The sequence below is a fragment of the Barbus barbus genome, assembly GCF_936440315.1.
Source record: "Barbus barbus genome assembly, chromosome: 23".
NCBI classification, from domain to species: Eukaryota; Metazoa; Chordata; class Actinopteri; order Cypriniformes; family Cyprinidae; genus Barbus; species Barbus barbus.
In genome coordinates, this window is record NC_136751.1 from 6,810,187 (window position 1) to 6,932,105 (window position 121,919).

General features: G+C 36.9%; 7 protein-coding genes across 8 annotated transcripts; all 7 read left to right on the forward strand.

Annotated features, from left to right (window-relative positions):
- The first annotated feature begins 13,980 nt into the window (after positions 1-13,980).
- LOC306843125 (DNA-directed RNA polymerase II subunit RPB9-like) lies at positions 13,981-16,584 on the forward strand. The gene is made up of 6 exons (XM_079374411.1): positions 13,981-14,157; positions 14,235-14,289; positions 14,482-14,555; positions 15,612-15,686; positions 15,764-15,815; positions 16,229-16,584. Exons 1-6 carry the CDS (start codon positions 13,997-13,999, stop codon positions 16,289-16,291), a joined length of 480 nt encoding a protein of 159 aa, XP_079230537.1. The 5' UTR covers positions 13,981-13,996; the 3' UTR covers positions 16,292-16,584.
- Positions 16,585-17,515: 931 nt separating this feature from the next.
- On the forward strand, positions 17,516-20,865 carry pglyrp5 (peptidoglycan recognition protein 5). The gene is made up of 4 exons (XM_079374161.1): positions 17,516-18,235; positions 18,312-18,507; positions 19,620-19,738; positions 20,017-20,865. Exons 1-4 carry the CDS (start codon positions 18,193-18,195, stop codon positions 20,199-20,201), a joined length of 543 nt encoding a protein of 180 aa, XP_079230287.1. The 5' UTR covers positions 17,516-18,192; the 3' UTR covers positions 20,202-20,865.
- A 941-nt stretch (positions 20,866-21,806) lies between these two features.
- Positions 21,807-22,940, forward strand: LOC306842945 (forkhead box protein G1-like; the record flags this gene model as incomplete). The annotated part of the gene is made up of 1 exon (XM_079374162.1): positions 21,807-22,940. The coding sequence occupies one exon, from the start codon at positions 21,807-21,809 to the stop codon at positions 22,938-22,940; it is 1,134 nt and encodes a 377-aa protein (XP_079230288.1).
- A 9,716-nt stretch (positions 22,941-32,656) lies between these two features.
- On the forward strand, positions 32,657-36,016 carry LOC306843367 (small nuclear ribonucleoprotein Sm D2-like). Its single transcript, XM_079374814.1, has 3 exons — positions 32,657-32,758; positions 33,181-33,360; positions 34,789-36,016. Coding segments are annotated over exons 1-3 (357 nt in total). The 5' UTR covers positions 32,657-32,756; the 3' UTR covers positions 34,964-36,016.
- Positions 36,017-44,603: 8,587 nt separating this feature from the next.
- LOC306842858 (uncharacterized protein) lies at positions 44,604-82,930 on the forward strand. 2 transcript variants are annotated; one of them, XM_079374006.1, is made up of 14 exons: positions 44,604-45,080; positions 67,260-67,431; positions 69,878-70,058; positions 70,627-70,687; positions 73,201-73,313; positions 73,654-73,904; positions 74,431-74,579; positions 76,783-76,840; positions 77,722-77,749; positions 77,839-77,878; positions 78,073-78,129; positions 80,149-80,221; positions 81,663-81,720; positions 81,810-82,930. In XM_079374006.1, exons 1-14 carry the CDS (start codon positions 45,076-45,078, stop codon positions 81,845-81,847), a joined length of 1,284 nt encoding a protein of 427 aa, XP_079230132.1. In that variant the 5' UTR covers positions 44,604-45,075; the 3' UTR covers positions 81,848-82,930. The 2 variants fall into 2 exon arrangements, with proteins under 2 accessions (XP_079230132.1, XP_079230133.1); XM_079374007.1 differs by lacking the exon at positions 78,073-78,129.
- Positions 82,931-85,843: 2,913 nt separating this feature from the next.
- On the forward strand, positions 85,844-100,938 carry akt2 (v-akt murine thymoma viral oncogene homolog 2). The gene is made up of 14 exons (XM_079373464.1): positions 85,844-86,370; positions 90,271-90,428; positions 90,591-90,719; positions 92,377-92,488; positions 92,895-93,042; positions 94,265-94,396; positions 94,494-94,559; positions 94,649-94,717; positions 94,820-94,942; positions 95,130-95,258; positions 97,936-98,150; positions 98,232-98,319; positions 98,642-98,744; positions 99,401-100,938. Exons 2-14 carry the CDS (start codon positions 90,383-90,385, stop codon positions 99,478-99,480), a joined length of 1,440 nt encoding a protein of 479 aa, XP_079229590.1. The 5' UTR covers positions 85,844-86,370; positions 90,271-90,382; the 3' UTR covers positions 99,481-100,938.
- Positions 100,939-102,307: 1,369 nt separating this feature from the next.
- On the forward strand, positions 102,308-114,240 carry ccnp (cyclin P; the record flags this gene model as incomplete). The annotated part of the gene is made up of 10 exons (XM_079373594.1): positions 102,308-102,431; positions 104,709-104,761; positions 109,848-109,976; positions 110,129-110,204; positions 110,984-111,153; positions 111,236-111,334; positions 112,199-112,354; positions 112,448-112,606; positions 113,143-113,321; positions 113,636-114,240. The coding sequence occupies 10 exons, from the start codon at positions 102,308-102,310 to the stop codon at positions 113,811-113,813; spliced, it is 1,323 nt and encodes a 440-aa protein (XP_079229720.1). The 3' UTR covers positions 113,814-114,240.
- Between the last annotated feature and the right edge of the window lie 7,679 nt (positions 114,241-121,919).

Consider the following 121,919-nt stretch of genomic DNA (forward strand, 5'->3'; position numbering starts at 1 on the left):
GCGTCTCGCTGCAGCCTACAAGATCCAGGGGGCGTGGTTGGATCCAGATCCAACTCCTCCTACCTTTCATATACTTAAACCTACCCATCTCCACCCCCTGATCCCTAAACCCACCCTATCTCCACCCCTAAACCTACCAAACTCCACCCCCTAGATGTGGATCCAACCACGCCCCCTGGATGTTGTGGACTGCAGCGAGCTCTATTTGAGTATTCTGTAACAGGGTGAACTAGATGTGAAGCGTCAGTAGACTGATATGTTGAGGACAAGACGTGGGTTGTCGATCGGCGAACAATATCCAAAGGGCTTGACAATAGGGGTAATTCGAGAACACAAGCAGTAATCCAAGCGGGGCAAACAGAGTCCAAAAGGCAATACGAAAGGGCAATCCAAAAACACAAAAGCAAAGATCAAAACGGGTAAACAGGCTAGGCAAGACTAAGAAACTAGGAAAGGTTCCGTAAATTAGCTATCAGCAATAACTGTGATAACCGCTAAACAATACTCTGCGATATGACTCTTCTTCTTCATGTGATTTTATTGGCGGTTGACAAACAACTTAATGGTGTATTTCCGCCACCAACTGGTATGGAGTGTGAATCAAAATGAGTTTCTCCCTCCCCCTTTTTATTTAAATGTATATTTATATTCTATCCCACAATTTAGTTTTTTTAAGGAACTGCAAAACTAGACTAAAACATTCATTATTCGAATTATTTTGTAAAATATATCTTATTATAAATTGTATTTTCCTATTACCTAATTCTTGTATTAAAATTCTCCTCTCATTGTCATATTTCTGGCAATACTGTATGACATGTTCTACTGTCTCTTCCTGTCCACAAAACTCACACCTCCCCGTTTCCTGTTTACCCATTTTATGAAGTGTGCTATTTAATCTTGTATGCCCAAATCTCAATCTTGATATTATTATTTCATCTTTTCTATTTTTCCCTGCATTTCTTATTTCACCCACTTTCCCTTGTATCTTATAGAACCATCTTCCTTTTTTCTCCTTATCCCATTGTTTTTGCCATCTTCCCTTCAGTCTTTTTTTGATTAAACTTTTGATTTCATTCTTACTTAAATTGATAATTAGGTTAATGTCGTTATTTTTAACAGCCTCCTTCGCTTCTTTATCTGCGATTTCATTTCCTTCCACACCAATATGTGCAGGCACCCACAAAAACACCACTATAATCCCCATCATTTGAATTCTATATAATGTTTGCATAATTTCCATTAAAATGTCTGGTCTACTCTCTGAGTGGCTGTATTGTAAACTAGCCAGAGATGAACTTGAGTCTGAGCAGATAACCGATTTCATAGGTCTGATCTCTTCTACCCACTGTAATGCTAATACTAATGCAATCATTTCCCCTGTATAAACGGATAATTCATCACTAATCCTTTTCCTTACTGATATATGAAATTCTGGCACAGTAAACGCTACTCCAACCTTATTATCTAGACTCTTTGACGCATCCGTATAGATCTGAACATAACTATAGTATTCCTTGATATATGTCTGCACATGATATAAATTACATTCCTCACCTTTATTTTTCTGTTCTAATAATGTAAAATCTATTGCAGCTTCTGGAAATAACCAAGGTTTAATTATTGGAAGCGGCACCGTTGGACTTACATTCATCTGGTTGATTTTTAGTTCTGTTGCTTTTTCCTCCGCTGTCCATCCAAACCTTTTGGTTTTTCTACTTTCTTTTTCCCAACAGGGCTTTAAAGTTTCTTGTGTTGGATGCTCTTGACTATGTCCTTTTAAATTAACCCAGTAATTCAGTGATAATTGTAACCTTCTCATCTCCAATGACATTTCTCCCATTTCAACCTGTAGTGCTGCAATTGATGTAGTATTTATTGCTCCTGTACATAATCTCAATACCTGATGTTGTCTGCAATATGACTGAGGAAGTCCATGGCTTAAATAAGGCATGTAATGTAAATCAGCTGTGATCAGAGCAATCAGTTGTGTGTGTGTCGTCAGTGCAATGGATGATAGGAATTGTAGTCTGGGGGTGATGTGCAACAGTTAGTGTAGTGCAAGAGTCAATGTGGTGAGCGAGTGACCTTGCACCTACATTTGCTGGAGGTACTCTGGAATCTGAAGTTTTACTTATGTGAGGTGGAATATGTCTCTGAGACTTAGAGAATAACTCTACCCGGTGAATTTTTGGGATGTGCATTTGCTGTAAAAAGCATAAATTCTAGGGAAAATACTTCAGTAGGAAACAGAGTGTCACAGAATGGCCCGTCTTCCCCGTCACTCATCACTGTCACCTGTTTGTCTTCAATCATCACCCGCACCTGCACCTCATCAATCTCCAATCACCACGCTCATAAAAGCACTTCCCTCAGTTCACTTCATTGTCCGATCTTGAAGTAACATGCTGCAAGCTGTTGTGATTACAAGGACCGACGTCGTACGAAGCTACTGGCTGAGTATACTACCTGAAATTCCCTACCTGTTATACTTACCTTCTGCCCTGTTCCTCTTCATCCTCAGAATCCAGCTCCTGGTTGAACACCGTCTTTCCCCAAGCTCTCTGGGACTCCAGTTATCCACGGATCTGCAAAGAAAAGAGAGACTGTTAGAAACCTGACTATCTATTCCCAAATTCACGAAGAATCACGACTCCCCTATTTCCACGTCGTCCTCCTTTGCTGTGTGTTCATCAACTCTGTGAATAAACCCTTTCACTTGAACCACTCACCTCTGTGTCCTGCAGTTCCGTTACACAGAGCAAGACCAACATCTTTCTAGTATATTTTCTATTAAAAAGGAAGTGTATTTCAAGTTGGTCAACAGAGTATATCAGCAGGGAGCTGAATCGATACAGCCAACACTTCACCACTATGTTTACATAGCTGGTGATGTCTGTGTACATGATCATCCCTACTGCTCACTGGCCTGTTGTAGGTTGGAGCCTAGCCAGGAGAGTTTTTTTTTTTTTGGTTTTGAAATGTTTTCTTGATATCATGCTGGAAAGTCAGATGGAACAAAAAAGGTTATCTAGGCAGGGCTCAAATCCTACCTGTTGTGCTGTCACACAATAAGTGACATGGAGCGCTCAAGACATGGGTTAGGTGATGTCTCAATGAGGTGGTCAATACCAAGGCAGGAAGGAATTATTTCCATCCATGCTATCCATCACACTAAAGCATGTGGATCATCTAACTGTGTCCACATTGAGCGTCAGGATTCCAAGAAGAACAGTCCCATTGATGGCTAAATGAGGCTATAAAATGTGTAAGAAGTTAATATTTGCAGCCACCCAGAAATTTGGAAGTCATTTCAAAGCACATGGCCATCCTGGGTGCACTTTTTTTGAAAACAAGCTACTCGTAAATCAGTTTCACAAGACAGTGCTCTCCAGGGGAAAATGCCTATAAAAGTGCAGGCTCTATAGGGACAAAATGCACTTTATAAAGGTTAAAGTGAAGCAATATTCAGATGCAATCTGTATAGGGTATTATCAAGAATTGATTTGATCAACCATGAATGAAGAAGAGATCGAGCTGTTGTGTTTGAGGGCTTCTGTAACTCAACATACAAGTAAAACATCTGTCTTAACGCTGTCCTACTTGCAAGCCATTACGATTGAGAAAATGCAGTAACTTTCATCATCATCATTTACTGATAAACAGGGGCCGAATTTGTTGTCTGTGTATTGAACAAGGACTTCTGACATCACGTCACACATAACAGACTTTATAGTTTAATGTTAAATTAAATGCATTCATTGGTCAATCCACATCTTTAGGGAGCTCTACATCAATGGCAATGAGCTGCAGTGTGGGGGTGCCATTGAACTGCTGAAACCTGTGGCTGAAAACAGCCAAAAACTGATCCAAAACAAATCCAAAACAGGACCACATCCATCACAGGTGTGTATGTGAGTTTGTCTACTGTCACCCAATTCATTCTATCAGTAGTAAGACTGCGCAATTAATTGTGCCTCAGGGACTTGTTTTATCCCATGGGACTTGTTTTATCCTATTTAGTCAAGATAAGGCATCGCTCTTAAGGCTTTTCTGTTTTTCTAAACCTAATACAACCTCAGAGTTCTGTATGGTATACAGCTGTGTATGAGTGGGATACATACATGCAATGTGTAATGTTATGGAATGGAATGTGTCAAGAGAATAAATTGTGAGAATGATCATCTCATCATTCTTTTTCCAACACTTACCGGGAGACATTAAAGGGTGTAATGTAACCTCATTTCGTGCAAAGTGATGTCATTCAAGCATTTCTTTCTTTCAGATGAAACAGAGTTGATCTCCCAAAGGAGCAATACCACATCTTCCAGACAAAAGAAAGCAAAGAGCAAAGGTACCACTAATTTGCCGAACTACTGAGTGCATGTGTATATTCACACAGTTATCGCTATAATCACTAGGAGCTCTTATGGGTTCTTGGTTATTATTCAAAGATCATACAATAATCATCAATAGAGTCATTAAATCACATTTTAGGCTTAATATTAATGTGCTTTGTGCACAAGTAGTACTCCAAATAAAGTTTAATTATTATTTTTGTATCAGTAACTCTCAAGCGATATGTCAGTAAATGTGTTAATAGATTGGAACTATACTTAGTATGAAATAAATGTATTTTAATATTACTTTTCTACTAATGTGTGCAGACTTTGATCTGTTTTTTTTATGATCTGTTTAGTTGCATGTCATGGAACCATTAACCAACATTAAATAATTAATTTAAGTAAATATTTAATTTCTACAGGGTTTGGCTGATAAAAAATTTGGGGAACCCATAATATAATTAACAAGAAAAATCAGATACTGAAATTAGTCACATTAGTCGACAGATTTAACTATGCTTATTGTGTAAAATAATTTTTATACTGAACAGCATAGTTTATGAAGAATTACAGTACTATTAAAATTATTTTTAAATGTTTGATTTCCAACAGAATATCAACCAGTTTCTTTGTCCCCATCATTACATTTTAATTGAATTAAATTTTAATCTTCTCTAGGTGCTTTTCACACTGAACTTAACCCTGGATTATCGTCGTTCTAAACACTGCTTTTAACCCTGAGTAAAGAAACGTTTCACACCTGTAAATTGAAATCAGTGTTAGCACCGCTTTTTACCCGGGGTTATGAAACCCTGCTCCGGAGCAGGGTTAGCACTGCATTTGCGGTATTAACCCCGCATTGCGGTGCTAAATTTGTTCAGTGTGAAACGGAGTGGTATTTGCTTGTTACTTCTAGATGCTTGGCAACAGACAGCCAATCAGAAATTGAGCAGCAAGGCTCATGTCATGCCAGGAACACGAAACGCATGTCGTGCAAACAGCAGTCGGTGAGACAAAATTAAGAAATGTCAAAAGAGAGAAAGCATGTGAACTGGAATTATGAGGACATGGTATTATTCTTACGGTCAGAAAAGTCTGTTCATGACAAATTGGAGGAAGCCATGTAAACAGGTTGCCTGCTGTTTGTCCAATCAGTGACAGTGACACCTCAGATATGCAAATAAGAACGTTAACCTGGGGTTTAGGAATGTAGAGTGTGAAACGTCTGTTAATGAATACCCAGGATTAACAGTTAACCCCAGGTATGGTATGAGCAGTGTGAAACGTGATTACAGATAACCCAGGATTCCATTTATCCAGGGTTTAGAATGACCCAGGGTTAACGACTTACTTACTTAGGGTTACTGGTGTAAGGGTGGGACAGCTTGGCTCACATGAGTTTGCAGAAATATCAAACGACATTGATCTAATTCAAAGACTATAGAATACCTTAAAGGGCCTTTGTCTAATTATCCAGTCAATTCCCAATGAACAAAGTACCACCATCATGATTTCTTTTGGTTATATGTCACAATCAAGAAAAGTCTATTGCAACTTTCAACTTTAAAACTGAAGAAAAAACAGAAGTATGTACAAGATATGTGGACAGAAATATTAAGCTCATTTTCTATGTCAGCTTCACACACACTACACACGTATGCAAATACTTCTAAATGACACATATTGAATGGGCTCACACACATGCATTGATCATGTACTCTTAGTTAAAACCAATTCACACTGCACCAACAAACGGCAACAGATGTTTTCCTCAGGTTTTGTTGGCTCACCCCGTCCATGTCTGTTGGCAAGGGTCAGTGCTTGTTTCGCCAGTTGAACATGCTTTTTGGCAGGGCTTGGAATGTTTGAGAAGTGATATATTGCCCCTTGGTCAGCTGTCGGCGTTGATCTGCGTTTGTTGGTGCGATGTGAATTGGCCTATGGGAGGCCACAACTGAACTTGTGGTTTGTGGTGTTGAGTGAAGCTGGTTGTCACTTGCTCAGTGTGGCCAATGACATTTCAATGTTTCCCCCAAAACTGTCCCATTATTCTATAGGCCAATGAGAGAACTCATGAAGAGAAGTCTCTCTGCCACTGTGTGTGTTTTAATTTATAGGCCTCTTATAATGATTTAAAATGGTTTGCCAGTTCAGTTTTATTTTTTTTTTTTTTATGTGCTGTTATCATAAAAATGAATTCCTTCTGTTGATGAATGGAAGGAGGCAGTGAGTCATGTCTTTCTGATGGATGCTAGATTACTCTCAGCTGTGAATGTCATGTTGTGGTTAGGGAAGAAGACAAAGAAGAAAAGAGAAAAAACCAAGAGCGACCATGGCACTGCAGGAGGCCAGTGGCTAGAGAAGCTGCACATGTTTGATAATTCCATTGATGACTCAGGAAAGGAAGGACCAAATCAACTAAATCAATTCCTGGAGATCCTTTGCATGTAAGTGTCACCTCCTCAGTACATGACTGAGTATATATTGTTCAAAATATATTGTTCAAAAAGCTGTCTTTTTTTGGGAACTGGAGTAGACTAAACTACTAAATTAGCTTGTCTTCGCCCTCGGTTTAAAATCTGCACTCTTGATGAGCATTCCCTGTTACCCTTGTGAAAAAGAAGTGTGTTTGTAGTGTACTTAAAATGATTAAAGTATACTGCAGATAATATAATATTAATAACATAACAGGCCGCTTAAGTGTAGTTAAAGAAAGAACACTTCCATGACTGTTTCATAACATATTTTTGTGCACTTTGTATTCATGTCAAATTAAATGTTTTACATACGTTTTAATAATCTTGTGTCATGCTTTCAATAATTAAACATATTTTGATATACTAAAGCACATGTAAGGTACTTGATTATAATTTTAAATGTAATGTTTTATACAATATTACATTTAAAGTTATTTTACAATATATATTTACTAGGACTAGATGTTAGAATCCCTTGACATTCAGCAAGCACTATTGTTGGAGATGTCCTCTTAAATTGGGGGATGACCGCCTGGTGCCTCCAACACGACACATCATCAGTTGTGCACCCTGGCCTCATTGGGTGTTTCGGCCTTTTATCACAATACACCCTCACCCGAGGCTGGCCCACCACAGGCTGATCAGACCTGGGTGTGTGTCGCACCAGAGGCTCCATGAGGTCACTTGGGAGCCTATACAGTCTCCTTCCGCTTCAGCCACAGCCAGTGACTGCTTCTTTCGGTAGCAGTTGCAAGGTCTTTGATGGTCTTCCGCTGAGCCTGTCCTCTGAGTCCAACCTCCTTTAACAGCTTTATGATGGAACTAGCTACAAATCCCCTGCAGCCCACTTCCACTGGACGCACATTTACCTTCCATCCCCGGTCCTCTGCTTCGGCAGCCAAATCTGCATATCGCAACCTTTTCCTTTCAAATGCCTCATTGATAGCTTCCTCCCACGGCACTGTCAATTCCACTATTAAGACATGTCGACAGGATTTGGACCAAAGGACCAGGTCTGGGCGCAGGTTGGTTGCTGCAATTTCGGGTGGGAAGGTAAGCCTCTGACTTAAGTCTACTTGCATTTCCCAGTCCCGGGCTGCATTCAGTGGGCATGAGTCTGGAGGCGATCGATTGGTCGAACATTTTATCCCTTCCCGGATGAAGGATGTTGGTTGGCGGAAGGTAGTCTGGGCTTCCAGGGGCATGGCGTTAACAGTTACCCTCTTACTCTCCAGTGTACCAGCCAGGCACTTCAGCGCTTGGTTGTGGTGCCAAATGTATCTGCCTTGCATAAGGCTGGTCTTACATCCCACCAGGATGTGTTTCAGGGTTGCTGGGGCAGAACTCTGGAGACAGGCTGGATCCTCTCTAAACCACAGATGTAGGTTGGTTGGAGAGGGCAGGACCGCTTCTTCCTGGTGTTGCACCTCCTCAACCACCAGGCGCCGGCGTTCAGCTGGAATAGCCTTCTGCCATGTGGATGTTGTCACCCCCAGTCCTAGGCCCCCTCTGCCTTGTTGGACTTGGCCAACTATGTCCCAATGTCTAAGAGTGTCACACCTGGCCTTCACTTCCTCCCTGTGGCTAAGGCGGGAGCTGCCCCTCTAACGAAGGGATCCCGGGACTCTGTGAGGGTCATTACAAGCCTTGCTTTAGAGCATTTGTACTCCTCCACCAGGCTTGAGATTGGTAGAGAGAGGGCTCCATTGCCATACAGTCCTATGCTGCTAAGGCATCTGGGTAGTCCAAGCCACTTTCTCACCTGCACATTCACCAATCGCTCCAGTCGGTTGGCGTGGGATAGGGTGACTTCATAGATGGAAATTGGCCACATGAGGCGGGGCAGCAGTCCGAACTGAAGGCACCAGAGCTTCAGCTTTCCTGGGAGAGCAGTGCTGTTCATCTGCTTCAGGCCACTGATGGTATCCTGCTTTAGTTGTTCCACCTGTTTGGTGTCTTTGAGATCTGTGTTGTACCACCGACCAAGGCTTTTTATGGGCTTCTCCAGGATAGTTGGTATCGACTCGCCATTAATGAGGAACCTCTCATTTACAATCTGGCCCTTGACAATGCAGATACTGTGGGATTTGCTAGGTTTAATCTCCATTCGTGCCCATCTGATGTTTCCCTGGAGTTTGTACAGCAGGCATTTGGTGCATGCGTTAGTTGTTGTTATGGTCGTAATGTCATCCATATACGCCCTGATTGGAGGAAGCCGCAGCCCTCTCTTCAGACGTTCCCCTCCAACTACCCAACGAGATGCCCGAATTATTAACTCCATTGCCATGGTGAAGGCCAGTGGGGAGATGGTACAGCCCGCCATTATGCATATTTCCAAGTGCTGCCAGGCAGTTGTACTATCCTGAGTTGTAACGCAGAACTGGAGGTCCTGGAAATAAGCTTTGACCAGCCTTGTGATGCCCTCTGGGACTTGGAAGAAGTTGAAGGCTACCCACAGCACCTCATGAGGCACTGACCCAAATGCATTGGCAAGGTCTAAGAAAACCACATGCAAGTCTTTCTTTTCCTTCTTGGCCGTTTGTACCTGGTGCCAGATGACATTTGCGTGTTCCAAGCATCCTGAGAAACCACTTATCCCTGCCTTCTGCACTGAGGTGTCAACATAATTGTTCTTTTGCAGAAATGCTGAAAGTCTTTGGGCCACCACACTGAAGAAATTTTTTCCTTCCACATTCAGTAAGCTGATCTGGCGGAATTGGTGGATGGTTGAGGAGTTCTTCTCTTCTCCATGCCTTAGGTATGATGCCGTTTTACCCATGTCACTTTCATTAGCTTCCAGAGGACCTTCAAGACACCCGGTGTGTTCTTATAGAGCCTATATGTAACACCGTTGGGCCCAGGGGCAGATGCTGTTCTTGTCCGCTTTACTGTGTTCTCAACTTCGCTCCATGTTGGGGGTCCTGTGTCCAACTGGTGCTCAGGTGCTCAAGATGGTGGCATGTCATCGGGGATGGTGGCTGGCACATGCCTCTGATTGTCGGAGTAGGTCTTTCTCAGGTACTCCTCCAGTATTCTCACAGGTTCTTTTGATAGTCCCGGTTTTCTCCTTGACAAAGAGGTCTTTGGCGAACTTGTAGGGATCTCTATAGAAGGCAGTCCTTGTTCGCTCTTTCTTCTTACGTTGCTTTCTCAGACCTTCTGCTCTTCGAAGCGTTGCAAGGAGCCACTTGCTGTCGGCCTGCAACACCTCAGTTCCTTCCTTTTCCACTTCTGTGGCCTTCTTCCACTGTCTTCTCTCTTTCACAAGTATTACTCTCTTGTTGTCTCCTGGATTTAAGATGGACTGAGGGTTCCTTCTGAGTACTGTGGACCTTGCATTTCACTCCGAAACTCTCAAGCCATAGCTATAGATGATCTCTCCTATTTTCTCCAATTTTCTTTCGGCACCCCCTTTCCGACCTTCTAGGAGATGGACGAGGTCTGTGTCGATGGCTCCCCACTCCTTTTTCTGGCAGGATTTAGGCCACAGAATTTGAGGCTTTCGTCCAATCATTTTCCTCTCTACCGCTGTGTGTGTCTGGACAGGGTCTGGGCTCATGTACGTTGGTAGAGCTGTGCTTGACAGAGCTTCACCTGGGGTGCTGATACATCCATATAAAATCTTAACAGTCTTTTAAAAAAGTTGCATTGCAGACAGTATGGCAGGAGGACAAGCAAAGAAAGGAAACAGAGTGATGAGAAGAGAAAGGGGAAAGAAAGGAAGATGTCAGTAAAATGGGCTGCATACACACACACACACAGAAAAGCTTTTACACAGAAATTGAGTGTGAAAATAGGTTTACAGGCCTACTGTATCCATACAAAATCTTAACAGTCTTAAAAAAATAAATACAAGCATACACACATACATGCACACAAAAGACACCAATGCACAGAAACACATCTATACAACATGATCAGTTCATTTTTAACTGCATTGTTTAATTAAATATTAATTCAACTTTCTATTTAATGAAATACATTTATGGTGTTGCTATGGCACACTAAAGACAATAGTGTAAATTTTGCTGTTAAAAATAAAATGATTTAAGCTGAAATTACCTGTGCTGTTCTCTTTTTATATTGGCCCATTTTAACTGAACAGCTGGCCCATTTTACCTGAATGTTGTGCCGTGGCTCAAGAAGGTACCTGCTGATACTCTAACTTTTATACTTTTTCACATTTAAAAAATATAATTATAGTCAAGAGACCCATGCTAATTTGTAAGAATATATTTAGATCTCGTGCATAGCTTATTTGATGGTATTATAAGTCATTTACCAAAACACACCCTACACCTGTCCACAGGCACACAAACAGCTGTTTCTATTCAGTAAATCTGACTGAATCCAAATCATTTAAGTAGTTTATGGTGTTGTAAAGTAATTTGGATATATTATATTATATAGGAAATAATCACTTTTTTTACTGTATATAACCACAGTTTGTCGAAATCAGCATGAAAACACAATAGGGAGCTGCTGTTAGTTACGCTGCTACTTTGCTTCCTGTAAAAGAGTGGAAAATGATCATGAACAATTAAACTATCATTGTTTTTGGCGCAAAACAACTTTGGCTAATGTTAGAAATGAACCAGAAACTGATTTCTTTGGCAACACACTGAATATTTTTAATTAACACTGATTAAAATACACTCTGTCAGCATTTACAATCAAAATCATTTACAGCTGTTACTGTTTTTCAGTATGTTTGTGTTAATTGTTTTGTTAAACGGTAGACTTACGACTGGATTAGCCACCCAGAGTAAATATTTTACCATATGTCTGAACTGTCGATCCTGTCTCATCAAGTGATGCTCTTTGAGAAAATATGACATATGTTTGAGCTGTGTCATTATACTGTATGTGTTTCTATAAATGTCTTTCAGTATAGTTAAGTTCTCCAGTTGGCTAACCGAACTGGATCTTGGTGAGAATCACATTGGAGAAGATGGTGGAAATGGTGGTGGATGGTGGTGCTTTTAGAGGCCCTGAGAGAGAGAGACAAGCAGGTATGGATTTATAGAAATATGGAAATACGACTTTAATAAGGCAGCAGTGGCCTCATGCAAAGATGTTACATTTTGGAGTTTATTCCACATGTGGAATGTGAACCTGTATACCATTTCTAAGATCAAAATTGTGTCCCACTTTTGGTTTGGTAAAATGAGATTGTAAATAATTTTTCCATCTTTTTGACAGCTAAATTATCTCCAGTAAAAATCCAGGTTTCAACACGCATGTCCACAGAAACATTCAGTGCCGAAAAGTGCAAAGGAGCTTAAATCTGGGAAAAAGAGAAGAAAGACTAAGGTGCAGTATACGATTTTGTGATGCTACACACTTACAAATGTAAACTAATTTCTCTTTTCTGAGTCATTTTTACATAATGTTTCTAGTCACAAGGCTTCAAATCATTTTGGGGACACTGTAGCTTCTTAAAATTTCATGAAAATGTAATTGAATTCATGGAAGTATACCATAATGCTCATAACTCTCTTATTTGATCATTTCTAAAGGGAAAAATGAAGTAGATTGTCCGTCTGGAGGATATTGAAGGCTATTGCTGACTGACACAAGAATGTTTTTCCAGACTATTTCACCATGTTTTCAATTTGTCGCCACAGTTTTTTAGAAATCATCTTCTTTTTATGTGGTCTGAAATGGGTTTGACAACAGCTGTGCACCAAATGTGACCGCACAGCAGACTCCCAGATTATGAACTACTTATTTGTCGGTGGTGGACTAGCAGGGGTTCGGGAACAGATCTGATTTTATGTCGCTCCATTGGGAGCTTGAAATAGCATGAGGATGTTTGTTCTTTAGTGCTTCTTTCTTTTTTGTCCTTTAAAGTACATACGTGTTAACCGAATGCTTTTTTATTTTTCATAACAGTTTAATGCATTATAATTTATAATTATCTGAAAGATAGAGTTAGCATTTATTAGTGTGTTTCTGAGTGTGTAGTAAACTTGTTATATGAAGAGCTGCCTAGATATGTTTTCTGGTAAATTTGGTTTTGTCTCCACCCTGTGGCCAAGAATGATATTGCACTGTGTCGCGTAGTGGTACATCACAAAATAATGTGCATCCAAACATGAAATTTGACTGCAGACTCTTGTCTAGATGACATTATAAGGAATGACCGATTGTATGTCTTCAAGTGTTGCAAAATAATGGTGCAAAATTAAATACAATACATTTTTTGTATCTGTTTGAAATAGCCTACCAAAACAAATTACTTAACAGCCTCAGTCTCAGTATTCATAAACGCCAGTTATTCCCAAAGAAAGCATGAGCTCTCTTTGACCCTCACGTTGTGTTCCGGTCATTTTGACCTGTCCTTACTGAAAGAAAACAAGCTGACAAACATTATATACGATATATTTATATACAAGTTGATAAGTTTATATATGGTGATATATAGTATATAGCATTACAAGAGATTAAGCTGTTTTTGTGAGCCAGTCATTTTTGACCAGGAACATCTCAAGTGTGACTTTGTGCAATTTTGTAAAACACACACATGCCTGAACAAGAGGGAACAAGGGAGAAACAAGAAGAAAAAAGACGAGAGGGTACATAAGCATCAGTTTACAGACAGATATACGTTATACATATATTAGCAATTCCATAGGATATTACAATGCAATTTAAATACTTTGCAGGTCAGTATCAAATCTAGGCAGCTAGGTATAGTATTTATAGTATATGTATAGTCAGATGCTCTATTTTTGTTTATAATCGACTTGAACTTGAACTTGAAGAAGATTTGGAAACAGGACAGAGGATGTGTATTTGACATTGTTTATTAAATCAGTGCTTACATAGAATAGGACAACATGAGAATGGAAATGTGGGTGAACAGAAAATGTAGAACATGTTCTGATAAAATGTGAGGCTTATGAAAGAGACGTCAAGCTTGAAGATATTTAGAAATAAATGATATGTCAATCCAGGTTTTGTTAGGTGATGGACCTAAACAATTAAGAATATATCGTGAATTAGTTGTTTATTTAAAGGAAACAGGATTGATCAAGAGGATATCTTTTTTTTCTTGTTTCTAAGCTTCCTATTCATTGTGTTTCCAGTAGGTGGCGTGAATGCACCTTTTAAGTTGGTTTGCCAACCGCCATTAAATCCTAGAAGAAGAAGAAGAAGAAGAAGAGGTCACGCATGCGCACAAGCTTCTGTTTCTGGATCGAGCGGAAGACCGCTCTTATCCTTTATCCCTTACCCTTATTACTGTCTCTAAAGCCTTTCTGTGACTTTATAATGGATTTGGAAGGTGGCTCGTATGAACCTGGTTTTGTGGGTATCAGGTTTTGTCAGGAGTGGTGAGTTTAGATGAGTTTGGTCTCTGTTTGTTTTGATGGCAGTAGTTGGTCTTATATAAATCTCTCTCTTTATACAGTAATAACATGTTGTATCCTAAAGAGGATAAAGAAAACCGCATCCTGCTCTATGCTGTAAGTTATTTTTCGCCAAATCTGTGTATTAATTGTCCTTTCAGTCCATGCATTGAATTATGAATACAGTTTTGTGATAGATGTGATCTAACATATGCATATGATTACAGTCAAATATTAAGCTCACTTTAAAAAGGCTGATGTTTGTTAAAAGTGGTTGAACAGAAGTCTGGTGTTCATGTATGTTTTCAGTGCAGGAACTGCGACTATCAGCAGGAAGCCGACAACAGCTGCATCTATGTGAACAAAATCACCCATGAGGTGGAGTGAGTATCTCACCGTTTGATTTACTGAGAGACCATGCATTGCTCTCAGCTAATGCTGCGTCGATTTCATTCTATATCAATTCATTTGTAATTTGGACATATCAGATACAGTAAATGTCAATATTTCTTCAGGAAACAATCTCTCAACTAATGCGACAGAGAACCTTGTCAGTTGGTATATTACTATAATATTAAAGGTTAAAATTAGCAACAGAGTCTAAATTCAGTTGCTGTTTAGATATAATAATTAGCACTAAAATATCCAATCAAATTCTTAATTGTATAATTATGCTTTTTTTCCCCCTCAATTTGTTGTGGAATTATGAATATTTAAATAGAGGCAGTCATAACTTTTCATAACAGATTTATTCAAACATACAGTAAATAAGACATCACTAACAGGCTAAGTAAATATATAATGAATATGTAATATGATGCATAGATTTAATAAACTGCTCCTCTAGAGATATTTTTTTCCCTAGTTGACTAGAACTAGGTGTAAACATTGAATGGCTTTTCTGAGGTAAATGTAATGTTACGTAACATTGTTTGCAAGCTGTTTATCGACGTCGACGTGGTTGAAACAATGATTGAGCGATCACGAGACAGGATGCATTTCAGTAAGTTGTTCTGTATCTTTTAACGTACCTTCTGAATGGTGTTCATTCCTGTTTATTTCATGCTATAGCAAGTAGTCAAGAGCACAAAGATAAAACTATCTGTCATGCCAGAAAGCAAATTAAAGAGCATTGAAATAGCATTTATTGTTTTAACTATGCGATGAAACTGACTGAATTGGTAACTTGATACTTTGTTTCATAAAAAGGTACAAAGCTGAATGCTATTATTAGATGGTAGGTGTGCGACAAGTAATTTTTAGTGAAGTTTTGTTCATGCATCAACAGAAAACAGCACAGACTGAATCAAAAATTTGGCAACTCGGTCCTAATTATTCTATAGTCCTATAATTAATTAAAAACACAAATCTGGATTATTCTATAATGTTTATTGAAGATTTTTGTAGAAACCTCTAACCTTGACTCTCTTGTCCGCCAGTGAACTCACTCAGATTATTGCAGACGTGGCTCAAGATCCAACATTGCCTCGGACAGAGGACCACCCTTGCCCAAAGTGAGAGTTAAATGTGTTTCTTGATGTAGATATATATTAAAATGGTGTTATTGTAATTCCCATTAATTTGATTTTAGGTGTGGCCACAAGGAGGCGGTGTTCTTCCAGTCTCACAGCATGAAGGCTGAGGTAATGACAGCACAATCACTGTTTCTGCTGATGTTCAGCAGTTTCAGATCCATGTGTTTTGATAACTGAAATAAATTACTAATAAAAACAGTTTTCACAACTTGCTGCTAAAGATCACAAATAATTACAAAGAAATGACACACTGAATTAAACAAACAATTTTGAGGTAGACACACTGAAGTAGTATTTTCTTGTAAAATGTACTCCAGAAATCTCAAATTTAAAAGTTTTTGTTGAACAATGTTTTCATCTACAAACAATAACTTTCCATTCACATTATACATTGTATCTACATGACAGATTTTGTGACCAGTACTAAGTGTTTGCAAGAAATAAATTCCTATACGTGATATTTTTAATTACAGCATAAGGATAAAATTGAACTTTGACATGTTTTGATTTTCTGAATGCAGGATGCCATGAGGCTTTACTATGTATGTACTGCCCCACACTGCGGCCACAGATGGACCGAATGAGCAGGATAAAGCCACGAATGACATAAGATGAGGTGTTCTGGGGTCCTGCGTAATATAGTTCCATTCCTGAACATTATTTCTCAGTTTAGAGGACGTCTGTTGTGGAGTGGACATATCTTTTCTGTGCCCCAACACTAGGTCACTGATGCATTTGGGAATAAACTGGTGTTTAATTTTAGTTGTGATTTTTAGTGCACAAACACCATCCACTCATCCTTTGACCTGAAGTGTTTATAGTTTTTTCATTTTAATTCTACACAGTGTATTTTTTGAAGGTTTGTAATAAAATATTTTAAAAAAAAAAAGTTGAGTTTTTATTTTGAAAAGTTAAGCTATAGTTTTGAGTTTGAATACAGTTTTTATTCAATGGCGGCTTGGCTGCACAGTTAATTGAAATTAAATAGTGCTGTCTAACGATTAATCGCGGTTAATCACATCCAAAGTAAAAGTTTTAGTTTACATTAGAGATGCGTGTGTACTGTGTATATTTATTATGTATATATAAATACACACACATGCATGTATATATTTAAGCAAAATATGTTAAAAAATATTAAATATATTTATATATAAGTTATATGAATAAAAAATCAAAATGTGAAATGGCTTTGGCCGCATACACACCGCAGCTAAAGTTGGTTGTCGGTTCACCTTTTAGTGCTTAATCGCATTCCGTACTCACATAATTCACTAAAATACGGAGGTGACAACCGAATTAACTCCCAACAAATACAGGTAGTGACAACTGCGTTTACAGAAATTCTAAGCAGTGTGTACAGAACCTTTGTGTGATTATCAAATTGCAATTTAATTAAGCTGTGTTTCAGAGTTAAGTGTGGCACTGTGTTCTTTTACACACAAACAGCTCATGATCTGTTGTTTTCAGTGTCTTGAAGCAGCTCGGTTCACAATAATGCTGCTCCACACAAACTCTGTATCTGCTTTGAGTTTGGGAAACGCAACCAATGCTCCATCCTCACCAACTTGTATTGAGAAGATCTTATAAAATGACTATTGTTAAAAAATAGAGAAGGCTCTCTCTTTTTGTTATTTCACAGTGAAATATTACAGCAGTTCAACTAATATATGATCACAAGATGTTTGACTATATTCTGTAGCTGTACAAACCACAAAAAAATCACGACAGGAGTTTTTATCAGATGGGAAAACAATTAAGTGAAATTTTTCTGGAGAGCATTAAGTGAAAACCCGGAATGCAGCTGCGTCGAGTGACTGCGCAACGATCGTTCCGCTCCACTCGAGCTGTTCCTGACCAGCTTTCAGTCTGTTGTTTGACACTCAAAACTTGAGCTCAGAGTTTCCGAGTTACCCCTGGAAAGTTTGTAAAGCGTAATTCCACCGTCAGGTAAAATGTTTCTCAAGCGTAAGATACTTTGCATGGATTCCTTGTTACATAAAGCAATTTCACAAAGTCATGCTGTAGTTCTGAAAATCTGCACGGCTGTGATTTCCACTGACAGCCTCGTGCCTCTCTCTGGCTGAATCACAGTGCAAATTAATTGATCATCAGCAAGAGAATAATCACAAGGTTTGACTTTTTCCCATTGTACTTAGAGAAGTGGTTGTGTAAGTGTGCACAGCATTCATGCAAGTGCCTCATTTTACGTTATGCAACTCTGCCAAGCTGTCACTTCTGTTATTTTTGCAATGGTAAAATATCGCCTATTCATAGTGGCATTTCCATTATGATATATAAAAAGCCCGTGCAGTCGAGTTTCTTCCTATCTGCCAGTAGGCCGACCTGAAAATCTGCACGAGACAGGAAAGTACGCGGAAGCTCAACATATTTGTCCCTCCCAGTCATGATTCAGGGCTACTAAACTTGTCAGCTTGCAGGTCATGTGCATTCGTCGGGTTTGAAAGAAACGTTGATCGCCGATATGGACGGACGCACACCTGGAGAACCCGTGGATATGAACGCAGGTAAAAGCAAGCGTCCGTGCGCATATTGCCTATGCCATTTCTAGCATGTTTGTCTGAACGCACTGTTGTTTTGCAGTGGCTGTAGTGAGTCGTCGTGGATGGAACGCCGTGGAAGCTCGGGACAGGACAGAGATGAAAAATCCTGCACAGACAGTGATCGTTCACCACACAGCGCTCCGGTACTGCGCGCATCCGCGCGACAGCGTCTCTCAGCTCGCGCACATCCAGCACATGCACATGCAGGAGAGGGGCTTCGACGATATCGGTTACAAGTAAGATATTATAACAAAACACTATTACATTTCATATCTGACCATTCTTTATATCACAGTGTTAAAGGGCACTGAAGCCCCAGGAATCTGTAGTTTAGTGATTTCAGTCCGTCATAATCCAGAAATGAAACTGTTTTATTACTAATAAAGCAGTTATACAATAATACATTACACTCTTAAAAATAAAGGTTCCAAAAGGGTGTTTTTGCACTGATGCCATAGAAGAACCATTTTTGGTTCCCAAAAGAACCTTTCAGTGAACAGTTCCTAAAATAATAAGTTTGAAGAACATTTAAAAAATCTAAAGAATTAAACTTTTTGGAACTTTTCTGTATTTGAAAGGTTCCATGGATGTTCAAAGTTCCTAGAACCATTGATGCCAATAAAGAACCTTAATTTTTAAGAGTGTATGTAATAAATACCAATGCATAGCCTATATAATCTGTTATTATTTTGTGGAAATGCTCGTAGATAAATTTTGTTTGGACGTAAAAAGGTCATTCAATTGTATTTTCTGAATTCTCCTTGAAATATTTGTTATATGAATATCGTTCATTAACACGCTATGGATCAATGACATGAACAAATAACTAGGCTACTTGTAGGACGTCTTCAATGAAGAGCAGGTTTCAATTTCTGAATTAAAAAAAGATACATTTCTGGATGTATATATATATATATATATATATATATATATATATATATATATATATATATATTATAAAGAAAGTCATTAATAGACAGAATAGCATAAGTATAGCCAAACAATAGCCAAATAAAAGCAAAACAGTAAAGCAATTTTGCTTTAAAATATTAAGAATATCCACAATACTCATAATTGTCCACCACATGAAAGTCAGTGACTTGTAAACTAACATATAGGAAGTCATTTTCCCATGTGACCAAAAAAAAAGGGAAAAAAAGAAAAGAAAACAATAAACGATCATCAAGATTGTGTCTAAAGGGTTTTATTTTTATTTTTAAATAATCACGTATTTTAGCTTTTTCCCCACCAAAAAAAAAAAAAAAAGTTTTGTCCTGTTTAAATTCTGCTGACATAAGGCTGACTCCAGTCTATACTTTACACATCCGCTCTGTCCGTCTTACTCCAGCTTTCTGATCTCTGGAGATGGGATGGTGTATGAAGGGCGAGGATGGGGGATTGTAGGGGCCCACGCAAAGGAACACAACTTCAATTCTGTTGGCATCGCATTCATGGGCAACTTCAACGGTGAGAACGTGAATACCTATATTATCACATTAAATTTCATGTTTTAATCATTGTTCTTTGTGGTTTTCACGCTATGTATGACTGTATTTATTGTTCTGTTGTGATTTTTTTTTTTTTTTGTGGATTTGTAAATAGAGATAGATAGGGAATGTAATTGGAAATAGAGAATATAATTGCACTTTGGCAATGAAGTAACACCTTGTCTAAATGATGCAAACTATACAATACAAATGGACCAAAATTCACACATTATAAAGCAAATTTCTGTTTGTCTGTAGATGAATTGCCCCGTTCTGCATCGCTGTCTGCTCTGCTGAGACTGCTGCACATTGGAGTGCTTCACGGTCATGTGCAGCCCAATTTTGTGCTTGTGGGACACAGAGACTTGGCAAAAACTGAGTGTCCAGGGAAAAATTTATATGATCTACTACCAAAACTAAGAGACCAATTACAAAGCCAGTGACCTCTTTTCTGTGGATAAGTTGCATTAAATCCCTGCTGTGTGTGTGTGAATGTGTGATAGGTTTATTTTTGATTTAAAGTGTTACATTTTCTTGTGTGCCTTGTTAAAATCCCTTGTCAAAATTTCCTAACGTATCCAAATGGATAGATTTTTTATCAAAATTTGGAACCAATTCTGAAGGACATAATTAAGAGTCCAATCAAACAAGATCCTACTGGGAAAAAACAAATTCTGAAAAATAGAAAATTCTGTTTATCCAGTAAGAGAATTCAACTTGTTTGATCCCTTTAAGATTAATAGAAATTATAATGGAAATCCCTTCAGCTGAGGGATATTTTACAGATGATTTCTTTGAAGACTAGACTTGAAATCTCCAAAATCACAGTTAAGTTGCGCCTATCATTTCTTCATACCGAAAAACCTCAAATGGACTGGACAGTAATGTGCAATAAATTAGTACTCAGGTGTGGCCAATCAAGCGAGGGTGTCAACTCTCCTAGAAAATGACAGGGTTTGCAAATACACCTTTCTATTTTTTGAAGCCTTTTTGTCCCAATGACTTGTCTGTTTGATGTTGTGCATCAGTGCCTTTTTTTGAGGTACAATCAATGATCATCTTTGTGTCTGTGATTTCATCATTAAACTCATATTTATTATTTCCCCTACTTGTATTTCTTCTTTCACCTAATTTATACTTGTTAGTATTTAATAATTATACAAATATCATTATTTTACTTCATCTGTTAGTGTGTTTAGTCATTGATGCAAGCACTGAAACCAAACATAAAGGATTCTGAATTACAGAACAAAACATTTAGAAGCAAATTCTTCAATTCTTCTATGCATGAAAAATGCTATCATCGGCATCAGTTTATCTTGTTTCATTTGATATATAACATCTGCCTTTCAAGCATTTTAACATAAAGCTAAATTGAATGTCTAGGCCTAATTTTATGTGCTAAATTTTAAACGCGTGTTTTCTAATGTTACAGCTCACTCTAAATAGAAATCACTCTTTGTACTTGACGTTAATTTACAGTTTAGGAAGTAGCCTAGATTGCAAAACAACATTGAAGCAGACGAATACATTATATAGAAGTCTGAAGCAAGAGTTACAGACAAAACAAAATGTGTTTCAACACTTGTAGCCTAAACTGATTCAGAAGGCCTATATAGTAGGCAATAGGCCTACTGTATTTTTTGCACTATAAGTGCAAGACACGGAGGGCATCCTCCAGAGATTAGGGTTCATCGTGTCCATCCTAAACTGTTTGTTTACTCACATCTCCAAGTGTTGTGGCATATCTGAACTCCTAAACATAACATCTTTTTGCCTCGCTCGTTTCTGACAGGCGTTCAGTCTGATGCGTAAACAGAAGGGCGGTCTCAGGTGAGAGGCTTGAGTTTCACCGGCTTCCGAAGTGTTATAATTGAGCCTTCGAGTTCATTGATCAGTCAGAGAGATTGCCTGTGCTGGAAACTTATCAGATCTTTGTTTTGTTTTCATCGAGCGTTTCTGAAGAATGAACGGCCGCTTTCTAAGGGGTTTGGTGCCACTTTGGTTGAACTTTTAAGTTCTGTTGGAGCGCGTTTGTATCGTTAAACATGGAGGAACTAAAAGCCCCGGTGGGTTTTTTCCACAAGTCCTCATTTAGCATCAGCAGCTTACTGCTCCGACACGAGCGCGCGAGGACCGACGCTACCGCCGCGCCAGACGCCCCGAGACCCCGCGCCGCGAAGCCGCCTGCGCGCTCCAATCAGCCAAACGACGGGAAAGACAAGCCGATTCGAGAGCGGAACGACTTAGCGACCAGGCCGGATAAAAAAGAGGAAGTTGGAGAGCCAAAGTGTGTAGGAACTGATGGACAGGAGAAGAAGAGTAAACCCGATAAGCCTTCGTTCAGTTATAACGCGCTTATCATGATGGCCATCCGCCAGAGCCCCGAGCGACGGCTCACCCTCAACGGCATCTATGAGTTCATCATGGGCAACTTCCCGTACTACCGAGAAAACCGGCAGGGCTGGCAGAACTCCATCCGACACAACTTGAGCCTCAACAAGTGCTTCGTCAAGGTCCCGCGCCACTACGACGATCCTGGAAAGGGCAACTACTGGATGCTGGACCCGTCCAGTGATGATGTCTTCATCGGCGGAACCACCGGCAAACTCAGGCGCCGGTCTACCGCGGCGTCCCGAGCCAAGCTGGCCATGAAGAGAGGCGCGCGGATGTCCTCCAACGCCGCCGGGCTCGCGTTCGCCGGCTCGTTTTACTGGCCCGTGCCGCCGTTCGTGACGCTCCAGCATCGCCAGGCGAACCCCGCGGCGCACCACAACAACTACGCCGCGTCGGTTCTGTCCCAAAGCTCGCGTCACTTCAGCTCGGTCGGTCCCGCAGCGGAAAGACTCCTTCTCCCGTCCGGCCATGAGGCAGCTTATTATGGGATGGGCTGTGAACAGATGACCTCCGCCTCCTCCTTCACCACATCTGCGTCTGTGCCTCTGCCTCTCTCCGCGCCCTGCTCTTTTAATTTACTCTCCAATCAGTCCAGTTACTTCTACTCTCACCAGGTGCCTCACACAGCGGGACTGTCACCCTGGTCGCAGGAGGAATACCTCTCCAAAACATCTCCTTCGGGACAGCCGGGAAAGCCATCTCCTTCTTCTGAATACATTGGAGGACTATGTACAGACATTCCCAGTTATTTTCCTAATTTTAACACAGCCACTTCAATGCACTGAAAAGCTTGCATTTTTTTTTCCGGCCATTTGATAAAAAAAAAGCTTTTTATCTTTTAAAGTATTTATTATTATTATTATTAAAGTTTGGAATAATTAAGGTTCTTGTGTTTTTGTAAGAAGTCTCTTCTACTCAAAAATATAGTAAAAACAGTAATTATATTATAAATGGTATTATGAAATATTATTACAATATAAAATAACTGTTTTCTATTTTAATATTCATTTTAAAATGTAATTTATTTTTATTCCTGGCAAAGCTGAATTTTCAACATCTATTTTTCAGTGTCACATGATCTTTTAGAAATCATTCTAATATCATATACTGATTTGGTTGTCAGTTTTTATCAATTATTATTGGTGCTCAATTGCTAATAATATTTCTTGTTATTATCAATGTTGAAAACATTGTTTTTTCTGCTTAATATTTTTGTAGCAACCGATACAATTTTGAAAAAATGAATTATTTTATAAATCAAAAGAACAACATTTATTTGAAATAGAAAAAGGAACTTTTGTAACATTTTAATGTGTATGCTGAATAAAATCAGAAATGTTTCTTTAGCAGCAAATCAGCATATTAGAATGATTCCTGAAGGATGATGTGACACTGAAGACTGGAGTAATGATGGCTGATGAAAAATTCAGCTTTGACATCAAAGAAATAAATGACATTTTACAATATATTCAAATTATAATAATATTTTACAGTATTACTGTATTTTTCATCATATAAATGCAGCCTTGAGAGACTTTTTATTTTTCAAAAACATTAAAAAAGTTTAATTATTCCAATTATTTTGACCTGTAATGTATTGTTTACAATAAGTTCACGTCCAACCTTTTTATGCATTTATTTTTCGTGAGGCCAAATATTTGTGGCCAAAATAAACACAATTTTCTTTTGCAATTTTCAGTCTCAAAAATAAAACATAAACTTCACTGGAACAAAACTAGTTACCTAAAGCATTTTAAGCAAATGATGCCAACATGTTGAGCTTAAAAACAGTGCACTTCAAAAAAAAAAAAAAAAAGGAAGTAGCTAAAGGAAACAATCTTTGTTCTGCTGACAACACGTGTCTCATTTTGATGCTATCCTTTTTGAGAACAGGTTTTTATTGTTTTGTTTTGTTTTTAAGACGGTGCAGAGTAGTTTGGGTGACATGTATGTACAATGTTAAAAGATTAACTGCATGATTCTGTCTGGTGCTTTTCCATATGTCAGGTGTCTTCGTGTTGTTCAGCATTTACAGCCACTCATATGATCCTGGTTGTGTGAATATTTCATACAATAAATTAGCTTTACACAGCCTGCAGGTCTTGGCCTGCAATTTTGTCTTGTCCCAAACGTGTATCCACTTAAAGGAAATAAATGTTTTGGAGGAACAGTCCTTTGTTGTTCTTGACAATTAATTGTTTATTAATTATTTAATAAAATAATTTCCCACTGCAATTGCAAATTGCAGACAGGTGTAGTTTTTCGCATATTAAAAATTTGTATGCAACAATGTTCTGATAAGTTATCATTTTATTAGTTTTATGTTTTTTAATTTTTATTTCACATCTGCAAGACTATATATACAGTATATACACACATTTTTTACTTTTAATAATGTTTATTTTGTAATATGCTTTGATTTATAAAGGACAGAACCGATAAAAGCCCCTAAAATGCACAGCAGAGGTTTGGAAAATTGGGATTTCACATACAGCCTTCTTAAAACTCATCCTGAATGAATAGATCATCCATTTATTAAACAATACAGAGAATTTAGGGAATTTAGTAGGTCACCAGGCCTGTGATTTCACATGTAATGTGATATTTTATGCAATGGTTTATATGTGTGTTGCATAATGATAAAATATGATTAAACGGGTCTAGCTTCAGTTTATAGAACAAATCTGAAAATACTGTACAATGCTTTGTTTTTCACATCTTTCTCCCCTTCTATCTCCCAAACACACACACACACACACACACACACACACACACATACACAATGTCTGAGGGTCCCTAGAGTGCGATCACAGCCTCAGCTCAGTAATGAAGTGGATCTCCTTTTTCAAATGGCTGAGGAGGGGAGAGATAAAAAGAGATGATAGAGGAAATTTAAAGAGAAAGAGAGAGAATTAAACCACAGCACACTAGAAATAAAAAAAATGACTTTCATCATATTACACCACTTCAAATAGACACAAGTGGTTTTTCACATTTGTACAAGTTGCGGTAATTGAGTGAGCTCGATGAAATGTGTTGCCCTTGAACCAAGGAAACCAGTTAGTGAGTACAGATTTCACCTCACAAAAAGGGCCGATGAGCAGACCTTACATGCCCTCACCAAGCCACCAAGTCTGTGCCATTTTCCAAATATGTGTTTCAAATAAACTTATATTCATTCTGTTCATTTTTACTTGTTATTGAATTGATAACAATTAATATTTAATTGCTTTTAAGTATAAAATACTAATTTAAATTTCAGAAAATAAAAAATTAAGTCAAGATTCATTTACAGCTATAAATGGATTAACACTTTTTTTTTTTACACTGTCCTTGTTAAACATGTTATGTGTACTTAGTTAAAACTGTAAATGATGCATAATTACATGATACTAAAATGAAAATATGCTGTAAATTCTTGGAGAAATGCAGCATTGTATCACGCTCTCACCAATAAATCCTCTGCAGTGAATGGGTGCCGTCAGAATGAGAGTCCAAACAGCTGATCAAAACATCAGAATAATCTGCACATGACTCCAGTCAATCAATTAATGTCTTGTGAAGTAAAAGTGTCTGGCCAGTGAAAAAGTCCATACCCTGTTTTCCTCTCACTGCTTTATCTGTGCATATTACTCTCCTAATTCAGATGAGACAACTTTTTTTTTTTTTCACTGGAGAAAGCAATATTATGGATAGAAGAATCGTATTTTGTCCAGGAGCAATGGTTTAAAGTTAAAAACATTGTAATAATGAATTTGTTTATTACAAACACTTAGCTTTTCACAAGACATAATTTGTTGGACTGGAGTCACGTATTATATGCTTTTATCAGCTATTTGGACTCTCATTCTGACGGCACCCATTCACTGAAACAAACTCATCTACATCTTGCATGGCCTGAGAGTGAGTAAATTGTTAGTAATTTTTTTATTTTTGGGTGAAATATTCCGGTAATTACACTGTAACAAGGACAACTATAAATAAAGTGGAATAGCATATTTTTATGACTAACATTTGTCAAAAGGTAGAATACACGGCGAATATTAGGCTTACTGCAGCCAACAACCCTACACATTACATTACATTAAACACTGGTGAACTTCACCTCACCTCTCAATATTACCTGAGAAGAGCAGGAACACGCAGACGTGTAAAGACGCCTCTCAGGACAGCTTCACTGTAACCTTACTGGAAAACTTTTGGCAAACTAGATAACCGTAACTTTTGCTGAGTAATTATATAATTTGTCTGCAGGGCAATGAGAGGGTGAAATGAAGAGAGAAATTGAGAGGTAAACAAACAGACAGGTGTAGAGATGCCCTAACGCAGCTGTACACTGATACTATTTTCCTTTAATTTGCATAATAAGTGTCATCTTCCCTTTGACAGGTATGAATAACGATTTCTACACCCCTCCATCACACTATGTACAGCCTGCAAAAGAAACAGCTGAGATATAAATCAAAATCTTTTGAGCATGTGCTTCTCCACATGATGCCCTGAAGCTGGTAGGAGTCCATTGACACATGTGTTAGACCACACACACACACACACACACACATACGACGGTCTTCAAACTTCAAGGTTTTCAAGCATTTTGAGTTAAATGTTTTGCTGTATAAAGACCCATTCAGTTTGAGAAAATATGTGGTTTGCACATTTTATTATATACTTGCAACTCATAAAATAAAAATTAAATAATTGGCTTTTATAAGTGAAGCCAAAGCAAATTACTTTGACGTTGTCAGTTATAGAATGGCAGATGTACAGTACAAACTTCACATTTATTTGTGGCGTTTTCTGTGGCCACACTGAATAATAATAATAATAATAAAGTGTGGACTAGGCAATCTAAATGGACATACCAGACATTTCATTTACACTACAATTAGTTATTGTTAATTAACTTTTATTATTATCATTAGGATATTAAGTAAAGATTATCTTCCATGGGGATGTTTTGTAAATTTCCTGTAAATATATCAAAACGTAATTTTTGATTAGTAATATGCATTGCTAAGAACTTCATTTGGACAACTTTCAAGGCGATTTTGTCAATATTTTAATTTTTTGCACCCTCAGATTCCAGATTTTCAAATAGTTGTATTTCGGCCAAATATCGTCCGATCCTAACAAACCATATCAATGGAAAGCTTAATTATTCAGTATTGATATGTTGTATAAATCTCATTTATACTCTTATTTTTGACTGGTTTTAGTTCTTCTTTCTTCTCAGTGTTATTTATTAATCATTTTCTCTAATTGAGGAGGTCCACAAATATCTGCAAAGGGGAGTTTTGAGAAATCTTATAAACTATGAATATAATTTTTAGAATCTAAAATAAAATATCTACTATATACAAAAGTTAAATAATTAAGTTGAACAGTTTTTAATGTTTTTTTAAAGAAATCTCTTATACCCACCACGACTGTATTTATTTGATTAAAAATACAGTAAAACAGGAACTGTATTATTTTTTAATATATTTTAAAATGTAATTGAATCCTGTGATTTTCAGCATGATTACTTTAGTCTTCAGTGCAACATGATCCTTCAGAAATCATTCCAATATGTTGATTTGGTGCTCAAGAAATATTTTTTATCATTATCAACGCTGAAATAAATAAATTAATATTCAGCATTACGTGACTGACAGAAACAGCATTTTCTTAGTTACAAAATATTTCTATTTCAAATAAATGTTCTTTTGAACTTTCTATTAATCAAAGAATCTTGAAAAATGTATCAGTTTCCACACAGTTTTTAACTTTGATAATAATAATAATAATAACAACAAATATCAATAACTAGGCAAAAATAACTGAGTACCAAATCAGTATATCAAATTCAATTAACTTCTTGGGACATATTGTCCCCAAAATATAGCTAAATAAACCCACACATAGACTGAAGGAGGTTTAAAGCACAGCCGCTCTCCTTGAACAACTTTGATCACGGTTAGATTCCGTGCTCTGGTTTCTGTTTGTAAAGAGCGCTTGTAAGAGTCTAAAGATGCTTGTTGGAAGTTGAGAGAGAAACCAGTCCGGGAGGAAGGAAGTGATCTGGAGAGGTGAAAACATAAGCCGATGTACTTGAAAGACTCGGGGCTCGGTGTGCATTTCCTAAAGATAGTTAAGCTTTGTAAACCAATTCCACAGACATGATCCTCCAATCTCCACACTATAGGGTGCGATTATCCCAAGCAAACTCACCACCCTGTGAAATCACATGGGTGGGATAGTGGCTCGCGGGCGCCCGCCTGTCTCTAAGCAGTAAGCCAATCCCCTGGAGTTTAAGCGTCGTATAGACACACATCTTTGTCTGTCTCACAAACATCATACAGCCGTCATCCCTGTCAGTCATCACACATAACAAAGAGCTGTCTGTTTGGTCTACACACCTGACCCCTGCCCCATTAATATTACCCCACACCACGGCTAAGAGGCCAGACACATTCTTCTGTTATCCATACATGAATACTTCAATGAAGCAGATCACTAGATCAGGCTGCTCCGTTTCATGACAGCAAAATATTGTAAAAGAAGCAGAAGTAGCAAAGCAGTAAAAGCATATAGTGTCTCAGAGCACACATACACACACACACACACACACACACACACTTGTTTCACTATCCTCATAGGCGTAATGGTTTTTCTACTGTACAGACCGTATATTCTATTGCCCTACACCTAAACTTAGCCCTCACAGGAGACTGTTTGCATTTTTAGATTTTCAAAAAACTTCATTCTGTGTGATTTATAAGCTTGTTTACCCGTGGGGACCTCAATTTAGGTCCCCACCGTGACACAAGTCCCCATGAGTCTGTGTGTATTCAGGTTTAAGTACCCACCGGTATATAAAAACAAAAACACTTTATGACCAATATATATTTTGATTAACTATTCAATATGTGTGTTACAGTTTTTTCCAACTGCTTACACACAGAATCTTTACTTGTCACACAATTTCTGAAAGCTGACACTCAAACACCAGAACGACAAAACCATACGCTAATTTTTGGCCTTTGACTCAGTTTTCAATTCCTTAAAACAGTTTTTGCAAAACACAGCACACAATTTTCTATGTAACACACAAAATTCTAACAGGAAGTATCTTGATTTTCTTTTTAAAACACAACCAATAAAATGCCACACTAATTCATCAGTGTTTCACACTAACTGCTCACATGTGCAAACACTCTATTCTTTACTTAGCACCAAACAATCATGGCTTTAGAATAGGCCTATAAATTGGCCAAAGGTCAATTTATAGGTTTTGAACAATAGCTGCAAACAATGCAAACAGAGTAAGGGGTGTTGGAGGGAGAGCCAGAGGACGAGGCAGAGTTCGAGGAGGAGGAGATCAAAGCGGAGCAAGAGGAGGAAGAGGATGAGTCGGATGGGGAAGGTGACGAAGAACAGGGACAAGAAGAGTGGTCTCTGATGAGATTAGGGCTACTGTCATTGATCATGTGCTCAACCACGGTTTAATGATGAGAGAGGCTGGACAGACAGTCCAGCCTAATTAGAGTCGATTTACAGTGGCGGGCATAATTCAAACCTCAAGAAATGAGAACAGGTATGTACAATCTACTATAATGTAGACATGTTCTAATGTACCCATAATAGCTATTTCAGCATAACATAAGGTATACTATAAAACATGTATTTTAGCATTTATTTACTGCAGTGCATTGCATGATTGATCACAGTCTGGTGGGTTATCATACTGCACAAAAGTACAGCTGACTGTAAGAAGACATTCTGACTATATTGTATAAAATAGTATATTATACTGCAATTTGTTACAGTTTCACCTTTTTCCAAATGATGTTTGGTTTCTGTCCATCTACAGATGGTTGATGTATTTCTCTTCTTTCGTACTGTGTGTAATTCACAACCACAAATGCTTACAGTAAAAAATAAATAAATAAATAAATAGTTTGGTTTCAATCTTGCTTTTGTGATTACCGTGAACTTTACAACAACTCTCTGCCAATTATTTTTAATCTTGTACAGAAATGTACATAGGAGCTCATGAAAGAAGAGCTTTAGGTTTTGAATTACTGTGTGTATATGACATATCCAAAAATATATTATTAAGGCTAAAGTGTTTGCAACGTAAGACAGATGTTTGCTTTTCAGATGTGTTTGTGATCTTTTGAATGCAGTGTGTCATTCTGCAAGAGATGTGAGGCAAATTCTTCTGCATAAACTGACCACGAGGGAAATTGGCCTACAGGCTCATCTACAAGGTTTCAATACTACTGACACATACAATATAGTTACAGTACACACGAGCAGTACTTCAGATGAGAGAACTTTATTCTTTATTCTATGTACAGTAAATACTGTAGCACAGGTTGTACTCCCTCAAAATCATTACTGTTGAATTGATTTGTAGCCAAGTCCTTACATTTAGAAGTGAGAAGTGAAGTGACATTCAGCCAAGTATGGTGACCCATACTCGGAATTCGTGCTCTGCATTTAACCCATCCAACGTGCACACACACAGCAGTGAACACACACACACACACTGTGAACACACCCCGGGAGCAGTGGGCAGCCATTTATGCTGCGGCGCCCGGGGAGCAGTTGGGGGTTCGGTGTCTTGCTCAAGGGCACCTCAGACGTGGTATTGAGGGTGGAGAGAGCGCTGGACATTCACTCCCCCCACCTACAATCCCTGCCGGCCCGAGACTCGAACCCGCAACCTTTGGATTACGAGTCCAACTCTCTAACCATTAGGCCACGACTTGTCGGAAGGAATATTTACTGTATTTGTTCAGAATTGAGAGACGACTGTCGAGGGGAGGCAGAGAAGTCTTTTGTCAGAAGACTAAGAACTGTAATGCAAATTGGTAGAGGATGCTGAATGAATGAAGGAATGAATTAATTTATTTATTCATTTATTTTTTTCTGTAAAGTACTCCAATGTGTGTTTACTGTATATTCAGTTGTTTGGTCTTTGAACTTTTCTCTTGTAGTGCTTTACTGTAAGTTCTCTTTACAGTAGTGTAATGACAGTAAAGTTTATTGCTGAATACTACTGTATCTGCACCCCTCTATTTATGCTGTGTACTGTAACAGACATTGACTAGCAAAAGGATTCCTATTTCCCAAAAGGTTTTTGTAACAGTGTTTTGAATTAATCTCACTAGTGTTCTCTAGACAGGAATATTTGAGTATTTGACAGGGTTGTGTATCATCAGTCTGACAAAAGAGAACACATTTTTGACTAAAGTATTTGATTTTGAACTGGAAGTTTGAAGTTTCCACAAGTTGGTGTGTAGTTTTGAGATTGTGTTTATAGTTGTGAGAAAATGGTGAGTTGTTTCATGAATTGAGTGTTAGCGATCGAGAAAAACCGTAAATAGTAACTAAACACTGTGGTTCAAAAGTTTGGGATCAGTAAGATTTTTTTAAAGAAGTTTCTTATGCTTATCAAGGCTGTATCTATTTGATAAAAAAAAAAAAAAAAAACATTTTTTTTAAAATATTATTGCAATTTAAAATAACAGTTTTCTATTTTAATATACTTTCAAATATAATTTATTCATGTGAATAAAAACTGAATTTCCAGCATCATAATTCCAGAGTCACATGATCCTTCGGAAATCATTCTAATATGCTGATTTATAATCAATGTTGGAAAAGGAAATAGTTGTGCTGCTTAATATTTTTTTTGGACCTGTGATACTTTTTTTCTGGATTCTTTGATAAATAAAACGTTTAAAAGTGTTTATTTTGTGTTACTATATGCACTACTATTCAAAAGTTTGGGGTCAGTATTTTTTTCTTTTCTTTTCTTTTCTTTTCTTTTCTTTTCTCTTCTTTTCTTTTCTTTTCTTTTCTTTTCCTTTCTTTTCCTTTCTTTTTTTTTTTACTAAAATTAATACTTTTATTCAGCAAGGATGTGTTAAATGGATAAAAAGTGACAGAAAAGACTTATATCTATAAAGAGACTTCTATTTTGAATAAATGCTGTTCTTTTGAACTTTATATTCACCAAAGAATAATAAAAAAAGTATCATAGTTTCCAAAAAAATATTGAACAGCACAGCAGTTTCGACACTGAAGACTGAAGATAATAGCTGATGAAAATTCAGCGCTGCGTCACAGAAATAAATTATATTTTAAAGTATATTAAAATAGAAAACCAATATTAGAAATTGCAATAATATTTTTGATCAGATAAATACAGCCTTGATGAGCATAAGAGACTCCATTAAAAAATATTAAAAATCTTACTGATCCCAAACGTTTGAACGGCAGTGTTTTCAAGAAAAATTACCTTATTTTAATAATGACAATATTACTATTATTGTTGCTGTTGCTAATTGTATTTTATATTTCTGTATAAAATGCAGGATATAATAAATTCTTAATTTTAGTTTAATTTAATACAATTCTAAACCTAATACAATTCTATATAAAACTTAAAAACTTTACATTGAGGGTGAAAACCGGAACCGGAACTTACTGCTGAGAAAGGCGGCCTAGACCCGGAAGTGACTTTATCGTTGTGGAAACGTGAGGTACTTGTGTGCAGCGTCTCTCATTTCATTGACGACAGTTGAAACGCGGAAACCTACTAAAACATGTAAGTTAACTCTTCTGCACACAGTATATCATTAGAAGTGTTTGAGCGAGACTGAAATAGTCGCTTTGTAGTTTTATGGCTGCTGAAGAAGTCATTTAGCAAGACTAATGCTAATGCTAGCAGCCACAATGCTAGTGAATGCACGTCTTTCGTTTGTCCAATTGATTGGTTATTGGTATTTGTTCTCGTTGTTTTCTTATCTGCACTATATTTCGGAATCGTTATACTGTAGTGTTTAATGTTTATCGCTATTTCTTAAACAAGAAAGAAGGCTTCTAGATTTGTGGTATTTTAGGTGTACATTCTTCATATAATTCACTCAACGCTAAGTATTTTTCAGCTAGTAACGTTACCTGTAGATAGGCTTACACTGTAAAATTCAGACATGTTTAACTCTTGAAATTCCTTCTTCTCTTTATTAGGAGTTTGTTAACCAAGCCCAAATCTGAGATGACTCCAGAGGAGCTCCAGAAGCGAGAGGAGGAAGAGTTTAACACCGGTCCGCTTTCAGTGCTCACCCAGTCTGTAAAGAACAACACACAGGTTCTGATCAACTGCCGCAACAACAAGAAGCTGCTGGGCAGAGTCAAGGCATTCGACAGGTACCTGATGTGTTTGAGTTATCATATTCTTTGTATCTACACACCACGTTTCTGTCGATCCTAACACACTGTTCATACACATATTATAAGACACAAAAGCTTGCCAAGACGCTGGGTCTCATTCAGTAATAATTGTGTGGATTATTTCTTATTTGAATGCACAAGAAAACTTCATCCCAATTCACAGCATGTATAAACGCACAAGGATTTGTACTTGGCCTTGTTCTAATGTTTATGAATTTGAGTGTCCTTGAGTGAGTGAGTACGGTTATTAATTTGCATAAAACATACCAAATTCATTGCCATGTAAGGGCTTTCCATTTACAGCCTTTCATCACTTTTAGTAAACGCATGACATGCTCTTGCCTACAATATGTACTGCAAGATTCTCAAGCAATGCCAAGTGTGCCATCCTCAAAAAAGTTTCTAACACAATAAACACATTTTTTTTATACAGACCCAGATTACAGCTCTCTCCTCAGCCAGCTGCACATATGCATAGATGCAGTGTTATACAGAGAACCCTTGCAGCTTGAACTATAACAGTTTTTCTTACTCATTTACTGTATATAATAGACACAGATATTTCATCTTATACATGCACTAAGATATATATATATATATATATATATATATATATATATATATTACTCTGCCCCCTAACATGTAATTGAGGTAGTAAAGACTAAAAAAGACGCTGATTTAGCAACAGTTTCAGTGGCATAGATGGTAAGTCAAATACTTTTTGACGCGATCGACCCGAGTTCGAACCTGCCTTTTACTGAAATTTTTTCTCCCTTTTCAAATCTCATATCGCATCGGAAAGGCATTAATTTTCAATAAAAATGAAGGAAATCAAAAAGTTGAAAATAAAGGCTTGGTTAGGGTAGGTGTAGGGTGGGCTTTATTGTCCCAATAAGGTGGCATCCATTTAATAATTTGAATTAAAACTATAATTTACACTCAATACGCTATTATTGCGTACTGTTTTATACTGTACTACAATACTGAGGTGCAGATAATTGCCGCTATTTGCAATAAGTAATATAAATAGCAGAAAATCCTGCTATTTTAACAGTGTAAATAGCATCTTTCTAGTTCAAATAGCTGCTGCCTTTTTTTTTACCCCCAAGAAAGTAAGTATATAGCAGCTCTTATCATTTGCACATTTGTAGCACAATACTATCATATCGCATACAAATTTTTCAAATCTGATTGTAATTGCACTTTACGCTGCTATTATTTTTTTAACATATAATTTATGATTTCCATCACCTCCGATAGGATTGAATTAAAGACACATGCTTTTAATTCAGCTGCAGATAAACAGCTACTGAAAAATGTATGGGGTCACATCATATTTGGATACATGTGGTAAAATAGGCGTTTTTATCATTTAAGTCCTCACTCTTTTCTCTGGATTTTCAGGCATTGTAACATGGTTCTAGAGAATGTGAAAGAAATGTGGACGGAGGTGCCCAAGAGTGGCAAGGGCAAGAAGAAGTCCAAGCCAGTGAACAAGGATCGATACATCTCAAAGATGTTCCTGAGAGGCGATTCAGTCATTGTGGTGCTGAGGAACCCACTCATCACCGGGAAATAAACCTAAAGTTTGTAACACGTCTGTTCAAGTACAGGCGATCTCCTGGACACTCATACACCAGCTCAGCTCTCATTGACCATGTTAATTATCCCTTTGAGCAAATTAAGTCTTCTGCACTCGAGGAACAGTACATAGTTTGCCTTGTGCTGCAGCAGTTAAATGTTTAGCATCATTATGAGACATTGTCTGGTCAAAGAAAAGATGCCATTTGAACCGTTTTTTTGTTTAAGTTGTATAAAAATGTGCTTTTTTTTCTAAATAAACATTTGGATATTCAAACCTCAAAATCTATTGCATGATTCTTTCAGAAATGAACCGTTCATCAGACAAAAGTTTCACGTTGCTGTTTGCCCTCTTTCCTCCCTTGCTGTCTGGTGCCCCTCTCATCCTCTGTGTCCCCCTCCCTCCATCCGACTCTCATTTGGTAGAGTCCCTTGGCAGCAGCTTGGGTGTCAGTGTAGATTTCAGCAGGCAGCACTCAATAAGTGACAAACTGCCGTTTAAAGCTCTCTGCATTATTAATGTGACCAGATGTGCTGACTGTCACTTCACACCCCTGCCCTCCACCGTGGGGTCCGCTGACCCCTCGTACTAAAAGCCGCTTTACCTTTTTCTTTTAACTGATTTCTCTAATGTTTTTGAAAATGACAAATGTTTGTTTTGAAAAATTTGAATGAGCTTTCTCATTCTAAAAAAGGGGGTTTACCATGGTAAAAACTCTAGATTTAATTGTGTTTTTAAAGTATATGAATGAAAGGGTTATCTCAGGACTTGACCTGAGAGGACAGTCTCAGGAAGTCAGGTTACTTAAATATTCAGTGGAACAGTGAAAATGTAACACTGTGGATCAGTTTGGCTTATTGTTATCCACTGGTGTCCTATTTATTAAATTTATTTATTCGTTTATTTTAATGTGTTTTAATAGAAAACTGGATAAAACATGGGATCTGCTTTGAAATGTTATATCAATTGTTAATCAGATTTAGTAATTTAATTAATGTTTGATTAGGCATTCATCACTATATTTATTTCTCATAAATATTTTAAGAAATTGATACTGTTGTTCAAAAGCTTGGGGGTCAGTATTTTATTTTAATATATGTGACCCTGGACCGCAAAACCAGTCAGTAGCAATAGCCAAAAATACATTGTATGGGTCAAAATGATTAATTTTTCTTTTATGCCAAAAATCATTAGGACATTAAATAAAGATCATGTTCCATGAAGATATTTAGTAAATTTCCTACTGTAAATATATCAAAACTTAATTTTTGATTAGTAATATGCTATGCATTGCTAAGAACTTCATTTGGACAACTTTAAAGGCGATTTTCTCAGTATTTAGATTTGCACCCTCAGATTCAAGATTTTCAAATAGTTGTATCTCGGCCAAATATTTTCCTGTCCTAACAAACTATATATTAATGGAAAGCTTATTAATTCAGCTTTCAGATGATGTATACATCTCAATTTTGAAAAATTGACCCTTATGACTGGTTTCTTTTATTCAGCAAGGATGCATTAAATTCATCAAAAGAGTTTCTATTACAAATAAATGCTGTTTTTTGAGCCTTATATTCATCAAAAAAAAATCCTAAAGAACAAAACAAAACAAAAAATTCCATAGTGTAAAAAAAAAAAGTTTTCTAGTAAAAAAATCAGTATATTAGAATGATTTCTGAAGGATCATGTGAAACTAAAACCTGAAGTAATTGCTGAAAATTCAGCTTTGATCACATGAATAAATAAAACTTTAATATATATACACTTGTTATATAATTGTAATAATGTTTCAAAATATTATTGTTTTTATGATATTGTAAGTATTAAACTTAAGCTCATAATTTCTACCACACCATATGGACATGAACGATACTTCAAATTGTACAGCTTTTACTGAATTTATGCCTGGCGCACAATAAATTTGTGAAAAATATCAATTTCGCAAAAGCTGCTTGTGAGTACAATCAATGATTGAATGGTAAAGAAACATTTTAAAATGGATTACAGTAGTATTTACAGTGTGTTTTAGATAATCAGTTGGTGACATTTTCCCAGGCTCCTGAACTGGGTTGTGTTCTGCACCTTGAGGTACAGTACTTTTCCAGTTCCTCCTGTCCAACAGCGAGAGGCACATCCTGCCGTGTGGAGTTTTCCCCTGGGCCGCTGCACCTGGAAGCTGCCTGAAGCTCGGAATACTAGAGTCCTGACTTACAGGTGACGCCTCAGCCTGAGATCTTATCATGAACTGCTGTCACAGTTGTGATTTATAGGCTTAAGTCTGCAGTGTTTTGGTCATGTTTGAGATGTCCTTTTTTTCAACAAAGAGTCATTTTGTGGGGAATTGTCTATTGGACCTTGGTTTGTTTATACAATATGATATGTACCGTCTAAATATTAAATACTCATCACTCAGCATGAATACTTAATCCTTACTTGGCAGGCAAAAAAATAACGTTCCTGACCTTGCGGCATATTAGTGTCTGTTATTAGTAATAATATTTTCTCCACTTTCTTGACAGCTACATTATTGTACACAGAAATAAACCCATTAAACAATGAATAATGTAATATCCTTAACAGCCCACCTATAATACACGTCTTAACATGTAATGTCTTCATTATGACTTGATCCGTTGCGACTTCTAGCACTTTGCACAGTTAAAGTCAAAACATTGATCGTCTAAAACAGACCCTCACTATTGCTCTAGAAAAAGATGTGAATTAATTTGGCACTGCAGGCTTATTAAATCAGCCTCAATTTTTCTAAAGTTATGTTAACCAGGATATAATTCAGTGAGTCTGCCCTTCAAAAATGTACCATGGTACCAAAATAAAATACCATCATATTTAGGGGAAATAAATGCAATAATAATAATAATTGCAGTATTTGTTTCTCCCCCCCCCCATTTTCACAGACATATTTTGATACTAAAACCACACTTCTGAATCTCATTGAATTGCACATAAAATATAAAAGCAGTTTTATACAAATTTTGTTTTCAGTTACACTTAATCAAAACTGGGTTTTGGTGATATTTAGCGATGAGTAAAGTTGCTGTCTGTGCAGAGTAACTCATCAGCAGCGTAAAATGGGCTTTTTGTTGTTGTTTTCGAAAAATGGTTTGAAAAAAGGAATAATTTTAATGGCAGGTAGAATGATTTTAATGTCAAAGCATTTTCATTAAAGTCTAAAAATATCACAAATGTTGGTAAATCATCAGTGTATAAAACCATATTGTAATTTCACAAATATTAATAATATTACAAACAATGTTACTAAAAACGGGCTTGTTAATGAAAAAGTGGTTAACATGGAGCAAAATACAGAACGTGGAGTGGGATTTTTATTTGAAAGTCATGTCTGTATTAGGTGCCTTTTTCATTTGAAAACACATCATGGAATATAATTATTAATATTAGTTCTGTTACTCCTTGTTTTGTCACCTGAAATGAAGCTTTTATGAGATATTACTTTAGAAAAGTGCTCTATTTGCAATAAAAATGCCACATGCATTTATTTTTGATAGCTACATTTGAAGGGTTTTTGGCTTCTACATTTAAAACGTACACCACAAATAATAATAACATTGACAAATATTAGTTTTACATAATGCTGAAGGTAACACAAGAAGTCAGAATGTTATAATTTATTCTACAAGAAAACCTTAGAAATGTGGTATTAGCCACTAAAAAACAAGATTATAGGCTAATATACACTAAAAAATGGCGTATAGAAACAATTTTCACTCAGAAATCTCTAGTGAATTTCACAAATAATTATAAACAATCAGAAACATATTGAATTCAACATGATTTTCTTTTGTTGTAAAACTTAAATAGCCCTCCCCCCATACAGTGTACCAATTATTTTTAGTAGCTATATCTAATATATGGTAGTAACAGTAATATATGGGCGAACCTTGCTATTTTTGTAAAATGCAGACTTCCAATCATTGATGGATCTTATCATATGCTTTCTGTATGGAAATGTTTCACAAAATCCCTTTAACAATCCACCCGACAAAGCACGAAACAAACACCTGATGCAAATTATGGAAACATTTTCATGACATTGTTAAAATTAATAAAGTTTTTGAGTCAGACCAGAACATAGCCTATTTCTTAAAATCTGCTATATGATGTTTATAGAAATAATACTTGAAATTACAACACAAGCATGTTAATTTTAAGTCTGAACGGTGCTTTATGTCAGGATTTATCCTGTTTTTCCATTTCATCTTTTTCTATTTTCCCAGAGAGTGTGAAATGAACTTGAATAAGTTTGCTCGGGGTGACTGCTCTTGGCAGGAAAGCGGTATGTTTTATTCAGCAAGTTGAGGCGATAAGAGGGGAAGTGTGATTATGATAGCGATCGGTCACGCGTCGATACTCAGTCTCCCCCGCGCGCGCAACGCGATACTGTCGCCCGGCGCGCGGGGCTCTCACATCAGCCATCGATCGCGCCCGCGGTAACAGGAGACGCTGCAGTTTGTTTCCAAGCAGCTCCGCAGCCGCGAGATCAGGTGCGCGCTGGGCAGCCAAAGGGTGACAGGACAGTCATGATGCACAACTCACCCTTTGACTTCTCAATGCAACCTGGTGCGCGCCTGATGTCTCCCAGTCACAACATATTAGTGACTCATTCCTATTACATTTAAGGGGAGACACTGCAGGTGAATAGGGTTAAAAACCTTTATTCACCTTACTTACATAGTTGATTGATTACATTGCTAATTGCAAACATTTTTTGTATTACAAGCTTTCTAAAATGTTAGGTTTAAATATGCAAATGAGGCATTATTTAATGAAATATGCGCTAATTTGCATACATTTCTAGAACAAAAATCTAAACACTGGATGAAGTTTAGATTTTTTTGCCTGCTGTGTCCCCTTAAAACTCTGAAATGTCAAAATAAAATAAATCATTTTTAAAATAAATGAAAACTGTTATAATTTCATTCTCATTTAGTTCATTTTGATACAGGCTACTAAAATAACTCAGACTAAAACTGAAATGAAAATGTATCAAAAATATATAGGCATATTTAAAAAACAAAAACTAATAAAAACTATAATAGTATCTCAACAATACTAAAAAAAACACTGCTTGTGGTGTTGGAAATAGTTTTGAGAAATATAATTAGACATTATTAACTAACACTTTATTATTTGTCTGGATGGGAAATAAACAATATACATAACATGATACAAATGGAAAGTTAGCCATTGCTGGTTACCTGGTTTTAGGTTACAACCGATTTTAATTTGATATTTTCGTAACCATCTTTAGTCATTTTGATTTTCTCATACTGATTTCTGTCAATTTAATGAAACAGGATGAGATGTTCTAGACCACCACAAAACATCACAGAATTCATCACAACCATACAGAATAGAAAATGATCTTAAAGGAAAAACATCACAAATTAAAATCATATTTCCAAACATGTTCTGTTTTAAACATTGTTTTTAAAAAGACAAAAATGAAGAATATTTCTTAAAAAGGTCAGTTTTTCAACACCTAGCACCCAAAGAAAGAAAGAAAGAAAGAAAGAAAGAAAAAGGAAAAAGATAATAAATACCTTTTTTGGGGGGCAGGTACATGGCCAGTTGCTCAAACTGAAGTATTTATTTAATTATTTAAAATGTATTTTAATACGATAATATTAAGCAAACCAATCCTTAAAATGTTTGATATTTATGTTTAACATTTTATCCAGTATATAAAAGTAAATGGGGACAAATATCATAATAAAGCATACAGACCTTATAAAATACGTTAATACTTAGTAAAAAAGTACTATTTTTTGAACCATGTTATTTGAATCATGAGTTGAATCTAATATGGAGTGAATAAGTTCTCTCTCGTTACAATAAATGATAATAGTAGGACTGTCTATGCTGTCTAATCACAGCACATTTTTAATATAACAACCGGTTTAAACTTTTAAGTGTTTCTTCACATTTGTGTTTTATTTTACAGCGGTATCTTTCTTTACATCTGTTTCAGTTTCTTTGAAATATTTCATGTCTCACATTAGCTACACTCAAATAATTTGCAGACAGTGAATAGTGCAGAGACGCTAAAGATATGACCAGAACAAAATTGGAAATATAATATAACAGATAAAACGGAGAAATTTACAAAGATATTTTCCTCCAACATTTTAATTTTCTGGGTCATTTTGTCATTTTAGTGGCATTTTTCCACGAGCCCAAGTTAATTTCTTGGCTAACGACAATATTTCATTTTTCAACCATAAAAAAAAATGTATCGTGTCTATTATGTACTTACATCCCCATCTAGTGGTAAACATGATAAATGGCTTACTGTTAATATACAGCCAAAGATTGTCCACTAGGGGACGTATTATAACTATCATTTAAATTGGTAATGGATTTGAAAATGACTTTGTAAATAATTTTTCTAAGGAGAAGAATAAAACTATGTCTAATCTGCACATGTCAAGAGATTGCTCATATTTGTTAGTGTTTATAAGCTGGGTCTGTGTTGTTTGGCCTCTGTCCAGAATGCCTTCAGGAATTCTTTAGAATTTCCTGCTGTCAGCCTGTGACAAACAGACTCACACAGTATGTATGCATGCACAGTATCCTCCTGATGGTGTTTTATGCTTTAATGCATCACTCTGTTTGTCATGATTCTGGAAGTGTGTAAAGAATATTACAGGCCACAGAGTCCGAAGCACTATCCTGTGAAACTGTGCCATGCAAGCAGAGCCAGAATGGGAGCTTGTAAAAGTGGCTCAATGGAGGAGGGGTGAGCCTAAAATTACAACTCACTAGTTTCCTTTTAGATAAGATGCTTAATCAAAGCAGTCAGATGCGTATAATTCAAATTACACATGCACAAACACACACTACAAAAGGTCCTTTGATAGTTGTACATCTGTGTTTTTTCTCATGTGTTCTCCTCTGAACCAAAATGACCCGTCTGACATGAAAATCTGATTATGTAATTATCAAAGGCTTACATAATTACTTCCAATGTTTATTTATTTATTTATCATGTCTGTGAGTGATGTAAACTGCCTTCTGTAGGATTATAGATGGTTTCATATTTGTCAGACATATCCATTTCCACTCTGGCATTTGATTTTGAAGGTTTTTAATAGACTTCCAGACATGAGACGAACTATTTGTGTGTGTGAGAGAGAGAGAGAGCGAGAGACAGCCAACAGACAGTACGTTAGCAGATGTGATAAACACGTTTGGATGTTTTCCATCTATCCAAAGAAATACCAGCAAATGAGGTGATATTTGACATATGCAAGCTATTTCTCTCATTTTTTTAAATTTAAAATACTTGTGTGTGGACACATTGTCACAGTAAAAATGACCATTCAACTTGGTCTATATATTACCGACAGACATATAGATAGGTAGATAGATCACTTACAAAATAGCCAATAACTTATAAATAGCTATTAAAAGTATTTTGTCTAAACAAATTAAAACAAAATGCTAAAATGGATAATAAATGGGTGGAAGCTAAAAAAACAAAAACAAAAAAAAAGAAATGAATCGTTTAAAATGCACAAGTGAATTTAGGCATCACAACATTACATTGCGCAATATGAAAATGGATATTCATTTTGAGATTTGCTGAAGATTACATTTACCGGTGTTTTAAATTATTAGTTTTTTTTGAAAGATAAACCTGACCTTTGACATCACCTATTTATTTACAGTAATTATAAACATTTAAATATTCAGTAGCAGGGGATTTAGATACATTCAAAAGTACATCCAAAAGTATTACTATGGAATAGACTAAAACTGTATGGCATTACCTTTCTGAAAAAGAACACACAGCATACAACACACTCTTGACACACAACCCGAATTCCTGAAATGTTGGGACGTTTTTAAAATTTTAATAAAATGAAAACTAAAAGACTTTCAAATCATACGAGCCAATATGTTATTCACAATAGAACACAGTTAACATAACAAATGTTTAAATGGAGAAATTTTACACTTTTATCCACTAAATGAGCTCATTTCAAATTTGATGCCTGCTACAGGTCTCAAAAAAGTAGGCACGGGGGCAACAAAGGGCTGAAAAAGCAAGACATTTTGAAAATAAATCAGCTGGGACAACATCTATCAACTAATTAAGTTAATTGACATCAGGTCTATAACATGATTAGCTATAAAAGGGATGTCTTAGAGACGTAGAATCTCTCAGAAGTAAAGATAGGCAGAGGCGCTCCAATCTGTGAAAGTGCGTAAAAAGATTGTGGAATACTTTAAAAACAACATTCCTCAACGTCAGATTGCAAAGGTTTTGCAAACATCATCTACAGTGCATAACATCATCAAAAGATTCAGAGAAACTGGAGAAATCTGTGTGTAAGGGACAAGGCCGAAGACCTTTGTTGGATGCCCGTGGTCTTCGGGCCTTCAGACGACAATGCATCACTCATTGACATTACTAAATAGGCCCAGGAATACTTCCAGAAACCACAGTCGGTAAACACAATGCGCCGTGCCATCTGCAGATGCCAACTAAAGCTCTATCATGCAAAAAGAAAGCCATATGTGAACATGGTCCAGAAGCACAGTCGTGTCCTGTCGGCCAAGGCTCATTTAAAATGGACAGTTTCAAAGTGTAAAAGTGTTCTATGGTCAGACGAGTCCAAATTTGACATTCTTGTTGGAAATCACGGACGCCGTGTCCTTCGGGCTAAAGAGGAGGGAGACCTTCCAGTGTGTTATCAGCGTTCAGCATCTCTGATGGTATAGGGGTACATAAGTGCATACGGTATGGGCAGCTTGCATGTTTTGGAAGGAACTATGAATGCTGAAAGGTATATAAAGGTTTTAGTGCAACATATGCTCCCCTCCAGATGATGTCTATTTCAGGGAAGGCCTTGTGTATTTCAGCAGGACAATGCAAAACCACATACTGCAGCTATTACAACAGCATGGCTTCATAGTAGAAGAGTCCGGGTGCTGAATTGGGCTGCCTGCCGTCCAGATCTTTCACCTATAGAGAACATTTGCCGCATCATTAAACGAAAAATACGTCAAAGACAACCACAAACTCTTCAGCAGCTGGAGACCTATATCAGGCAAGAATGGGACCAAATTCCACCAAAGCTCCAGAAACTCATAACCTCGATGCCCAGAAGTCTTCAAACTGCTTTGCAAAGAAGAGGAGATGCTACACTATGGTAAATATGCCCCGTCCCAACTATTTTGAGACCTGTAGCAGGCATCACATTTGAAATGAGCTCATTTTGTGCATACAATTGTAAAATTTCTCAGTTCAAACATTTTTGATCTTTTCTATTGTGATTAAAATATTGGCTCATGTGATTTAAAACCCTTTTAGTTTTAATTTTATTCAAAATTAAACAACGTCCCAACATTTCCTGAATTCGGGCTGTACAATAAACATTTCACGTGAGCATTGTAAGTATATAAATAGGATATTGGCTACATAAAACAAATAGCGAGGCTATGTAACGTACACAACACATACAAAGATGGGAGATTATATTAAACACTTTTCAGTCAGAAGTATAACTCGTGTCATTCCCATCAGCAGAGTTTAATTTGTGAGAGGAATTATGGAGCTCGGCCGCCAGGGAGTGGATGAGTACATTTCTCTGCCTGTTTTTCAGCTCGGGAGGGGGAGACAGACAGGAATGAAAGCTTTTCCTCAGAGTTGAGGAGCAGGTTGGGTTTTCGGTCGCGAATGAACGATAACAGACCGACCGGCGATCGAGAGGAGTTTGTCTTAAACCGCTTCCATACTTCAGCCGCGCGGACGGAGACGAGGGCATGAGGCGGAATATGTGTAGACTTTGCTCGGAGCGAGACATGAGTCTAGGATACTGATTAGAGTTGACACTAGCCCAGCTCCAGTAGCAACTCTATGCACACTTCACCTCCAACCCCCTCCTTCACTCATCAACCAGGAAATCATCGTGCTGTGCTGCTTATCCTTCTTCCCGCAGATTAAACAAAAACACCAAACCCCTCCGTGGGTTCATCCATGAGGATCTCGTCGGTTTCTCTCGTGTTTTCGCCTCTGGAAGTTCGGCTTTACGTCTGAAGAGGATCCGCGCTGTCGGCGAACAATGAGGTAAAGCGCGTCAAAGCGCATTTGTTGCAGTCGCTTTTGTGTGTTCTTAGTTTAGCGCGCTACAATGTAACAGTATTGATCATGACTGAGGCCGCATGTATGTTACTCTCTCCTGTTGGAGGTGGAGGAGCAAGTGAGTCCTTTCTGAGTGTTTACACACTCCAGCTCGTTCGGTTTGTCTGGCTTTGACAGCCAGAGTTATCGTGTTACTCTGTAGCTGGTAAATGAAGATTTTGCACTGATTTTTCATGGAATACTTTGAATGAGTTGAAATGAAACGAACCACCAAAACGGGTGTCTCGAGGTGATTTAAAGCGTCCTGTCAACCGAATGATGTCTAAATTGTTAATTTTGCCAAATAAAGCGAAATGATTTTTAAATAAGTATTTGATGATATTGCTATTCTTTTACAAATAGTGTTTCTGTTCATTTTTAGCCATTACTAGCCTTATTCTCTACTTCTGTAAGAGAATACAATCCTGAGATTTATTGAAATATTCAATTTACAATGATTTATCGTTCACTGTACAAGCAGGGTTGAATAAATACAATACTCTATAGCCTATACTTGGCATAAATATTTACATATTTAATTTATTTGACATTTTTAAAGTTATCTTATACAATTTAAAAAGTATATTTTATTGTTGTACTTTTTTTTTTTTTTTTTTAATTTGGGAAAAAATAATAATAGCCTAATATTCGTATTTTTTTTTTTTTTTTTTTTGAAAATACGTTTTTTGGAAACATAGGTTATCGGGGAACTTATTTCAACACTATTTAATTTTCCCAAAACTGAAATGTTTTGAAAGTGTGTTTTTTTTTTTAAATATGGTGCACCTGCATTATGCAGATGCAATTTTTTGAATAGAATTAAGATTTTTTTTTTAATACAAAATACACAATTTAACAAACTAGAATCGATAACTGTATCCCCATGCGGTGCACACGAAGTTTTTATTGTGCATGTTGAAAATGCAGCTGTCAAACGGTAAATTGTCTCTTTGTAACATGTAGCCAGTCCTCTTTTGTGAGCCCTCCCGGTTCTTTCTGTTCTGGGAGTCGGCCGCGGCGCACAAATCCTACTGTAGGGAAGGCTTGGCTCATGAATATTAATTAGGTCACGGGACGTCCACCCAATAGCGAACGTCAGGCATTCTTATTAATATTTATAAGCAAAGTCTTTACCATAGTAGGATTGTTAATTTGGCGGTCAGGGCTGTACCCGGAACTAACCTACATTTGCGCCATGCATGGAGCTCTGAAGCCTGATAATATCCTGCTGCGGCCTGTGCACTTTCAGAATTAGACAGTTCAAGGCCACTTTTTGTTTACTTTAAATTAAACAAATTTCTATTTTCGTTTCTAATTTATTATATAGGCTATTTAAAAAAACAAACAAACATCGGAATTACATTATCAGCACTAAAATTTAAATAAAACAATTTTTCAGAATTTAAGTTTTTTTTTTTTTTTTTTTTGTATTTAATGTGCACTTTTGCTTTAATAACAGCAAAAGTGGACACATTAAATACTGAAAGGAACAAAACCTGATGATCATGTTCTCCAGCATGATTTGAAATGTTTCAGAGTATCATGTGCTTGAACAAGAAAATTAATGGCCTGTACATAATGTCACACATTTGTTTGTTTGAATAGTGTAGTCATGTGTTGGTCAGAATCTTAAATATTTATTTTTCATTGTACTTTATGATTTTCTATGTTTTATGTGTTCTTAAAACATAGTGTGTTATTTGGTTTATGTAAAATTCTATAAAGTGGACAAAGACACTGGTGTGCAACAATCCAGTTTTGTTTAAAGGAAGGAAAGCACCAACACATCTTGAGAATTTAAAACACTTATTTTGCTATGTAAATAACAACGGTAACCTGCGTGACAGGTTTTCGTCAATGCATCTTTTAGACTTGTCTCACACCAAAAGTTTAAATAAGTAGATGCCCTAAAACCTCAGCCATGCATTTCCATGCAAATTTTAGTTCAGTGACGTTATTCGACAACATTGCTGTTGTGACACAGGAAATTTGGCTCAGGGAGGCATACTGGGTACAAGCAAAGGGCACCGGGGTTGGTGCCGACCATGCGTACAACCATGAGTTTACTGTGTTGGGTCCTACTTGCATAATAGGTGAAGAATGGAATGTTGTCACATTTACAAGTTTATTGTCCTGTCATGTTGTGGAAGGTCAATATCAGAATGCACTGGATCAGTTAGCGCCTTTTTTGAATTTCATCAGGCCATCCAATGCAACAATGGCCCCTCAAACTGACCTTGTCATTTGGGAAGCCCAGTATTGAATTCATGGGAACCCAGGCTAAGTCATTGACCTCCAGTCCCTGGGTTAAAATTACAAAGGCAAACAATCAAAGTTCTAGTTATATTCAATCACAATACACCGTTCTCTTTTTAAAAAAAGTGAAGTATGCTTTATTTACTAGTGACTTAGAATGGATCAAACCGTGTGAGTGGCCCAAAATTTACTTGACTGAACTTAAAAAAAAAATAATCTCCAGCTAATTAATTGAAATTTTTCTGGATTAATTATAAAATTACATTTTAATAATAAAAAGGATGTCTAATCTATTTAAAATGAATAAAACCTGAATGATTTATTAAAATTGTAGCAATAATAGTGCCCTATGAAATGTGTTTTAGAAATTCTGTATTGTCTTTCAGTTTTTCTGGATTCTGTAGTTTATGACTTGTTGCAATTTATTATAAGCAATGGTGGTAATTAAATGCATAAAACTTTTACTATTTAATTAGTCTTGTAAAATTTAAATAAAATAAAATATATATTTTTTGGCAAAGTTTTCCATTTAAATTTGGAGGAAAATTATGTGATATTCCTTAAATAATGTTTTAATAAATATATATGCACGACTATTAGTGGTGCGGACAGCTTTATGATATTTACACATTAAGTGATGCAGAAACATTGAGTAATGGGAAAATATAAAGCGGGACATGTCCCAAACAAATCAAGATGAGGAACAACTTGTTGTTTTAGGGGTTGTGTAGTTGTTATGGCGTGAGTTTGGGGCAGGACAGTCTGTTTTGTCTGAGAAATGAAAGACAAATTTTTTGAAATGAGAATTTTTTTTTTTTTTTTTTGCAGTTGTATTTGGTGCCCCTAGTGGAACCGAAATGACACCCTTCAACTTTAAATGCAAATGCGAGCGCACAGGTGGTTCGCATGCAGCTGGCTTTCCACACTTGCTGTGTAATCAGTCCACTTTGTTCCTGTGTGTATTTCTGTCACTGAGACGCAGCCTGCCGCCCTGGAAGTGCATGTCTGATTAATGGCAGCGCTGTGATTCACTGCTGTTATCAGACTGATGACTGTGAGGGACTCGCCCAGCATGTCTTTATCTAAATGACATCCACTCAAGTGCTTCTCCAGGCTAAAGGGCTTTAGGGTGGCACTGGTGGCTTCGCGACCCATGCCAGTTGCTGCTGGTATTTCATTTCTTATGATCCTGGGTGGTTACAGACCATTAGATATCGAAATGATAGAGGAGAACAAAAGCATCAATTAAAATGGGTTTTTCAATGGCTGATAACGATATCTAGAGAGCAGACTTACTGATAGCTGATATAATGGAGATATATATTTGTGAATAACACATTTCTTTTTGTACAAAAAATCTGAAGTATAGCGTAGGACACAGACTGGGCTGCTGTGGGAAAAGTGTACAATTGAAGTTACCCTACATGAAAATTCTGCTTTATATCAAGTACTTCAAATAAAAGCATATAGGCCCAGTTTCACAGACTTAAACTAGGACTAGGCATTAGTTAAATTGGGATATTTAACCAGTTTTTATAAAAATACCTTAGAAATTAACATTATTGATGTGCATCTTGAGACAAAACAATATGTTAGTGTTTGGATTTTATAAAATGTGCCGCTAATATACTGCTTTATAAATGGTACAGCAGAATCTTTACCAGTTGAGACTTGATTAAACTAACATTTTTGACCAGAATATTGGCATATATATTGTTTATCACTAGAGAACCTCAATGTAATGGAAGTCATGCTGTCCGCTTTATGGATGTCAGCTGTGGGGATGGTGTGCCCTCTGGGTCTTCACATTATTGATTGAACAGTATTGAATGCATTGATAAACTCTGAGCTCACTGGTTTGACCTTTAGTCTGCTACTTCTTGGAAGGTTACTTCATCACCCAGCGTGACTTACAAGAAGGTGCATTTTTTGTTTGTTATGAATACCTCAGCACAGGGTACAATTCCATTAATGCAAAACCTTAATGCTTTTAAGAACACAGTAATGAACTAGTGCTGGATAAAAGCAGAGAATTTAAATGAAGGGTGAGATAGAAATGTAAAATGGCAATAGAATATTGTATGGCTACATTTATATTGATGAGGGTTGTATGGAAAAACAAACGGATCATGGGTTTTTGGATTGTAAGGCTCACGCAATTGGCCCAAGGAAGGTATTCAGCTGAAGGTTTCTTGCGTGTTCGGTCTTTTCGATGCGCAAAGTTATTGATTTTCGGTTAAATTCCATTTTATCTAATCTGACTCCATTTTATAATGACCTCACATTTGGGTTAGAATGCCTATTATTATTATTATTGATCATTCATAGGATAGTTTATCTAGACATCTGATTATTCCATTTATTATTTTCATATTATTGTACTCGTTCATTCGGGTGCTTATGTCGCTCAAAGATATCGCTTTGGCCATTAGCGTACCTTATGGTCAGTCTTGGTTATTAGACGGAGGTAATTGACTAATACTTTAGACGGCCGCTCCTATGCTTCTATGCATGCTTTAGCCCCCTTAGATCTGTACACGCTTGAATAAAGCAACGTTATCTCTAGTCAGAGGTCACGACCTCTACTATAGATATAAGCTGACCAGCTTTCCCTGATAGTAGCTTTGGTATGGTCATGCCATGGTTTCCCCATGCACACTTAGCTAGAGTAATATTAATAGTAATAAACAGAGCTTAGGCTCACCCTATTTAGGTTGGTCGAATAACATCTTGTTGACCTAAACGGAAATTCCCATATAAACCCTTACAATCGAAGTAAACTTGAACTAATACCAAGTGTTAGCCGGGTCTCTGAAGATACAGTTGGTGTGCCCTATGCTCCATCTTAACTGAATTTTAGTCCATTACTAACCTGACACAGGAAATGCGGTAATAAGGAACGTAATAAACGATACTAATGTAACAATTTCTTATTAGTCAGGTAAATATGTATTATGCCAATTACATAGCCAATTCAAAGATATCACATCAATAAAAGACATCAAATTCTCAAAGATGAATCTAAGAGTAAGAAGCATACCTAACTTTTAAAGAAATACATGGTATGAAGTGTGTGTGGACACACTTTATACTATGGGTTCATTCTGGCTGCAGAATCGCGCTGAGCCTCTTGCAACATTTCCTTAAGTATCCAGAGAAACCCTAAAGTTACCAAATGGTATTGTTTGTTTATTGCAGGGGTTTTAGCATATCACTTTTGGGGGTTTCAAGTGAATAACTTTGATTTCTGTGGGAGGCTGTATTTCATTTACATACAGGAGGTAATTTGTGTGAAAGACCTGGGAGTAGTCTGTTTTCAATATTCATGGCTATCTGTTCTATTGTTAAAAGAATGAGACCCTTTTACCAGACACACAGAGACCTTTCAAACAACATCAAGCATGAGTTGTTTCATTGTAATAAATCCTGATTAAGAAATGTGGTTTCGATGACCTCTGCAGTGTCTGTGTTTAGATGGAAATAAGGGGAGAGGGGGGAGAGTGAGTAAAGGAAATGCATAAGGTGTGGAGCTTTTGTCTCTCTCAGTTGGGTGTGTTGTCTTGAGAGAAGATCTTAGGCTTGTGAGACAAAGTTCAGGTGTCGGTTCTCGTAAGAGTTCTTTATTTTCTCAGGCTGTGGCCCTCCTCTGGTCCAGAAAAATGTTACATCAATTACTTGCAGGATAAACGACAAGAAAGAAACCAGCGATGCATAACAATTATATTGATTCCGTTTTGGGGAAAAAAGCTATGAAAATGAAAATTTGCTGAAACTTTACAGGCTATCCCATGTGTAGATGAGTTTGTTTCTTCATCAGAACCGATTTGGAGAAGTTTAGCATTGCATTACTTGCTCACCAGTGGATCCTCTGTAGTGAATGGGTGCCGTCAGAATGAGAGTCCAAACATCAGAAAAATAATTGACTCCAGTCCATGGATTGTCTTGTGAAGCGTAAAGCTTTGTGTTTGCAATAAACAAATTAATCATTAATTTCAAATCTTTGCTTCCGGCTAAATCATCCAGTCCTCTATGTATAATATTGCTGTCTTCAATTAAGAAGTTGTCTTGTCTGAATCAAGCACAGTTTTTTTTTTTTTTTTTTTTAAACAAAAACAGTTGGTAGCTTTTGATGTGAGAGGACAACAGGGCATTGACTTTTTCAGTAGAGGAAGCGTTACTAAGGATTACGGACTGGTATTTTGGCCAGAAGTAATGGTTAATGGCGGATTTGTTTCTTATAAATGCACAGCTTTTCACTTCAAAAGACATTAATTGATGGAATGGAGTCTTGTGGATTATTGTTTTTATCAGCTGTTTTGACTCTCTTTCTGACGGCACCCATTCAATCCATTGGTGAGCAAGCGATAAAGAAACAAGCTCATCTACATATGTGATGGAGTACATTTTCAGGAAATGTTCATTTTTGGTGAGCTATTCCTTTAATGGAGAAAAACCAGTTTAATTGGTAAACTCCAGCTGATGACGGATGATGATATGCAGACATAAATGACCTCACATTTTAAGTTGTTCTCGCCTCACAACTATGGCTTGTGGGAGGGGGTCAGCTTAAGGTCAAATACTGCATATCACTTGGTCTTCATCAACACTAAGTGGTCATCACTGAATGTAAATCTTTGTTGAAGTACATTTACAGGAATTGGTCACTGCCAAGAAAGACCATTAAAGGAGACATGGACCTTAGGATAAGCAAAAAAGATGTACACCATGATGTTGAATACTGGATTCTGATTAACTGACAGATTGACTTAAGCTGAATAATGACATGCTTGTCTGTAGAGCTTTTGTTATAGCTGATATTGAAATAGTTTAATAATGATTAACATTAAAACGGTTATGTTCCTGTTTATTACTAGGGTGCTGCTAAGACACAATCTGTTTTGTATAAAGTACTATATAAATAGATGTGCTTTTGCTTCTGTGGTGTTGATTACTTCAGAGATGCAGTTGTACATGGTTGAAAAATAGTTCTGAACTGCATTACAAACCTTAACCACATTAGAGTTTTATGTCACTTTGCCAAATTAAGATCCTTACATCCTACCACAGAAGAACCTGAAGACATTATTCAGTCAAAAATTTAAAAAACATGAAAATGTTCTGACTTTTTTTTGCAATTGTGAGTTTGTTCCACAATTTTGATTTCTTTTCTCAAAATTGTAAGGTACAAACCTGCAATTGCGACAATTTTTTTTATTGCAAGTTTATATAACACAATTCTGAAAAAAGTCTGATTTGTGAGGAAAAAATAAAACACAACTATAAAAAATGTTGTCTAGTGGCAGAAACAGCCTTCCATAAATGACCATTTTGATATTTATATGAAACTAGTAAAGAAACGAGTTTCTGTTTCTTACTTTCTCATAAACTTGCACACAATTAGTTTCTCCACTGGAAATCTACATCAGATTTCTCAGTAGTGAGGTAACTTGCTATTTTTGAAATCGTTGCTAACTCAAATAGCTTTACTATTTGTAGAGAATCTGCTGCCCAATACTGCTGAGAGCGTAATGCACAGTGAGGATTAATTTTCAATAATGTCATTAATTATTCTGTGCATAGAGGACATCCCATCCTACACCACTTGTGTATCATCATACAGTCTTGTGTTATGACTGAGACCAAAAATGGTTGTTGGATTACAAGTGTTGTTCGTCATGAACCAGACTTGGTTGTATAATTACAGCCTTTCTTGCCTCAACATGTCCTGATTCTGTTTGGTATTTTTTTTTTTTGGTGCTGGCCCATCGTAAATCTTTGGAATTGCAGCTCTTATGCTAGTCGTGAATTACACATAGGCATTGAAAGCTCAAATGCGTATTGATCTAACTGAGCTTTTACGTATTCAAATGGCTTAAAATATATGAAGAATAACTGCCTTAAAGCCATTACAGTCTTGCATGCAGTGCTGTACTTTGACATACAAATCTCATTGCTATTAGCAAATCACAGCACGTTTAGAAAAATCTGAAAAATTAAGACAGCATAGTGGGTTTCTCTGTATGGCTACTTTACAGTAAAGCAGCTTGTAACAACTGAGATGGTTATATAGTCCTCAGGGGTAAAAAATCCCATTCCGTTCCTCCACAGAGGAATTGATTTTAGCAATAACATAAATCTAGATTTTTTTATACTTCTACTACTAATAATAATGTATTTGAAAATTATAACTGTATGTTTTACCATTATTTCTGTTTTGATACTGTAATTTAAGTTTTGTTGGTTTGTTTTGTTTATGGTACTTTGGTACCTTTTAGTTCTAATCCTTTGTTTATGGTTATTTTTTTTTTTATCCCTTTGAAAAAATATTTCTGTAACTAAGGTTTTTTTGCTCAGCACTTTACTTTTACAGCAACAGTGGAGAACCCGTTTTGGATTTGTGCAATTGTGGAAATCCTTGAAAGACTTCCGCAGTTGCACCACTGATATAATAATAATATTACTTAAAATCTCACTTCTCTTTCTGTATTCAAATGTATTTAGATGTTTCAGAGATCTCTTTAACATGTTAGATCAGTAGTGGGGGTTGCCGTGCACCCTGTGTATTTGCTCACTGTCGTTGGCCTCTGTTCTGTTAGGAGCCTGGCGCTCGGCCAGAGTCACACCGCTTAGCTTGGCCTCCTTACAAAGCTTCTGTCACGCCCTCGCCACTTGCTGATTGGTGCATTATCCAGCTCGATTGCTTTTGAATGGCTGGTGAAACCACCCTTAGATACGATTAGGTGCTTGAATTGCCACAAGTTGCTTACAGAATCCTCTAGCGTTAAATGCTGGCAATATCCATCAGTTTTTTGTTAAATGTTTGTGGGTGTTCAAGTCAAAATAACCACATTGCTCGTTTTGTTGTCATTTGAATTGACTCTGTTCTACAATAACCATGTTTATCAGGACTGAATTCTCTTTATACAAAATAATTTGCTGACTTTGAAAGATATTCTACTAAAATAATGTAAATATGGTAAAATGTGTTAAATAGAACTGACAGTGCTATTGGAAGCTGGACGTACAATTAAGTTAGTCAATTATTTATTAAATACGCAAACATGGGCAGGCGAACTTTGTCAGTAGTTCCATTTTCAACAGAAATTGCACACCATCTTTCTAAACTTGTTATGAGAAGTGCTTATAAACTTGCTGTTATCAGCAAAAAGGGAAGCTCTGAGGGCTTTCTTATGTTGGCTTTGAGGATCACAATAAATATTAGTATTGTTAAATATAATAATAACGACAATCGTAATAAAAATATAAATTATATAAGAAAATGCATATACAGTGGTGGCCAAAATTATTAGAACACTAGTATTTTCACCAGCTAAAGTCAGTTATTTCTATCTCTTGCTGTAGTGTGTCAGTAGGAAATATTAGTTTACATTTCCAAATATTTCATTTTGACTCATTTTAGACTGTGGCAACGTCTCCAAGATGCTTCAAGAAACCTACCTAGAAGGCTAGAAATAAGAAGGTTAGAAAAGATGGAAATAACTGACTTAAAGCCATTTTTTTAGCTGGTGAAAATACCAGTGTTCTAATAAATTTGGCCACCACTGTACATCATAAAATCATATTACTAATTTATATCTTTCTAGTTACACTTAGCAGTAAAATATTTTATTTTTGAGATTGTTATAACATGTTTTATAAAGACACACTCAATATTTGATTGTGAAATTTTGTCTACATTTTATTGAAAAAAAAAATCTGACCATAATAATATTTGACTCTACAAATTAAGGAAATTCTTTAGTAAAAAGATGTTGGGAAACCTGTGTGGAGTTGAATGGCACAGGTTTTGGTTGCCCTGCTGATGGAAAGACATACTGATACTTTTTTTTTTTTTTTTGGCCAATCATACAAAATTATTGGCAAATGACGATGAACTTAAAATGGCCAAATATCAGGACAAGTACAATACTAAACAGTCGGAGAAGATGGATATGTTTGAGAAAAGAAATGCAGCTGAACTAATTTGTGGCATTTATTTTGTGATGTGGACCTCATCGTTTGATTTTTGTGAAACCCCTCATGTTAAGGAAATGTGTTGCTCTGGGACTAACAAAAAAACGTTAGAGCCAGATTTACATAGAGGCATCCAGGAAACCAACCGAATCCTAATCTATTGAACAGCTGAACATGAAAGCTGATACCTCATGGTGCCAACAAAGCTCCTGATTGAAACAGCTAAATTTATTCACTGGGGTCTGGTGTGGCTTGTCAATTCATTCTTTAACAGCAGGAAGTTGTTGTAGGCCCCAAGCGGTTTTTCACACATAAGAGTAACCTTTAAACTGTGACGTATTCTGTTTTACCGATCATTGTACACTTATTTGTTTGAAGACTGTTTCTTTCAGCATATGTGTTCAGATAACACAACACTGAGACCCATGTGCACAGGCGGTAATGTCATAACGACCAGCTGTTCTGCAGAGAACAACCGTTTCAAACACACACACGCTCTGTATATTCAGAGAGAGAGAGAGAGAGAGAGACTGAGTGTAATGGGGTTTAATGGACCTGCTGGTAAAGGAGTCCATGATTTAGTCTTTATTAGCACAGATCTCATGTCTCCGAGTATGTCTAGACAGATGTAAAGAAATTCAATAGCACTGTATTGGCAAGAAAAAAAAAACTTATTCTAACTTTATTTACTACTACTATGGCTGGGCGATTATGTCAAATTTAAATCTCAAATTATAATTTTTTTTTTTCAGAACGTTTTTTTTTTTTTTTTGGTACAATTTTTAACTAGTCAACTTGAAAATGTAACTACAACATGATTCAAGTAGCGTTTTCTTTATTAACCCTCTAATTAAAGAAAATTATATTCGAAGTGCACCACACATGAAGTTGTCAACATGATGTAAATGTTAAAAGAGACATATTATGCCCCTTTTTACAATATGTAATATAAGTCTCTGGTGTCCCCAGAATGTGTCTGTGAAGTTGCAGCTCAAAATACCCCACAGATCATTTACTATATCGTTTGGAAAATGCCTATTTTGAGTGGAAGCAGAAACAGGCTGTTTTCGTGCATGTCTCTTTAAATGCAAATGAACTGCTGCTTCCTGCCCCTTTTTCCAGACTAGAGCTGTGCCATTACAGCTCGTACCTGCTAAAAAACATCTGTTTTGGTTCTGATTATCATGTTTATCGCATTGAAATCATGCATTTTAAACCCATATTAGTTTAAACTTCTGATATAGGGTTTTCTTGGTGCGCACGGACAGAAAGCGGCTGTCACAGCATGTGAGTACTAAACTGAGTTCTCATTCACACACAGGTTTACATTAAAAACACACGAGTTACCAGTCGGTAATGTCTGTGAATGTAAACAGCTGGGAAAGAAATCGCACGTTTATATTAGATCTGTGTGGCAGCAGCAATATACAGTAAATAAATCAATAAATTCACTGCTCTCTTGTCTCCTCTGAGTCTGGGACTCTATATAGTGTTCTGTGCTGTAATGATGCTTTGCTCAAACTTTCTCCATAGCAATTGGTACACCGTTGTCGCTTGTGAAATCAAAATGAAGGCACCATGGGTGGAAACTTTAAGGGGTGGTAATATTATGAGATCTCTTTGCAATGTCACTAGTGGAGCGAAATCAGACACTCGTTTTTTTCAGACGCTTGCAGAAAAAGGCTTACCAAAACAAAGTTACTGGTTTAATCTTTTTCACATTTTCTTGGTTGGTAGATGCACCGGGGACCCGGTTATAGCACTTACAACCTAGAAAATTCAGATTTTCATGATTTGTCACCTTTAAACAAATCACTTGTTAAATATCTTTGCAGAAAAGATGCATGAACTATAACTACATCTTGTACAAACTTGTCTTAAACATATTAAATGTTCAGAAATAATATGCTTAAAAAAATCTCAAGTCAAGGTAATTCAAATTCAGAATGACTGAAAGTATAACACCAGTAGAATATTAACTATGAATGTTCCGTAAAAACAACAGCAGCTTTCAGCCTGTCAGCATTATGCAAACATGAAATATCAGACATAAAGTAGTAGTTACAGGTTTTTTTTTATTAGCTTGCGCTGCTTTTCCATTGCTTTTTCTATGTAAACATTGACGGTTGTATTCGTTGTTTGACTCTTGTACTCGTGTCTCTTGCGGCGTCTCTTGCATGAAATAGCATTCTAAAAATGCAGCTCTCAAGTTAAAAGAAGTTCACTCCCATCTTCTTGCATGTTTTTCCTATTCCACTGCCCGCGACGCATCTTTCTCAACACAAAAGCACATTCTGTGTGAATGGCACCTAGCGATACGAGCGGTTAATCACGTGCGCCGATATGCGGTTGGATCGTTCTTTTCTCTTTACTGTTATCATTGGAATATTGTCAAAGTGTCTAATTCTAACGTTTGGTAATATTTCTAATCAAAATCACGATTCCTTGATTTCTACCAAATAAAATAGCAAAACATTACATTCGAATTAATCCGTAAAATCGGAAAAATCGCCCAGCCCTAACTAATACTACTACTACTAAAAAAAAAAAAAAAAAAGAACATGAGTGAGACTGATTCAACTGATTCAAACTCATGAGTTTTGAATTTTAAAGGGATATGCCACCCAAAAATAAACATTCTGTCATGATTTACTCACCATCATGTTGTTCCAAACCTGTATGAATTTCTTTCCTCTACTAAACACAAGAAGATATTTTGAAAAAACTGTGGGTAACCAAACAGTTTCTGGTACTCATGGACTTCCATAGTGTTTTCTAATAGTATGGATGTCATTGTCAATTTGTTTCGAAATACATTGCTTTTTTTTTTTTTTCAATTTTTTTTTTTCAAAAAAACATTGTTCAACAGGAGAAAAAAAAAAACTCCTGTTTTGGATTTGAGGGTGAGTAAATGATGACAGAATTATCTTTTTTGGGTGAATCATTCCTTTAAAATATTAGAAACATTGAGAATGCTTTTTTTTTTCTCCTATAAAAACTATTAAAGATTTTTCAAAGTTGTAAATAAACCAAAGATTGTTGGAGTTTTTAACAGAAAATACTATTTGAGTCTGTCTTCTTTAAAGGCTAATTCACACCGCACAGACAAATGCCAACAAACTCCAACAAACTAGTCTGTTGGAGTTTGTTGGATCAGTGTGCTACCCCTGTTGGCGTTGGTTGAAGTTTGTTTTCACCCGACTGAACATGCTTAGTCAGCGTTTGTTGGGTCGTGGAATGTCTGAGCAGTGTGAAAGGGTTTTACAACAAACTCTGACATGGCCATGACGATGTGCGTATTTCACTTAAAGCGTGCTCCACCCACGGCCTCTTTCATTTTATTTGTCGTCTTTTCAGGCGAAGAATGACACACAAAGACATTAACAGTAAAATTTTGATTGTGGTTACAGGATCATCAGTTTCGTCCCAATCAGACTTACACACCATCTACACCAGACGCGAGCAGCGCGGTGCAATGCGACAAAATACAATAGAGGTTCTGTTGATTATATTCGGTGACGCTGTCTACACTGGATGTGGCGCAATGCGACAGCTGTCGCGTCCGGTGTAGACACGGTATTACTTGACTCTCTGTGACTCGAAGGTTGTTGGTGTTTGTTGGGGCAGTGTGAATTGGCCTTAAAATTGCAATTTTTTTCAGTGTAATACCACCTGCTATTCTGGGCTGCGTTCATAAGCATCATAAGCCTAAGTTGATTGTAGCTTCATTGATGACAAAGGTTTTACGATCAACTTAGGCTTATGATGCTTTTGGGAAACGCAGCCCTGAGTAACAGTAGCACAATGCCAATCAAAGGCCATTGGCTTTTCTTATTTTAGCTATTTTAGGTATTTTGTAAATGCTGTAGTTATTGACTCCCACAGCAGATACTGCTTTATTTTCTTTCCCTTAGTTTGCCTCTTAGTCAAATGAGAATGAATGAATACAATACAAGTGATCTCGTTTGAGGTTGCTGTTGGTTTCTAAGGCTAAGTGCCACAGTCATATGGGCAGCCTGAGATAAATTGTTCTGGTGTCCTGAGATGTCTGGTGTCTGACCCCAGCGTTGGCCATGACTCTCGCCGTTCTGTTGCAGATCAGCGTATCCAGACCAGACGATTCATCCCCAACAGATCTTGAGTAATGTATCGCATTTACTGCATTATTAACTCCAGGAATTTCATATTAAATTTGTCTTTCTGGTTCTTTAACTCAGTCCACTTGATATTAACTGCAAGCGCCCCTGGAGTTTTACTGATGAGCGTGTTAGGACAACAGGTAGCGGAATGATTGGCTGCCTCTTCTCGATTTCCTCTTCCCTGTGAAGGGGGGCTCTCCCAGGAAAAATATCTGTCAGGGGGAGATATGCTCCAACCTGTAAAAGGAATTAAGAGCAAAAACCTACTGCCGTGTTTGATCGGCCAAATATGGCCATGTGGAGTGCCAGCCAGGGACGTGAAGGAGGAGGAATGTGTTTGTTCTGTTGCTGCTTCAAAGAGCTTTCACTGAATGCTGAGGAAGCTGTGTCTTAAAGGGCTAGATCGCTCAATAGTGAAAATTGTTATCTGTTGCGCAGCCTCATACCTGTATGATGTTTGTTCTTCTGCGGAACACAAAAGGTACTTTTTTCAGGATTGTCCTGGCCTTTGTTTTCCATACAATGGAAGTGAATGTCTGATGTTCAAATCAAAGTTGATCAGTGCCACATCTAATGGTTCAAAATAGAAATTGATGACAAAAATTGAACTTGAAATATGGTTAACAAGTCAAAAATAAGTTTTATGGAGTTTGACAGCCCATTCACTTTCATTAGATCAAAATACAGTAGTGATAGAAAGCTTGTGAGCCTTTAAAGGTATAGTTCACCTAAAAATTTTAATTCTGCCATAATTTCTGACCTTCATGTTGTTAAACATTGGTAAAAACTTTTTATTTGTCTGTGAAATATGAATATATTTGGAAGAACATGATTCCAAGCAATGCCCTAGTAAGCTTCAATATGTAGACCTAAAACACTTTAAAAAAAATAGTAAGTCATACAGGATCGGAATGACATGAAATGTAAGTAAATGATGGCAAAATTGTCCTTTTAAAGACTTTTGCATACATTTTTGCATACATTTAACAAGCAGTTGAGATCTTAGTCCAAGTCATCATCTTCAACACAGAGAATCAAATTACATTGTGTCTTTTACTTAAGCAAAATTACTTAAGAATGAATGTCTGGAAAAACCTAAACCAATTAAACACTTATCTGTGGAAAAAAGTGCTTGTGGGCTTTCTTGGATGAACTGCTCTCTTCGAGTGCTTCCCCCAACATTTCTGTTGGATTCAGATAAGGACTTTTATTAGGCCTTTCAAAACATGACATTCTTCTATTTCAACCACCTTCAAGACTTTCCCATTATTTCCAACTAAATGCAGTGACTTGCTCTTTGCTTTCCTGCTATGGAATGCTGAGCACTAACCTTGCCACTAGCCACATAGAACGCTGACCAATAGCCAATGCTGGCGAGACCTATAGATTCTTAGATGTTACTGTGGAGTTCTTTGTGACCTTCTTGATCTTGACTATTATACATCTTGCTCTTGGAGTGTTTTTGTTGGACGACCACTCCTAGATAGAGTAACAGTAGATTTGAATGTTTTCCAATTGTAGGTGGTGGACCGTAAACTCTTTTCCAGCCTGGTAGAGCCTCATCAGAAATGTCTTTTGACCAAGATATGGCAAATCTTGCCCTGTTTACACCTGACATTAAGATGCATTTCTGTCAATCAAGTCAGAAGTGGATAACAAATACAGGCATAAACCGGGCCTAAAATGTTTTGAGCTTGTCTACTGTCAATCATTTAAAAAATGGGACGTGTTGTGAGAAAGCACACAAAAACAGTTGATCCAAACTTCACAGGACACACAGTTTATGGTTGAAATTGATTTGCGCAATTTTCCCTTGAGGGATAAAAAAGCCACTTGAAATTGTGCTTGGGATTTGTGTTTAAGATTTTTTCACAGAGGAGAAAGGCAAAATGAACTGTTAAGGTGACTCTTGACTCTTGCATGATTCAGTACTTCTTACAGAGACTCTAAAAGCTGTAGCCCACAGCACTTCGAACAACAAGCTGAGACTTGAGAGTGGAGAGACAAAGAGAAAAGTTACAATAACTATAGAGCAAAGCAAGTAGGCGCTTTAGCTTTGCTTTGCCACTGTCTTTGACCGGCATCACAGACATTCCTTCAGCTTTGAATTACCAATTAAGTTCTTTGATCTTGATTGAAATTGGTTTTGGATTTATTTGTTTTGACAAAGGAATGAGTCATGGTACTTTAAATAAATATACATTTTTTTTAGTTTTAGCAAGCTCCAGATGATTAAAGGGATAGTTCACCCAAAAATTAAAATTCTGTCATTAATTACTCACCCTCATGTTGTTCCAAACCCGTGAGACCTCTGTTCATCTTGGGAACACAAATGAAGATATTTTTGATGGAATCTGAGAGCTCTCAGACCCTCCATAAACAGCAAGGGTCCTTACATGATCAAGGTCCAGAAACGTAGCAAGGAGATCCGTAAAATAATCCATGTGACATCAGGGGTTCAACCGTAATTTTCTACGAGAATACTTTTTATTGAACAAACTTTGAAATTGCTGCTTATATATATAATAAGGTAATTGTTAAGTTTAGGTATGGGGTTGGGTTAATCTAAAATATGGCCATGCAGAGTAAGGCATTAATTTGTGCTTTATAAGTACTAATAAACAGCCAATATGCTAGCAATATTCATGCTAATAAGCAACTATTTAATAAATTGGTCCTTAAAATAAAATGTAAACCTGATTCCTAACATCAAAACGTTCCATGTTTTTTAAACCATAGTAATACTATGTTCATTTGGATGTCTATCATGCAGTTATCATATCGTATTTCTGGGAAGTATATCACGGCTCTCATATGAGAATCATTCTGTGCCATTATAGTTTAGTTGTCTTTCTCAACAGTGATAGTTCTTCCAGTACTGAGCTTGAACCATTGACCTTTGTATTTTCCTTTGTATAAACCACTAAGCCACCTCACACACGTCCTCTTCAATGAAAGCGTGATTAAGAAAAGTTAATGCTGCTCAGTCTTTTAGTTAATATGGAAATGTGGTTAATGAAAAACATAGTGGTTGTAATGTTACACTGTAAATGTTGGACGTCTGTGGGCCATAGCAGTGTAATAATGTAGCATATTCTCTCAAAATAACATTGACCAGTAGAGAGGAAAATAAAATTGGATTAGAAAAAAATGAATGTTGGCATTCAGGTAGGCACGTGTTGTGTAAGATTTGTTTTTACGTAATTTCCAGTAGCCTGTCATTTCAACATTATAGCTTCTCAGAACACATTAGAAATCACTTATATGAGTGGAAAAGCAGATCTAGAATTTCACCCATGGAAATATGCTTTTTTCTCCAGTTCTAATTATAAATAGCCACAAGTATCCAAATATTTGAGTACTTGGAAAGGACAGCAGTGATGGGTCAGGAAAAAATGTGTTCATTCAACTTCAAAATATTTCAAAATATAGTTTCGATTTAGTTTGTCCTCTTCATCCTTGAGTACTTGACTGAAATGTATTTATGATTGATTTATTTCTTGGCCATCAATTTCTCTGAAGACTTTGGCAGTAGGTAATTTTCACACCTCCTCTTATAAATCAAATATAACCAAAATCTAAAACCGTTTTAGCCCAGCTGTTAATTCTATTTATACCATTCAATGATTGCTTAACCAGATGACTTGAGTGCTAGCATTTACTGAAATTTACTTAAAACCCATACAGAGTAACTTTGTAAGCAAGACTTGACAGCTGATCTAAACCGCTATAAAGCATGACACATTCTGAGTTCACATTCTTCTCTTCTTTTGTCCAAACACTCATCTGCCAGTCTGCGTATCTTCTCCTCAGTGAGTCACTTGTAATTACGCTGTGACCATTCAGCCCTTAACTTCCACCTTTGAGGCGTTGTTGAGCTGGAGAACCAGGTGAACAGAGGGGAACAGAACATATCTGAGACGTTAAAGGAGAGATGAAGGAGAGCGAGAGTTTCAGACAGATTAGTGGGCTTGACTCTACTTGTTAGTGTTCAAGGGCAGCTGTCTGCGCAGCCTTATACAGGCATTTCTTCAGCCGTGCTCTGCAGTTTCCTGTTAACTCCTTCATTCCTAGGAAACTGGCAATTTGTGGTTCTATAGTAGAGTGTCATGTATATTTAAAGTAGAGACAGTCTGTTATGTTTAAATTGCAGATAATTTCTAGAGAGCTGCGTACTTAAACTTTACACAAAGCGGCTTACTGAAAGCACAACTAAAACTTATATACTGATTTATCACTACTTTGAGTGTCTATAGAGCATGTGTTTGCCATGGCACTGTTTCCAAGACAAAGTCCAGCTTGTTTTTAAGTGATTTAACCAATAAAAACTCAGGATGAAAAATAAATTGTCACCATAAAGGAAAGGCAAAATTGGCAATTAAAACAGACAGAAAAAATTAAACATCTTATATTCGGTATTTTATTTTTAAATGTTTAATTATTTCTGCCTATTATAAGATTTTAAATTGACATGATTTGGCATGGATTTAAATCTGTCATCAACTCAAACTTATAAATGAAAAATATAACTAAATGTCTGTGTGAGAATTTATGCAAAATGCTAATTATTGTGTGAAGGATACAATGTAAAATGTACATTTTCTCTATGCCTGTTTTTGCCTTGGGTCTGAGGTTATAATGCTGTTTATTAGATCTGTTTTGTGTGTATGGATTTAGTTACTGTCATGAATGCTTCATACAGCGTGCATTTGCTTGTTATCTGTCCATGAAGGCAATTGTTTATGTACAGTATGTGTGTGCGTGCCTTTCTCTTCATTAATAATTCACTGCACACACTCAGTTTCGTCCCTAGTTCCAGCTAGCCCTTCCCATATTAAAAATGTATTTATTTCACATAACAGTATGGCTGATTCTAAGCCAAGCTCATCCCGATCTCCCTCCTCCTTCACTTATCCTCTGTTCTTTCTGTGATTGCTGTTATCCCGTCTTTCCTTTCATCTGGTTAACTTAAGCTCCCCTCCAATAGCAATCAACATCTGGGCACGAGGAGTGTGTGTGTGTGTGTGTGCGTACAAACCACTCGACAGGCCATAGTCAGTCCTTATTCGGCATTTCTTGGAGCAGGAAGTGGGCTGTGGCCTCTGTGTGATGCCACAAGAAGAGGAGATTGTATCACAGTTTGCAAAACATGAGGGAGAAAATGAGGAAAACTTTTAAATATAGGTGACTTTGGTCACTTATGTCAGGCCTTTTCATTTCATATTTATAATACTGTTTATATTATGAATTTTTTACTTTTCAGTGCCTTTTATGATTTGAAAAGCCATTTTACATATATTTAGTCATTTAAAATGTATGAAAATATGAATAAATATATTTTCTATGATATTTTTATATTTATATTTTTTATGTATTTTATTTGAAGCGTTTATTTTAATTTTTTATTAATAACTGTCCCTCTGTTGTGTCATTTCCCTCTCGGCAAACAGTTTTGCCCCTGATAAGCTTTTATCAAATGTTAGGGTAGTTGGCTACCATTTCAACACGACTTTCAGTGAAACACCAGAAAACAAAGAACATGTGTGAACAGAATAATTGTATTGTGTCATTTCCATCCGAGCTGTATTTTTCATCAAATTACACCGTGAAACTAACAGATTTTAAGATGTTGTTCCAAAAATCATAAATATTGAATTTCCACCACAAAATGCTATTTTTTTTTTTTTTTTTTTTTTTTGCAAAACATGAGGGAGAAAATGAGGAAACATAACACAAATAAAATTGTAGTTGGAGCAAAAAAATATTAGAATAACACATTTCTGTTGTGATGCTTGTATGTCCACTGTTATTAGAGGACAAATGGAATAATCTAAGGAGAGCTTGAAAAGTGTATTAGGTTTATTTTCTGTTCACAGGACCAAAAGTGTCCAAAATGTAGTTAATGGAACCGCTATGAACATCTATTCCAGGGGTGCCCAATCCTGTTCCTGGCGATTGACTTGACTGACAGTGGATCGCCAGGAGCAGGATTTGGCACCCCTGATCTATTCATTGTCTTCTTTCTCTATACAAAAGACTCCAGAAATCTGCCTTTAATTGTGAGTGTAGGTCAAAGGATTTAATTGAATAAACATGGAAGAATGTGAACAAGGAGCCAGCGCAGCAGCATTTGAGTTTGAAGATGATTTGTTTGTGTCCGATCTAATTCTTAGAGACATTATAAACAGTCCAGGCACAATTGCGCTGCCACATGCGCACCCCACAAGCAAGATGATGTCAGTATGACATCACAGCCCTTTCCCGATGATATCCTTATTTGTATGTTTGTGACAGACAAATCCAGCTGGGTTTTTCCATTCACTATCAGTGGATTTCTGATTCGTTCAGCCAAAAATTAAAACAGTATTTTTTTTTTTTTTTTCCCACTCACCCTTAGTGGTTGACAAATATATCGCCATTGGATGTATTCAGCCTTTTCAACCAATAAGCTTTTCTGTTTGGCGGGTTTGAATCGAGACTTTTTGTATGAAGGATGTTTATTTTGCAGATTTATTATTATTTTAAAAAATAATTTCCAAATTATTCTAATTATTTTAGTATAATGTAAAATAAGCATTTAATTTCAGAAATTGTTATACATTTACTATGTTTGTCTCTCTAGTGCTGCTTGTGTGGTGGTCAAGAATGGCGTTTTTATCTTGTAAAATGAATGCGCTAGGCTATATTTCAGGTTCATAATGTTTTTTGTTATATTTTGTATTTTTAGAGTATTTTTATGATACAAAATTATATTTATGGAATATTTATGATCCATTCATTACCTGTTAACCACTTTTTGAGCATAGACCAGCTATATATATATATATTTAGCCTGCTGTAAATCACAAACTTGAGGTTGATCAAAAGAATTCATTAAGAGCTTTCAGTAAGATTTTGTGTGTGCGCAGTACCAAATATTTCCACTAAATGAAATTTGCTTCCCATTCATTTTCAACGCAGCCACTTTTGACCACGAACAATACAAGTGTGGCTTTTTTTTCAGGACCATTTAACCTATTTGAATGAGTTTTGTACCATTTTGATGATGTACAAATAATAATAATAATAAAAAAAAAATGAGATGCTGCATTTTTCAGTAAATTAAATAGTGTGATATGACAGTGGTTCCTAACTAGTCCTGGAGGGCCCCCTGCCCTTCACCTTTTGTATGTCTCCCTTATCTAATACACCTGATTCCACTTATCAGCTCATTAGTAGAGACTGCAAGAACTACATGGGATCCACTGTGATATCATATAGGCCTGTACTGGCTTTATATATCGGTCAACCTCTACTTACCCTCATGTTGTCCGAAATGGTTATTCTGAAAGCGCCACACATATACATCAAAACATGTAAATAACAGAATTTCCATTTAAACAGTTCCTTTAAGAACCGGCTCTGTTTGTACGTTTATGTGTGGTAATGTGATACATGGCCAATATGTTTCTAGAACCTGCTTTCTCTCCTGAGCATCGGAATGTTGAGCACTTCCTGTCTTTGTCAGCCCCCATTGTTGGTACTTGCAGGGCTTGTTTCGATCAGACAGACTTCTCCTCCTACCTCACACATTTCTAACCACACTTGTCTCTTTGTTCATTATATCGGAGTCTCTCTTCCCCCTTTGTTTGTCATCCTTTTCCCAGTATCCCATTTCTCTTTCGCTTTTCTCTCCTATCTTGCAGTTTTAAATAGCAGGTATATTTATACACTGTAAATGTATTTAATATCATCTCTCTTTCTTTCTTATGCACAGTGAGTCAAGTATCTGTCAGGCACGGGCCACTGTGATGATCTACAATGATGCCGATAAGAAATGGGTCCCGGCAGGCATGGGGCCCCAAGCTTTCAGCAGGGTCCAAATCTACCACAACCCCAGCAATAACGCCTTCAGAGTGGTGGGACGAAAGATGCAGACCGACCAGCAGGTAAACAAACTACAGTCATCCAGATGTAGCGTGGGCTTGCAGACAAACAAACCATTTTTCATTAAAGGTAACACGGCAGAGGGCTGACACATTCAGGGTAACTGGAAAAAAGGTATTTTCAAACCTTGCCTCAAGCTCACACTTTAAATAGTCTTTCAGAATAAATCTTTTCACTTGCTAAAGACCAGCAGCACATAGTGCAGTCTAATACCGTGCTCATCTTAATAATGGCAAAGGGATAGTTCAACCAAAATTTAAAATAATTTATTTATTGACCCTCATGTCATTCCAGACCCACATAATTTTTTTTCCTCAAGATTACAAAAAGAGAAATTTAGCAGAACGGCTACGCTGTTTTTCCCATGTTACAAAAGCGAGTACATACTGAGATGTCAAGCATCAAAGACAAAAAATAAAAAGATAAATGTACAAACAAAGGTGGTCCATAACAGATTTGATATGCATATCCAAATGACCCCATCAAAACCCTTGAACTGATATAATTCCATCAGAAGTACATTTAATTAATTACAATTCCTATCCATGATTTTCTGTTTTCTTTACCTTCCATCAAAGTCACTGAGCAGAGAAAAAAAAAAAAATATATATATATATATTTAGAAATAAGACTGTCTTGATATATATTCCTTTTAAAGTCAACACAAAGTACTTTTTTCCAAAATAAATGATTACTTTTATTCAGAAAGGATACATTCATTTGATAAAACGTGTTGTTATAATGTTAAAAAAGATTTCAAATAAATAAAAAGATTTCATGACAAAAAGCAGCACAAATGTTTTCAACATTTATAATAGTTTTATTTTTATGATAAGAAGAAATATTGCTCTAACTGCCAGAATATAATTTCTGAGTTTACAGTCCATCCATCACCTGCATCCCTCTATCTTGAGTTCTCTGTTCCCCTCCCAGCACTGTCGCCCTCTATACGCACAGACACGAATGCTCCCCAGAGATGACTACTAAAGTAGATGTTGTTTCCTGTAAGATAGCCAAACCATTTCCTGTGCCAGTTAGGCCCTCCTCCCCCATTCCCATGACTCTACCTCTCCACACTCCATCTGTCTGATCCACAAACTCATTTCTCTTTGTCTGAATGACTCAGTGACTTTTGTCTCTTTCTGTGCAGCTCTTTCTGTGTAGTGTCTGCTATTCTGTTCTGTATGTTCTGTATTTTTGATGGCAGTGTTCTTTGTTGCTGTCATGTTGAACTTTTTTGGACATTTTCTTCTTCTCTCTTCCCTTTCTCTCCTCCGCTCTACTTTGTGGAATTCATGATTGTAATACAAACAGAGAAGAGAGGTGTCAGCACATTCACTAAAAGGCGAACGCTCACACACACTCGATCTCTCACACTCACCGAGATTCTGTGGAGGTGGAGCCACCTCTTGGATGATCTGTTAAACAAACTTTTATTTCTGTTGCAATATGCAAAAAGTTTACAAATCTGTTTGAGCTTTGGGGTTGAAGTTTAAGGATGGGTGGGAGAAAGTCTTTTGGCACATTCAAATATATTTGAATCTAAGTGTGTGTCAAGTTCTTGGATGAGTTGTTCTAGGATTGATTTAAAAAAATGTAAATAGCTGTAACTAATCACATATTTGCTGAGAAAATCGCCATGATGTAGATCATTTAATACATAATTTATGATGGCAGAGCAAATTCTTAAATAGAAAAATTAATGTAAAGAGAAATATTGTTTATACATTTCATATGGCTGAACATATGTTTGTCCCAGGTCTGTTTACACTTAAATCTTAAATTTTTTTTTTATGAACCTTGAGATTTTTTAACCTGCATTTTGATATCTTTCAGTTGCACTTTTGAACACAAGAATGCATCTTGAATTTGACATTTTTCAAATCTTGTATTCTTTAAAATATAATTACTTCTTTGTAAGTAAATAAATAAATAAATCCCAACAGCTAATTATATTATTGCCATAAAAAGCCTCACAAAAGATAAAGTAAATAAATCCATAAACTGAAAATATATTCATCTCAAGAGGTGTCTTAATGTATTAGTCTTATGTATTGCATTTTTAAAAATAAATAAATAATATTAAAGTGCCCCTATTATGGGTAATGAAAGGTTCATATTTTGGTTTTGAAAGTCCCCAACAACAAGTTGACATGCATGCAAGGTCAAAAAACACTTTCATTGTCTTATAATATGCATTTATGTTTACCTTACATGCTCAACGATTCATTTTTCCAAACCCCTCCTTTGCGTGACGCTATAATCTGCGGTGATTGGTCCGATTTGTCTCATTCTTCAAAAATCCATAATAGGGGCACTTTAATACATCTGGACACCAAAATGAGTGTCAAAACGAATAATTCACTTCTTGAATTAACTATAGCAGAAAACAGAAACTGCACTTGTGTATTTGACTTAAATTTTGACATTGTGTCTTCTCCTGTACAGGTTGTGATAAACTGTCCAATTGTAAAGGGATTAAAATATAATCAGGCCACGCCAAACTTTCACCAGTGGCGGGACGCTCGGCAGGTGTGGGGACTAAATTTTGGCACCAAGGAAGATGCAGTGCTGTTCGCCAACGGCATGATGCATGCGCTCGACGTCCTCAACTCCTTGCCTGATGGAGGTAATGCACATGCACATTTTCACACCATTGTTACAGAGCATATGTTTTAAAGGGGTAGTTCACCCAAAATGAAAATTCTGTTATTAATTACTCACCCTCGTGTCATTCAAAACCCGTTCATTCATCTTCTTAACACAAATTAAGTAATTTTTTATGAAATCCGAGAGCTTTCTGGCCCTGCATAGACAGCAACGCAAATACCACGTTCAAGATCCAGAAAGGTAGCAAGGACATCGTTCAAATAAATCATGTAACATCGGTGGTTCAACTGTAATTTTATGACACTGTGAGAATACTTTTTTGCGCAACAAGAACAAAAATAAAGACTCGTAGGTTCATAAAATTAAGGTTAAGGTCCTTACTACCTTTCTGGGCTTTGAACGTGGTAGTTGTGTTGCTGTCTATGCAAGGTCAGAAAGCTCTTGGACTTCATCAAAAATATCTACATTTGTGTTCCGAAGATGAACGAAGGTCTTCTTACGGGTTTGGAACGACATGAGGTTGGGTAATAAATGACAGTATAATGAAAAAAAATCAATGCAACCTTTTATAACTGCATTGTCTTTAGGTTTCCCCACACGACCCTTGTCCAATGGACCATCCCCAGAAGAGCTGGAACAACAGAGAAGGTAAAAAACAGAGATTATTTGTAGTGGTGTACATAACAAAGCGGTTTTATGTGAAGTAAAGTTTTTAAGTGAAGTTTGTTCACTTCCTGTGGCATCGTGTGAATTGCCTGAAGTCATGGTTTCCCTGGTCAGTCTTTGACCTCATTTACAGATGCGCACACACATGCACACAAGCACACACTCTCAAGGGATTACTGGTATTAACGCTCAAGTATTTAGATTTCCGTGAGCCCCTGAAGTGATGGGGCAGAAGTCTGGGTCAGGCCTTCTGACACTTAAATCCCCTTCTTCCCTGCCTCATTCTCCTCTTCTTTCAGTCTGCAAGACTGCAGGCAAAAAAAAAAATGAAACACTGGTGTCTTTTCAAACTTAAAATCTTATTTTTATTGTATTTTTGTACTTTTTTGGCAACTTAATAATAAAGCAGATATTTATTTAAATAATTGCATTGTTCACATCACTGTAAAAAGTGATGCTGACTTAACTTAAAAAAACTGAGGAAACCCGTTGCCTTAAAATGATTAATTAAATTAGTAATTGGAAAAAAAAAAGTTAAGTGACCCTTACTGACCCTAATTTGTCCCTTAAATTAACATTGAGTATCTTAAAATTTCAAGTTGACTAAACTAAAAAATTTAAGTCAGCGGGGGTAACAAATTATTTTAAGTTGAAACAACTTTTTGAAACTTTTTTTTTAGTGTCGCAGCTCTGATTTAAATCAAATTAAATTTAAATTGTTTATAAACATACTTTTAAAGCTACAGCACAGCTGTGGTAGGTTACTATATTTTAATTTGATTGGTTAAAAGAGTTCTTCTAGCAAAAGTAAGTTCACATCTACTGGTCACATTTTTTTTGACGCGAAACCCATTCATTTAAATGGGAATCATGTAAACCTGAATTACGCATGAGGTTGAAGGATTTCCCCATACAGATTGTAACCTGTTAAAATTGGTCATATGAATTTTGCCACATTGACCAACAGAAAACTGATTGGTTTGAAAGCGACTTCTGTGTGAGCTTTGCTACATACATCATATAATTACAGCACTTTTGATAATAAACAATGGACTTTCTGGCAATTAAATTTTGGCAAAATTTAAATTCATACCTTAACTATTGGTTTAAAACAAGCTACAAAAGTTATGGCACTGCCGAAAATTAGTGTGCCACTAATAGCATAAAAATGCCCTTGCAGTATTATTAATGCAATTTCATGCTTCTGAACATGAATGCATTCAGTATGAGTACGAACATAATTACTCGCCTTCGGCACCTTATATCCCTGACCATTTTCAAACTGAAAATTCATCTTTTTCGACACTACTTGACTTCATCCGAAATAAAAAAAACCCCTCTTTATTTATTCCTTCGCTTTCTAGCTTGTACTTATTTGAACAATGCCTGAAACTTGGTTTTACAAGCACTTCCTGTCTGTTTGCCTCTTTAAGAAGAATCGCTTTATGTATTCCATGATTGTAAGTCGCTTTGTATAAAAGCGTCTGCAAAATGAATAAATGTAATTTAATTTACCATCTGTTTATTAGCATTAATAATAATGTTTATCGAAGAAAAAATTTAATTTTTTCTTCTATAAGAAAACATCCCTGGCAGCAGTGGAAAACTGAAATTATTTTCCAAATCTCTGGAATGAGACTGGAATTCCAGAACATGCTGCACTCGTCTCTCTCTCTCTCTCTCTCTCTCTCTCTCTCTCTCTCTCTCTCTCTCTCTCTCTCTCTCTCTCTCTCTCTCTCTCTCTCTCTCTCTCTCTCTCTCTCTCTCTCTCTCTCTCTCTCTCTCTCTCTCTCTCTCTCTCTGCCTGTCTAGTTGTTTTGGTTACCTTGATAAAGACTGTACATGGAGCTGGTTGACTCATGTCTTGACTTGACTGAAATATTTTGAATGGCTTTCAGAGAGGCTTGACTTAACATGAAACTTGACATTGCAGTCTTGTAAGTGTTGCTACAGAGAGTATTCATTAAATGTTTTTCTATGTTTACATGCATGTTTCAAGTTTGAAGTCATGTTTTATGCACACTGATCATTTGAGGGGTCTCAGAGTGATTACAAATAAGTAAACCACATAATAATCGCCATCTCATCCCACATCTACTGGAAATTTAAGTTAAGTGACAGACTAGGGTCACTCCTATTGAATTTACTGATTTGGACTTCAACTCAAGAGTTTTTAATAAGACTGTCATAAATGAATCAGACTTTTATAGTCCATTTAACCCCCCTATTATTTTATTAACTTATTTAATTTAAGTAACCCCTTTAAGTTAATTTTTCAGTGATTTATCAACAAATTTCAAGTTTATAATTCTTTGTTGGTCACATGACATGCAGATAAACAATCATATTTAGTGTTTTATTTAGATTTTATTTTACAATTTATTTAAATTTTACAATTTGTGTGATTTAATGTATTATTAGCTTATCAACTCACAAATCTCATTTCAAATTGCAACATCAAAATAATTGCAATGCCTTAATGTCTTTTACTGCAGATTGGAACAACAGAGGATGGAACAGCTAGAGCGAGAGAGACAAGAAAAAGAAAGACAAGAGAGAGAGCGACAGGAAAGGGAAAGACAAGAAAGAGAACGACAAGCAGCTCCAGGTGAGTAGAATGTGTTTAACCTCAACAAACAAGTTTTTTTTGTAGTTGGATTATGAGATCATTGCTGTCCTGATAACCAAAAAGCAGATTCATTCACGGCTCAGAATTTTTACAGAAGATTTTTTTGAAATCTATTAAAAAGTGGGCTGTCACTGATTTTTTTTATTTATTTATTTACAACCACATCTAATTGCATTCTTAAGTAGAACATAATTAATAGGATAATGAATGTGCATTAACATTATTTGCGATAATGCAAAAATTATTGGTTAAATCAATTTCTACCTTTTGTTTCTGAGATAACTTCTTTTAATAACTTAATTTTGCTTTTGTTCTACAGTAGTCATTCCTCCTGCACCACCTTTGGCCCCTGGAGGTCCTCCGGCTCCCCCTGGACCTCCACCTCCTCCTGGGCCCCCTCCGTCTGGACCTCCCCCACCACCTGGACCTCCTCCCTTAGGAGGGGGAGCTCCACCTCCACCTGCTCCTCCTCTGCCCTCTTCTGGCGGAGGTGGAGGCGAGGGAGGAGGACCAGGTGACGGTGGTCTCGCTGCTGCCCTGGCAGGTGCCAAACTCCGCAAAGTGCCCAAGGTGAGACAATGAGTAACAAGAGAATCACAGTGAAACAATATCCAGATGTCAAAGCAATGAGTCACTTCCTGGTAACGTTATTTACGGTCTTGGTGAAATCACCTAAAAATGAAATTCCTTTTTAGAGGCAAAGCAAGTTATTACATTTTGATGACACATTTTTAAATGTGCAATAACGTTTCCTTATGATTCATGCGCAATCAAAAAAACAGAAACGTGTTTTAAGGAAGAAATATGATAAAAAAATAATTTTATTTCATGTCGGAGAATTCAGAGAATTTATTAAACTTCAATGAACTTGTATACTAAACGTTTACAATTTTTTAAATTTATCATTAAATGCTTAATACATACTTTATGTAAAACAAACAAAAAAACAGGCTATCCATTCACAAAGATGACATTTCATATAAATGTATCTATTTAGCTTTAGATCAGTAGTTAAAATGTGTAGCCTGTTCTCCCATGATGTTTTGCATACATTCGTTCCTGGCTGCTGTGATTGACTCAGTGCTTCCTCCTGCAGGATGACGTTGGTAGTGGCGGAGCAGGTGGTGGCAGTGCTGCGGCCAGTGTGGCAGCTCCTAAAGCAGACAGCAGCCGCAGTAGTGTGTCTATGCCCAGCGGAGGAGGAGGAGGCCTAATGGGAGAGATGAGCGCAATTCTAGCACGACGGTCAGTAGAAAAAAATCCAAAACCATGCAGTAAATGTATATACCAGGGCTTTCCAAACTCGGCCCTGGAGGGCCGGTGTCCTGCAGAGTTTAGCTCCAACTTGCCTCAGCACACTTGCATGGAAGATTCTAGTATGCCTAGTAAGAGGTTGATTACCTGCTTCAGGTGTGTTTAATTAGGGTTGGAGGTACACTCTGCAGGACACCGGCCCTCCAGGACTGAGTTCGGACAGCCCTGATATACACAGAGCACTGGAAAAATAAAATATTCACTCAGATTGAAATATATCAACCTCTGCTGCTCTACTGTTGGAGAAACATGAAGGTCAACTTGGATCACGTGTGCCTTGATAACCAAACACATTATAGCTTTGACATGATTGAGTTGCAGTCAGACTTGTATGTAAAGTGCTGTTTGCAGATACTGCTAAATGAACAAGAAATGACATCAACAATCCTACCTGTTGCAACGTTGTCAGTGATACTCTTATAAAACTATTTTTTTCATTGTGAAGACTTAAATCAAATCAAAGTTTTAATGGCAAACATATTGAAGAATAGCCGAAAGCCTGTCGAATCATTATGAGATAAGCTGTTTCCTCACGAAAGCAGTTTATTCAGCCTAAGCCTTTCCTCCATTTGACATCAAAAAAAGAGAAAAAAAGTTTTATCTGCAGTTTCATGCTTTCCCCTGATTTCAATTCAGCCGCAACTCCTTGTAAATCCTACAAGTATGTGCATAAGAATAAATAGCAAATTAACAAAAATATATGGATTCTGGATACTGCAGAATAAGGCCTACAGTACAAATAAACAGTACAGTATTTAATTTCTTCAACCAGCTCATAAGAGTTGTTTGAACTGGGCTGAATTATTCACACTTTTTGTGTTTGATTCACTAACAAGACCCAGACTGATTCATTTGGGAATGGTTGCGCTGTATGCTTCACATCATTCAGCGGCAGTGTGGTGTCACTACTGAGTAGTAGTTCTGCATTTGTGGAAGAATGGATGTTCAAGAACTGAAAGTCATTTGGTTTGGGTAGTTTTTCATTTAAAGGTGGAACCGGTTCCAAATAAGAATGATTCTCAGTTTCTAACCCTGAAATAATTTCACATGCATATTAAGACCACAAAGTGTAATGCTGGATTAGATTATTGTAATTTCAGTCTTGTAAATAGGTTTTGGAAATTTCCCCGTTTTCTCTGTTGAACCTGAAAGATGTACTTGCATGACTAAAAAATAACAGCCTGAGATGTTACCAAGATAGCTGTTGATCGAACAACTTCACTAATAACCTTGTAATGTCAAGACTTTAATAGCAGTGATGTATAGCACTTACATGAATTCCTCCTTAAATTGATTCCTCGTTACAAAAATATTTGTTACTTGAGCTGTGAAGAAGTGCGACTAGGTGGATGAACTTCTGGTTCTGCGTTACTGACATAATTCCTGTAACTGCAGGTGCAGAACTCTATTCCATAGAGTTTTATAACTTCCTGGATTATATGTTTGCATATGTTGCATGCTTGTGAATCACTCTGTACTAGATTAAATTGCCAAATTTGTGACACCGTAAAGGGATAGTTAACCCAATAATGAAAATTCTTACTGATCTTCATGTTTTTCCAAACCCATAAGACTTTTACTGATCTTTCAGACCCATTTAAATACTCTAATTAAATTTTTAGCCTACGATTGAAAGTCCATTCCACTAAAATTTCAAAAAATTCATAAAGACATTATACATATAAGCGGCATCTTTATAAAAGGAAAATATTTAATTTAAGTTCACTTTTGCTCACATATAAACATTGATGAATAAATAAGTAGATCACATCAAAAACGGTAAACAGAATTTCAAACATGCTTGTACTTATGACACTTGAGAACAACTTTCACTAGTTGTTGCAGAAGCTCAAATGTACTTGCGTAATGTAAGAACAATCCTCATTGGCTCTTGTGCATCAAGCAAGCACATTTAAGCTTCTATTTACCATATCTGGTGTGCTCTTGGGTGTAATGAACTTTCAGTGGAGGGACAAAATTATTATTATTTATTTACCTGACGTCATGCTACTGATACTGTTTTAGACTTTGAGTAGTAAATAACCCATAATATTCCATGAACTCTTTGGCTTGTGTATAAAAATGTGCTGTAAATGACTGATGTTTGCTGTTGTCATTGTGTCTGTTGATACAGGAGAAAAGCAGCAGATAAAGGGGAGAAGGCACCCCCCAAAGCCGAGGAGCCCAGTAATGTATGAACACCTTCAATCTTTTAAGGCTCATTATGGATTAATGCTGTCAAACGATCAATTGCATCCAAAATAAAAGTTTTTGTTTACATAATATATGTGTGTGTAGTGTATATTTATTATGTGTATATATAAATACATACACATGCAGTATATATTTTGGAAATATTTACATGTGTATATATTCGTATTCATATCATTTATATATTATATATAAATATATTTACATTTTAAATATATACATGGATGTGTGTGTTTATATATACATAAATATGCACAGTACACACACATATGTAAACAAAAACTTTTATTTTGATGCGATTAATCACGATTAATCGTTTGACAGCACAATTATGGATAAATGTGTCAATTCCATAAACAAAGCATTTTTGTGTGCAAAAACAACCTTGCAGCCGATTCTAAAGATCTCATTGGTCATACCAATTGATCACAGTGCTGATTACCTACATAACGCCAAAACAAATTCCAACCCAATACTTAACCTTAGTGTAGCGTTGATTGATAGCATTATTGTGACTGGTATTATCTACGATTTTTTTTTTAAGTCTAAAATTTGGGTTGAGCACTGAAATTGGCTGCGGGGTGGTATTTGTTTCTGGGGAAAATCCTGCAAAAAATTTCCTGTAACATTCCTGTGTATCCTGTAGCTTTCCTGTAAATCGACCATTTAAAGTGCATGCAAAAGTCTTGTTATTTAAAGACGTTGTCTATAGACTTGAGATGGAATATAGCCTCTATTACTGTAAATGTAAGTACTAAAATTGAGTTAGACTTGAAAATCCAGCACTAATACTGAACGCTGAGGAAACACTCTTTCATTCTCCTCTTGGTCTGTTTCTTTTCTTTTGCTTGATGATCTTCAGGATGATTCCGACACTCAAGGCCCAGGCGGTAAGAACGCAATGCATTTGTGATTGAGATTTGTGACATTTAAATACTCATTGAATGTTTTCTCATTATCTGTGATTTTTCATTAACAGAATTTAGGAGACCATGGGAAAAATCGGCCACTATGCCCAGGTAAACATTCATTTACAGACACTAGATGCTAGGTAGTTATACATAGAACTAAAAACGTTGTTTGTATCAAGTATCAGCACTGTCCCCGTTAGTCTGATGTCTGAAGAACTCCAGCTGTTGAGTGTGACAGTCCATAGGGCCCTGTAGTTTAAATTTAAAGTGAAGTGTATATATACAGTACATGTCTCAAACAGGACTAACTCAGCACCCAGAGGTCTGGAGTCACCCTCTTCCTCTAGCCCATTTACCAGGTATTTTTGCTACAGTATGCTCTCATGTGGTTATGGACTAACACTGCTGGCGCCCCCCGGTTCCCCTGCTTTCACTCATACATTTAGCTAAACATGCAATAAAGTAGTAAACCACTCAAGTCCATGGATTACACTGATTTCACATAGTTTAAAAGGGTTTTTAACACAGCGCTTTGCATTATGGCCAAGAACATCCTTTAATCTTGTGAAAATCATGTAACGCATGGCCCCTTGCCTTGGACCTTACAGCACACACACTACTGTTCAAAAGTTTCTTAAGAAGGCTTTTAAGCTCAATAAGGCTCAATTTATCACAAGTACAGTAAAAAATCAAATCTTGTGAAATATTACTATGGCGAAGAGTTTTCTATTTCAAAATATTTTAATATGTCATTTAAAATGTCCGGTCTTCAGTGCATCATGATCCTTCAGGAATTAATCTGGTGTGCTGATTTGGTGCTTAAGAAGCATTATTAATCATATTTTTATATTGTTGCTTAATATGTTTATTTAAACTGAGATACCTTTTTTCAGCATTCTTTAAATAGAATGCTCAAAAGAACCATATTTATTTGAAATAGAAATGTTTTGCAACAGTTTAAACGTCTTTACTGTCACTTGATCAATTTGCATCCTTGCTTAATAAAGACGTTATATAAACATTATAAAACATCTGTATAACGCATGGTCTGTAGGCTACTATGGTCTTTCTGAATACTTGATTCTGATTGGCTGGAAGGTGTGCATTAAAACCATGAAATTACAGTTCTATACTGAAGCACACACAGAAACATTCTGGAGCACAGAAACTTGTCAAAACTGCCCTGTGACTTTAATTAATAAAATTCCATCGATACTGAATTTTTCTGAGCAATGACGTGGTAACATCACTGTGTTTTAAGTAATAAAACTCTGTCTGTTTGAGGCCCTGGTAATGGTGCCATGGAGGACAGCGATTGTGCTATCGGCCAAAACAGTGGTGTGATTCTATACAGGATTCAGATAATCTTTACTAATGGAGGGTGTTTCCATAAGATCTGCTATTGACACGACATCGAATGAACCTATGAAAGGAAAATGTTACTTTATGGGGTACTTTTATCTTTGAGGACATTCTCAAAATTAGTCAGATTTAGCTAACATGTAATTTCTAAGCAGATCGTCAGCAAGTTTGTCACCAATGTAGGGATAGATTATAAATATAGCATACATGCACAAACATAGAGTTGGTTCTGGTAGACTGTACTTATCTTAACCCATCATGTGACTGGAGTGGATCTAATTTTCTGAGCTTGTTTGCCTTCAACTTGTGGGCTTTGGGAAACTCTTTGGCTTTGTGTAGTGTCTGTATATCTGTGCAGCGCTGTCACAGTATTACATGCTTTTTTCAACAGTATTACATGCTTTGCTTGAGGGTTCTTGCAGTTGCCTTCAGGCTTGGATTTATTTACTTGATTTTGCTGCTGTGCTCTTATCGTCCACTGGGGGCTCTCTATTACTGACTATATTTCTTTTCTTCCCAGATCTGTGTAGGAGCCCATATTAAAGCTGTCTCCACATCCATGACTTTAAACCACAGTATCACTTTTTGTCCAAATTCAGATATTAGCCCTCCTAAATAGTGTGCAAGATTAGAATTAGCACCCAAAATTGTTCTTTAAAATAGAGGTGCACAGATGATGGCCATTTTTCAAAATGTATATCCTTGCAAATTTGTCCACCTGAAATTGCATACATGCTTAAATATAAAAAGGAAATACATAAATATAGAAATGAACTGCTCTCATAGCAGCCTTTTTGCAATGACATTCCAGTTGAAGCCATGGAAGTGGATGAGACTTTGATGTTGGTCTTTCCTTTGAATAACTCTGAAAGTCTCTTTGGAATTATTTAGACTGGTTTATTGCATTTTGGGATGGTGTACAGACCATTGCTTTTGCCTTCCCTTTTAATTCTTATTTTTCCTATTCTTTTTTTCTTATTTCTATTTAATAAATACTTGTCTTCCTGTATTTTCAGGATGAAACCCAGTAGCCAATCAGCAGAGCCTGAGAGTGGAGAAGGAGAGTCAGAAATGGAACGAATTAAACAGGTCAGAACTGAAGTCGATAAATGAATAGCTAACCATATAGGTCAAAAGTATCAGAGTGCCAGTGCTTTGATACAAAGTTGATAGGATGAAAAAAAAAACAATAAATAATTTATTTTTATTTAATAGTTTATTTTTTTGTTTTTCAACTCTTCTTCTTACCAAATGTCCTTACTGCAACGTTATAGTAACGTTCATTATATACATTTTTCTTTTTTAATTTCTATAAAAATGTAATATTTAAATAGCTTTTTCAATTGATATTTAAATAAATAAATACAAAATAGGGGATTTCATGGTTTTCTCAATGCCTTGTAAAATTTAGACCGTAACCTTAGATGTCAATTGTTTCCATACACACTAAAGATAGAATATTTAGCTTTTTATGACAGATGTTGCATTTCAATGTGTAAATCATCTCAACCTAAATGTTTTCTTTTTTTTGCAAAAAAATAAAATAAAAAATAAAGCAGAGCTGCGGTAATTGCATCTTGTGTCGTTAAGGACACAATGTTAAAGTGCCATGAAATCAAAAACAGGCTACTGTAGAGAACAACAGTAAAAGATACAGAAAAAAATATAGACTGAATATTTGTAATTTAATATACAGTAAACCTTGAACTTGCCTCTACCGCAACACAAGGTCTTTACCGCAACAATGAAATTTGCTGCGGTAAAGACATGTTACGGAAATTACATTTTTGCTAATAATATTGCAGTTAATTGGCAGCTAGCAAGGCCTACTACATTAGTTTTGACTAAAGCATCTTAATATTCATGAATTAAACCGTAATATACATTTATTTTTAAAATGTAGTTCGAAGAATAGATATATACATAGATGCCTCATGAGCGTTTCTATGGGCCACTATACATAACCCGTCCACCATATTGTAGCGGTAAACTTGACGTCATTCACCATAGTAATCTCTGAATATTCGAAAGATGCCACAATCATCAACAGCTCTATGCGAACCTACAGTATGGTGAATGACGTAAAACAAAACGTTCCAAGATGGCAGATGCATCTACGCGCCTGGAGCGGTCAAATAGGGCGTCTATATTGATGTGTGTGTGTGTGTATATATATATATATATATATATATATATATATATATATATATATATATATATATATATATATATATATATATATATATATATATATATATACATACACACACACACACAGACACACAGAAAATACAGTGTGTGCGTATATATGTGTGTGTATATATGTGTATATATATACATATGTATATGTATATATGTGTGTGTGTGTGTATATCTGTGTATATATATGTGTGTATAGGTATATATGTGTGTGTTTGTGTGCATGTTACTGTTCAGTAGGTTTTTTTTTTTTTAAAGAAATAAACAACCCTATAGATATTACAGAGAAGTCTACATGAATTTGTTTATATGTGTCCATCTGATTGTTTAGGAACTGCTAGAGGAGGTGAGAAAAGAGCTTCAGAAAGTTAAGAATGAAATCATTGGAGGTGAGAAAATCAGTTTTTCCTCTGCATTTCTCTTCCTTTTTCAAATGATTATTTGCTGTATTCATTTATTCCTGTGTGTTCTTTTACAGCCTTTATTCAGGAGTTACAGAAACGAGGATCTACATAGTCCCACAGAAATTGATGGGAAGGGATCACTCAGTCCTGAGAACCCAGGGATACACACACACACACACACACTCACATACACAAGCACCCAGGGACTTAACCCTTAATCATTACCATTCAGGACAAGATGAGCTTTCTTCTACCTTTACCTGCCATTGTTTTTATAACATTCATCCATTTCCTTTCTCTCCATGTTTAGTTTTACATATTTTGTTTTCCACTTAATGTTTTACATACTGTACACGTCGTCACCCTCACGCTTGATTCCTGTAATACACAGTGCTTAAGTCCTCACCCATAAACTCAATACTTGCCTAAAGTTATTGTATTCAGGGAATATAGCATATCAACTATCCCAGTGACTGTAACAGCCATATACAGACCCACAGGGCTATGAGGAGGCAAAAACAAGATGGATCTGGGAGAAAAAGACCTGCAGTACATACACTATCTACCACACACACACACCTCATGACCAGATCGTCATGTCAGGTCCCACTCTTGTGCTTTTAGTTGGGAGGTTTAGGGAAAACAAAAGCATATTTTTCACTTTAATTTGAAGCTCAGAGCTTTGTTTCATGTGTGTGGATGCATGTTTGTGTTTATGGACGTATGGCTGCACTTGCCTCTGTTTATCAGTGCCATCTTGTACGCGGTCACCTGACTGCCACTGTCCGGTGGTGCGAAACAGCTGTTATCATAGCTTCAGCCCTCATTTGAGATGTTTTTAAACTTTGTGTTGAGATATGAAATAATATGGCCATGATCATTTTTGTCTGTTGGCCATGCCAAACTGCCTTGGAAAATACATATAAATATAAATATATATAAGGTATATATATATTTGTTTTGAGGGAAAAAGATAGACAACTTGAGATAATGTTTCTATTTTAATTGAAATGATTGGTGAATGGGGACTTATTGTGATTGTTTTCTTTTCAGAGATTATTTTCGGATTTCTGTTAAACTTGTTTTTTTTTTTTTCTATAGAATATAGGCTTTTTACACTGAAATATATAAAGAAAAATTGCGTAGAGACACTGGATTAGATGCCTTTATAGTCAAATACAGCTGCTTCTACTGCACTTGTGTCTGCCTGTTTTTTTTTATCATCATACAACTACACATCACGAGAAAAACATATTTTATGGCCTTGGCACCAACACATTTGGCTTATTCATTAGATTTTATACTTTTGATTTAACTGTTAGAGGTGTTTCAGATACAAAAATGGATATGACCGTACAAGTTAACCTAGCATGGTTACATAGGATGAGAAATACTGAAGTGAAACCTGAAATCAGCATTATTTCAATGCAATGGTATATACAGTAGTACCATAGTAAAACTTACACTTGAGCGATGGAGATGTATTGTCATCCACACATACTTGGCATAATAAAAACAGCCTTGTTATGAAATCCAGGAAACAATTTCTTTGACTATATAAATGTTTATTTAGCCGTGGCTGAGAGAGCAACAGCAGAAGGATAATGAGCTGTTGTTTCCTGTTATGAATGGACCCAAGCAGAGTTGTCAACAACTGCTACTATCTCACTCTGCTTTTAGTAGCCAACCCTGATAAACACATTTGATTTCAGAATAGAGGATTAGAATAACCTCAACAACAGACCAAACCAAGCACGATAACAATACACAAATGTTACAGTTTTTCAGATAATATCTATTCTTTAGAAATAGTTTTCTTTGTCACGCATGTTTTTCACTTTCCACTGGCCCTGTCATATGGAAATAAACACCGTTGTAAAAAGAACCACACACATGTGTCGTGTTACCGTAATCATTCAGTACAAACAGTTTGATTGCGATGAAGTTGCTTTATGGACCAGTTCAGTGAACAAGATTTCAGACTAAATTTAACCTGTCACTTCATAATTATGGCTGCTGTAGTCAGTACTGTGTAGTAACTGATTATCTGGATGGATTACATAATCAGATTCCAAAAATCAAGTTCTTGTAAATAGAGTATATTACATACATTTTATAATGCTCATAATCAGAGTACACACACACACACATACAGTATATATATATATATAGTATATTCTATGAAGTAGCCTATGAATGAAATCAGGATGCACTAGATTAATCATGGTGTCATTATCATGAAGTGACCAACTAGTTGCATGCTTTGCTGCAGTAGTAGGTAATCTGCACATAATTATTAATATATCCCTAATAATTTGTGAATACTATGAATTCGTACATACTATCTTTACACATACTGTTTTTCCCCTACAATATTTGGAGTGAAAATATTCAGTGGAGTGAAAGATTAAATGACTAACTCAAAAGGTCAGTCATGGTTTCACCTGTTGCTACCTAACGATGTAACTTGCAGAAAAAAATAATTGATATTCTGTTCTGTTCTGTCCTTACACACACACACACACACACACACACACACACAGGTGTGCATCTAAAAAAATTAGAATATCACAGAAAAGGTATTTTTTGTAATTCAATTCAAAAAAGCAAACTTTCTTATATTGTAGATTCATTGCACACAAACTGAAATATTGCAAGAGTTTTTTTGTTTTTTTTTAATTCTGATGGTTACGACTTACAGCTTAGGAACATTTTAAATTCAGTATCTCCAAAAAATGTGAATATTTTCTCAAAGATCAATCAAAAAAGATTTACAAAACAGAAATTTTCAAGATCTCCAAAGTAGGTTTAATTACATTTACGCATTTAGCAGACGCTTTTATCCAAAGCGACTTACATTGCATTCAAGTTACAGTTTTTACATTTTATCAGCTCTTGCTTTCCCTGGGAATCGACCCCATGATCTTGGCGTTGCTAGCGCCATGCTCTACTATTTGAGCTACAGGAAAGCTCTAATTATGCACTCAATACTTGGTTGGGGCTCCTTTTGCACAAATTACTGCTTCAATGTGGCATGGCATAGAGGTGATCAGCCTGTGGCACTGCTGAAGCGTTATTGAAGCCCAGGTTGCTTTGATAGCGGCCTTCAGCTCATCTGTATTGTTTGGTCAGATGTTACTTATCTTCCTCTTGACAATACCCCATAGATTCTCTATGGGGGTCAGGTCAGGCGAGTTGGCAGGCCAATCAAACACAGTAATATCATGGTTAGCAAAGCACTTGGAAGTGGTTTTGGCTGTGTGGGCGGGTGCTAAAGTCCTGCTGGAAAAGGAAATCAGCATCTCCATAAAGCTTGTCAGCAGATGGAAGCATAAAGTGCTCCAAAATAGCCTGGTAGACGGCTGCATTGACTTTGGGTTTGATAAAACTCAATGGACCGACACCAGCATACGTTTCGGCACCCCAAATCATCACTGACTTCAGAAATTTCACACTGGACTTCAAGCAGCTTGGATTCTGTGCCTCTCCAGTCTTACTCCAGACTTTGATTCTAAAATGCAAAATTTACTTTTATCTGAAAAGAGAACTTTGGACCACTGAGCAACAGTTAATTTGAAATAAGTTACAAAAAAATAAAGTTTTCTCACGATATTCAATTTTTTGAGATGCACCTATATACCAACACACCCACACAATTATAGCTGCATTATTTTCCAATTGGCTCTATAATATGCAGAAGCAGAAAACAGGAATAAAGCAAGTATTTGCTTTATAGACCCTTTATAGACCAAACCTGAAAAAATGGCACCATCTGTTAAAAAATTTAATTTTGAAGCCTTGCCAACAGAAATTTTTCTATTAACAAAAATTGCATCATTTTACAGTTAAACGGCACCGCGATTAAAAATAACAGTTTTAATGGGTTTCAATTAAAATTCCAATTAAATACACACCTGAGACAAAATGTATGCAGTTAGCATTAACACAGGCAAAATTATCAAAAACAAAAATTGGTGCACAAGGGTTAAGACCACAAAAATAACCACAAAACATTGTAGTATACAAATATTCTCTTTTAACCTCAAGCCTTTGAAAAATAAACACTGCAGAGGAACTGTGGCAGATAACCAGCAGAGGGAGCTTATATACAGTAAATGTACGTGTTACAATATTGAAAAAGCAACCGACGAAACAGTCCGGATATTAATGATTTTATTATTAAATCATAACCTGACAAACAGCAACACACAAAAAAACGGACCTTTTCAAATTTCGGACGTTGCCCGTGACGTCGCGCTGAGGTCATTTCCTGTTTGTGCTCCCGTTGAGAAGCTAGACGGAGGCCTATCCGCGATACCACCGCTCACAGACCTACAGGACGAGCTTTTCAAAATCCTTAAACGCGTCAAATAAGCGTTGTGGGATGAGTTTGGGCGACCGGGTTCGAGTTTCGGGCCACTGAGGGGTGGTTTGTGAGGATATTCGGCCGGTTGGGTGTTGTTATTTTTGGGGCAGCTGAGTGGTCATTGGCAGAGCTCAATACACAGCAGCTCGAGAGAGGAATAAACATATATTTCACGTCTCTAAACACCCTTGTTTCACTCCACTTACATGGGCTTTTGAGGATTTTTACATTTCAGTTAACCAACACCTCGCAGGAGAATAAAAGTGGAGGTAAGGGACTAAAACGTGCATCGATGATTGATGGCTAGCGTGATGTTTAGCCTAGCGCGAGTCTCTATATTTAAATTGCACTTAAATGCTATGTTTAGTTGCGCTTTGGGATACATTCCCAGAAATATCTGTTTATTAATACGTGTTTCTCAGGTTTGCCGTACAGATAAACCGCATCTCCCGTCGTAACACATGTTTGTCACTCCGTTTTTCTTTACAAAGCAGTTTATTAAATACAAGCACGCTTATAGATTGATTTAAACCCATTTGGCGCTTTCGAGGGGTCCTTGCTTGCTGATCTATTGTAAGTGCATCATTGTATCTTGACGGAGATCTCAGTCTATTAAGTTAAAAAAAGAACAGCTGAATTAGTGGAAATGAGATTATATTATCTATAAGGCCCTTTACACACTGTTCAGATGCATGATAGATGTGGATCTATAGGGTGAACATGCTGTATGCTTTTGGTTTTATTAATAGAACTGCCATGCTGTTCCACGTGGAGTTCAATGCAATTCTGTAAGCATGTTTAAAATAGGGAAACTTTATTTAAGGTAAAAGTAGTCAGATGTTTGACATGTATGAAATAATGCATCGGTCAGGTTTGTGCATAAGGCCTGAAGGTTATTGAGGTTGAGAGGGGTCAGATTCAGGACATCTCAGTCTGGAATTATTCCGCTCTGTACAGAAAGTGTGTAATCATTAGTTTGTTGAAATGGTCACAGTTCTTGTTTGTCTTTCTACTGTGGACTTCAAAGTGCGTGTGTGTGTGCGCGCGCGAGAGAGTTGTTGTTGAAAAAGAGGAACAGGCAGACCACTGACCGACTGATACACGCACACTAGATGCATGTACATATGCCAGCGATAGAGATGGACGGTCAGTGTGTTTTTAATGCCAGTGCATGTGTTAAGCAGTTGTGTAATGGACTAGCAGGGGCGTCACAAGGTGGGGATTTTATTTTGCAGGGATAATCCAGTGTTGTGCCCATGGTGATAGGGACAACATGTCAGATCTGTGCCAGAGGCACTGCTATGCCAGGAAACTCCTCTGGCACAGACTGATCGTGTACTCTCAACAACCAAAAAACCCAAAAAACAACAGCTTTTTTGTGCTGTTTGCAAAAGCAAGATTCTCTTTCTATTGTATAGGTTCACTTAACACTGAACGTGAAACCATGACATGCATTTTGTCCAGCACCATTTGTACTACTTATTTGAAAGATGCTACTTCAAATCGTGTTTCTTGTTAAGGAGAGGTGGGGTAATATTTATTAAGAGATCAAAGATAGAAAATGAGTTGAAAATCCCACAGATTAACATTAAAGAAAAGAGCAGAGCCATATCAAGGTGCCAGAAGTTGAAACTGGGCTTTTTGGACTTGGGCCACTCCACACAAAACAAAATGAACAAACAAAAATCTTAAAACATTTTCTGGTCACCAAAAAAAAAGTAAAATATTCTGTTATGAGCTGAAATTTTCGTATTAGGCTAAGAAGTTTTTGTCCCCCCGCCCTTTTTTTTAGAATATATGTTTATAATATAATAAGTTTTATTTTTCTTACCACTCTGCCAGTTTCTTTTTACTTCTTCTTTTAAGCATACATGTAACATAATTTGGTAAGATTTATCCTTAAAACAATTTACAAATGTTCAATGCATTGAGAAAAAATAATTTTGGCACTGACGATAACTCTTTTCATCTTTAATATTTTACACAGTCTCTATTCAAGTGGATTTATCTAATACCTTGTTTTAAGCATTTAGAAGGGTTTTAAGCATTTTTTTTAGAGGGGGTGCACCAATCTTAACATTCTGACAGATATAAGCCAGTTATTTTTTAAATGTTATGGTAAACAGATAATAGGATAAAACCCTCATGTTGTTCCAAACCTGCATGACTTTCTTTTGCGTAACACAAAAGAAGATATTTTGAAAAAGTTTCAGCTGCTTTTTGGCCATGCAATGGAAGTGTAAAGGGGTGCAAAACAACACTGGAGCCTGCCTACTTCAATTATAAAAATAAAAAAAATGTGGACATGTTGTGAAGTGATGACTGTTTTTTTTTTTGTTTTTTTTTAACTATTCCTTTAAGTAATATAAGTTATATTAATATGTAATTTTTTATATTCATATTATGTTATCATGAATCGCAATGCTTAAGAAATTCCCAGAAATGCCTGGCAACCACCCACAACATCAGCTGATACATGTACAATATGCTCACATTTTCTTCAGGTGGATGAACATTTTGTCCCCTAGTTATCAAGCGTTGTTTTTTTTACTGCAAAAGCTTGTGCCTTCTAATGTTGCTTCTGAAAACAGCAGGTGTCTTGTCTTGTTCGCCGTACAAAGTGGCACATTCACCTGTGGCTCAGACTGGCTTTACTGCAGTCTAATTGGCATCTCCATGGTGATCGAACAGTGCTCTCTCTCATTTCCTATCAAAAATGGTTTAAAAACACTTTGCGGTAAAAGAGGCTCATTCTTGTCCCGTGTTCATTAAGTTTGTGCTATTCTCTTCACACGTGTTGTGATTTTAACCCCTCCAGCATTTACATTATATGTATATTATCAGAGTAAATGCCTTCAATAAGGACTGGGAATGCAGGGTTCATGGTTATTTTGGTGATTTAACTTTTTGGCTCACACTTTATTTATCTAAGCACAATGCATGAGTTAAACATGTTTGTAAATTTAAATTAAGTTCCACAGGAACATAAAGAAGAAAAGTTGTATTTGTTCCTTTTTTGTAACTGATGTCAGTCTAGTCACATGCAAATCAAGCGAAGTAAATGGTTTTAGAACAAATACACCATAATCATCATAAAGGTAATATATGTAATTATATTAAACACATAATGAAAAAATTCTAATTTTTTTTATTTCAATATGGATACAATAAATTATTAATCAAAGAATGAGGCATCTTTAAAAGATAATGTGATAATGTATATGTCTTGTCTTTTTGGATTGGTTGTGCTTTCCGACTCTCATGACAGACATGAGATTAAAATATTTTTCACATAAGCCATTTTATAATAAAAGGTGATCAGTGGTCCACTCATAGACTGCACATATATAACATCATCATCTTAAAGATGTCCTAGACAAAAAAAATGAACATGGATTATATCCATCAGCATCCACCCGGATCGAGACCCTGATCCTTCAGGACTTTTATCCCACATATAAAGATACTTGTTTGCGAATAATGACTCAGCAATTTGGATTCATTCATGCAGTGTATAATACCGCGGAAGTTTTCCACAGCACATCTTGCTCTCATCTCTTTGTCATGATCTGTTCATTCATTGCTTTCCTCCAGCCCCCAGTTAGAGCTCGATATTGGATCGTGCATGGGACTCTGTTTTATTCAGTAAGATGATAACAAATGAATTTCAGCTGTCCCTCATCTGTTAAATGTGAAATTGAGGCTTATCTGTTGCAGAGTGCTGAATGCTGCATTTATGTCAAGTTTACATTACAAACATTTCTAAACAGGTGGCATTCCTGCAGCTTTAGTCAGGTGACCATTTGTGCAAAATCTTTCAGTTGTTGAGTTCAGATGCTAGATGCAGTAATGATAGTAATAAATTCACATGCACAATGCTTTTATTAAAGGACTCATTCACCCGAATGTGAATATTTGGTCATTTATTCACCCTCTGTCCCAAAGTTTTTTTTCTTTAGTCTGTGGAACACTAAAAATATATTATGAAAAATTCCTCTTTTTGCCATATATTGAAAGTCAGTGGGGGTCTAATGTTGGCATTGTTCTTGTTTTGTACATAAACACTGTTTGCTAAAAATGAGCACCAGAAATGTAAAACTCCTTAGTCTGTGGTGCTTCCTGTGTTATACTTTATTGTGGTTAACCTTGGTTTATTTGCATGATCCCAGGTGAGTCTGGCTCTGTATTACTGAACATCTGCCTGACCCGAGACTCGACACTCCCCCTCCCCCAACCTCCCTGCCACCCTGCCCTGCGCCCCACACTCACCCCTAACCCAGCATGAACGAGGTCAGCATCGTCAGAGAGGGCTGGCTCCACAAGAGAGGTGAGAATCGCTTATTCACTCATTCTTTGTAACAGTCCATATCATATTTTTGGATTGTAAACACTGAGTTGTTGTCTTCCTTGTCTCTGCTTTTTTGTTTTTTCCCTGCTTTCTTCCTCCTGCCATCTACTTCCCTGTATCTCTTCCTCCTCCTGTCTGCAGGTGAATACATTAAGACTTGGAGGCCCCGATACTTCATCCTAAAGAGTGATGGCTCTTTCATTGGCTACAAGGAGAAGCCAGAGACGTCAGACCACAATCAGCCCCCTCTCAATAACTTCTCTGTTGCAGGTCTGCCACACTTTACTGCCTCTCTCCACACACACACACACACACACACCAGATTGTGTTTAGAATTCTAACATATGGGTTCCCATTAGATAGTTTAGTTTTTGGGCTATGGGTTATTTAATTTATATAATATCCATAAAATAATAGCTTTTATGGATCACTTTTCCCATCTAAGCACCTGAAGTTGTAGTGGTAAATTATGGCAAAAAAACTAGTTTTTCTGACCATTGGAATATTTAAGAATATTTAAGTCTTTAAGAAAACCTTTAAATACATAAAAGCATGAAAACACTGAAACTGTAACATGCAAAATGAACAAAAACTAAAGAATTAAGGCTTTTCCACACCGAGCGCAAAAAAGCGAAATGAATTTCGCACGTGATGACACGCTGGAATAAAACAACAGCTTTCTATGGATGCTTCCACACAGACCGCGAACATTTGCGCACCGAAATGTTTTTTTTTTTTCGTCCAGTCCGACGAATCTTTTCAGTTTCGCAAAGTGAAAACACGGGCCGTCCAATAGGATTTGAGCTAGGTTCACGTGACCGGAGCAGCTGCTGTTGCACGAAAGTGTGAGAATGGTGGCGCTGTTTCGAAAACCACTGTAAACAAACAACCAAGAAGAGTCTCCCAGATAAGAGAGTGGATGCTGAGTTCTTGTTATCGTTGGTATTTGAGAGCAGATTTATTCTCACATGTTCTTCATACAGAAAAACATTTCTAATAATTCTCCACTGAATCATGTGATCTGTAGAGCACAGTAGAGCACGCGAGTGTTATGAGTCAGAGCGCGTTCACTCTCTAGATCTTCCATATAAAAAATAAAAAAAAATCGAGTGAAACATTTTTCTACACATGAAATATGAAAGCAAATAGACATGATCATGACGATATATTTTCGGTATGTGTTTTGTATGCAGCTCATTTTTTTTTCTATAGCAATAAAGGATGTTTATGCAAATATTATCAGTGTAGCGTTAGTAAACATACAAAGAGTGCAAGTGTCTGCTTATTACAGAATCAAAACAACTATAAATCACAATCAGAAGTTATTACAAGCACTCGATGATGGTTTAGAGTTGGTAAGCAAATACATTAATAATTAAATACATTTTCAAGTGTAGCTTGATGCTAATTGTACTTCTAATTATATTGTACATATATTATGTTAATATATGTAGCCTGTTCTTGTAAGCATTATAGATAGCTTGTGTTTCTGGTGTAGAACCAAACTTTGTTTATCTTAATTTAGATGTTAAATATACAAGATACATATCTGAGGAAAAATATATTGTTGATCGGCGCCACCTAGAGTGCAGGCGTGAATTAGCAGAAGGCGAACATTCGTTTCACGCTCGGTGTGAAAGCAATCGCGGGTGATTCGCCTCGCTTTTTCGCATCGCGCTCAGTGTGGAAAGGCATTTAGACTTGCGTTTTTGTGTGTTTTTCAATCAAAGTTGGATGTTTGTTTAAATCTAAACCTGGATATCAGCGTATTCGGTCAAGAAGAATCGCCCAGTTAAGAAAACAAGAAGCCATCTAATCAACATTAAATAGCATTTGACTTGTAATATTTGAGGTTTAGAAACTTTTGACACATTCAACACATTTAAATCCAAAATACAACTTTTCAGAACTTTAATATCCTTCACAGAGTGTCAGCTGATGAAGACTGAACGACCTCGGCCGAACACGTTTGTCATTCGCTGCTTGCAGTGGACCACTGTTATTGAGCGGACCTTCCACGTGGATAGCACTGCTGAAAGGTGAGGAGATGAGATGGACGTTTCTGCTGGAATCAGTGTCCTAGTTGTGAATGAATGAGTGGGAGAGAGAGAGTTTTAGAAGCAGATGCTGTGAATGGTATTTACTGGAAAAGCAGATTTAGTTGTATTAGCCAGATTTTTGCCAGCCAAAACAGGTTATTAGTCATTGCCTGTTGCTTAGATAGAATCGTAAAGGAGTTGAAAAACATTTCAGTGGAAACAGGAATTGTGTTTAGGTCATTATGTGACTAAAAAGCCCAATTCTTCAAAAGGATGACAATCATGTATATGTGATAAGCGTCAGATCATGGAAAATAACAAGAGGAACCATAACCTGCTTTATAGTTTAATGTTTTTCTTGGATTTAATGAATGACTAATATGATTTCATCTTGATGTCAATGCAGAGAGGAGTGGATACGTGCAATCCAGGCTGTGGCCAATGGGCTCAAGTCCCGGGAAGAGGAGGAGCCAATGGACATCAACTTTGGCTCCCCTGGAGACAACAGCCTGGAGGGAATGGAAGCTGCCATTGCAAAGTCCCGCACCAAAGTGGTAAGTACCTTAACTTCAAGTGTAGCCACGTTCTGGATGTTTAGGTAACATGCTTCACATCTCTATAAGAAACTATAAGAAAATCTTCTATGAAAAATATACCCCAAAATAAACATTTTACTCCCCCTCTGGCCATCCAAGATGTTTGTTTCTACATCTGATCAGATTTGGGTAACTTTAGTATTATATCACTTGCCAACCAATGGATCCAACCAGTGCCAACAAGTGAAAAGGTGCTGTTAGAATGAGTCCAAAATGAATAAAAGCATCACAGTAATACACAGGTAATTGAAATGACTCTAGTCCATCAGTTAACATTGTGAAACAGTGAAAAGCTGCATGTGTATAAGAAGGAAATTTATTGTTAAGATGTGTTAACTTTAAACTGTTGTTTCTGGTCAAAACATGAGTCCATGATACATAAAAACACTTCCTTCAAGTCCATTGCCTGTTGTCATCTTACATCAGAATCATCAACATATTTGTTTAGAACTATTGGACTTTTCACAGGAGAAAGAAATATTATGGATAGAGTATTTTAATCATAAGCAATGGTTTAAGTTAAAAACCTCTTAATGATGTATTTGTTCATTACAAACATACAGTTTTTTTGCTTCACAAGATATTACCGTAATTAATGGACTGGAGTCATGTGGAGTATTGTGGTGCTTTTATCCACAATTGTTTGGCACACATTTACTGGTGAGGAGGAGACGTAATGATATATTTCTCCCAAATCTGTTCTGATAAAGAAACAAATCCATCTGCATCTGGGATGCCCTGAGGATGAGAGGATTTTCAGCAGAATTTCATTTTTGGGTGAACTGTTCCTTTAAGTAGGCATGTAATAAACAAGCTCATTCAGAATCAGCAAGTCAAAATAATCCCCTTCAGCATTATATTATAGACTCCTCCGCTCTGTTTTGGAGTCCCAGTCATCCTGTTGTGGTTTATTTTGAGATACTGACAGGCTGACTGTACATTTATCCATTACTTGGCATAACTGTATTGCACAAAACAGTTAAATTGTGATTTCGCAGGTATGTGACAGTCAGTTTGTTGTTAATATTTGTGTGACTAAAATGTGTTTTGTCTCTTTCTATTAATAAAAAAATATAAAATTTAAAGTTTTAGGTTTATTTATAAAAGCCTTTTTTTAAATATTGAGGATTACTGACTGAGCAGATCTGTTTTTAATACTTTTTTTTTTTTTTTTTTTTAGACAATGAGTGACTTTGACTACTTAAAGCTGCTGGGTAAAGGCACTTTTGGAAAGGTGATTCTAGTGAGGGAAAAAGCTACTGGCATGTACTATGCCATGAAGATCTTACGCAAAGAGGTCATCATTGCTAAGGTGGGCAGCACATGAATCAGAACTTTAAAATGCTCCTGAATGATTTGTTTGAGAGTCATGACACAGTTGTGTGTCTTTTTTTTTTTGTCTATTTCAGGACGAGGTTGCACACACAATCACAGAAAGCAGAGTGTTGCAGAACACACGGCACCCCTTCCTTACGGTACGTTCGTTTCCATGGGTTTTTTTATTATTGCACAATTATCTTGGTTCTAGATTTGTTAATTCGCATTGTTTTCAATCTCTCTACAGACACTAAAATACGCCTTCCAGACACGAGATCGATTGTGTTTTGTCATGGAGTATGCAAATGGAGGCGAGGTTTGTCACATCCTGTCGCTCCTTACAAAAACAAGCTAGAAAAGCCTGCGCCATTCTGTCTCTTTTAAAATTCTGTTTTGTCTCCTTTTTACGTGTTTCCAGCTGTTCTTCCACTTGTCTCGAGAGCGTGTGTTTACGGAGGATAGAGCTCGCTTCTATGGGGCTGAAATTGTTTCAGCATTGGAATATCTGCACTCTAAAGATGTCGTCTACAGGGACCTAAAGGTTTTCTGTGTTCTCAGTGTTTAATGTTCTATATGTAATTATTGTAAAAATATATTTATTGTGAGAATTGTTTTTGAAAATTGTGTCATAGACCACAAAGACATGAAGTCTGTGTTCCTTTTTCTTTTAACCACAAATGGCAAAACACTATTTCCTAATTCTCTTTCTATTGCGATTCCCTCCTCAGCTGGAGAATCTGATGCTGGATAAAGATGGTCACATTAAAATCACAGACTTTGGCCTGTGTAAAGAGGGCATTACTAATGAGGCCACCATGAAGACATTCTGTGGGACCCCAGAGTATCTTGCTCCTGAGGTACTGCGAACTCGCTCCATGAACTTGTTTTTTCAGTAGATTTTTGGATCATAGTTTGATAGATTAAAAAGTAGAAAAATGCTGTGAATCAGGCCCAGCTCTGATTTGCTCATTTTCTGACCTATTATAATGGAATCCCACAGTGTTTTAAAGCAGGAAACCGTCTTGCTGTTTGTGTGTTTGGAACCACATTGAAAGGAGAGCAGAAGCTAAAAAGTATCTTCGCAATATTACACAATACATGTCAGGAAGTACTAGATGAAGGTTTAAGAAAATATTTTGCCCTGAGGTATTTCTTCAAGTGAGTAGTTGAAGGGTTAAACAAATGTGTGGAGGCTGAATTTAGAAAGTATAATTTTATGTGGAATTTAGCATATTGCATAAATTTAGTTTCTTTAAATATTAAAAGATGAAAACAAATATTTAAACATTGTTCATTTAAGCATGTCTTCTGACACACAAAGCTGTAAACAAAAGGCTTAACTATTTGCTGTTATAGTTGAATGCAATTTCAAATTATTTGTATGTTAATTCAGTTGTCTTAAAGGCATAAGGTTGGTTTAATATTTGGCAGGATTGCTCTTTTAGCTAACAGAAAAGATTTCATCATGATTAATCCCACCTAACATTAAAGTTGTTAAATATACTTTTATATTGCAATAATTGTGCGTTCAATCTTTAAATTAAATGTACAAACAACATAAAAGATATATATAGAAAGTATATTTTTAAATTTTTGATTATTGGCATCTTTTTTATGATTGAAGGCCAGTATCATTAATACTAATACTACTGATGTCTCTATAAAATAGTTTTTTCCCCCTAATATTTAACCATTGACTATAGCCATTCAGCATTACAGTATAATTGAGAGATATCAATTTTAACATTTATTAGACTTTTAAAAAAAACAACTTCGAATTTAAGTGAACTTAAAACAGTCTTCACATAAACCCATTATAATAAATGCCATATTTATCTGTGGCCTTCAGCAGAAATATACAGAAATTGAATATAATTAAATTAAATTAAATATAGATGAATCCTTGAAACTATAAAAGTTATTGATTTCCTCTCTTCTTTTCTTTTTTTTTTCTTTGATTAACAGACATCACCTCAGCCAGGTTATTAGGTTGTTTTGGCTGCTATTACTTTAAGAGCTGCCGCTGCTGAACATGACACCGATCTGACATGCATAGTATTTTCTCTCAAATCTCTTTAACTTTTCTGACCCACTTCAGTTCTTAAAGTCTCTACTAATGAACTGACGAGTTGAATCGGGTGTGTTAGATGAGGGAGACAGTGCTGGGATGCTCCAGGACAGTTTTGAAAACCATTTCAGAGACATGTTCTTAAATGTGACTCATATATGAAATATTACATGCATGCACACTTTTAAGGCAGCTTTAATTGCCTTTTTGGTAACTTCATGACTTAACTGACAACGACATTGCATGCACATAGTTTAATTCGTGCTTTGATATGAAATGATACAGGGTACAGCGCGCCAGTGCCTTTGTGCGTGCAATTGAAGAGCACGAGCTACGAGCACAGTACCGTTTCCGCGCTCGTTTGTGTCTTAACTAGTGCCTAAGTGAAGTTGGAGCGCGTGTCTGAAACGTCTCCAGTTTGATGTGGTCGTAAAGATGTTCAGCAACTGAATAAATCCACTTCTTGTCAAGAAAAAAGGGGCAGAAGCAGCAGTTGTGAGTGGGGTGGCCGACCCTAGCTCCGCCACTGCGTTAAATATTTTTAATGCGTTAAACTGAAAAAATAATCAACTGCATTAACGTGCTAATTTTGACAGCACTAATAATAATACAATTTCTAACAATAATTTCAAATAAGGTTTTGCCATTGGGATACATGGGGTAGAGGGGGGGCGATATACCGGTAGACACAATTAACCAGTAGAAATTTGTCAACTGGTAGAGATTTTCGACTATCATCTGTATCATGGTTACATGCTCACGTGACCGTTATGTAGTTTGCACGTGTTTTTATGCATTGCAGTTTAAAAACAAGTAATTTTAAGCTGTTGAAAACTAATCAGCAGCAAAAGAGAACTCATTTCACTATATGCACGAGCCGTCTGAGAGACCGTTTCTGAGCGCTGTCAGAGAGGTGTGCACACGTGAAGTCAGTGCTCGGTGCGCGGGAGTATTGAACGGAGTTATTTTTGCCATTTTATAGGCCATGAACAGTTAAATACACTTGTATGTGTTAAAATTCCTGTCTTTGTTAATATAATTGTAAACAGCAATTTGTGAAAGCAAACAGCTGAGAAAGAAAATGTGTAATAGTATATTGAATCCGGGTAGCTCTTAAAGTGACAGCAGTCTAAAAGTTCATTCATGTTAACCAAACAACAAAAGAGAGAAAATAATCATATATTTATAAAAATACCTATATCGTGATATATATTGTAAATCTACAAAATAGTATATACACAAAAAGGTGAACCTGGTAATTAATTTTTCTTCCCACATTTAATGTTGTCACTCAGGATTATGCTACATTATCAAAGTAAAAGGATTTACAAAAGTAGTTTCTTGATGTTTTTAAGCACTAGCTGCATGAAACTTGATATACCTTCCCAATATTAAAGGATGTCTTATTTAAGCTTCTCTAAACAGACTACTTCATTTTTCATCTTCTCATTCGTTCTATGCTGTAGGTATTAGAAGACAACGATTATGGCCGTGCAGTGGATTGGTGGGGTCTGGGAGTGGTTATGTATGAAATGATGTGTGGTCGGCTGCCGTTCTATAACCAGGACCATGAACGTCTGTTTGAGCTCATTTTAATGGAGGAGATTCGCTTCCCCAGAAACCTCTCGCCTGAGGCAAAGGCCTTGCTGGCTGGCCTGCTTAAGAAAGACCCCAAACAGAGGTAAGAAGAGCGCCTGTTTCCACTTTTGTTATGAAAGAGGATCTTGCGTATGTTTTAATAACGTGTTTTGGTGTTTTTAAGGCTTGGAGGAGGTCCTGAGGATGCCAAAGAAGTGATGACACACAAGTTCTTCAGTTCCATGAACTGGCAAGATGTCCTTCAAAAGAAGGTAAGAGTTTAAAACAGTGGGAACTGATTCATTGGATGTAATCCTCACACAAATTAGAGAATGTATACTGTTAATCACTTTGACAGATGCTCTTGAATCTCGTTTACTTTCATGTTCCAATATTGTGTCCGTGTGATTGATTGCAGCGTGATCAGAAGAGATGTCCTCAAACCCAACATGTTTTTTACTTCATTAGACATTTAACAGTAAACAGTCATTTATGCTGATCTCTGCATGTGCTTAACGAGTAATGTGTGAAAACCAAATGTTCTCTAGAGCTTTTTCTCAGACTCGTCTCTCACCCTCCTGTTGTTTTCTGCAGCTTATCCCACCTTTCAAGCCGCAAGTGACCTCAGAGACAGACACACGCTACTTTGACGATGAGTTCACTGCACAGACCATTACTGTCACGCCACCTGACCAATGTGAGTACCTCAGTTCTTCCTCCTTGCCTGTCTGCTTGCGACATGTCACGATTCTTTGTGTGAAATAAAATAAGTAATTCATTAAATTCAAATAAGTTGCACAAGAACGAGTCAAGAAGGTGCTACTGTGCATGTGTCGAGCTCATCCATCCGTGGTTGAGTATACTTTGAAAGCTGTGCGGACGCGGCTGGGCATGAGACGGAACAGAACGTTGAAAGTCAAGTATACACGGGCCTTAAATTGCACTGGATCAAAAATGCATTGTTGAGAAAAAAAAGTTGCATTGGTATATAGCTTGCTTGTTAAATGATATTTCTTTCAGAATGTAAAATATCTGTAAATGATGCACAAATATAAGCAATATGAAGTTTATAGTGGCATTCATTATAAACAACATTTAGGCTATTATAAAGGCAAACCTACTTAAAGGGATAGTACACCAAAAAATGAATATTCTGTCATTGATTACTCGTAAAACCCATAAGACCTTTGTTCATCTTCGGAACACAAATTAAGATATTTTTGATGAAATCTGAGAGCTTTCTGACCCTGCATAGACGTTCAAGGCCCAGAAAGGTAGTAAGGATATTGTTAAAATACAAAGTCAGAGAAATAAATGATTAAATGAGATGATTTGGTTTTCCATTGCTTGCAGATGACAGTCTTGATGCGGAGGACCCAGATACACGCACACACTTCTCGCAGTTCTCCTACTCAGCCAGTGTGCGGGAGTGACCACTCCCCTCCCCACTTTCTCACCCTTACCAGCAAACCGGACGCCCTTCACATACACAAACGCAAACTCATACAAGGACACGTGCACCAGCAACCCAAGCCTTCTGAGGAGCGGGTTCTAGGCGGGAGTACGGCATCTGTGAACGATCCTGAACAGGTGGTACCCTCTGGTCAGTCCTGGTTTCCGATTGGCCTTTCATCCAGCCAGTAGCCTGACACTACACATTGCAAAGCAATCCATCAATGAATCACTGAATAAATCTCGACCAATCAGGTACCGTCGAAAACACAGCTCAGCACCAGCAGGTTTCAGGACACACTCACACTCAAAACACTGGACTACGGGACTAAAGCCTCTTGTAAACACAAATATCGAACACACTCTAAATCATCTTGTGGGGACAAGAGAAATCAATTTGGACTTATTTCCCACTGATTGTTACAGTTTTAAAGCCATATTTCTGCAATTGTACAAGTGCTCTTTCTGGAACTAGCTGTTACCAATAGTGTTTTTACAGCGGGAGGACCGACGATGGGGTAACACAGAAAGGAATAGTGCTGTTTCTCTGCCTGAGTAGCGAACCGAATGCTGTGCGTGTGCGTGCGTCGACGGATGCGTGTTCTCAGTCTACATCTTCAACTGTGTGTCTTTTTGTGTTTCCATTTTGTACATGGGCATAACGTTAAGGAGTTGAACGGGGGTGGGATTGTTAGGGGTTTGGAAACTCACACACTATAGATGTGAAAATGTTTGTGCTTTAAAGGGAAGAGAGAGAGAGGAAGACATGTTAACAGAGAGGATGTGGTTTCTTCCACATCCAGGAACTTTGAAACCGGCTTTCTGGAGAGGCGTTTTTCCAGTTTTCATCTGCAGCCCCAGAGGCTTGGTGTTCCAAGGTTAGTGTATCATAGAAACTGTCCATCATGCTGTTTTCATTCTCTTGAACGTTTTGCAGACATTGATGTTAAAATGTAGAGACAAACAACCATAATGAAAAAAAGGATTTGAATGTCCTGTTATTTAACTGCAAGAGCTGCAGCATCAGCATGACCGACTGATTAAAGTAGCAAACAGTGGAAACGCGTACCTGCGTGCTACGCCATTGTTGTCGCAGCCTTGACACTTTTTTTCCATTTCTCCTTTTTTTTTTTTATTAGTGTAGTCAGAAAAAAAAAATGGATAGGATGTTTGAGAGAAAATGTTCCAGTTCATCTCCAGATGTGTAACGTGGGTGTGCTTCCCCAGACAGAAGCTGTCAGAACGCACCACTCTGATGTGTGAGGTGTTTTGTTCTTTTGCCTTTTTAAAGATGCTTCATGTGCAAGGAACATCAAACTATTTTGTTTTATTCCTTATTTTATTTGGATCATATTTTTTCTTCATTCGCCCACTCACTGAAATTAAATTGTCTTGATAAAATATATATATTACAATAGTAAAGTTTTTTTGTTTCTTTCTTTTGTCCATTTGTGTGAATGTGTGGTTGACTTGTGCATGTGTGGGTGCGTAATAAGGTAGTCACAGTATATATTTGCAAGGGGAAATGAAAAGCTTCCTTTGTTGAGATTAAACATGATATATTACCATCCCTCCTCCATAAACTTGCTCATACACAAAGGTCCTCAGTGGTACCAACAGCAGGGCCGAACTGAAGTGCTTCTACGGGTCTTAGGTGCATCAAGCCCAAAACTTGCTGTCTGCTATAGGCAACTCACTAGGTTTGGAAACAGCCCTTATTGCCTTGACTGAGAGACCGCCAGATGGCGCCATTTGCCCGAGTCATTAAAATAATACATTGCTCCGGACGTGACAAACACATGCACGCTCTAGTTCACATCATTAATGATGCTCAATTATAGTTTTTAAAAGAAACTTTTGGGTGGAGACATGAGGGGTGAAGATCAAAAATGGCCTGCTGTAGTGCTTTCACCCATTTTTCTTGTGTGTATATACCTACCTGTAGGACAAATGAGCTTTGAAGTGAAGTTATTTTGCAAATTTAACCATCGACTGTTCTGTTCTGAATGTGATGGAACAATCACGAATGTCATCATTGATGCTCAGTTTGCTTTTTTTAGTGCAGGGGATGCAAACGTTGGGGGAAACTTGAAATATTTCAGCAAACTTTTTTTTTTTTTTTTTTGCTACAGAGTGCTGTGGGATATGCTTTGCTATTAGGACATACATGCAAGTAAATTCTTTTACCAAAAAAACTGTATGATGTCTGCCTCCTTTACTAACCCAACAGTATGTCAAATTAACCAAGTGGACAGTAGATTTGGAGACACAAAGTGTTCTTCGGCTAGGGCTCAAGGGCTAAAAAATGTTCACAATTTAAATTTTTTTGAAGACGTTTATACTTTAAACATTTAATTGTTCAAATTTATTTGAAATGTGTATATACAGTGGGGATAATAATTATTTGATCCCCTTCTGATTTTGTAAGTTTGCCCACTTAAAAAAAGAAGGGTTTATCATTTTTATGGTGGGTTTATTTGAACTGATAGTCAGAATATCAAACAAAAAATCCAGGAAAAAAGCAGCATACAAATGTTATAAAAAAGATTTACATTTTAGTAAGTCAAATAAGTATTTGATCCCCTACCAACCAGCAGGAATTTTAGCTCCCACAGATATGTGCACGTGGAACTCAGATTAGTCCTGTTACTTTAAGAAGATACTCCTAATTTCAGCTCGCTGTGCGTTTAAAAGCCACCTGGCCATAGAATCTGTATCTTCCATTCCAGCTTCTCCACTACCATGGGCAAAACCAAAGAGCTGTCAAAGGACATCAGGGACAAGATTGTAGATCTGCACAAGGCTGGAATGGGCTACAAGACCATCAGCAAGAAGCTTGGTGCGATTATTCGGAAATGGAAGAAATACAAATCAACCGGCCTTGGTCTGGAGCTCCGTGCAAGATCATGGGGTAAGGATGATCATGAGAGAGGTGAGGGATCAGCCCCAAACTACACAGGAGGAGCTTGTTAATGATCTCAAGGCAGTTGGGACCACAGTCACCAAGCAAAACATTGGTAACACACTACGCTGCAATGGATTGAAATCCTGTAGCACCGGCAAAGTCCCCCTGCTCAAGAAGTCACATGTACAGGCCCATCTGAAGTTTGAACATCTAAATGATTCCGCGAAGGCTTGGGAGAATGTGCTGTGGTCACATGAGACCAAAATTGAGCTGTTTGGCATCAACTCGACTCGTCGTGTTTGGACAAAGAGAAATGCTGACTATCACCCCAAGAACACCATTTCTACAGTCAAGCACGGAGGTGGAAACATTATGCTTTGGAGCTGTATCTCTGCTAAGGGTACAGGGCGACTTCACCGCATTGAGGGCCCAATGGACCGTAAAATATGAGAGAACCTCCTTCCCTCAGCCAGAACACTGAAGATGGGTCATGGATGGGTCTTCCAGCATCACAGTGACCCAAAACACACGGCCAAGGCAACAAATGAGTGGCTTAAGAAGAAGCACATTAAGGTCATGGAGTGGCCTAGCCAGTCTCCAGACATTAATCCCATAGAAAATCTGTGGAGGGAGCTGAAACTTCGAGTTTCCAAGAGACAGTCAAGAAACCTTAATGATTTAAAGAGGATCTGTAAAGAGGAGTGGACCAAAATCCCTCCTGAGATGTGTGCAAACCTGGTGATCAGCTACAAGAAACTTTGATCTCTGATTGCCAACAAGGGTTTCTCCAAGTACTAAGTCATGCTTTGCTTGGGAATCAAATACTTATTTGACTGAATAAAATGTAAATCTTTTTTATTAACATTTGTATGCTGTCTTTTCAGTTTTTTTTTTGTTTGATATTCTGTCTCTATCAGTTAAAATAAACCTGCCATAAAAATGACAAACCCTTCTTTTTTTTTTAAAGTGAAAGTGAAGTGACATACGGCCAAGTATGGTGACCCATACTCAGAATTCGTGCTCAGCATTTAACCCATCCAATGTGCACACACACACCGTGAACACGCACCCGGAGCAAGTGGGCAAATTTACAAAATCAGCAGGGGATCAAATAATTATTTTCCCCACTGCATATAATAAATAATTATCTATCTATCTATCTACTCTCGTTTGTCGTTTGCATAAAGTCGAGGAATGCCCAATCTTTTTGATGCTCTCAACGCTTTCTCCATGCCGCTTTCAATCCCATAATGCACTGCGCGAGCGTTTAAGCTTGACTTCCGTAGGAATGAATTGAAAACGCTCGCTCCGTGCCAGTGGAAACGCACTGTTAGTGTCCTATAGAATTGGGCAACACATCTTGGTTAATAGCATTTCCACTAGGTCCACCAGCTCTTACCAGAAAAGCACAGAATATTGTACCTTTCAACATTTTATTGAAGACACAGAGTGATCATTGAGAGAACTGGTTGCATAAAGTGAACCCTCTGTCTAAAGCCCGAGACACACTGCATGATTTTTGGCTGTCCCAGACGAAAGATTGACATCGTGAAACAATCGTGGCCAATCAGAAATCGCCGCAATTGCTTCACGGTGCCAGTCTTTCATCTGGGTCAGACGAATATCGTGCAATGTGTTTCGGGTTTTACAAGTTCTCCAAAAGCTAAATGGACTTAATTAAGAATGAGATTGAAAGTGTGGGTTGCACAGGTGCTGCCCTTTAAATAAAGCCATACAAAGCCTGGTTACAGACAAATCTGTTCTTCACAAGAAAATTGGTTAGTGTAAACCATGACTCAATCCCAAAAATCTTCACAAGCGTACAAAAACATTGCTGAAGACCTGGGTGTTAATGAATCCATGGTTAAATACCCTTAATATGTGGTTTTAAGTTTTGGGAAATTCTGGAATGTTGCTGAGCAGACTCTAATAACACAGCGAACAGTCCTGAAAGAGCTGAAAAAGAACCCGAGAATAGCAGCCTCTTGAAAACTTTGAAATCTGTTTCATGTACTATCAGAAAAACACTGAACAAGAATGGTGTTCTTGAAAAGACAACATGAAGGAAACCACTGCTGCCAAAAAATATTGAGCCATGTCTTCTGTTGGCCCAAAACCACTTGCATGTTCCACAACACTTCTGGAAAAATTATCTGTGCAGTTGTGACAGAAGTTGAACTTTTTTGGTGAAAATGAACACCAAAAAATGAACACCAGTCTTTTTTTTTTTTTCATTTTTGATGACAAAAAACCCAGCACACCACCTCCAAAAAATTCCCAACTCAGAACATGGGTGCTTTGCAGTCATTGAAGTTGCAATGAATCCTAAAGCGAATCTAGACCTTTTACAGGAGAATGTCAGAACCGCAAATCATGTCTTCAAGATTGGATTGGGTGATGCACAGAGGTGGGTAGAGTACCCAAAAACTGTACTCAAGTAAAAGTAAAAGTACTTCTAGAAATATTTACTCAAGTAAAAGTAATCGTCTGAATAGTTACTTGAGTACCAGTAAAAAAGTATCGGATAAAAAAACTACTCAAGTAGTTAGTTACTAGTTACTTTGGATCATATAGGTACTGAATATAGTCTATTTTTATTTAGATATATAGATTACATTTATGTAATGTGTATGTGTATACACACACACACACTGCCGTTCAAAATATATATATATATATTTTAATGTAATTTATTTCAGTGATGCAAATCAGAATTTTCATCAGCCTCTACCCCAGTCTTCAGAGTCACATAATCCTTCAGAAATCATGTGGATTTATTATCAGTGCTGCTCTTTTTAGCTTTCTATTCATTAAAGAATACTGAACAAAATGTCACAGATTCCAAAAAATATTAAGCAGCAAAACTGTTTCCAACACTGGTAATAAATCGATATGATTTCTGAAGGATCATATGACTCCGAAAACTGGAGTAACAGCTGATGAAAATTCAGATTTGCATCGCTGAATTAAATGATATTTTAAAGTCAATTAATTATGTATTATCCTATAACCTCGGACACTGACACCTCTGAAAACGCCTCACATTACTGCTCTGAACATAACGAAACAAATGCATATTGACGGATCTGTTCTGCAAAATGTAAACAAATGTAGCCTATATTTTTGCAAGCTAAATATTGTAAAAATATGAAAATAAATTGTGTCTATAACAGGCCGCGCGCCGCTGCGCAGAGCTAACGCGGGTTCCGCGGGTGTTCATTTCATACTCTCTGACAGCTTATTTAATGTATAAATTATACATTGTATTTAATGTAAGGTACATGTACAACAAACTGGTAATGTCAAAGTGGTATCGTGGCCTATACCTGTGGAACAGTAGACAGCACACGCGGTGTTCATCTAATAAAAGATCTTCATATAGCTGTAGCAAACAAGCCTTTGCAGATTTGCTTTCAACTGACTGTAAATCCAAAGCCACGTCTTCAGCGCTCTTGATGTTCTTAAACTCTCTGTTATCTGAGAGAGAACCACTTCAGAGACTCAGCGCGTGCGGCAGGGAACTGAACGAATCATTCAAACTGATTCGCGAACCGATTCACTGGTTTGCCAACTGGTTTGATTAAGCCTTTAAATAGAATCGACTCAAAAGAATGAGTCATTCGCGAATGGGCATCGTTCATTGCCCAGAGAAAAGTAGACGGCGCGTTTGGAATAAACGGAAGCATTTTTAAGTTGTATTGCATTAAGATACAGTAACGAGAGGAGAGTCGCCCACAGTAACGAAGTAAAAGTACCGTTTTTTCTCTAAAAATATACTTGAGTAAGAGTAAAAGTACCCATTTTAAAATATACTCTAAAAGTATTAGTTACCCAAAAAATGTACTCAAGTAAATGTAACGAAGTAAATGTAACTCGTTACTACCCACCTCTGGTGATGCAACAACACAATGACCCAAAACAAATGAATGAATGATAAATTAGGAAATATGTGTTTTCATATGTCCTGACCTTAATTCAATTGAGATGCTGTTGCATAAATGGGCCATGCTATCAAGACAATACTAGTAAACTTCAACAGATTTATGGGGAGGAACTCAAAGCTCGTCAAAAATCTGTTACAGGAAACATTTGCTAGATGTTTAGCTGCTGAAGCGTTCACTTACTTTGCACCGTGAATGATTACTCAGTGTATTGATAACAATGTGAAAAGTACAATAGTTTGTGTGATATTAGTTTAGTCAGATTGTGTTTGCCTACATTTTATGAGTAATCAATGCAGAAATCCAGGCATTTTCAAAGGATTCATAAACATATTCTTGTCGTGGAAATTAACTTGAAATTAATCAGTGATAAGAATACCTTTAATGCAATATTGCACACTTTTAAACATTAACATGATTAAATCTTTGTAATAACTATTATATAGCTTAGATAAATTAAGACTTTTATGCTCAATAATAATGACTCCTATCTTCGGAAGTAGCTACCTTCAATCAAATGGCAGGTTTTTTCTTTTGTATTTTTTATGTAAATGTCATTTATATTATCTTATTATATTAATTTATCTTATTATATGTTCATTTGGGAATAAGACATGCTCTTACCATATTTTGGGGAAATATATGGTATTTGGGTCTGTCCAACTATGTTTAAAAAAACCCAGACACAGAACCTCCAGTGACTTGCATGACAAAAGCAAACTTGTGGCACAGGGCGGGACTTAGTGAAGGGTCAATTAAGCTTTATTAGTGCCACTGGTGTTAATTAGCTGATGGTACGTGCCAGTGTACAGCTGCAGATTCAGTGTGTGCAGGTAGCTGCAGTGTCCAGGTGAATCATGGCTCGAACTGGGTTTTGTGATTCCAGGCAACTGTTGGACCTCCATATGGTGAGCGTGCTTGTAAAATCTCCACTTTAATTGCTGGACCTGCTGTGTGAATTGAATAATGGCTGAAATGAGATCAGAAAGCCTGAGATTGTGTGTAAGTTCACCAGTATCTGCTATGTTATTATGGATAACTGAACACATACTCAAGTTCACTAAAATATTCAGATTTCATGTGTATTTAGTCATGAGATCAGTTTGAATACTGACATGGAAGGCAAGCTCCCATGGTTTTCTTTCAGAACTTCAGTGCATTCTTAGAATGGTAGGTTTTATCTTGCGTAAATATCATTATGAAATGTTTTTCTCTAATACACATTGGCCACAATTAACAGCACCCTTTTAATCAATACTTTTTGAAACCTTAATTTGCTGGTTTAACCGCTCTAAGTTTTCACCTATAATGCCTGATGAGGCTAGAGAACACCTGACAAGAGATCAGAGACCATTCCTGCATCCAGAGTCACTCCAGACCCTTTAGATTCACAGCAGGTCAGAGGACTGGAATGGCCATAGCAGAAGCTTGGTTGTGTGCTCAGTGACACATTTGTGTTTTTGAGGTTTGGATTATTGTACGGTTCGAAGACCCAAACATGGCCCATTATAAGATTGTCAGTTAGTTACTTTTTTTTTTTTTTTTTTATCTGTTGGTATTTGATAGAATCCATGATACCTTGTGTCTAAACAAGATTTCCAGGACCTCCAGCAGAAATATAGGCCCACAGCATTAAAAATACAGCAGTATATTTCATTGTGCACATGGGGTACTTTTTATCACTGTGTTCACCAAACCCATCTTGAGTGTTTGTTGCTAAAAAGCTCATTTATTTTAGTTTCATCTGACCATAGAACCTGATCCCATTTGACGTTCCAGTCGTGTCTGATAACTGAATATGCTGGAGTTTGCTTTTGGATGCGCTACAATAATTTTTCTTGAAACCTTCCCAAACAAAGTGGTGATGTAGGGGCTGTTTGCCAATTTTTATTTTTAAGGTTTTCTGACCCCGAGACTCAACTATTTTCTGCAATCCTCCAGCTGTGGTCCTTAGAGTCTTTAGCCATTCAAACTCTCCTTCTCACCGTGCATTAGGACGATATAGACACATGTCCTCTTCCAGGCAGTTTCGTAACATTTTCTGTTGATTGGAAATTCTTAATTATTGCCCTGATGGTGGAAATGGGAATTTTCACTGCTCTTTTCTTAAAACCACTTCACTAATTTGTGAAGCTCAATTATCTTTTGCTGCCCATCAGAAGTATATTCTTTGGTTTTTCTCATTGTAATGGATGATTAAGGGAATTTGGGCTCTGTTTTCCCTCCTATTTATATTTCTGTGAAACAGGAAGCCATGGCTGGATAATTTCATGTTCATAATCACCCTGGAGTGCTCAAAATTGTGAATATGAATGGGAATATACTTCAGAGATATTTTACTCATAAAAATTTCTAGGGGTGCCAACGTGTATTTGAGATTTATTTCATAATGATATTTCCCCCCCATTTTAAATTCTTATCCAATGAAAGGTTAGTTTTTTTTTTTTTTTTTTTTTTTAAATGATCAAAAGGGTTAACGGAGCAGATTAATTTTCACAGCCGCCTTTGATCATATTTACCAAGGGTGCTGATATTTTTGGTCATGACTGTATGTCTATGGTGTTACTAATATTTGATGTAAAATTTTGGTTGGTTCTAAAATCAGAAAGGATATGCAACTTTAGGTAATAATTAAATAAATTACTTTAAGGATTCAGTTCCACTGGTCACTTAAATTTCAGTTTTTAAAAGAAGTTGAATTATTCATCTTGGCTCCTATTTCTGCCAAAGGAGAATAGTTGCGTTTAAAAAAAAAACTGGTTAAATTATAAGATTAAATGGCTCTGAAGGGAAAAAATTTCAGATACATTTTGAAGTAACACCACATACTTCATATTGCAGGTTATTATAGAGTCCGTGGTGTTACCAGGAAAGGCCGTAACACCGCAGACAACTAGCTAAACATTTCTAAAATAGAGGCTGCAATTATGATTTCAAGATCAGGGGACATTTTGGAAATATTAATAGGACTGTATTTATCAAAATTGATTAATGTCAGATCTGCAAGTTATCGAAATAACACCACAGACACTAATAAAGTGCAACACTTTAAATTGTCAGCAATTTGGCTAACTTAAAGAAAATTGATAAAGAATGCCCCCTCCCCCTTTAGGGGCGACATACATTGTTGTAACACCACAGACATGAATTATGGGGACACAGCTTTTTTTTTTTTTTTGTTTGTTTCTTAAATAGAACACGATGCATTAAAACCATTTAATTGTACATGTTAAAATCTATATACACAATATAACCACTTTATTTGTGTTAGTGTTATATTGTTGCAATTACATGCATACATGCATATTTTGTTATGCAATCTCTCAAACTCTATGTATTAATTTTTTTTAAACCGTTGTAAAGTAGAGGGACTCCCCTTGCCACCACAAAGAATGACCCATTCCTGCAGGTCTTTTACATGTATTAAAAACTGCTGCTCCATGAAGTGTTAATGCTTTACAAGCTTATTGTGAATAAATGAAACCATTTTGTGCTTTGAAAGACTGACGACAGACTAGCACCCCTGCGGACTTGGACAAACTCCTGTGTTCTGAGGGAGCGCAGGGTGTTTGCTGAAGGAGAGGAGGTGGGACCCAGGCAACCCTACAAACCTGCACAGGAGAGTCGATGGGTAACTGCTGCTCTTATGTCATTATGTGCCAAGGTGTGACTTGGCTACCATTTATATAGATAGAAAATCAGCCCATTAGACAGGTGGATCTTCAAATGATGTGCTACCACAATTCTGCCATCACCGGGTTAGCATTTCTGTTTTTCATCAAGGTTCGAAGGATTCCCATATCTGCAGAGGATGGGATCATAATGGACTATGCTCCACAGGATGAGTCGGGACCTTCAGGTAACCTGAGATGGCTTGATTGACACTGTCATTTCTCAATTTAGTATATTTAAGTCTAGTTACCGTTGTAGTATTTTTAACGGTACTACTACAATTTAATCCAACAACTACTTCAGGCATCAGGCTAGATATTATTTTAGTTATTAATGCAATGACTGCATGTTGACTTGCTATATTTGTGCTTTCAACTAGCTATTTTCTGACTAAAATGTGTGTTTTTACCTTTTGTAAAACTTGCCACCGCTATGGTGTTGCTGTTCTGGGTAGTAGCTCAGAGTGCTGCAGTGATGGATTCCTTGAGATTTTCATGTGGGGTTTTCTTGTTTTAAAATTGAAGAAAATCTCAAGGTAACCAATGGTAAATTAGTCTTCTGGGTTTGACGTCAATGCTCCAAGCAATTTACATTCTGGACCCTAAATATAACTTTGATCCCTGCAATTTAAGATTCTTCCCTGATTTTTTATTTTTTTTAACTTTTGGATGCTCAATTCATGCATGTAGCACAAACTGTTCCCTAAAGTTTCAGTTCTACACTGCAAGAAGAATTTTTTCATTCTGGCAGGTACATTATCTGTTGAGTTTACAGATGGTTCCTTTAACCCAAAAACACACAATGCAAACCCTAATAATAATAATAATAAAGTCAGTATTGAAAATTCCATCTCATTACCTGCATTGAGTTTCAAGCAAACTAACATTACACTAAGTTTTCCATAAATCCAGAAAACACATGATCTTTCTCAATTGGACATTTATTATTCTTTTGCAACAATGCTAGATGTCTATGAAGAGGAGGCTTTGCTGAAGTATGTGAACAGTTTGCCAGGTCCACCTAGTCTGCGAGAACTGATGCCTGAGGTTCTGCGCAGAGAAGTGGAAGTAGCCATCAGTAAGCTGGGGCTCCTCTATGACAAGACCTACGCATGGGACATCTTTTCAGACATGATGGTAAGGATGACATGCAAAGTACTGTTTATTTATTTGTATTTTTTCATTATATTGGTCATGTGTTTGTTTTCTCCGCTTGCAGAGAAGTCAGCTACTATGTACTTTCCCAAACGCTGACCTGCCCAAGCATTTCAGTGACACTACGAGAGTTATCTTGGTGGACTGGCTAATTCAAGTCCACGTAAGTGCAATATTCAGATTTGTGTGACCTGTTTGTTCAGTTTCTGAGTTAGCCAAGTTATCCCAATTACGTGTTATATAATATACACTACTGGACACATGTTTGGAATAATTTTTACGGTATTTTACTATATTTAAGGCTGCATTAGTGTTTGCTCAAAGTGAAAAAAAAAATAGATAGATAGATAGTGAAATACTACAACTTAAAATAACCGTTTTCTGTTTTGAAATTTTAAAGTGTAGCTTATTCATGTGACGCAAAGGCTGAATTTTCAGCATCATTCCAGTTTTCAGTGTCACATGATCCTTCAGAAATCATTCTAATATATTGATTTGGTGCAGTAATTTTTTTTTTTGTTTTTGTTTAAAACTTCTCTTTACTGAATAGAAATATTGTGTAGGAATACAAATTTACTGTCGCTTTTGATTTGTCCTTGCTGAATAAGAATTAAGTCCTACTGACCCCAAAATGTTTGGTAGTTTCATGTTTTTCACAAATATTAAGCAGCACAACTGTTTTCAGTGTGAAGGGGAAAAAAAGTTTCTTGAGCACAAAGTCATTAAAATGATTTTTGAAAGATCAAGCGACACTGGAGAAATGGCTGCGTGGTTTTTTTTTTTTTTTTTTTAATTTTTTTTTTTTTGGCATTTTAAATTGATACATTTCATGATTTATTATTATTATTTTTTTTTTACTATTCAGTCAAATAAATGCATCCTTGGTGAGCATAATTTAAAATTCTAACTTTAGACCAATAGTGTGTATTATGCTAAGTGTTTTTTTTTTTTTTTTTTTTTTTTTTTGGGATGAATAAGATGTTGTTGCAATCTTTTTGAATTTGTGATTGGATGCTTTTCACCTCAGGAAGTGTTTCAGTTCTCAGAGGAAACGTTGTATCTGGCAGTTCACCTGTTGAATCGAGCACTAAGGCTCATCAAAGTGTCCATCTCTGGCCTGCAGTTATTGGGTGTGGTTTGCCTTTTTCTGGCTGCTAAAAAAGAGGAATGTCTGTTACCAGAGGTACTTGAGTATTTAAACAAATGTTTAATGGGGAAACATGACCCCATTAACATGGTGCACATGACATGTTAACAACATGGTAATGTTTGTCAGGTGTCAGAGCTCTGCTATCTGATGGAAAACGCCTACAGTAAGAAACAACTGCTGCGGATGGAGAGGAGGGTTTTAACTGGGCTCAAGTTTGATCTCCATCACTGTCCCCCTCTTCATTTTCTTCTCATCTCCGCTTCCATTGCACACTGCAGCGACAAGGTCAGTTAAGTCGGTGTAGAGTACACTTTAGTGTACTTAATTACAGATGTTTAAAAATACATGTACTTAAGTGTGAACTGAAGGCATGTTATTTGCAATTAAATGGAAAAATAGTTTAAGTAAAATGCAACTAGTTTAATTTAAGTGCCCCCCCTCCCTCTTTTTTTTTTTTTTTTTTTTTTTTTTTATAAAGAGAATGTTGGACTTGTAGTTTTATTTATTTTTTTCATATTGTGGAAGTCAATGGTTACCAGCAACTGGTCAGTGTTGAACTCACACTGGATGATATTATGAAGACTTTTGGCAAAGTCAGTCAGTCCTACATGTTTGGAGCAGCAGGGAGAGTAAAAGGAAAATGTTCACTTTTAGGGGAACTATCCATTTAAGCTGTCTTTTATTTCACAATTACGTTATCTGCAAGTACTGTTCTTTTTAATACTTTGAAATTCATTTTTTAAAGCCAAGGATAATTTCCAATGATATTTGTCTCTGTGTAGTCTTGTATTAAAATATGGTCCTAAATCGTGTCTGTTCAGGTGGTCTGGATGGCACGATACCTGTTGGAGCTCTCGCTGTTGGAGGGGCAGTGTGTGGTGTATCTGCCCGCCCAGCTGGCAGGTGCTGCCCTCCGTCTGGCCCGCAGGATCCTGCAAGAAGCACCCTCTCCTGATGGAGAAATGGCCTGGTGCATTGCCTCTAGCATCCGTATAGGAAGGTCAGGACAAGTTTTTTAGTACTGCTCCCAAGAACTGTTACTGATTTCCTTATGTTAAAGTGTCACAGTGATCCCCAATGGTCACTATCAGTCAGAAGTTCTGATTTTTTTATTTTTATTTTGTTAAATGCTTTTTGATAAGTCATGACTGTAGTTTTTTTTTTTTTTTTTTACTGTATGATCAAATAAGTCCAATCACCAATGATCTCATTTTAAGCTTGTTGATCCACAATTTAAAAAGCAGAAATGTTGAAGTTGATTTGAAAAATAGTTCAGTCTTATTCTTGTCTTTCCTCCCACTATCTCCGATGCAGTGAAGCAACTCTCCTCAGTATAATGCAGATCATGGCCATGGCAGCAGCGAGAGCACATGCTCGTGAGACCCGTGCCACTTTCATCAAGTTCTCCTCTATACAAACCCTTCATGTCAGCATGCACCCTGCCCTGAAAGCTGCCCCTGGCTTGCTGGGCCTGTTGTGCCCTCAGACGTGACGCTCTCTCAACACCAGTGAGGAGGCCAAATGGGGCTGGAAATGTTCAGGACGGCTGCGTTGCACTGCTACTCTAGGAAGGGAAAGAAATGCTGAATAAGGCCAGTCAGGAGGATTGTGTTGCGCTGGACATCAAAATGCCTCTGTTGGAGAGCTGGTTACTCTATTTGTACTGAATTGTTTTCTGTAACTTTTTATAGTAGTCTTAAGTCATTGGATGTAAAAGGATAAAGAAAAAGTGTGTATTTATGTATTTTGTAGCTTTTAAGTGTTTAGTAATGCTATGGTGAACAATTTATATACTGGAATATGGTGTCTCATGAAATTAAAGCACTTTGAAACATTTACTGTTTTTAAGTGTTTTTGCAAATTTGGGATTTCCAAGAATATTTTAAGATTGTGAAAAATAAAATTTGTCTTCACAAACCACAATGGAAATTCTATTCCTTTCCTCTTAATGTTTTTTTTTTTCTTTTTCTTTTTCTTTCATGCACATGTTTCAGTGCACTCCACTTTTCACATGAGACCCTCTCAGCAGGGGCATCATGTGCAAGGTTGCCAGATCTGCATGCTAATGTCTGATTAAATGTGTTTTTTTTTTTTATTTTATATGTAATTTTCCCCAGTTGTAGGTCTATCACATAAGGTGCATGACAAAAAACAAGGGCCAGGCAAGATGACATCACTACTGTTGGCTTTAACTAAAAAGGGCTTAAATGTTAATAGGCATGTAGCCTTAAGTTTGTGCTAGACCTCCATCTGCTGTCAGGCCTCATTTTGCCTGCAAAGGTTGTCATTTTATACATTAAAAAAAAAATCATTATTCTACGTTGTACAAAATCCCTCAAATCACGAAAAAGTTTCTTTAATTACGGCGGGAAAAATACTGACTTGGCAACTCCACTTGGTGGTGGATGAGGAGATACCCCCCTTACTATGTAAAGCGCTTTGAGTGCCTTGAAAAGCGCTATATAAATGTAACGAATTATTATTAACTCCGTTGTGTATTTTTTTTTTTTTTTTTTTTTTTTTTCTTCTCTATTTATGACATCACTTGAAATGGAGCAATTTTTCATTGGGCATCAGTGCACAGTACCGAACATGTGCGCGCGGCTCCTCTGCTTTCCTATGGAAAGCCAAAGTGCTCCTAAACGCCTGCTCGGGCGTCTGATTGCACACTGACACGTCAAAAGCGTGCGATTACAAAAAGCGGAGCCATAACAATTGAATAGAAAAATAAATATAAATTTTCTTATGAAATATTATATATTATGAACATCTGGCCAATTATTACTCCCATTATGACAATTCTTTTTTTCAACATGCTGTCCCAACAGCAACACACTAATATGCAAATTAGATACAGTATAGATACACTGTGTTTAGTGGGAAAACCAGTTTATGGAAATTTTTACACACATACTGCATGAAACAAAATGGTATATCAAATCATTTTGTTATATATTTTATAAAGTTGAGAATCATCCTTAAAGTTTAGAAGAAAAAAATACTGAAACCTAAAAATGTATTGGTGATTTAAAAAAAAATCCCATTGTTTTTGCCTTTTTGATGTCTATTCATGCCATTTTATTTTTAGGAAAACTTAGTCCTAGTGTCCTCTATAGAGGATATAGAAATACATATGAATAAAATATATTTTTTCAAAAGTGTTAATTTTCCATTTTTTCTAATGCTCTAAACAATGTAATGACATGAAAAAATGCTAAATTGACAAAGCTTTTTTGGGGGGGTCTCAGGCAGGGACGTGCACACAGGGGGGTTGCTCAGGTTGCCCTGGCAACTGCCCATATGCCCTTTTCGACTCACGTTGCCCTTCTGAGGAAAAAAACAACAACATCGTACAATGGATGCAGATTTTCACGTAGGCCTAGACTAATAATAATAATAAAATAAAAAAAAATCGAAAAGCCTCATTCACTTCTATTCGGGCACCGAAAGTGAAAGTCAGTAGGGGAAGGGCAAACTCTGTTTACGTGGCTGCTGCAGCGCTGCACGTGACGGGCACCTGAGCTGAGCCTGCATGAGCGGGCGCGATATTGTCGCGGTTGTCAGGTGAGGCGTCTCATATGGAGCGATTTTTGTGCCGATATTTATCAAACAAATCCAGTGTTTTGCAAATAAACACAATCTGCTTTGCAAAGAAAAACTCAACTTTCAAACAAACGCAAAGTGATTTTCAAATACAAAACTCTATTTGAGAGAAAATGCAGAGGTGTGGACAAATATATGTATTGTGTGTTACAACTGTGAGACTCATTTGCCTTTTTATGAGGAAACGTGGCTTGATTTTCTCACAAATGCGACAGGCTGATTTTCTCACACGTGTGCGGGCAGATTTTCTCACATGTGCAATTGAGCAAATTTCTTTTCCAAAACAGCAGATAGCGCTGTTGGTCAATTTACGCTAGTCTCCTGAGACCTGAAACACCTCTTTACCTTTTCAGACCAATATGAGTAGGGAACAGGTGAGTTTCTGTCTTACTAGATCTATAATTAACCATTTAGATATAGATTTTCACAAAGTGACCCTACTACAGTGTCAGTGACATTCACAACAAGTGCTGTAAAGTTGTTAACATGATTGATTAGTTCAAAAATCAGAGGTGAGGAGGCACATAGGGCAGGTAGGCCTAAGTGATGATCACCAAATATGAGATGAGAGGACCATGCTAGAAAGTATAGGGTTAAAGAGCTGCATGCTAAATAATTGTAATCTAAAAAAACAATGGCTATTTTAGAGGTCATTTCAAAGATCTTGCCTGAGCAGAACATAATGACTTGATAGGATATTGATGTAGGGATTTTCATGACTCAAGTCATGTTTTTCTGTGTTATTATTAGTAGTAGTTAAGGTGATTGAGTGCTGTATTTCAGTGTTTTACCTCTTTGTGTATATATATTTTAATAAAGACCCTGTTATTCTCAGTCCTTCATATAGCCCGTGAGTTGTTGTTTTTTTTGGGGGGGGGGGGGGGGGGGGGGGGCAACTGCCCCTCAAAATTCCTGTGCACGTCCCTGGTCTCAGGAGGATATAGCGGACACATGACAGAATCGGGCAATGAAGTCAGCACACGCTTTTGACGCGTGCCATTTTGAGAACACTACAGAAAGAGCACGTTGTTTTCGCCTGTGTGGATACTTCAAAAAACGTTTGCTCTGCCTGTTTGGTTTACCTGTAACACGTTCAGAACCTGCGTTTTGTCCGACTCCAAACGCACGTATTCGACGCCCATTTCCTGTTATGATAAACGCACGTCAAAAACGCGCGTTTTTGGTGACTCCAAAGCGCGCTAAGAACGCGCGTTTTCATGGCAACCGCGCGTCCAGTACCTGTGGTTTGCTGTCAAGACGCACGCTTTTGACTTGTCAGTGTACAATCAGACGCCCGAGCAGGCGTTTATGAGCACTTTGGCTTTCCATACCTTATCAGCGAGATGACGGGAGGTGCAGATTGCTCCTGGACAGGTAGTTAGTGTGTGCTCCAAGAGCCGAATACTCAGGACCAGGATCAGCGTTGTACATTACTGAGGTAGGTAATGCTGGTGTGATGTTCATATTTTACTTACCATATTTACTTACAAATGCTGTCTTTTGCACTAAAGTAAAACGAAAGGCTTAAATCACTGTAAAGTCTTGTGACTTATTGCTTTTATAACATGGATGGAATAGCATTATGACAAAGCACAATTAAATAATAAAAAAAATGAAAATGCGATTTTTTTTCCTTCTGAAAGTAGTAATAGTTAAATTAATAATGATAACCAGAATGAACAATTAGCAACTAAGTTCCTACTTATAAGTTTGGAAAAATATATGCAGGAAATGTTTCTTTGTCAAAACTACACGATGATGGCAGAAAAAGAAAAAAACAGAAAGAAAAAAAGTAGGGTTTCTGTCTTTGACAAATCACATGGCAAATGTTCCAGAATTCATGAGTGTTATTGAGCAATGATGGCAGAATTTATCACAATTTTATAGCTGCAAGCACAATTAAATACAATCAGAATTTAGAGTTGGATCTAGGCTATCCGATCTGTAGTTTATACTGTCTTTGACCTTTTATAAAATGCCTTATATGTGCACTAACATGTTGGTAAAAAGCGTTTTAACTATCAGCAAGTACTCCACATGCCTGAAATGTTGTCAGAGAGAATGCATACATTTTTCCAGTTGCTCAAGTGTTGAAAAGTTGCTTCATGCGCGTTACACATGGCACAGGCTGGGGATCGCAATAAACAATTGTGTATTAGCAGTGAGTTCAGTGTGTACACAAAATATATATACACTGTAATAGTCACTTAATGTTCAGGCATGTTTTGTGTTCTCTTTGTGGTGGCTGTGCTTCAAAGGGAACATTGGATGCCCATCTTCCATAAGTTGGTATGATTCTTTAGGGTTTTCATGAAAGGTCTGTGACATACTTTGGTTAAAATTCCTCAATGGTTGTGTAACAACACCCATTTTACCTTGCTCTGTTCACAGCGGCTCGTTTCGGGGCACGTCCCTTTAAATGCTAATGAGCTCTGCTCACCCCGCCCCTCTCTTTCATAGAAGAGCAAAGGCAATTTGCAAATAATCATAAAAAAAATATAAAGTATGAGACTTGCTTCTTCTGGAGGTGCAGCTGGATCACAAACAATGGGTACTGATCTATCATTGAGTTCAAAACATGCCTTGAATTGTCCCTTATTCAATGTAAACATGTAAAATTACTTGTGCCGACATAAATGAATTTAGGTGTATTCAGTGGTGCATTACCATCAAAAACAAAACTAATGCACTGCGTCCTCAGTGGCTCTGATGTCAGGAGCAAATTAACACTCTTATGTTCTTCTACATCACAAAACTACAAAACACCTGCATTGCTTACAACACGTTGTCACTACAGCTGTTCGTGCGTAGAGAGAATGATGGACTTCGTAACTATGCTAATACTGGACAGTACTTCAGAGGTTGTGGGCGGGGCCTGAGTAAATACAACATCATACTGCTCAGAAAATCAAAATGGCTTGACAATTGAGACTGTTTAGGTTTTGGGGGATTAAAAAAAAAAAGGAGTGAATGGATTTTTATCATTGTAAGGTGGTTGTGTCCACACACTAAGATACATTTATGCAAACATGTAAAAGTGAATTTTGCATCCAATGTCTCCTTTAAAATTCAAATATTATAATCTTAATTCAACTGATGAAGGATTTCGAAAGTCTGACCGGAATCGGTGTTGACTGTTGAGTACTACTGTAAGGTTAACCCTGCCTGGTTTGCTTGAAAATGATTTACAGTTGAAAACATTAGAAATTTAGAAAAGTAATCAAACGTAATCAGTTAAATGTAATCAGTTACATTACTTTAATAAAGTAATTGAAAAGTTACATTACTTATTACATTTTAAGTAGGGTAACTTGTAATCTGTAACTTATTACATTTCCAAAGTAACTTCCCAACACTGCCCATGTTAGAAATGGGTAAAAATATTCTGCATGAGGCCACTGTCTGCCCAGCTGTATCTCTCTGCTGTATATATCTGTCAATGCTAAACACAAAAGCAACAGTGCCGCCCTTTTGGCCTCTAGAGCAAGAGCACACACTGAACAGGAAACAAATGGACGTGACTCGCGCTGCTCTGAGAAAGACTCTGGTTACTCGGGTGAGTATTGATTGACTGTTAGATTCACCCTCTCAGTTCACACTATTTTTAGTATTATGACAAACAATACGGTTTGCTCAAAATTGTATTAAGAACAAGTGTCCCAACATACAATATACAAAAACACAAAGCAATCCTCCCTCAGGTTTCTTTGATTGTCTGAATTTCTGATTCTACATATGACAGCAGTGGTTCAACTGTAATGTTATGACGCTTCGAGAATACTTTTTGTGAGCAAAGAAAACAAAAATAGGAACTTTATTCAACAATTTCTTCTCTTCCATGTCAGTCTTTAATGTGCGTTTACGAGAGTACCACATCGCATGCGTCGTGGCACTCTCATGAAAGTGCGTCGAAGAAAGCTTTCCAGTTAATCCCAAAGGTGTTCATTAGGTCACATCATATTCAGAAAACACTTTTCCTGGTTGCATTTTATGACAGTGCCATGACAGTGCCACTGAGTCCTTTGATATGCCTTATTAAACTGTTTGTATAAGGATATTTATTGGCAATATGTTTGATTTTATGCACATGCAGCTGAAAGAGTCAAACCTCTTCATTAGCAGTGTACTACTGACCATAAAGTGTAACATCATGACAAAACTGCCACCCTTCTTGCTATATTCATCATTAAAAATGTGGTGTTGAAGCAGGTGAGTTAATCCTGAGACAATCAAGTTGCAAGAGTAATGGCGCTTTTCCACTGCATAGTACGGCACGGCTCACTTTTGGGGGGTTTTCCACTGTGTACAGTACCTGGTACTCTTTTCAGTACCACCTCAACTGGAGGTTCCAAGTGAGCCATACCATTATCAAAATGTGACGTGTAAACCCTGCTGATCACTGATTGGCTGGAGAGAATCGTCATTACCTGTGTCATTGAAGTTGCGACACAAGACACCAGACCCGGTAGATTTAAATCCAGCCAGCAAAGGATTGAACGCTTTTTTTTTTTTAGCGAACGCAACTGTTTTGAACGAGCGCACCTTTTTTAACAACCAAAAAAAAATTCCCAAAAATTTCTGTTTTTGGGAAAACAGAAAACCATTTGCAAAGGTTTTTGATAGCAACACTTCATGCATAGTCTATCACAGAGAAATAAAAAATGACAGCCTTTTTCCTACTTTGTTGAATTATATTAGAGACTAGTTGAATAATTTGCAATCTTGCTAAAGTCCATGGAGTTTTTGTTTTTCTATGCAGTGTGCACTTCATTAATCTCATTGCATTGAACTGCTTGCTTTACATCTTTGACCATGGACCAAGACGCCCATTACTCAAGCCTTTTGAATTGGGTTCGCTGAGATGAAGGGTCAAATTTGAGTGTTTATATGAGCTGTATTGCCCATTCATTTGATCACAGATCATGACGTCTTTGTGAGCTTTCTCGAGTTAATAGTGTTTTGTGCCAGCCTTAATGTATTCTGCAACATCTTTACATTTCTTCCCCAATACTCTACTAAAGCTACAAGCATTTTGGCACATTTTTGATACTCTTGACATGACATTAATGTATTATTTGTTGTTGTTGTGGTATATTTCCCTTTACTTGCTGAGTATTTCTGAGTAACAGAAGTTGTGTATGAATGCGGAGTCACTGATTTGTGTCTAAATAAGCCATCAGGCTCATGCAGAGATTTTGCAGAATTCTGATGTCATTTACAAAATTATGCACATCATCATTGCATATTCATTTATGAAATATTTTGGCTAATTAGATTAGGGTTTCAGCATTTAGTACTTTGTTTTATGTTTCAGTAGAGCAGATTTTCAGATTTTTTCCCTAAAATAAATACAGAAAATAAGGAAAAATTGTTTAATAACCTTAGAGTTCTTCGTTGTGACTGATTTTTCTTCCTTCATTAGCTCTTTAATTTTCTTTTTATAGATATTAATGGTGTGTTTGTACACAGCAATGATCTTAAGTCTAAATAAATGGCAGTACAGGAGGGATGTTCTGAGCTCTGTGCGTGTGTGTGTGTGTGTGTGTGTGTGTGTGTGTTTGATGGGCTGGTGAAGCGAAAAATGAGTTTGTGTTTGAAATGAATGGCATGCTATGACATGATCGATATTTGTGCTGCCCATGTAGCAGCACAAGACGTACAGTATGTGATGCAATTCTAGTGCATTTTAAGAATGTTTGTGTAAGCTATATTCTGACATAAGCGATATGAAACAGAAGATGAAAGTGTGCGTAAGTATATGATATTTTCAGTGTTTCCACAGAGTATGTTGCTGAAGTCAGAATCACCGCAAAAGTTACACTATTACACTACATGCAGATGCAAATAAAAAGCTTCATTAAAAGGCCTTTGGTTTGTTTGAGCATACATTTAATGCCACATTTGTTGAATATAAATACACTTGGTCTTGCTTGGCCCTTTTCCGAACTGAGACGGAGTTGCCTGAGTTTTCAGGATCACATGACTTTTTTTTCCT

Bases quoted from the DNA above. Each gene is read 5' to 3' on its own strand.
- LOC306843125 (XM_079374411.1), top strand. From the start codon at position 13,997: ATGCGCACAAGCTTCTGTTTCTGGATCGAGCGGAAGACCGCTCTTATC. The intron at 14,158-14,234 runs GTGAGTTTAGAT...CTCTTTATACAG, and splicing joins ATCAGGTTTTGTCAGGAGTG to TAATAACATGTTGTATCCTA. The intron at 14,290-14,481 runs GTAAGTTATTTT...GTATGTTTTCAG, and splicing joins ACCGCATCCTGCTCTATGCT to TGCAGGAACTGCGACTATCA.
- pglyrp5 (XM_079374161.1), top strand. From the start codon at position 18,193: ATGGACGGACGCACACCTGGAGAACCCGTGGATATGAACGCAG. The intron at 18,236-18,311 runs GTAAAAGCAAGC...GTTGTTTTGCAG, and splicing joins ACCCGTGGATATGAACGCAG to TGGCTGTAGTGAGTCGTCGT. The intron at 18,508-19,619 runs GTAAGATATTAT...GTCTTACTCCAG, and splicing joins TTCGACGATATCGGTTACAA to CTTTCTGATCTCTGGAGATG.
- LOC306843367 (XM_079374814.1), top strand. The intron at 33,361-34,788 runs GTACCTGATGTG...CTGGATTTTCAG, and splicing joins AGAGTCAAGGCATTCGACAG to GCATTGTAACATGGTTCTAG.
- LOC306842858 (XM_079374006.1), top strand. The intron at 76,841-77,721 runs GTATGAACACCT...GATGATCTTCAG, and splicing joins AAGCCGAGGAGCCCAGTAAT to GATGATTCCGACACTCAAGG. The intron at 81,721-81,809 runs GTGAGAAAATCA...GTTCTTTTACAG, and splicing joins TAAGAATGAAATCATTGGAG to CCTTTATTCAGGAGTTACAG.
- akt2 (XM_079373464.1), top strand. From the start codon at position 90,383: ATGAACGAGGTCAGCATCGTCAGAGAGGGCTGGCTCCACAAGAGAG. The intron at 90,720-92,376 runs GTCTGCCACACT...TATCCTTCACAG, and splicing joins CAATAACTTCTCTGTTGCAG to AGTGTCAGCTGATGAAGACT. The intron at 98,151-98,231 runs GTAAGAAGAGCG...GGTGTTTTTAAG, and splicing joins AAGAAAGACCCCAAACAGAG to GCTTGGAGGAGGTCCTGAGG.